The 144179-nt window shown below is 27.8% G+C and overlaps 2 protein-coding genes and 1 long non-coding RNA gene across 3 annotated transcripts; 2 read left to right on the top strand and 1 right to left on the bottom strand.

Moving 5' to 3' along the window:
* The first annotated feature begins 19324 nt into the window (after positions 1 to 19324).
* LOC100215356 (probable RNA-binding protein 19) lies at positions 19325 to 120145 on the top strand. Its single transcript, XM_065807542.1, has 16 exons — positions 19325 to 20093; positions 42643 to 42864; positions 47573 to 47723; positions 48036 to 48292; positions 58535 to 58829; positions 65214 to 65470; positions 69674 to 69874; positions 70038 to 70118; positions 70193 to 70211; positions 70391 to 70470; positions 79510 to 79656; positions 92095 to 92150; positions 109554 to 109667; positions 113873 to 113972; positions 114076 to 114205; positions 120024 to 120145. The coding sequence occupies exons 1-16, from the start codon at positions 19536 to 19538 to the stop codon at positions 120098 to 120100; spliced, it is 2745 nt and encodes a 914-aa protein (XP_065663614.1). The 5' UTR covers positions 19325 to 19535; the 3' UTR covers positions 120101 to 120145.
* On the bottom strand, positions 22721 to 24380 carry LOC136085852 (uncharacterized). The gene is made up of 3 exons (XR_010641222.1): positions 23921 to 24380; positions 23560 to 23759; positions 22721 to 23264 (listed from the first exon to the last, which is right to left on the bottom strand). It is a non-coding gene; the product is annotated as an uncharacterized LOC136085852 (long non-coding RNA).
* A 3163-nt stretch (positions 120146 to 123308) lies between the features above and the next one.
* On the top strand, positions 123309 to 129193 carry LOC100197478 (peptidyl-prolyl cis-trans isomerase B). Its single transcript, XM_065807544.1, has 4 exons — positions 123309 to 124090; positions 124265 to 124349; positions 128670 to 128857; positions 128937 to 129193. The coding sequence occupies exons 1-4, from the start codon at positions 123827 to 123829 to the stop codon at positions 129069 to 129071; spliced, it is 672 nt and encodes a 223-aa protein (XP_065663616.1). The 5' UTR covers positions 123309 to 123826; the 3' UTR covers positions 129072 to 129193.
* Positions 129194 to 144179: the final 14986 nt, after the last annotated feature.

The following is a 144179-nucleotide window of genomic DNA, read 5'->3' on the forward strand; positions in this document are numbered from 1 at the left end:
CCACCTGAAAACAAGAAAAGCGGTTGAACGAACATATTCGCAACTGAAGCTAATCTTCTTTTTAGAATTATTATTTACGAACTGTTATATAAAAAGTAACAAATGCGAATTTTTGCTCAATTCCTTTTACAAAATATGATATATATTAATCGCGGTTTTTACGAAATATGATATATATTAATCGCGGTTTTTACAAAATATGATATATATTAATCGCGGTTTTTACAAAATATGATACATATTAATCACGGTTTTTACAAAATATGATATATGTTAATCGCGGTTTTTACAAAATATGATATATATTAATCGCGGTTTTTTTTTTTTTTTTTTTTTTTTGCTGCTTGAGAATAATTATCATTGATTCGTATTGCACAACGCGAAAACATGCGTTTATATATACAGTTCTCGAAGTGGAGAGATATGTGACGAGACGATTTTCAGTAATTTTAAAAAGAACTATTCTGTTGAACCATCGTTATGTTAAGAGAGATGTATAATCGTGGCGGGATGGATTATACTTAAGAAAAGTGGCGTAATAGCATTCCGCCACATTTTAAACAATACGTGCACACATTTATATATATTAAACAATGCAGATGAATCTCCCGAAGACTACTTTAGAAAGCAGTCTTCGGGAGATTCATAATATTTATATATGAATTTATGTAGATTAGAAATATTTTTCTAGTGTTTGATGTACAGTATAGTAAAACAGATTTTCTACACCCTCGTTTGGAACTAAAAAAGATGTCAGAAGATCTATATATATAGAGAGAGATATTAGCTGGGTTTTTTGGGAGATTCGTTTGCTTTGTTTAATTTATACACATAAACGTTGATAATTCCTTGCCATTGAATGTTATTTGTTTTCTGAAAGTGGTACTATAAATCTTAAATTTAAGATAAATCATTGTAATGTTAATGAATCTCTAATTAAAATGGAATCGGAAATGATACCATATTAATGCTCTATCGTTATGTTCGTCTTAGACTAGACTTATCCTTTTTTTAAACGCCAAGCTTTCTAAATGCTTGTTACTTTTTCATGATCTGGAACCCTGTTACTAAATTTTTACTAGCTAACACTAAATGACAAGCCTTTAGATAGCACATGCATATTTGGGAGCAGTATTAAGTCTGTAGCGAGCGCTTTACATTAATAGCTGGTACTGAAAACATTAATGAAATCCTAAATTGATTCCAGATACCTATATATATATAATATGCTATAAATTATATTATTAACGTTTTTTTGATGTTTTTTTTGGAGAGGAGAGGGTTGATGAAACTCTTAGTGCAGTAATTTAAGATCTTATTATTTTACCATATCCAGATAATGAATAGTTTATTGCCATTATTCTTGAACATTCCACTAAGTTTTGCATAGTTAATATGCTAATGAGTTAATAATATATCTGTATTAAAGTACGTTTATTATATAATACACATACGGGTAGGGTTGCCAGATGCACGGTCGTCTAAAGGTGGATATAAAAAAGCCGAAAGGAGGACAGCTTTTTTTATGGGGGGGGGGGGGAGGAAGACTCCAATCTTCTAGCCATGGTACTGACACCGGATGAGAATAAACAACAAAGTAAGTTATTAACATTATATGAAGAGTACACGGCAAAGAACGGCATAGTCACATTTAAGAAGTTTTGAGAAAGTATATATTAATCATTTATAAAAGTTTTCATATAAAGCATAAAAGTAAATTAAAAAAAACTATTTCTTGATTAATTTACCTTGATTAATTTACCTTTAAATTTTTAATAAAATATTTGTAATTTTTTTTCCTAACTTTATACAAACACTTTTATAAATGATCCATAAATACTTTCTTAAAACTTTTTAATTGCGTTTATGCCGTTTTTTCCCGTGTACTCTTCATACGTCATAGTACACAAAGATACTAGGTAAATTGCAGGTATTATAAACTATTACTAAATAATAATAAAAAAAAAAAAATATCAGAAGCGTCGCAAGAAAAATTAACATCCTAACGAGATTTTAAATTATCTTTATCGTGTTTTTTTGCAGGCTACGCATTTAATCAGGTTATTGTAAACTCGAGTAACTTTCTCCAAATTACAATTGCAATTAATACTTTTCAATAAAAAAAAAAAAAAAAAAATGAAACGTTCAGGTATACAGTATTTTAATAGGTTATATTATTTAGAATAAGATGTTTGTCAAATAACGTAGTTCTCGGAGGAGCCAGCTTTACGCAAAAGATTTTTGTTAGCAATCATATATTTATAAAGCTGTTCACAGGTAAGGTTCTTTAAATTATACTTTGTGAGAAAGATGCCGTTTACAGAGTCAACTAAAAGTCTGTTTCTTTCCTTTGTTTTTTGAGCATTAATCAACAAGAACATTCTTTCAACAATTTCGCTGTGTCGTTGTGTGGCATGCAGAAGAATACTTCACAAGTTTTAAGCATCTCTAAGAAGCAACTCGCATTTGGACAAACTTAAAAAAATAAAACGCTGTTGATTCAAGGGTATTTCAAAAAATAGCTCATTTTTGTCCTGCACAAATTATTTTAGATTATAGTATTGGTCAAACAATTGTACATCATCCAAAATGATTCCTTTTTTTTTTTCAGGTGTAAAATGCATACCAGAAGATCATCAAATGTGCTGTATTTTTCTTTATTTAAAAACATTCAATCAAAGCACTGAAATTCATCAAAAGGTTTCAACCACTTTTCTAAATAAATAATGCATTCTTCGTACACAAGCTTCTGCCACAAAGTAATTATAATCTTCTTCTCTGTCACTTTCTTTAAACTTTTTTAATACCTCTGACTTTGAGCGGTAGGAATGTTTCATTTAACCGGCCTTTTAAAACTGCGAGTGAAGAAGGCTCATAACTTCTAAAACTGGCGTTTCTTGCCTTTCAACTGCTGCAATATTTACTTGAAAGACAGATATCAAGAAATGCAAAAACCAAAGATAAGTTTCTGAAAATTCATTGTCAAAAAATTTTTTTATCGTAACAGGTGGTTGATCTAACGAAAAAATATATATTTTTAAAACATCAAATAACCTCAGCAATCTTTCACTAGCAGAAAACAAACTTAGCCATCTAGTTTTAAAGTGATAGAGTAGTTGATGATAATTAGTATCAACATACTTGCATAAATCTTTTAATAATTCTGTTCTAACTGTGTATATAGAAAAATAATTGACTAATTTCAAGACAACAGTTTCAATATCACTCTTCGTGAAATCTGTACCATGCTGAATGCAGTTTTGCAAAACGTGAGCAGAGCACTGTACACCTACCAACGGTTTTTTATGGCTTACTTCAAATACGAGAACACATTTTTGTCTACCTTTCTATTAATGCCTATAAAATTTACATTAGGATTGTCTCCAGCAAAAGCAGCACACATAGACGATAATTCGTATGTTTGGAGTGTTTTCAAAATATATTGTGATTTAGTTTCAGAGGTTTCATTTGGTGTGTTATCTTACGTGAGAATTTTAGTTTGGATACAACCTGCTTTCCAGTCTAAGTATTAAGTAACGATCGGAAATATTTTCTGTGAACCGTGAACATGCGATATTTTTTGCAATTTCCCAATCTTCAAATAACGTGTGCAATAAACCAGCTGTGCAGGCCATCGAATTGTCAAACTTACGATGACAAATTGTATGAAATGCTAAAGTTACTTCAGCTGCGTAGGCTTTTTACAATATCTTTAGCTTTTAGTTTGAAAAAAGAACGTCAACTTATTCGATGACTTATTTGATTTTTATGTTTCTCAATGCTTACATGGCGCTCTAAATTAGTTGCTCCTTTGCTAGCGACGGACAAGTGGCATAAATCATAAACGTACACTTTAACTCATTCTATTTGCGCCCTTCAACAAAGCATGAATACTTTGTTTTATAGTACTTGTTGAAGAAACTAAATTCTCGTTGTAGAAACTAAATTCAATTTTATAAAAAAGTTGCGATTTAATATAAGTGCTGTTGTTGCTATGAAAGCGTAAGCAAAAACTGACATAGACAAAATGTGCTGAGCTAAAAACGTATTAATTAAAATAGAATAAATCTATATATTTTTTTAAGTTTTTTAAGGTGGTAGTATAGTAATTAAAATTGAAAAATTCATTTTTTCAAAAATACATTTTTTAGCTAATATAACTATTGTAGAGTCGAAATCTTATCTTGCTTTATAATAAAAAAATCAGTATATACCTCTGAAATTGCTTTTAAATTGTTCAATATCAATTTTTATCCGTAGCAACGCTTTATTTACCAGGTTGCTACGGGTTTTTGCAATCAAAGTTATATATAAACAATAAAAACAGTTTCATGCTAAACTTTTATAATGAAAATTGTTAATCAGCAGTTACTTCTTGTTTATTGACTCGATTTATACGCGAATGAGCACGCTTTATTGCTATTTTATGCTCTTTATAAGTTCACCAATAGTCTATAGTGTAGTATACATCAGTCAATTTTTTAAATATCTTATTTTAATAAAAGTGTAATGGGTCGAACGAAAAGAAAACAATCTTCTAAAAGAGTATACCAAAATAAGAAAAGAAAGTTTTATGGAAACAGACATACAAATGTCTGCAAAAATAATGAAACCGTAGCCATACCTTCAGTTGAAAACATACCATGTTCCGCATCCTACAAGAAGTTGTTCAACAAAGAAGTTGTAAATGAACCTCAACAGATAAATGAAGACTTTAACTTTATTATGAACTTTGGTTTACTTAAAAAAGCAATAATGGTTCTTAAATGCCCAGAATGTAACAAGTTAGTAAATTTGCAGTTTGATTCTTCAAAAAAATATGGCCTAAGTATTGGACTAAAAATTTGTTGCAGTGATTGTGAATGGGAAACGATTTTTTTTTCATCTGCTAAAATGGATAAAAAAATTAATTGTGTTGGACGAAAACGCTTTGACATTAACACTCGTACAGTAATTGCATTTCGTGAAATGGGTAAGGGATTTTCAGCAATAGAAACATTTTGTGGAATTATGAACATGAACCCTCCAATGAATAAAAACTGCTATAATGACACATTGCACATAATGTTGGATGTCTATCAAAGTTTGGTTGACAAAAGCATGTCAAATGCAGCAAATGAGTTACTATCAATCAATGAAACATCTAAAGATATTATTTGTGGGTTTGATGGATCATGGCAGAAACGTGGATACACCTCAAACAATGGATTAGTAACAGCTGTTGCTGTAGAAAATGGTAAGTGTGTTGATTACGAAATAGAAACAAAAACTTGTAAGTTGTGTTCTATATGGGAGTTAAAAAAGTACACACATCATGAAGAATATAATGATTTTCACTCCTTACATTATAAAAAGTGCAAAATCAGTCATACCGGTTCAGCCTCCTCTATGGAATCAAGTGGTACAATAAAAATATTTTTGCGTTCTGAAAAAAAAAATAATTTGAGATATACAACGTTTCTAGGAGATGGAGATAGCAGTTCATTTGTTAATGTCATTTCTGCAAAACCTTATGGAGATTTTGAAATAAAAAAAGCAGAGTGCATTGGGCATATTCAAAAACGTGTTGGTACTAGATTAAGAAACTTAAAAAAACAAAATAAAGAAACTTTATGTGATGGCAAAAAGTTAGGAGGAGCAGGTCGCTTAACAGAACATGTTATAAATACATTGCAAAATTATTATGGTAAGGCAATAAGGCAAAACGTTGGAAATTTATATGGAATGAAAAAGAGTGTTGCAGCTGTACTTTTTCACTGTTCTGAAAGTTGTGATGGCGAAACGCGTCATCAGTTTTGTTTGCATACCAAAGATTCTTGGTGCAAATTCCAGTCTGACAAACTGACTCGCAAAATTTCATATAAAGAAAATATTTGTATTCCCGCTGCTGTCTGCAACACCATCAAACCAATATTTATAGACCTTGGTTCCGATAAACTTCTTGAAAAATGTTTGCATAGAAAAAACGCAGAATCCCAATGAGTCTTTAAACCAGTTGATATGGAAGCGATGCCCAAAAGATATATTTATTGAAAGAACTGCTCTAAGTATAGGAGTAGCCTCAGCTGTACTAAATTTTAATGAAGGCCAGCAGTTCTTAAATAAATTGTTTAATGAGCTTGGAATTGAATTCGGTGTAAATGCGCAAAATTACTGTTTACGTAAAGACAATAAACGAATCATTAAAGCAGAAAAACAATGTAGTACTAAAGTAAAATCAAGAAGAAAAAAGTTAAGAGCAATAAAAAAAGGTTTTTGTGACCAAAATGAAGAACTGGAAGGTGTAACTTATAAAAGTGGTGAATTATGAACTATTTTATTCTTCTTTTTTTTTTAATTGCGTTTTTCTCAAAATCATGTATTTGGGGTTTGCGACGTGGATTTTTTAAAAAACCAATTATCAGATTTACTTGAAATTTGGCACACATACTCACTACATTAGTATCTACAACATACACTAGGATAATTTTTATTGCTTCTCTCGTTCAGTAATTTTTAATCATTTTTTTTCATAAATTCCCCCAAAATTGCAAAATTTTACACAAATGCAAATATTTTTTGATTTTTTTGACCATATCAAAATCTTCTAGTCTATGTTGCAATGCCACATGTAATATATCACCAGCCAAATTTTCAATAAAAAATATATAAGGGTTCTTGAAAAATCTCTGTCACAGTTTACCCCATTTATGGGCCTTCAGCGATAATTATGCTGAAGAAGATTTGTCATAATTTTTTTTTTTTTTTTTTTTTTTGTTATTGATGTTATATTACACATTGTAGAATTTTTTTTTATTTGAAAAAGGTGATTTTTTTTTTTTTTTTGCTAATTACTATACTACCACCTTAATTCCTTTGCCGTTCTATAGAACAATAAAAGAACTCGAAATATCAAACAGTTTGAGGACAGTTTTGAATGGAATTAAACATTTTTAAATGGAATGAAAATTTTTAGAATGGAATGAATGCAAATGTATATTTTAACTTTTATTGCTTCGTTTTTTGTTTGTCAAACTGTTTAGGGCCATCAACATCAACGGGGTGGGAGTGGGGAAGGGGGTTCCCCCACCCCCACTCCCACGCCATAAAAAAAACTTTTAAAAGTTATACAGTTTTAAGAATAGCTAAGTTTAAATGAAAAATATAAGTAAAATAAAATAAATAAAATGAATGAAAAAATTAATAACATAAAATATTAAAAAGGCTGGACATTTTAAATGTTTTTGGCTTCGCCTGCCAAACAGAAGACAAAGGATAAAAAAGGAGTAGCAACCCTACCTTTGGGCAGCTCCACGCTCAAGTGAGTTATTTCGATGGAAAAAATAAATAAATTCAAACAAAAAACCAAGATGTAATTGGGTTACAAAATGTTTAAAATTTTAAAACTTTGATTATAATCATTATTATTCAAAATTTAAAAATTTTGATTACAAATAACATTATTATAATGTTATTTGTGCTTATTTTGATTATAATGTTATCAGTGAAAAGAAAAAATTATAAACTTGAGTAAATAAGAACAAAGAAAAAACGAATAAGAAAAGAAAACAAACAAAAACAAAAGATAAAAAAAGTCAAGAAAAAAGTTTTAAAAAAATAAAAATCACTCCCCACAAAGGAAAAACAATATTTGAAAATATAAAATATTAGAAAAGCGAAAAAACGAAAAGAAATATAATGAATAAAGAAAAGAAGAAAAAGATTCAAAAAGAAAAAGAAAAAAAACATATTGCAATAAATAACAATAAGCTTTAAACAACATTCTTGATAAGAAAAACTAAAGTACAATATTTTAAGATTTTTCAAAATTATCCGTCATTTGTAAATACTTTTTGTAACTTTTTTTTAACCTTGTGATTACTATTCATTTCGACATTTTTTTTTTACTTTGCACGAGTTTCTTGTAATGTTGCTGTTTTTGTTTGTTTATTTAATTTTTTTATTTTTTTATTAGTGTAGATATTGTTTTAGTTTTATAAGTTTATTTTTTGTTTAGTATTTGTTTGTGCTTTTTTGTTTACATTTTGTTAATATTATTCGTTATTTATTTTAGTTGATATATCATAATATTATATTACTTATATAGTTTTGAATTTGATTATAAATGTTATAAATATTAATTAATCATTGCCAGTTTCTTTATAATAACTGCTTTTTATCTCACAGTAGGTTGTTACTTTATGTCAGTTTTTAACTGTTAGTAAATTTTTCTATCAGTGTATATAATATTCAGTTTTTGTTTAGAAATCTAATAATGATTTATTTTTAATACAATTTATTATTTTTATTATCAGTGTTCATAATTTTCCATTATTATCATTATCATTATTACCATTATTATTATTATCATTATCATTGTTATTATTATTATTATTATTATTATTATTATTATTAGTATTATTATTATTATTATTATTATTATTATTATTATTATTATTATTATTATTATTACTATTACTTTTATTTGTATCTTTAATATTACTTGATATCATTTTCATCAGGTTTTTACTAAGCACGGGCTTTTGATTTTTCCGTCTGCTAAACGGAAACGGGTGGTTTCCGTCCGTTAAGCTAAAAAAATTTTAAGTTGTTTAAAAAAAGTTTCATATATTCGACGTTCGGTTGAATGAAAGACATGGAACAAAAAAAAATTTCGAAATATACGGTTTGATTATCGAATTCAACGTTTTGAAATTTTTAGAAAAAAATTTAGAGAAAATTTTATAAAACTTTTTTCAAAAGAAAATTTTATAAATATATTTATATAAATTTATAAAAATATTGTTTAACAGCTTTAATAAAAAATTTAAAACATTTTTGTGCATTTGTTAAACTTATAACTTAAGTTTAAAATATATAATATAAATTTAAATAAGTTTTTTTTATCTAATTTATCTTTGCATATATTGTTAGTTGAAAAAAAAATTAAAAAATTAAGTTGATCAAAATGACGTAGAGGAAAATAACTCTACAGGAACAGTTATGTTATTTTCATTTCGTCAGGAAATATCGTAACTTGTCGCAGGGAAAACCTTTGTACTGACACAATAAGACAATTGGTGTTTTGCCATCACAACTTTAAGAATATTAAAGTGAAAAACTGGAAATTGAACGATTCTGTAAATGAAAGAGAAGAAAAGTAGTAGCTTATTTTTTTACTATGGACAACTATGTCTTGGTGTTTTAATATTATTTTGTTTGCTTTTAATAATATAAATATTATCTGGATTTGCAACTTTTTTAATTGTCAATATTACTTTGTTTACATTTTAAAATATACATATCTGTTTTGTTGTATCTTTTAATTAACGGCCGTTAACGGAGTTTAACGTCCGTTAAAATAAGTTACCGGTCGGTTACAGAAAATTACCGTTAATAAATTTTAAGGTAACGGAATTTAACGGAAATTTGGGTAATTTTTTTTAACGCAACGGAAATTAACGGTTTTTAACGGACCGCCAAACCCCCATGCTTAGTTTTTACTTTATATTAGTTTCAAAACATTTTTGTAAACTTTCTTGATTGTATGACCTTAATCAGAAATATATGATTGATTGATGATTATTTGTGTTACTTTCTTGTTTTTAATTTCAAATTAAAGTCTTGCGTAGAATTATAAAAGGAGTTAGTTTTTTTGTATCTTACTACCACGAATTTATTATAGCATAAATAAACTTAAAAAGTGCAATTGTTTTAAATAAGTTTTTTATATTTAACAATATATATTATCTGCTGTAGTTTCCCAACAATACGTCTATCCGACTTATTGTAAGTTGATGATGGAGTTGTTTATAAAGCAGGGTTTAGTTAAATTTAATAACAAAACAAATAAGAAAAAGTTCTATAGAATTTTTTTAAACTTTTGAAACATATGGTATTAAAACATATTGATATTACCATAAAAATAATTTTTATAGAGTGGTTAATTTTATTTTTCTATAAAAATTTTTTCCTGGGTAAATAACATTTTCTGTAGCAGTTATGAATTTCTATACAAAATTATACCAGAATTTCTATAGACCATATATTTACAAGTTTTATATAAATGTTATAGAACTATTCTTTAATAGTTTTTTTTTAAAACCAATTCAAATTTACAATTTACAATATTTTTGTTGATTATAACTTTAACTTATTACCAGTAATTCATTTTTGATTGTAATATAAACTAAAGGCTAATGCTAATGCTGAAAGACAAAGTAAATGGCTTAACCCTGTTTTAGCAAAGAGAAAAAATAAAGAGTACGTTAAAAAACACCGATTAAAAAAAAGAAAAGAATATTCAAAATTACCAAAAGATAAAAAGCAAAAAGCTAATATAAAAATTAAAAAAAAAAGAAAAGGAAAAAAAAAGCTAATTGGAAAAAAATAACTAAAAAAATATAAATAATGAAGTTATTTGCAACAAGAAACAATATAGGACACCTTCTTCTCTATCAAAGGCTGTAAATAAAGTAAAACTAATGCTACCCAATAGCCCATTAAAGCAAAAAGTTGTTTAAAAATTAGCTGCTAAACTACATTGCAACATTGTAGAATCTTCAACTGGTTTTAGAGGAAAAGACAAATTTGCAATAAAAAATTATGGGAAAAAAGATTTTATTCAAAACGGTACATGTATATGAGCATAAAAGAGACACATGCTTTGTTTATGATAAATGAAAAATAAAAATGTAAAAATTGACGTAAGTAAATTTGTAAGTTTAAGGCCCTTACATGTCCTCCTTAGTCGACTAACGCCAGAAAATGTATGCACATGCATATATCATCAAAACATAGTTCTTGCACTTAAAAAAACCCTCCGACTGCAGTGAAAACAAATCTGTATGTTCAAGCAAATTTCTAGAGTCTTGTCTTCAATGTCCAGGCAAATCAGCATGTAGGTTTAGTGACTGCCAGCACAAAAAATGTGGTTTCTAAAATAACTATTCATTGCAGTGTGATAGAGAAACTTTAAAGGCTATTGTTGAGTGGAAACAGTGGAAAGATGATAATGGAAGGATGAAGTAAATGGTTCAAAGTAATTCAATGGCTCATTTATACGACCATCCGTGCTAAATGATGCCATCCTTTTTAACTCACAGTTTTATTTAAAAACAGCAGCATAAGAGTTTATAATCTGAAAGAAATAGATCAAAAGAGAAGGATAGAATAGCAGTGTTACAAATAGGTTATGCTGAAAATTACAAATGTTTTTCACAAGATAAAGTTCAAAATGCATACTGGAACAAACTGCAGGTAATTATTTTTACTTCTGTAACGTGGTTTCAAAATATGAAATACTGTTATGCAGTTGTAAGTGATTGTACAACTCATGTAAAAACAACATTAGTAATTCTTGATAAATTAGTTCAAAGCCTACCAAAAGAAGTTGTTGAGTTAATAGTTTGAACAGATGGCTCTGCAAGTCAGTTTAAAAACATATTTATTATAGTGGGCGCTCAAGCTCTTTAAAAAAAGTATGGAGTTATTATAAAACAAAACTACAGTGCAACTAGTCATGGTAAAGGACCTGTAGATGGCTTAGGAGCAACTGTTAAAAGAATTGCTTCAAATCAGGTTCTAACCAGAAAAGCTGTTATTAACAATGCTGAAGATTTTTATCAGGTTGTTTTTAAGACTAGCCTTAAAATTTCAATTTTCTTTAATTTTATTTGAATATATACTTCAAAGAAGTATTAAATTAAATCCACAAGATATATTTCAGAAATCGAATAAATTAAATCAATTTCCACTTTTCATTACTTTTCTTTTATGATGATTGCACCCAATTAAAACGATATTCCTCAGAGTCTGAAACAGCAACTCTAAAAATCAAAAAAGCAAAAAAAAAAAAAAAATGAAACAAAATTGAGGTTATTATGCATTTTATCAATAAGATTTTTGAATTTTTGTCATGTAAATTTATTAATTTTTTGACAAAATTTTCACAATTTATTATTATTTTTGAATGATAGAACCGATTCAAAAATCAGAGTGATGAACTATATGCTGCGAAACAAATTGTAGATTTAATATTATTGTACTACATATATAATAATACCTAAATAGATATATTATTTAACATAAATATCTAAATATCTGTTTGTTTTAATTGTTAGTAAGTTATTAGGTTTAATTTAGTAAGTAACGTTTATTTCTGTCCCCGTAAGTAACGATAACTAATTTGATTTAAGATATATCAAGAAATGGCTAAAGCAATCTTTTGAATAATTTTGCGCAGAATAATAACAACTTAATTTAATTTAAGAAGCCAGTTTATGTAGATTAAATATTTGGCTTAAAATATTTGACTAAAAACAACAGGTTTAAATGCAATGCTTTTTTGCGTCACGTAAATAAAACACAGCATATAATTTTTTTAAATTACATTAATAAAAAATTTATTTAAAATTATAATTTTTTAAACATAAATGTTTTATTTTGGTATTATTTTTATTTTAACGAAATTATATAAATTTTCGTCATTTCTTTACATAGAAATATTGTAATGAAATTTCAGACAAAAGCTCAGTTAATCTTAACGGAGATATGAGAATACGGCCGCAGAACCATTGAGATATTTTGACGAGTTCAATGTTAGTGTTGCTAAAAAGCGTCATAATGTTACTGTGAGAGAGAAATAAGTAAGAATCATCAGCAAACGTAATAGTCATTAGGTTAGAGGACTTAGGGAGGGGTGATGAGGGCAACGAGGGCAATCGTCTCCTTTTTACCTTCTTAAGTATTTTGGAAATAATTTTATATATTTAACACAGCATGTTGTTTGAAAAAGGATTTAAAAATATCATGAAAGTTATATATCTAAACATTAAACTTAAAAAATGTCCCCCAACTTAACCAGATCCACCAAATCAAAAAAAAAAATGCCCTCCCCCTTCTTTCCTTACTAGATGGTCTGAATCAACTGAACAAAATGGTCTGGATCCATCCCTGCATTAATATCTACTAAAAATTAGGGACATCCTTGAGAAACTCTGTACTGTTTAAAAAATTAGATGACGTACTTTTATCCGTTTGATCATTTAGGTTACTTTTCTACTCTAACTTTTTAAATAGAATCTCATGATTAATTCTATCAAAGATTTTCGCCAAACCAACTATAGTTACTAATGCTTTTAACCACTTTTTAATAGTGGTATGACTTTTGCTAATTTTAATACTTGTGGAAAAATTACTTTAGCAAGATTTGGCACTACAGTCACAATATATTTAATAAATTCTTCCACAATCTCTCTTTTATCAAATAAAAAGTCATTTTAAAGTTTAACTCTATTCGGCAAAGAGTAATACGTAAATTCTTTCTTATTATAAACCAAGTGCTTTTATTATTTAATTTATATTTATCTAGTAATATTTATCGTGTAATAGTTTTTTATTCGCTTTATTTTCAGGCGGTCAAAAGGTTAACGTATTTTTTATATATAACTTTATTTTCATTTGTTTTATATTTTAGGTATTTAATGTATAATTTTTGTTTGATTTTCAAAGACTTTTGTAGAACGCACTAAAAAAAGGAAGAAATTCTACCTAAGGGTTGGATATGTGATATACCCTTCCTAAGATATAATTTTCTATTTTTTAACGTAGAAACCTTTAAGATAAAAAAGAGTATGAAAAAATCATTGTTTTTAATATAGTTTACTATATTTTATACTTTTTAATATAGAAATATTAAAATATTTCTATATTAAAAAGAAGAAAATTATAGCTTGTTAAAGGTATATCACATATCCTACCCTGAGAAATATTCACACTTTTTTTTTTTAGTGTGCAGGCGAGTTAATACTTGATTTAATAGTTTTGAAATTTATATTAATTTCAGGGAAATTATTGTTGTTGATATAATAGAAAGTTTTAAAAAAGGAGTTTTAAACTACGTTTGTATTATCAGAATAGTTAATAAAGCTTCAATCAGTTATAGCTAATTACTCTTTAAAAAGATTCAAGGTTATCGTTGGTAAAAACATTGGTTCAAAGTTTTCGTTGAACTTTCCTTTAGCAACTAATTTACTGTGAGCTTACATAAAAACAAAAAACAACAACTCCTTAACTAGTATCTTCTGCAAGATACAGTGGCGGATCCAAGTCATTGTCCTTGGGGGGTAATTTGAAAACAAAAAAATCCGCTTTTTTTTTCTTCAGATATACACTTTTTATTTGACTATTTAGAATATTTTTAGATAAGTTTGCTAATAAGTATATTGAATGTATCTGTATATAAATATCTTGAAAAAATCAAACGTTGAAAATAAATATTTAGTCTGTAATAATGGACGCATTTATATCCTCGAGGACCCTAGGCAGAACAAATTTTTGGGGCCCTAAACACTCCTAAATACCGCAATTTTTTTTCCACGATACCCCATTTAAAATTTGAGTCCACTAAAATCATGGTACACAGGCTGCAGTCTTGTTTGTATATAGATAAATCTGGTCCTGTCTGTAATGTGCAACAAAAGACAAAATAATATTTTTAGTATATTATTTTTTTTAATAAAGACTTGTTTTAAATTTAACTAACTACAATATAAAATTGAGTTTTCTTGTTTTCGAAGATGCAAAACTATTAATAATCTTTTCGACATTTAAGATGCAATCTCTATGGATATGCATCATAGCTAAGCCATTTAATAGTTCTTGTCCTATATTGGATCTTAACCAAGTTTTAAGTCTTTTCAAAACCGAGAAACTTCGTTCTCCCGAAGCAACGCTAACAGGAACGGTGCAAAGCAGTTGCAAAATTTATTTAATTAAAGGGAATTACCATCACATTGCTTGTATACTTCCAGTGCACATTCAGGTAGGTCTTGTTGCTTTTTGATTGCGTCTTTCCATTTTAGCTCCCAAAATTAAAGTTCTGAATAAACTTTCATTAATTGGACATTCTCATTAGTATTTATGTTGGGTAGCCCTTTCATAAAACTCAGTATATTAGTTATGGATGCTTTTAACTCTGTCTTTGTTTTATTTAATAAATTTTTAGGTATTGCTACATTTATTTCAAAAGAGCTCAAGGTTTCATCAGAAAATCTGAACTGTAAATCTAGAAGTATGCGATCAAGTAACGGTAAATAAACATTGACTCTATTGTAAGTTAGAGGATCATTGATATTGAGGTTTGCGCGATTAGTTTGTTTTCCTGTAATTCGTGGAATCTTGATTTTTAAACTTTCTAGTAACTTGATGCAGTCATAAATAAAGCATTAAAGTTTTCTTCGTTCTGTCGTCTTTTATTTAATATCTTTATGGTATGTTCAAAAATAGTTTTTGCATATTCCTAATCCAATAACTTTTTTGAAGAACCTCACTTAAAGAGAATATGGTATTTAACACATTGGCTAATGAACAAAGTGTTATTACAAATGAAGACTCAGATATTGCATTTTGCGGCCTTTGTTGAAGAATCCCGTTCATTCCACTGAGATAACAAACCAAGTTTTTCTACTATATTTATTAAACGAGATTTAAAACTTAACACAGAACCATGCCGTTCAATCCATCTCGTTTCGTATAAGCTTGTAACATTCCCTTATTCATATATTTAAGAACGTTACTTCGCTTCGGCGAAGCTTTAAAAAATGATATATTACTTCTTTCATTGTGCAAATTGTATTTCTTACAGCTCACACAGACGAAAATTCGGGAATTGATAAGTTTAAAGCATGCTTGTAACATGGACTTTTTATTGTGTTTGGTAGGCTCCGTTGTTTTCACCTAACATAAAGCTGCATCTATCAGTACCTATACCAACATAATCCTTTAAATTGAAGCCAAATTTTGTCAATGTGTTTGCAACTGTGTTTGCTAGCAATTCTCCAGTTAATACTGTTTCATAAGTAAAATCAAATACTTTTCAGTATGGTAGTTTACAAAACCAATAAAATCTTCACGGATCTCACAGGTATTAACATCAATATATCTTAGTACCACTGTCATTTGAGAACTATGACTGGTATCCGTTGTTTCATCAAATATAATACTATAAAATTTTCCTTTAAAAATTCTTGTTTTAATTAAGTCCTGAATTTGTTGAGCGTATAGTTCAATTATTTCATTTTGAATACTTTTACTTATGTATGTTGCTTTAGAATTACAGTTATTCAAATGATTTTTTAAAATATTGTCCCCAGCGCTCACTCAAAAGTGAAACAATTCCCGAAGATTGTCATCATTAATTACTGAAGAGTTTTGATTACTTTTAAAGATCTGCCTATCATCGCGATGACGTCGCAGAGCAATATTCTGTCGGCCAAGAAATATTATAGATTCAATCATAAGCTTTAATCGTTCTCGATTTTCTTCAGCCTGTTTAAGTCTTCCTTTGTTAGCTAAATTACATATATATGTAGATGGACATTCGTACTTTCTGATGAAATCTGATGCTGCCAATATAGCAACTTTGTGATACGCATTGCAATCACGTAATTGTAAGTCTCTTGAGTAATTGCACGTGTATTCACCCAACTTTTGCAAAAAGAAAGCAACACTTACAAAAGTTCCATAAAGGCATTCTGAAATCATTATTCACGGAAATTTATGTATATGTTTCTCGGACAAAAAACAATCAACATTTTTACCCTTCATTAAATGCACAAAATATGGATATTTGTAATTTGGACCAGGAAACTAATTGCATTTCAATATTCGGTATTTATCATGTTCAGTTTCTTGACGTGTTAAAAATGCCCCAATGTCTATTGGCAAACAACTATCATCTTTTGTCGTGGGTATTGAATCTTCTTTATAATTTCTGCATTAGTTTTACTAGTAAAATTAGCAGCTTTCATACATAGTCCATGTTTCTGGAGAAAAAGGACTGAGTTTCATTCTAGTTTGATTTATTTCAGCCCTGCCAATGAATGCTCAATTAAATCGTTTGGATGATGACACCAAAGATAACGATAAGGCAAAACGATAGGACCAGCATGGTCCTGTATTGGTAGAACTTTAATTCTTTTGACAAAATAGTCATCTAAAGAGCTTGACCTCTTTACCCTGTTAGTCATAGTAGCTAATAAAAATAATTTCATTAAAAATAGTAAAAATCGTTTGTCATTTATCGAAATAAGAAACTAATTCGTAAGAAAATCATTCAGTTACTATTTAAAAAAAAATTCTTCGTATCTTACTTAAATACAACTTGAAGTGTATATAAGTGTAATATAAATTTAAGTGTTGCAACTTCAATTGTTGAAAAACAGATACTTTTTATAGAAATTTTAACTACCGAAAACGGCATCGCTTATATAAATTGTACTAAACAAATTAAGATTAAATTAATAAAAAAAATATTTACTGTTAAAACCAAATCTATATTTTTTTTTCGTAAGTTTTTAAAAACAATTTTAGAAATTTTTCAAAATAAAACGATAGTAATTTTACTGTTTTTTATTGTTATCTAATTATATAATTGAATGAATTAATGATGATAGCATTATAATGTTTCGAAAAACTTTCATCATTTTTCTTCAAATATCGTAAAAGTTGTTGCAACAATAGATTTTTTTTGTAATGTTATGAAATAGTTTTCGTTTTGCTTTAGTTTTTGTTTTTGTTTTAGTTTAAAAAAAGTAAATAGTTAGCTGCAGAAAAATTTTTTGTATTTTGTTATTTCTTTAATAAAATTTTCAACAATATTTTGAAGTTTGACATTTCTTAGGGGGTGGAGGTGGGTGGGGTAAGGGTGGGGGTGGTTAGTTTCCCTTTACCCCCCTCTTTGTATCCACCACTGGCATGGTAGTGGAGTTACAAACAAAGCCTAATTAGTTAGATAGACAGTCAGTAAATGCATTTTTATAAATGTTACCATAAACATTTAGAGCTATTGTGTAAATGAAAAAATTTCGAGACGTATAAAAGTTTTTAAAATAAGAGATTGTTTCAGTAATGTTAAGATCAAATACCTGTTGCTTAACAACACATTTAAAAGGTTGATTCAAGTTTATCGTTTTAGTATCATTTGTGAGAAATGAGTTCCACAATTGTGGTCTATTAAGCATTAAGTTTGTATTTAAGTGGTCCAATAAGCATTTAGTCTATTTATTATTAAGACAATTTGTCAACATACGTTTTTATTTTTTAGAGTTTTGAAAAACTAGCTAATTTCAATTTAATAATGCATAAACAAAAATTTACCGCATTTTTATTCAATATGTTGTCCCTCAACAGTTATCACAGTTTCAAGTTGACTTGAAACTGTGATAACTGTTGTCCACTCCTTCTTAATGACAGCCTTCATAATGTTGACACTGTTATGGAGATGTTTACAATCTCTTGACTTTACATACGCCCAGATTGAATAGTCAAGAGGTGACTAATCTGGAAATCCAAATGGCTATAATATTTTGACCAGTATTTTGACAGATTCTCCTAAAGCTACCTCTTTGGTACCTCTTACGGGACGTTTGTGGTGGTACTCAATCTTGCTAGAACTCTAAATTGCGGTTTAAAAAATAGTGAGATTCGATCTAGAGCTTAAATTGTTTTTCAGGATTTGATGAAAATCAGATGCATTTTGAGGCCATCAGAAAAATCCAGGCCAAATATCTTAACTGAAACTAGATCTTTGGTCTTGAATAAATATTTTACATACTCTGAGACTTTCTCATTTGATAAGAGAATAGTCGTTGGTCTTTTTTTTCATGAGACTCCAAAGTTTCTTTGATCATTCAAATTTTATTCTTAGACACATGGGGAAACCAGGTTATTATTATTTATTTATTATCTTTGTCTTAATTCTAGCGATTTACTTTGCCTTAAGATTCTTTTTGGTACCGCATTTTTGGTCACATTTCTGATGACTCACCGAGAGCTCTTGATGATGAGGCTCAATTACCGAGAGCACTTTAGCTATTTTCCTCATTGACCTTAGTGGATTCCGAGATAATTTGGCCCTTGAAAGCCTTGATCATTCGGGAATTCGAACTGACCTCTTTGAACTATTGCTAAATGGTTCAAAGAAGTCAGTTCGAATTCCTCAATTATTGGAAATGTCTTCGAGCGTGGTACCATTCATGGCCAGGTCAACAATTGGTTCAATTTTACTACTCTTTTTCACTTTTTGGCCTTTTTTTTTTTTTGGTTTATTTTTATTTTTAAAGTTTTATGCGTCATCAATGTACGTAAAAATACCAACGGAACAAACGATACAATAATGTGCGCAAAAAAACTGAACAACTGTTTTGAAATAACCAAAAAAGGAGATTTGCAGTAGCATGTGGTATACACAAAGTACAAGTATAAAATATAAAATTTTGTCTTGTTACATAAATAAATTTAAGATTTATATTTAGAGGGCCTTGGGCGTTGACCCTAGACTTAAACTTGAATCAATAAACCATTTTGAACCTTTTAAAAATGAAAAACTCTGTGTTACTAGAGTTGACGGCAAGATTTTAAGAACCGTTCAAGTACCAATTTTTTGCGGCCAAATTTTAAAAACTTGACGATTATTTGATATGCAATAAAAAAAAGCACGTTTAATATATAAAAAAATAAACATACTATAATTTCTATAAAAGGGTAAAACTAACATGTCAAGATTAATCGTTAAAAATCTTCCTAAAGATGTTAAAAAAGAAAGTGTTAAAGAATTATTTGAAAGTCAAGGTGGTGAAATAACTGATCTAAAACTATGTTTTACAAAAGAAGGAACATTTAGAAAATTTGCTTTTGTTGGATACAAAACAGATACAGAAGCATTAGCTGCTCTAAAATTTTTAAACAATACTTTTATGGGTACGAGTAAAATTCATTTGGAGATATGTAAAGATTTAGGCGATCCATCAGTTCCTCGTCCTTGGAGTAAGTATTCTAAAGGCAGCTCTTCTTTTTCTAGAAAAGCACACGAAATTGAAGAAAGAAAAAATTATATAAAAGAACTACAGTTTGGGAAAAGTAATGAATCAAAGTTAAAAAAAGAGTTGAAAGAAAAATCAAAAAATGAATTTAAGGATTTGGAAAATAATAGTGAGTTTCAAGACTTTGTAGGAGTCCATTTAAACAAAGGCATAAAACAGTCCTGGACAAACGACAATATAAATTATATTAAAACCAAAACTGAAAAGATTTCGAAAAGAAAGAAAGAAAAGGTTTTTTAATTTTTTTATTTACTATTACACAAATTTGAATAATTTAATTTTTTTTATTTTCGCAGATTTTTATCTAAATCAAATGACAAGTGACATAAGACAAGTTATTTGAATATTTTAGTAAATTAGATAATACTATTAAACATGAATATAACATTTAAGAAAATTAAGTTATTTAATGCCTGCTACATAATGCAGTGAGCTGGCCAGTGTACATTGTTGAAAAATCAATATTACTTAAATGTTTTTAAGTTATTTGTTACTGAAATCCAAATAAATTTCTAGTTCTTATAAAAATTATTTCAAAAGTGTAACTGGTTTAGAAAATATGCTAGTTTTGAAGTTACAATTTCATTGCAAAAGATAGGTGCACATAAAAAAATATGTAAAAGTTGTTTTTAACTATATATATTAATAATGGGATAGAACCTAGGAAGAAGTAACTCAATTATATTTCTCATATTTTTATAATTTTCTAAAATATTTGGCTCAATTTCCAAAAATTAAACTTTTTAAGCATCATTATCTTAATATTGATTTTTGAAAGCATGTCTCTCTTTTATCATTATGAAAGACACATTTCTTCATAAAACCTCCTTCTGAACCCATTAAACATTTTCCCTTAGGCTTGCAGAATTTTTTTTTTTTTCAATTGGCACATACATGCTTATGTATGTGCTATCATTCAATTTAGAGCGGATGTGTAATTCAGGCACCCCATTTAGTAAGTCCATAAAAAAGTCTTTAACGAAAAAACTATTTTTGAAAACCATACCATACTAAACCCTAACCCTGAACCTTAGTGTTAGGCTCAGGGTTTGGCTTAGGGTTTGGTTAGGGTATGGCTTTCAATAAAATAAACTTTATTGTTGGGTTCAGAGTAATAGTAAAGTTTTCAATAAATGTTATGTATTAAACTTGCCAACTATGAGTATACTCGTAGTGCTTATTTTTTGTCAGTTATATTCAGAATAAAAAATACTATAGAATAATTTTCGATTAAGAATATTTTATTTATTGAAATTTTGACATCTAGCCTTGGCAATGAGAATAAAAGCCTTGGCAAAAAATTAATCATTGCAGACTTTATGGCTCGGCAAAGAAATAAAGCATAATTTAAGATATCTCGGCAGTGAACGTGTTAATACACCAATGTAGAACACTTAATGTTGTATGAGCATTACCTACATTATAATAATGATTTAAAGTTTTATTTAAATGTATGTATATTTAGTAAGCGTTATTCATACCATATGTAACATACTCTTTGCAAGTGTTCTTACTTCTACCTCTAACTTTTTCTCCTAAAGCTGCTACCTCTCTAAAAAATATTATTTCTTTAGAGAGGTAGCAGCTTCAGGATAAAAAACAGCATAAAAAAATATGAAAGAATAAACACATAGACGATTTTTGCTTCAAAGACATCAACATAACTAATGTCATTAGGTTTGCATTTATCATTAAGTTGATTTTGACTTTGGGTCATGGACAGGCATTAGCCAAAAGCCGTTTAAAAAGGTGTTATTACTGTATTGAAATTAGTGTTGTTAAACATGGCTTTGAGCAAGATTTTATTCTTACCAATAGACTTAATCTCCACAATGTACATATAACATCAGAAAAAAAAGTTGTTTCATAGTTATTATTTTCATAGTTTTAAAATATTAGACTAATCAGACAAATTTTCTAAATAGACTATACATTAAGCTATTTTATATTTTCCATTTAGATTTTTGTTTACTTATTTTTTTAACTTATTGATATATACTTTATGTCAGTCTTGTTACTACTATAGTTTAAGTTAGGTCAAATCATTTTATTTCAACAAATGGTCTGTGGGACACCATCTCTGATTTTCCTGACTTTTACATATCATTATCTGTATTATGTAGATAGGTTAAATTTGAAATTTTAGACTTAGAAAATATAGCTTTATAAACACTGTGCAGTGGCCCCCTCGATTTAAGAATTGTAAAAACAGACTTTAAAGCCTCATAACTTTTTTATAACTTTCAACAAGTGTCTCATTTTTTCTAGAAGTGTTTTCTGGGTAGTTCTGTATTAAAAGTACTGGTTTTTGTTAACTTGTATCATATTAGAAAAAATTATAACCTCCTCAACTTCGAAAAAAATTTGAAAAATGTTAAAAAAGGCCAAAATGAAGTTAACTGTAATATTTTTCTATTCTACAACAAGTCCTTACAGTTTAGTTTTCTGATTAACTACTATAATATGCAACAAACAAGCAAAAAATAAGCTGGTTGTTGCAGTCTAGAACTAAAATATATCATAAAAATGTCCATTTGCCAAAAAAGTTTTTCAGCCATTATGAAATGCTCGTAATTTTTTCTAACACTTTGTATTGGTTTAAGCCTAACAGCAATTAAAACCATAAGAATCATAAGAGTTATCGTTAAATAGTGGTACTTTAAACATAATATACACAATTAAGGAGTGTTATATCTCAAAGTCAAAGCTTTGATTTTTTACAAAATTAATGTTGAACTTTTTTTAATAAGACTTTCATAATATATCAAGGAGGTATTCATGATACATCAGGGTGCTTAAAAATTATAATAACTTCTATATTAAAAATAAATAATGAATTATAAAGGAAAAAATCGAAACTTGTTAGAAACCACTTTTATTATTAGGTTTTGTTTTTACTTTTTAATTGATAATTAGTTGCTAATTCAAAACAATTAATACAGTATAATTTATTTAATCTTTTTTTTTATTAGATAGGAGTTGTGTTTTTTGTGTTTGTGTTCTCTTGTGTTTTGGAACTCAGGCTCATGTAATGTTGCAATAATGTCACTAACTGGATACAAATGGGTATCTGGTGTTTTTGGATATTTGAAATAATTGCCAGCTTTATGTAAACAGCTGACAGATATATAGTCATCTTTAACATCTATTACCTTTCCGGGGAAAAATTCACCAAAATAATGCGCTAATACCCAATCAGCAGCATGTCAACATTTACTGACTTTTGTGTGAAAAATGTCAAATGTTGCGCTCATTGATGTTACATAACCTTTTAAACAACATGATAGAGGTGAGAAACAATGATATGAGCAGGTTCCTTTGATTGCAGGAACATTCTCAAATTGTTTAGCAAGTACTTCATGATTGTTAACAGCTGTGTCGTTTTCAGGAATATAGAGATATCTAAAAATAAATTTTAACATAAATCTTATAATTCAAGAACATAATTTTTAAAATGTATTTATTAAGCTCTTGTTTTATAGTAACATTTTTCATATAATTTTCCTTATAAAAAACTTTTATATCAAAAAGTTCAAAATTAGTTTTGTTAGGATTGACTCTTTATAAATAAGAATAATATAAGCTATTTTCTTTATTTCAATTAAAAGTTCATAACAATATTGGATACAAAACATCCATTATTTGAAAAAAAATTATAACCAAAATCCACGTGCATTTAGAGTACAAAGTGCTATACCTGATGTTTTTAATTTTCTTGTTCTTTGGTGTCAAAATTTAATTTCCAATTGGCCTTTGGAGGGACAGGTTATTAATTATTCTTTTCACTGTACCACCTACTCCATCACATGCACTTTTTCCATATGCAGGGCCAAAAAATGCCAATCTGCTTTCAGCCCATAGTCTTTTTCATGAAAGCAAAGGTTTTTCAAATTAAACCTATAATACATTAAGAAAAATGATATTCATAAAGTGAAATCATTAAATTTAATAAAAAAATAATATCCTAATTAGTCTATAGCAAGTTTGAAAAACATCAATCCAATAGCTAAATATGGTTTGTTTAAAATTGGTTAATCAGCATTTTTTTACTGGCTTACCTATTTTTATACTGCCTGCCTGCACCATTAGTGTAATGAATCTTTTTAATTTGCGGATATTCTTCTTTCAGAATAAATATGATTTTTGAGATATAGGTGATGACTGCCTCAGTATTGTGAATCAGATTGTCTGATATAATGCAATAACATTTGCTTTCTAGGGTAAATTTTCTATTTAAAGATCCCATATATATAACAAATGGATGAAGAGTTGCCTGATTTTTAGAAAAATATGATGCCTGAACTTCATCTTGTATCACAAATGAAAAATTTTCAGCAAAATCCATTTATAAAATACATTCATTTGCTTTCAGGTTTTCTTTTAACTGCTTTAAAAAGTATGTCTGAGATTTGCTGACAAAATGATATTTTGTGAGTTCATATAAGTTGTTTGTTAACTCTTCAAGAAACTCATCAAGGTTTTTAACTATTGTTTCTAAGGAGTACCTATCAGTTTTCAACTATTTCATTTGCCAATTACCAACCAGATCATTTAACTTTTTTTCAATTATTTTTACACTTGTGCATACATACATTCTTTATTTGCATATGTGCATACATTCATTCTTTCATTCTGCATATGTGCATTCATTCATTCATTCTTTCATTCATTCATTCATTCATTTCATTCATTCATTTCATTCATTCATTCATTTCATTCATTCATTCATACATTCATTCTGCATATGTGCATACATACATTCTTTATTTGCATATGTGCATACATACATTCTTTATTTTCTAATGGGCATATGGCTAAGGCCATCAGTTCTTTTAACTTTAATTCATTTTTGAATGCTTTTCCCATTAAATTTGGATTAAGATGATGGATTCAAACACAGACAGTATGAGTGCCAGATTTTCCAGCAAGTACATAGTATTTTGGCCTTAAAAGAGTATTTTTTTTGTTAATCATTTTATTTTTTTTATAAGTTAATTTCCCACCTTACCTATATCATTAGACTTTGATTCTTCTATCCATTTTTGGTATAGTTTTGAAAGATTGCATAATATGAGTCTCTTCTGAATGTGCTTTCTACCTTAAACTGTTTTTATGGTAATATAATCTTTTGCACCTGGCAATAATCTGCTATTACTATCATCTTCATAAAAGTTGACAATTTAATTTATAACTTCAGAAGTCAATTTTTTTTGATTTCTTATGTCAGTTGATCTCTCACCAAAGATTCCTTTAGTGTCCCACAAAGCTCTTGCTTGGTTTACCTGTTGTTTTAAATTCATTTATTGTTTCCTGAATGGTCCAATGGACAGAAACTAAGGTGAGTAATTTTATTTTCTGTGAAATACAATTCTCATTACAAAACTTTTTTTTAAATGTTCTACTAGATAATCTAATGAAGAGCTTTTAAGCTTAGTAATTTGTGACTCAAGTTGTTCAGATGATTTCAAAGACTCATTTAACAACTTTTTCTTATTTTATTGTCTTTTTGTAACATACTCATGCTTAATGATCATTTAATCGGGGACAATGCAAATTTTATAAGACAAGGATTTAGTTTATCAATTTGTATAACAGAGTTATCAGGTAATACATAATCTGGATCTTTTTCTCTCTTCAACTGCTTCAACATTCTTGATTTTTCTAACGCAACTAAAACATATTTTTTTCCCAGCAATTAAAGCAGAGTTCGGTTGATTATGCTCCAATGTGACAGTTGTCAGATTTCCTTTAACAATCTTTGAATGAATTGAGAGAGGGTCACAGCGTGAAATGTTGGATAGTATTTAATAAATTGTAGATTATGGTTAGTACAAATTGTATGCAGATTATTATTTCATTTAACAATATTTGAATGAATCAAGAGAGGGTCGCACCATGACTTATGGTATATTTTGAATAGTATTTAATAAATTGTAGGCTATAATGTGTACAAATTGTATGCAGATTATTATTTTTTATTCCAGTTCTTAAGGTCAGCAGGTCTTTGTTTTCATTTAATACTTCGTAAATTTCAGACCGACCACAGTATGTTTTTTTATGATAATCTAACTTTAGTTCAATCCCAATAGAACAAGAATTCATTATTTTCTTCACTATAAAATCTTGAATCGAATTGAATTATTATTAAACCTATTATATAAATTTATAAATAAAATATATGGAACAAAACTAAGATAAAAACAAATAAAAAAAATTGCAACAACAAAGTTTAAAATATCAAACAGATTATATATAATATATATATATATATATATATATATATATATATATATATATATATATATATATATATATATATATATATATATATATATATATATATATATATATATATATATATATATATATATATATATATATATATATATATATATGCTGCCAAAACTAGGAAATTTTCTCATTTTCTAAAATCAATCAAGTATATTTAATTATGTTATATTTTAAGTATATTTGATTGCAATTTTTCAAAAGTTTTTTTATACGAAAAGGGAGAGGGTAGATGCACTATTTCATATCAAAAAAGATTTTTAACCAAAAGTAAATAATTAATAAAAATATTTGACGAGAATAGTGAAAAAATATGCATTACGTCAGTAAGAAAAAATATATAAAAACTCGGTTCTTACAAAAAAAGTTTTGAGTTTTTAAAATTTTTTTTTTAATAAAATGTAACTCTTGATTATTTAAAACGAAACTTTATTATTTTTTCTATCAAAGAAAAATTGATTTCAAATTTTATACTTAAAGTTGCATTATGTCAGTAACTACTTTGAAAACGTGATTAAAATGATGTTATTGACGTAACGCAACTTTAAATAGCAATGAATTTTACCACAAAATTTTTATTTTTTCATAACTTGAAAATTGTACTTGCAAGCATTAGATTTACTTTTGAAAAATTAAATTACAATGCCGTGAGTTTTAGTTTTTAATTGTTTAATAATCAAGTCGCTCATGTTGTATATAAATAGTATAAAAAAAGGAGTTTAGTTGTTATCATATAGTAAGATACCAAAAATCTGCAAAATGGAGGAAACATAATCCAGAGCAAAACAAAACTCTTATTGCAGGTTATTCAAAAACTTATAGACAAAGATTAAAAATTTCACTCAATAATGAGCAAAAGAAAATAAGAAATACAAAAAATAACAATAGGCACAAGAAGTATAGAGAGAAGAAGAGAACTGCTGCGCGATCAACAAATAAGATAAGTCCTTTTTCTTGTCCTCAAGTCAAAGGTAAGTTAATGAAAAAAGTAAAAAATGCCTTAGTTGGATCTCCATAACAAAATATTTCCATTTTGAAAACATTAGCTGAAAATCAACGGTTTAAGTTAAATTGCACTTTAAAAGTGTATCAGATGATACTATAAATTAGCGCAAAGTTTTTATCTAAGGGATGACATAAGTATACCAAATATATCAGACTTTATTGAAGCTTGTGAAGGCGGAATTAGAAAAAAAAACTTAGTGTTAAACATTTAACACCTTTAAGAAGTTTATGAAATGTTTAAAAAATAGAATCCAAGTATTATTATTGGATTAACAAACTTTTTTTAATCTAACAGCAAATCTGTTGTTGACGGAATTGAAGCATTTGTTAAAAGATTTGTAAAATCCAGAATTTTGGCTCAAAATTGAAGTAACAACAGCATCCCAATTTGCAAAGACAATAAAAAATATGGATGTCAAGGTTCTCAAAATTAATTTTTTCATCAAAATTGGTATCAGCAATAAAAAAAACCATTATTTCCAAGTTCAAACTATTACCCCCAAAAAAAAATCATTGAGAAAATTATTGGCAAAAAAATTGCACCTTGTTAAATTTAAAATATCTATTTGCTTATTAACTAAAGTTTATATTATGAAACTGTGATTAGAGTGGAAAGAGAATAAGAAAACAAAATTAGATTTTTCATTTTTGGCTTGTTTGGAGTAATTATTTCTGGTTTTTCAGTTTTTTTTTTTTAACTTTTAGAGAAACTTGAAGTCAAATGTTAATGGGTCAGATCATTATATTTCAACCAATGGCTTGTGGGGTACCATCTCTGATTTTCCTGATTTTTACATATCATTATCTAAATGATGTAAATAGGTTAAATGTGCAATTTCAGAGTTCCAAGTGCAATGGTTTAGAAATTATAGCCTTACAAACACTCTCAGGTAGCCCCCCTCGGTTCCTCGAATGGTAAAAATAGATAACTTTAAGGCCTTATAACTTTTTTCTAACTTTCAGCAAGTGGCTCATTTTTTCTAGAACTATTTTCTAGATATTTCTGTCTTAAAATTTGTGATTTTCATTAGCTTGTATCATGTTAGAAAAAAACTACAGCCTCATAAACTTTGGAAAAATTCTGAAAAATGCTAAATAAAGGCAAAATGAAGTTAACCGTAGTATTTTTCTATTCATCAACAAGTCCTCACATGTTAGTTTTCTAATTAGCTACAATGGTCTACAACAAATTGGCAAAATATAAGCAGCTTGTTACATTTTAGAAATCAGTTTTATCTAAAAATATATAGTCCACTTTACTAAAAAGTCCCATTTGCAGCCATTTGGGGATGGCTCGTAGATTTTTCTAACACTTTGTATTGATCTGATATTAACAGCAAATAAGGCCATTAGATCTAACTATATAAAAATGTAAACATCACAAACTTGTCATGTTCACAACAAAAATGGCAGCATTTTTTATTAACCCTAATTTTCAATTATCAGGGCTGAATAGTGTTATTGGAAACCAGTGCCCCTCCAACCTGCTTTCTGGCCCATGTGAGGGATGTAGCCTATCATAAGTCATTTCTTAAAAAAAAAGAGATATGGTTGGTTACTTTCTCCCTGCTCTGGACTTTATACCGGATAGGAGCACAACTAAAGGGGTAATAACTATATAGAGCCTGCATTATTTTTAAAAGGTGACACTCAAAAAAAAATTTAGTTAATCATAAAATTGCGATTTAATCTTTATTATGATGATTTTTTTATAGTTGATTGAATTGCTAATAATTCAAGGCAATAGTAGGACAGTGGGTTCATACATTACTGGCAATATGAAGTATAACAAGACTAATCAAGCCATTACAATATTGATTCAATGTTTTGTTTAAATAAGTTTTTTAACAAAGTATGAGTTTCAATTTTATTAGTTAATTTTAACTATTTATCTAAAAATGCAATGATTCTATATAATATACCCTTTTGCAAATGTAAATATATAAGCATTTATAATTCAAAATAACTTACCTTGATATTTTTCTGTTCAATAAACATACATAGATATATATATATATATATATATATATATATATATATATATATATATATATATATATATATATATATATGTATATGTATATGTATATGTATATGTATATGTATATGTATATGTATATGTATATGTATATGTATATGTATATGTATATGTATATGTATATGTATATGTATATGTATATGTATATGTATATGTATATATATATATATATATATATATATATATATATATATATATATATATATATATATATATATATATATATATATATATATATATGTAATCAAATCATTATTGAACTTACTTCTCCTATATAACTTCATAGAAAATAATAATAAGAAGGTTCAATAATATTTCATCTTAATTAAATTTATTAGATAAACATGAATACTTGTTCTATTGGTATTGAACTAAAGTTAGATTGTCATAAAAATACATACTGCAGTCAGTCTGAAATTTCAGAAATAGTAAATGAAGATAAATACCTGCTGACCTTAAGAACTGGAATAAGAAATATTCATTTGCATAAAATTTGCACTAACCATAGGTTACAATTTATTAATTACTATTCAACATACCATAAATCATGTTGTGACCTGTTCTCAATTCATTCAAAGATTGTTAAAGGAAACCTGACAACTATCACTCTGGAGCATAATCAACTACAGCATTTTTTATTAACCCTATTTTTCAATTATCAGGGCTGAATAGTGTTATTGGAAGCCAGTGCCCCTCCAACCTGCTTTCTGGCCCATGTGAGGGATGTAACCCACTATCTGTAATTTGTTTTACAAAATTTTATATAATTGCTATAAAAACCATTTTTAGCCCAGCATTGTTGTTTATGTGCAAAGCATAGTTATCTTTTTTACAAAATTCTTGTATTCTCCCTTAATAATGGCAATACATAATAATGTAGTTGAAAACAATTATATATGATAATTCATTTCATCCTTTTTTTAATAAGATAAGAGTAAAATCCTCTAGTGTTTTTGAGCTCAGGGTCATGTAACGTGGCAATAATGTCACTAACTGGATACCAATGGATATCTGTGGTTGTTGGATACTTTAATAATTGCCTGCTTTTTGTAAACAGCTAATACAAACTGTGTCACCTTTAAGATCAGTTATCTTTCCAGGAAAGAATTCACCAAAATAATTCACTAATACCCAATCATTAATATTGATATCAGTATTCATCGATTTTTGTGTATTAATGCAAGTATCTTCCAGCATGTGAAAAGAGTCAAATGTACTGCTCATTGATGTTACATAAGCTTTTAAACAGCATGATTGAGGTGAGAAATAATGGTATGAGCGAGTACCTTTGATGGCAGGAACATTCTCAAATCGTTTAGCAAGCACTTTATGTGTAATAGCAGCTGTTTCGGTTTCAAAAATGTAGATAAATCTGAAAAAGAGTTAACATAAATCATAATTCTATTTCCAAATATGTATTTAGTAAGGTCTTGTTTTAAGGAATCCTTTTCTATACTATTTGATTTTTTATAACTAAACATTCGTACGTTATTTTTATTATTTTTGTTTAAATGCCTATTATGAATATAGGATACTAGACTATTTATTTGAAATTATATCATAACCTAAATGTACATACACTTTGACAATAGCATGATATATACCTGATGTTTTTAATTTTTTCTTTAGCAACTAAGAACATGTCCCTCGGTGTCAAAATTTGATTGCCAATTGGCCTTTGAAGGGATAGGTTATGAATAACTCTTTTCACTGTACCACCTATTCCATCACATGCACTTTTTCCATGTGCAGTCCCAAAAAAATGCCAGTCTGCTTTTAGTCCATAGTCCTTTTCATGAAAACACAGGTTTTTCAAATTAAACCTAAAATACAATAAGAAAAAAACCTATTCAGTTAAAGATTATCAATTTTGTATCCAATTTCAAAAACATAATTTCAAGGGCTGAAAATAGTTTGTCTAGAATAGGTAATTGTTATCAAAATTTTTAAAAAATATTGTGATATGAAAATTTAACCTATTTTTATACTGGCTGCTTGCACCATCAGTGAAATAATTGATCTTCTGAGCTTGTGGATATTCCTCTTTCAGAATTGGTATGATTTTGGAAACATAACTGAAAACTGCCTCAGTATTGTGAATTAGATTGTCAGATATAACACAATAACATTTGCTTTCTGGTGATTGGTTTCCATTTAAAGATTGCACATATACGACAAATGGACGGAGAGTTGCTTGATTTTTGGAAAAATAGGATGACTGAACTTCATCTTGTATAATAAATGAAAAATTTTCAGCAAAATCCATTTGCATAATACATTCATTTGGCTTCATGTTTTCTTTGAGCTGGTTTAAAAAGAATGTCTGTGATTTGCTGACATAATGATGTTTTGTGAGGTTATATAACTTGTCTGTTAACTCTTCTAGAAACTCATCAGGACTTTTAACTATAGTTTCCAAGGAGCATCTATCAGTCTTCAACCATTGCTTATAAGTTATTTCATTTGCTGAATCCCCTAACAGTTCATTTAACTTTTTTTCAATTCTCTTTTTTCCAGGACACTTCTCACACTCATGAAACATACATGGTTTATTTTCTATTGAACATACAGCTAAGGCCATCAGATCTTTTGACTTTATTTCATTTTTTAATGATTTAACCATAAGATTTGGATTTTGATGGTCAATACAAACACAGACTGTGTGTGTGCCAGATTTTCCTGCAACAATACAATGTTGTGGCCTTAAAAGAGCAAATGATGTCAGTCCCACCTTTACTACACCATTAGATTTTGATTCTTCTAACCATTTCTGGTAAAGTTCTGAAAGATTGCATAGTATGAGTCGTCTCTGAATAAGCTGTCTACCATCAACTGTCTTTATGCTAATGTAATCCTTTGCTCCTGGCAATAACCTGCTGTTACTATCATCATCATAAAAGTTGACAATTTGATTTACAACTTCAGTAGTCAATTTTTTAGGATTCCTTATGCCTGTTGATCTCTCACCAAGGATTCCTTTAACATCCCGCAAAGCTCTAGCTTGCTTCACCATATATTGTGTTGTTTTAAATTCATTTATTGTTTCCTGAATAGTCCAATGGACTGGAGCTAAAGTGAGCAATTTTATTTTTTGTGAAATATTGATCTCATTACGAAACTTTTGTTTAAGCTGTTCTACAATAAAATCTAAAGAGGAACTTTTGAGCATACTAATTTGAAGCTCATCTCGTTCAGATGCGTTCAATGATTCATTTAGCAACTTAACTTTCTTTTTTATTTTATTGTCTATTTGTAGCATACTCATGCTGGATGATCTTTTAATAGGAGACACACCAAATTTAACAAGACAAGGATTTATAGTATCAATTTGTGTGACAGAGTTATCAGGTGATATGTAATCTGGATCATGTCTCTTGTCAACTTCTTCAACATTCTTGATTTTTCTTACACAACCAAAACATATTTTTTTCCCAGGAATTAAATTAGAGCCCAGTTGATTATGCTCCAGAGTGATAGTTGTCAGGTTTCCTTTAACAATCTTTGAATGAATTGAGAACGGGTCACAACATGATTTATGGTATGTTGAATAGTAATTAATAAATTGTAACCTATGGTTAGTGCAAATTTTATGCAAATGAATATTTCTTATTCCAGTTCTTAAGGTCAGCAGGTATTTATCTTCATTTACTATTTCTGAAATTTCAGACTGACTGCAGTATGTATTTTTATGACAATCTAACTTTAGTTCAATACCAATAGAACAAGTATTCATGTTTATCTAATAAATTTAATTAAGATGAAATATTATTGAACCTTCTTATTATTATTTTCTATGAAGTTATATAGGAGAAGTAAGTTCAATAATGATTTGATTACATATATATATATATATATATATATATATATATATATATATATATATATATATATATATATATATATATATATATATACATATACATATACATATACATATACATATACATATACATATACATATACATATACATATACATATACATATACATATACATATACATATACATATACATATACATATACATATACATATACATATATATATATATAATATATATATATATATATATATATATATATATATATATATATATCTATGTATGTTTATTGAACAGAAAAATATCAAGGTAAGTTATTTTGAATTATAAATGCTTATATATTTACATTTGCAAAAGGGTATATTATATAGAATCATTGCATTTTTAGATAAATAGTTAAAATTAACTAATAAAATTGAAACTCATACTTTGTTAAAAAACTTATTTAAACAAAACATTGAATCAATATTGTAATGGCTTGATTAGTCTTGTTATACTTCATATTGCCAGTAATGTATGAACCCACTGTCCTACTATTGCCTTGAATTATTAGCAATTCAATCAACTATAAAAAAATCATCATAATAAAGATTAAATCGCAATTTTATGATTAACTAAATTTTTTTTTGAGTGTCACCTTTTAAAAATAATGCAGGCTCTATATAGTTATTACCCCTTTAGTTGTGCTCCTATCCGGTATAAAGTCCAGAGCAGGGAGAAAGTAACCAACCATATCTCTTTTTTTTTAAGAAATGACTTATGATAGGCTACATCCCTCACATGGGCCAGAAAGCAGGTTGGAGGGGCACTGGTTTCCAATAACACTATTCAGCCCTGATAATTGAAAATTAGGGTTAATAAAAAATGCTGCCATTTTTGTTGTGAACATGACAAGTTTGTGATGTTTACATTTTTATATAGTTAGATCTAATGGCCTTATTTGCTGTTAATATCAGATCAATACAAAGTGTTAGAAAAATCTACGAGCCATCCCCAAATGGCTGCAAATGGGACTTTTTAGTAAAGTGGACTATATATTTTTAGATAAAACTGATTTCTAAAATGTAACAAGCTGCTTATATTTTGCCAATTTGTTGTAGACCATTGTAGCTAATTAGAAAACTAACATGTGAGGACTTGTTGATGAATAGAAAAATACTACGGTTAACTTCATTTTGCCTTTATTTAGCATTTTTCAGAATTTTTCCAAAGTTTATGAGGCTGTAGTTTTTTTCTAACATGATACAAGCTAATGAAAATCACAAATTTTAAGACAGAAATATCTAGAAAATAGTTCTAGAAAAAATGAGCCACTTGCTGAAAGTTAGAAAAAAGTTATAAGGCCTTAAAGTTATCTATTTTTACCATTCGAGGAACCGAGGGGGGCTACCTGAGAGTGTTTGTAAGGCTATAATTTCTAAACCATTGCACTTGGAACTCTGAAATTGCACATTTAACCTATTTACATCATTTAGATAATGATATGTAAAAATCAGGAAAATCAGAGATGGTACCCCACAAGCCATTGGTTGAAATATAATGATCTGACCCTAATATTAGAAAAATAGCATATCGCAGCATTATGTCAGTAACGAACATATATTTTTCTACTTGAAGATAAATACAAATAGTCTGGAAATTTTATATATACACCAATATTTCCCATATATATAAATACATTTTGACTTTTATTACGAGGATATAATATAAATATAAAGTATTTAAATCAGGTATAAAACTTGCAAACGTTACATCAGTAACTATGGAATGCACCATATATATATATATGTATATATATATATATATATATATATATATATATATATATATATATATATATATATATATATATATATATATATATATATATATATATATATATATATATACAAACGGTCACACATACATACATACATATATACACTCATATTTGAAAAAAAAAAAAATTAATCAAATTCATTATATTTTTAAATAAATAATCTGACTACTGATCTATATTTCTAATTTACAGCTCATTCACATTTTGCAGTTATTAGCTTTTTAAATACCTATGAGAAACAAAATCTAGATGTAAATTGAATTTTAAGATTAACCTAAAATATGTTTAACTTATCACTATTTAACAATAATGCAGCTTTTAATTAGTTGTTGCCCCTTAATTTGTCTCAGGTTAAAAACCAGATCAGCATGGGGGCAATCAACCATATCTTTTATTTTTTTAAGAAACAATTTATAATCAGTTGCACCCATTAAATAGCTATTAGGCAGGTTGAGGGGGCACTAGTTTCCAATAATGTGTCCAACCCTTGATAATTAAAAAGTTGGGTTATTTTAAAATGCTGCCATTTTTGTTGTGAATGCAACAAGTAAAAAATGTTTGCGTTTTCAGATGGATCTTATGGCCTTAATTGCTGTTACGCTTAGACTAATACAAAGTGCTAGGAAATATTACGAGCATTTCATAATGGCTGAAAATGGAACTTCTGGCAAATGGACAATACATTTTTAGATATATTTTAGTTCTAAACTGCAACAAGTGCCTTATTTTTTGCTTGTTTGTTGCAGATAATAGAATAGAATAGAAAAATACTACAGTTAACTTCATTTTGTCCTTTTTAAGCATTTTTCAATTTTTTTTTCGAAGTTGAGGAGGCTATAATTTTTTTCTAATATGATACAAAAACCAGGTCCAGTTTTGTACTGAAGTTGTTCTTCAGCTCCTTTACAGTAAAAGAAATATGTTTTTTCTTTTTGGAAAAGATTTAGCTATGCATGCTATAAAATTTATAATTTCATCATACTCAATCGATGAACATTTGAGAAAACTTGAAAATCGGATGTTCTCTAATGCTTCAAATAAAATCTTGTAAGCATGTACGCACCTGTTGTACTGAAATCACTCCGTTAATTAATCCACTTGATACAATAATAGAAAACACTAAGATTTGCTAAAATCAAAAAAATAAATGATATTTTAAATTTTCTAAACTTAAATACAACTTAAACATTTTTAGACATAAATTACAGTGCAATATAGTTATAATAAATTACAGTGCAAGATTAAACATATATTTATATAGGTGACATCTATTACTTTAATACATCCTTTCTAATTCTATTGTGCTCTAAACATCTCATTATTTTTTTCAGTTTTATATTTAATAAAAATTATGTCATGGCTTATCTAATGTCTAATTTATTTAAAGAAGTACAACAACAAGAAGAAAAAGCATTTTTCACTCTAGATTCTAGAATTCACAATCTAGATATTTAAGTGAAAGGGTCCAATGCAAAATAACAATGTTTCTATTAAATAGAAATGTAAAAAAAAGTGACACAAAAAATCTATGCCTGAATTAAATAAACAACTTACTTTTAATCCTGAATCTTTGAATCTTTTCCCAATAATGCTACAGTAAGACATAATAGTGTGAAATTCTCCAAGTCTAACAATAATTCTATCTTTGTTTTACTTACTTTTCCACCTAATTTGCTGTATCTAAAGTATCAGAAGCTCTCTGTATAGATATACTGGCTGCTACAAGGGTTTGACCTTTTCCATTCCTCGTTTCTTCACTATAATCTTGATTATCATAAACTAATGTTGTAGGAACACAAGGAATCAGTTCTGCAGGCACCACATGATCTGTAGTAGAATTTAAAGTTGCTAATGCAGTGTCATGTCTGACTATCGTATCATAGGATGCAGAATGTCCAAACCCATTTAAAATGTCAATCATTTTTTTTGAACCTGTGATTTGACGAGTTGCCATTCCGAGAGCTAAAGATTTTACTGTCTGTTTTTGACCGCTTGATGCAGCATAGATTATATCCTGTGAAATATTCAAAACACATTGTTCCTCCTTTGATAACAAATGTATGCGTTATGAACAGGACCTGTATTAGAAAATCCTAACATCCAACATAAGTGTTTAAATAGATTAATTGGAACCATTTTTTTTCAATTTTGTAAATTAAAGTCATTTGCTATTGGTGGCCACTCATACTCAAATGATTCACAATTTCGGATTTCATTATGTAAACTTACAGCACTTTTATACATATTTAACAAATGATTTTCATAATGAACAGGTTTCTTGACTAATTCATCTGTGTCACTATCTGATTCAATTGTTACTGTATCATCACTTGAAATCATGTTTTCTGCAATTTTTCCAGCTGTTCCAGCTAATTACTTGTGATGCCAAGTAATTAGCTGTTTCCAGCTAATTACTTGTGATGTAAAACAATTTCACTTGTTTCACGCCTATGGAATAATCTTTACGTATTCGTGCTTTAAATCTATATTTTCTATAAGAAGATGCATCTATGCCCTCATTATTATTAATATATCGCAAAAATATCTGATGTAAACGTGACATGGTAATTATTTCACTTTCTTTACACAAACGATCTATAATTACTTCTTTGCAGAACAAATCATAGGAATCTTTGTAAATGAGAGTTTTTGAAGTTGTTGATTTTGTAACATTGTCATTTTGAACACATCTTACTTATCTTTTGTAGCAACGTGCGTGATAACATACTTCAATAGCAAAACAATCTCTAGAAGAGCATTGATCATTGCTACCTATTTCCGATAAAATATTTGTGTCATTTTTATGTTCAGCTGCTAGTCACATCTTGCTAGCATTGTAAGTTAATGCTTGAGTTAAACTTTGGAATACCATATTTTTAGAAACCTATATAAATAATTCATAACATTAAATAAAACAAATTAATAAAAATATAAGTATTATAAATTATTAAAAATATTAAATCTTTTATTTATTTTTAGTTATACATTTTTTGAAAATTATATTAACAAATTATTTTATACATTTATATTATATTAATATTTTATTTATACACAATTTTTTACTTATATTAATAAATAACAGAATTACTTGATCATAGTATTTTAGTTGCGCTTTCTTACATATAAGACAAATTCTTGGTAATACATTTGCAGACTTGGATATATTTTTTTTATTAAGTTCTACAGATAATATTATATTAATAAATTATTTTATACATTGATATTATATTAATATTTTATTTATACACAATTTTTTACTTATATTAATAAATAACAGAATTACTATAAATAACAGAATTAATTATCATAAATAACAGAATAACCTTTTACTTTTTCTTTTTAAATCAAAATGTTTATTAGATTCTCGTAAATCCAAATTGATGTCCTGTTGTAAAGATATTTGCAGCTCATCCTTATTTTTTTCAACTATTTTGAAAACCCTTTCTAAAATAAATTTAGTTGTAAATCTTTGATAACATGAATGATGATACCAAAAATCGGTCTTAATTAAATCTGAAACAACTAGAAGTTGTTGCTGAAGTTGTACTTCATCTTCTTCGCTCAAATAACAATAACTTTTAACAGATACTTCTCTGTGGTTACCATTTAAATTTTTCTACGCCTGACGAAATTCTAAAATCTTTCAAAAAAAGTTCTAGTAAATTTGACAAGGTCATCTTGATTCACAATGTTGTTAAAATGTATCAAGCAAATTTTAATTTCTGCCATTTATTTTGATAATATATTTTTTTCAATGTAATATTTTGCATAACTTTATTTTAGACTTTTTTTTTTTTAATAAACACTCTGGTTAATTCGTTCCTTAATTTACACATTTATCAAAATGTAAAAAAAATTATTCTATCAATTAATCTCGAACACGACACGCGTGAACAAAAGGTGAACAGAAAATTACTTATTATAGATAAACTTTGGTGTTTATTATCGTAAACATTTATGTTTTGGTTTCACTAAATGTTAACACATAAGTTTAGTTAGTAAAAATGTAGACTTCAAATTTGAGCAACAGGAAGAAAGAAACAGAATAACGTGCATACGGCCTAATTAGGTCGTAAAGATATTTGGGTTCAAATGCTAAAGATTTGAACCCAAATATCTTTACGACTTAACTTGATCAAAGGATCCAAAATCGATAAAAAACAGAGTCGAGAAAAATCGAGAAAAAACTCCGTCGGAGTCGAGAAAAAAATCAGAGTCTCGATAAAACTTTGTTATAAATTAAAAAATTAAACTATCTAGTTGATAATTAAACATTATTCTTATATTTATTTTTTTTAATTCTATATTTTGATTTATAATTAATAATGAACTTTTAAAAAATTTATGTTTATATATTTCTTAGTACTTAGATGTTTTTCTTATCACAATCTTTTAACGAACAAGTTATATCTAATAAATGGCTTTCTAACCGGCATTGGTTAGGAAGAAGGCGTGAACTTTCAATTAAATACCCTTCCGCGGTGCTCTGTAGACTTCTTGGGGTACCTATAGTAAAAACTAAAAAAAAATTTTAAAACAGTATTTATTCTGAAGATCTTTTAAAATAATATTTTAAAAAGATGAAAACATCTATCATTTCATCAGAAAGCGAACTACGAAACTTTGTGACAAATCTGGAAGATGAGGAGAAAACTCTTTCTGTTTCCAAGGAAGTTGCTTGAATTCTGTGGATGGCTTGTTCAAATTTTAAAACTGCTTCTGATTTCACACCAGTTACTTCGTATTCTTTTAACTGATCTGTGAAGGTCTTGACTTTTTTTGGCTTTTTAGCTGTTGATTGATTTTGATATAAAACTTCTTGAATTTTGGCAAAAAAAGATGTCGATTGTGATGGTTTTTCTTGTTTGCTTTTAGCGCAATCATCTGATTTTGTTTGGAGACTATTTTCTTTTGCTGCAAATAGTTGATCAAATAATTTTGCAGCATAAACTTAAATATCTTTTTTAATAGCGTAAAAAAATGTGTGGTTTTTGTTTTAAAAAAAATTGGGATTGTGCAAATAATGACTCAATGATACCAACATAATGTTTTTACGATTTTCGTATCTGGAAATTAAGGCCTCAGCAAAATTAGAACTGATGTTAGTTTCTAGTTCCTTCAATTTCCTTACTAACGTTTCCATAGCGATGTCACACTCCAAAATTGTTGTATTTGGTTTTTCCAAGCGAACTGCAGCGTCAGCAATGATTTTTAATAAGTCAGACAGCGATTTTAAGAAATCCAAGTCAATTTCATCTAACATGTATAAGCAGTTTAGTTCTTTAAGTGTTTTTTTTACAGCTTCTAAGCAATCCAAAAATCTTTTGATCATCTGAAAAACACTGTTCCATCTAGTGCGGTTGTCGAGCAACAGTCCTTTGTCATGCGAAAATCCGTAAATTTTGTGTATTATTATTTTAAGAACTTCATATCGAAACAATGAATATTTTAAAAACATAATTAGTATTCGAAGTTTCTGTAGACTTCTTTTCGATATTTTCTTCATATTCTATTTTATTCTCCAAATATTCAATAAAGAACTCTCCTTCAGTCTCTCCATCAGTTTCCGTTCCTGTTTCAATATCTGATTCAGTTTCTTTGTTCACAGTTTCGCGACAATCTTTTTTAGCGTATATCAAATTACAAACACTCAAATGAATGAATGATTCTGGCAGATTTGATGTGGAAATTTAAATATAGTACCCAATTTTATCATCCAGCTACAGCCATCTGCAGTTTTACCTGCAACATCTTCATCATCTATACCAAATTCTTTTAATTTTTGCATTATCAAAATGTTTAATATTTCGGCAGAACAAGGAGTTGGCATTCTTACCATTCCTAAACAATATGTTCGCTCGTGATGAACATTTAAATTGTAGTATCTTCTACCTCCATTGCTACACCATTCTTCACCTGTTAGTCCAAATTTTCCTCCTTTTGCTTTCAATGTAACCAATTCAGCTATCATTAAACATTTGGCTTCAACATTAAACATCTTAATTTTTTCTGAAATTGTGAACGCTGACTTGGGCAAACTATGCCCATAATTTTTAAAAAGCATTCTAAGTGTTTCAGATTGAGTTATGGACCTAATCAAATATCCATTAAGAGCTGTCAACTTGGCAAAAAGATAGTTTAACGACATCTTAGTCAAAACTGGTCTGGAACTGGATGGTTTTAAATCTATTTTCTCGCAACTTTTGGCGTGACCAATTCTGCCGTTTGTGCTGCTTCCTGGACAAGTGATTCTTTTATGGCATTTTTTGCAATCTCCGTATTTGTTATCATTAACCACAACTTTATCAAAGTATTTCCACGCTTCCGAAACCATTTTTCTCTATAAAAGAAAAATTATCAATTTGACTGTGATAGATATTTGTTAATTGTGATAAGTTATCACATTTTAAGTTATTAATTAAGTTATTTATTCTAATAGGTAAGAATAATGAAACAATTATTATTTTTATTTGTTATCAGTGATAACATTTTATTACATAATTTCGCCACAATGCAGTGGGCCGTATATTAGACTTATGGTGGACAAAGTTATTTTGATCATACGATATATGACATTATTGTAAAAAAAAATGTAATATATGTTTAAAACTTACCTTGTTGTTACCTCAACCAGTTTTTGTATATATTATAAATAATGATCTTGACTTAAAATTTTTTTTTGTTAAGGTAAACTATTAAATAGTTAAAATACATTAACTAATATCACACACGCATAATATTTTAAAAGTTACTGTTTACAATCTTTGCTTAAAAATTAAAAAATTCTTGCTTTTTAGATAAAAAAAGATATTTTATTATGCATTACATTTTATTATACCACAACTGATTTTTGTGGGTTTAAAAACTTCTATTATTAAAAAGATATTATTATACTCAAAAGAGTATAATAGTATCTTAATAAATAGTATAATGGAAAAGTACGAGAATGTTTTATTATATGGTTTTGAATAGAATAAGCTTTTTTTTTGAGGTTTTTTCAACCACCACCACTAGGCCCACTGTGCATTACTAATTGCTTTGTGATGTAAATTAGTGTTGGTATTGAACAAAGAGAACACTTATATTTTGAAAACAACATGAACTATTGTAAAAGCAGCGTAGAAATAAAATAAGAATTTAATTATTTTACAAGTAAAAATTGATATTTTCTAAAAACCTCGTCGAAGTTCCGTCGAGGTTTCTCAATTTCTCTCGAACTCCGAAACTCTGAAAAACCGAGAAAAATCCGATGAGACGGAGTTTTGAATGGATCCTTTGAACTTGATGGTGAAAAATGAGTTGCATATTTAAAATCAAATTGAGAAATGCTATACAAAAAATAAATTGTTTTCTTGACACCAGAAATTTTTTTTTGTTGACCTGTATTATTATTGTTGTTGTGGTTTTTATTAATATATCATTGTAATTACTATTATTATTGCTATTATTTTATGATAATTATTATTATTTTCATTATTATCATGTTGTTGTTGTTTTTATTATTATATCATTGTATTATTATTGATGTTGTGGTTTTTATTAATATATAATAGTAATAGCTATTATTATTGCTATTATTTTATGATAAAATATATTGTTTTTATTATTATATCATTGTATTATTATTGATGTTGTGGTTTTTATTAATATATAATAGTAATAGCTATTATTATTGCTATTATTTTATGATAAAATATATATGTAAACAGTATATATATAATATATTGCATATGTAAACGGTATATATATAATATATTGCATTTGTAAACAGTATATATATATATATATATATATATATACATGTTATTTTAGAATGATATCAAAGAGAATATTAATGTAAATTTTAATGATGAAGACAATGAAATAGAAGCTGAAAAAGTCAATGAGGACTGGAACAAAAAAGAAGCTGTTACAAGTTGTAAAGTGGAAACTGCTTACAATATTGAACAAAACAATAAAAAAGAAAATGTTGCAAAAATCAAGGATAAAACCTCTGATTTAGAATGGTTAAAGATAAAAACCTTGCAGTCTAAAGTAAATTTGTTAGTTTTTATGTTAATGAAAAATATTTATCCAATTTTCACTGTCAATTTTATTGTATTTTTTAATATTCATTTTGAATATAACATTATTGAATATACATTCTTGACATGTTAGAATGTTTTATTGTTTTATTATATATTGATGTTTTAACATTTTAAGTTAAATCTGAAAACACTTTTTTTTATTTTCAAAGTGCTACCAAAATGGTTTCAAATTATTCTTACATTTAAATACACAGTAATAAGTGTATAAATTCAAAAAAAAAAACCATGACAGTTTAATACAGATTCACCAATTTATGTAGTAACCTAATAGTGATTCAGTTCCATTATATAAAGAGGCAAAAATCAGGATTTAGTTCAAAACTCACCTATCAATTTCAAATAACTTAAAATCAAAGTAATCATTGCTAACACAGGATCAAATGGTACAACCTCCCATTTATCAAAACCTCCCATTTATCAAAAAACCATGTAACTGTATAAATAAAAAAATTTATTCATTAAAGAACCAATGTTATTCTAACAATATTATCAGGGTTCCCACCAGTCCTAGAAAGTCCTTGAATTTGAAAGTCTTTGATTTTTCCAGTTATTCTAAAAAATCCTGGAAAAGTCCTGGAAATTTGCATATTTGTCAATTTTTATTTAGACCTCTATAAAGTTTAGATTAGATGTTTATAAATCACAAATATATAGACAGTTTGATTTTTGTTTTCAAATAAGTATTTAGTTATATTTGCTTCTTCTTCTCTTTTATAGTTTAGTATTTTTTGTTATACTGCTTTGATTCTATCAGGTCATTATCAGGGATTATCTTTTTCCGAATATTTCCGGAAATCCAGATATTTTTCTGAATTTTTAGTTTTTTTTCAAATATCCAAATTGTTTTCAGTACATACAAGTTTAGGTATATATTTTATATATATATATTTTTTTAAACTTTTTCACTCAGCACTCATAAAATTAAAAAAAGTTTAAAAAAAAAGTTAGGAACAATTTAGCTAAAAGCAAAATTAAGAGGGAAATAAAGGAAAATATATTCAAGATTTTTTCCGGATATTTTACCCAAACAATTTTCCGGCTTTTTCAAATATGGTCTGGATGATCTGTTATTGTGATTTTTGTGATTTTTATATTTTTTCAATATTGCTTATTTTACTTTAAATAAAAAATATAAAATAATAAAATTTAAATTGTTTTAACTTATAAACTGCTGAGGTTTTTTTTAGATGGAATAGCCCAATGATTACATTTATGGCTTTTATACTTGGTAATATAGTTGATGACTTCTGCAGGTGAAACAATCTTTACCATCAGCTTCAAATAAATTGATAAAAACATTAGAAAACCTACAAATGAAATTGATATTGGTTTTGATGTTCAGCTAAAAATTGACCAAGCTTATTTAGGTGACCAAAGAGTAGTTAAATTTAAACAAGAGGAGGAGAGTTTTTAGCTAATCTGTTGAAACACCTTATTGAGAGGTCCCCTTTGAAGTTTGTCATAATATGAACTGCAGTATTCATTAACCCAATTTTTATTTCAAACCCAAATAACAAAAACACTTGTATTGATAATTTTTCAATTCTGTTACAAAAATTAAATAAAAAAAATATGAAAATTAGTCGTTTATCACCAAAGTCTGCTGAACTAGCAAAAAATCAATGTTAAAAGTTTTTAGGAATAGTTGACTTGAATAAGAAATCATTTTACGATCTTGAAATGAATAAATTTTTTTATTAATTGAAAACAGCTTAATTTTATATAAATAACATTTTCTTCTCATTCCTACGAATGAATTTTAAAATATTTTCCATCGTCTTCTAAATTATAAAAACATCACTGATTGTAGGAAAATTGATAATTTTGCAGTATCTTATAAATCTCCTATGCATGAGCCAGAGAATTCATTTTCACTTGTAAATCTCAGAATCTCAAGTGGAAATGAGTTATTAAAAGTTATCTATCCTGCCTATTCAACTAATTTCAACTCTATCCTGCCTATTCATCTAGTTTCATCTTATTTGAGCTGCAAACTAGACAATGTCTTATCCTGAATCAGTCTGGTTTTAACATAATATTTCTTATTTGGAAAATGAATATGAAAATATTATCCATTGATTGTTTGAACAAATAAATTTCTTTTTTTGATGGAGAACTTGCCTTGTAAACAAGAAGTTCAGAATTCCAACCCATCACATCCCTGGCACTTAACTTGTTTCTTCAAACAGCAATCTTGTTTGTCAAGGTTTGTGTTTCGAAGTTAAAGAGTTGAGAGAGGTTTATTATAACAATTAAAAAAAAAGAAAAAGTAATAACCTTGACTGTAGTGGCCTCCTTGGTCTTGGGTAGGCGCATTAAATAAAACAAAATTATATAACAGTGTTAGAATTAAATAATTATCGGAACAATAAGTTTTTAATTGCAATTTTAGTTAATTTAATCCAAAAAATTAAAAACTTTTACCTTTTAAGCAGTCCTTGAAAAAAGAAAAAAATTTAACGGATTGTTTTCATTATTTTCAAAATACCCTCTTACTATTGCTATATAGTTTGTACTTTTAAAGGTGGCGGGCTGGCATATCACCCTGTCATTTCTTACTTGGTTCACTGCTTTTAAGTATTTAGAAATGATTATTGTTTGATGGAAAAACATCAGAAAAACAGTTAAAAAATATAGTTCAGTAAAAAAGAAAATACAATAAACATTATGCAGTAAGTTTGTATTCCAGTTCTCTCTTACAACAATTTTTATTATTGAATCTACTCCCTCTAACTATTCAACCTCTCCCTACAATTAGGTAGGTGAGAGTAGATTTTTTTAAAAACAATTTGTTAAAAAATAAACATAGTATTTAGTCATAGTTTAACGGAACAAATTAAAAAATGGAACAGATGCAATGGAAGTTTTTTTTTAGGTTTATTCAATCAGTTCAGACTAAAAATGAAATTCAGCAAAACTTAGAGATGAGCTAAATAAACACTTTCATTTAAAAATGTAAATTTTCATTACTTTGCCAAAATCATGTTATTTAAATTTACAAATTTTCATTACTTTGCTGAATCATGTCATTTAAATATGTATGTTTCAGGGGTGTGTAATCGTAAAAAAAAAGGACCAACTTCGACCCCGACCCCGACCCCAAATGTTGAAATTTTCAGAGTACGACTCCGACTCCAACTCTGACTCCAAAGCAAAATAAAAATAAGTATTACAATAATTTAATAGTTTTATTAAGATCTGTTTAAAATATTACCCATAAAATTTACCCATAGTAAATTTAATTAATTATTAAATGCTTTTTTAAATATACTTAAGTATTAATATAATATTATAAATTTTAAAAATATAATGACTTTTAAAGTATAATATGTTTTTTAATCAAAAAAATATAACATTTTTAAAATTATGTTTACTGTAATTATCTCTTCTTTAATTATCTTTAATTTAAAAGGCGCCTTAAAATCACTTTAAAATTATAAGCCTTTAGTAAAAGGTTAATAAATAGATTTACCAATATTTAAATCAAAATTTTAAAATAAAAATAATAGTAAATACATTTATAAAATGCTTATGTTTTTTGTTCAAATAGTTATTTGAATACAAGACATAAAACTATTTTGTTAATTTTACAAATATTACAGAATATAATACATGTAAATATATTATGTAATGTAAATATTAATTAAAAATTGTTTAAAGTATTTAAAAATTTAATTACTAATTATTTAAAACATTAATAACTACTAAAATTAAATTTACTAAAATATAGTTAATTAATGTTTAAAATACTTTAAACAAATTTCAATAATTTTTTACAAATAGAGTGGTTTTGCAACAAAAGCGTTTATTAAATTCTTAAGTAATGTAGTTTTCTTATCATAACTAAAAAACATTGTCCACCGGTAAATTCATGTATTAAAAAAAAATCCCTTTAAATCAACTCCTTACCTTAGGACAAAACTAAACAAAGATAAGCACAAATGATTAAAATGATAATTGAAAATTGATGATTAAAAAATCATTGTTGCGTCACCAATTTTAACTAGGGGAGGAGACGAGAAATGTGTGTGTGTGTGTGGTGGGGGGGGAAGGGGTTAACTCAAAAACATCATGCCTCCCCCTCCCCCCAATGTTGCCAAAAAAAAGTGGTATCCCAAAATAAAGTCTGGGTTCTTCACTGACCAGGGGCGTGATGGGGATCGAACTCTGAACTTCTTGCTTATGAGGCGAGTGCTCACTACACCACAACCCCATTTTCATCTGAATCAACAAAGAGTCTGGCAAAAAACGAGGTTGATGATATTTTGCCAATCTCAAACACTTCTAGGTTGGCAGTTAGGTTGGCATTGTACTCTAATTTAAAAAAAAAGTTTTACAAATTCATTTTTTAGGTCTTTAAATATATATATATATATTGTTAGTAGTATTTTTTTCATTACTTTTTATTACCAAACTGCTTACTTTTCATTATAAACTTTAAAACATAAACATATAAAATGTGATCAACACTGTTATAAAATGTGTGAAGCACTGTTATAAAATGTGTAAAACATTATAAATTGTGTAAAGCACTGTTATAAAATGTGTTCAGCAAATCAAATCTGTTATCAATTATTAATTTACTGAGTAACAATAACCAAGTTGTACTCCAGAAAAAGTGTTGCATTTATGTTGATTTTCAGTTTGATGCTTAGGGAGAATCGACTGAGTCTGACGAAAAGACTGAAGAAACAGCAGATCGAGATTTAAATTCTGATGTTAAAGAAAATTCAGATGATTTGCAAGAAAATGTAACGAAAAAAACTTTTGATCAAGATATCAAGTCTATGACTGTTAAAATGAGAGGTAAATATCATGACTGTTAAAATGAGAGGTAAATATCATGACTGTTAAAATGAGAGGTAAATATCATGACTGTTAAAATGAGAGGTAAATATCATGACTGTTAAAATGAGAGGTAAATATCATGACTGTTAAAATGAGAGGTAAATATCATGACTGTTAAAATGAGAAGTAAATATCATATATTTAGTAAAAGGAGTAAAACAATAAATATTTAAAGTTTATAGTTTTGTATAAGTATAAATATATATGTATATATATATACTTTTTAATGACTCATTTTTTTCCGTCAATAGAGTTATACTTCTTTTTAAGGAATTCCATTCAAGTGCTCTGAAAAAGAAGTCATTAAATTTTTTAAACCACTTGTTATTGATGATATACGATTTCCTAAAAATAAAGATGGAAAATCCAGTGGGTATGCTTTTGTTGATTTTAAAACTATTGAAGATGTTAAAAGTGCATTAAAAAAAGACAAACAAAAGATTCAAGGAAGATACATAGAATTGTTTCCAGTAAACGATCTAGAAAATTTAAAACAGAATGATTTTACTAAAAAGTGGACTCAAAAGGTACAATATAGTTTCAATTACTTTTCTATTTATATTATAAAATACATATTTTTTATTTATAGTATATACATACAGTTTTTAAATCTACATTTTGTATATATTATATACAGTAGCGTGCAAAAGTAACCGGACAAAAGCATAATTTGAGATAACTTTTGAATGAAAAGTCAAAAAATTGATTGCAAATCTAAAAACAAAAGAATTTTTACTAAATCTAAGCAATTTAAACTTAAAAGTTCATTTAATTAAAATATCCGCGTGCAAAAGTATCCGGACATATAAAAACAAATTTGAACTAGATTTTTTTTTTTTACATTTTTTAAATTGAAAATGCTTTGTTTTAAAGTAAATTGTTTTAGTACTTTGTCGGCAAGCCCTTAGCATTTAATACTGCTTGACAGTGACAAGGCATTGAGTCCACAAGCTTCCTAATCACAATAATTTTAATTTTTCCCATTCTTTTTTCAGAGTATTCAATAAATCACATTTACTTGTTAGTTTTCGACCTGAAATTTGTCGATCAATGAGCTTACATAGACATTCAATAGAATTAAGGCCAGGACTTTGCTAAGGCTTTTCGATTAATCGAATTTCATTGGTTTTGAAATAGTTTTTCACAAGGGTTGATGTGTGCTTTGGGTCATTGTCCTTTTAAAACATCCTTCCTCTAGGCATTTTGTCTTTAGCATGTGATAGCATAACATTCTTAACTATATATTTGTACATATTTTTATCCATTATGCCATCAATCAAATGGGAAGGACCAATATAATCTCTATTCAAGTTAGCCCAGTTTATAACGTTTCGACTTCTGTGCTTTACTGTTGGTAGCTGGTATTTAGGATCGTTTTTATGACCTTTTGGTTGACGGACATATCTAATATTATCAGATCCAAATAACATAAACTTAAATTCATCACTAAAAGGTACTTTCAATCACTGTTTTCTTGCCTAAATCAATTTTTTATTAGCAAATCTTAAGTATGCTTTTCGATTCTTTGTATAAATAAAAAGTTTATTTGTAGGGCGTCTTCCAAGTAGATTTGCAGACCTCAAAAGACATTTGATTGTGTCAACACCACATTTTTCATTATAAAGTTCTTTAATTTCACCATTTGCCAAGACAGCATTTTGGCGTGGAACATTTTTCAGGGCTCGAGGATGGATATTTCAGCAGGATAATGACTCAAAAGACAATTCAACCCTTATAAAAGACTTTTTCAAAAACGAAAAAATTCAGTTAATGGAATTGACATAGCAAAGTCCTGACCTTAATTTTATTGAACATCTATGGAAACACATTAATTGACAAATTTCAAGTTAAAAATCAGCAAGTAAATTTGATTTATTGAATATTCTGAAACAAGAATAGCGAAAAATCAAAATTATTGTGATTATGAAGCTGGTGGACTTAATACCTTGTCACTGTCAAGCAGTAATTAGCGCTAACGGCTTCCTGACAAAGTACTAAAGCAATTTACTTTAAAATAAAGTATTTTCAAAAATGTTTTAAATAAAAATCTAACTTAAGTTTTTTTTTTCTGTCTGGATACTTTTGCACGCGGAAATTTTAATTAAATGTCCTTTTAAGATTAGGTTGCTTAGATTTAGTAAAAATTCATTTGTATTTAGATTTGTAATCAATTTTTTGACATTTCAATGAAAATTTGAAAGAAATTGGGCTTTTCATTCAAAAGTTATCTTAAGTTATGCTCTTGTCCGGTTACTTTTACATGCTACTGTAGATATATTTTTTATTTATAAAATTTAAACTTGTATAGTATAGATGTGAAAACATAATCTATATTATTTGGAGTATTAAAGATATAGTTATTCTTGGTATACAGAGGCGTGGTGGCCTCAGAGGCTAAGCGGGATTCCCGCATGGGCCTTTCACTATTTCATCTAAATATGGGCCTTTTGGCAAATTTTAATTTTTTCTACATTTTAAAGAAATTCCACAATCATTAAAAATATTTATGTTAGCACAAAATAAATTTTATTAATCACTTGATTTAAAGTCTTCAACTTTGAGCACAATTATATTAGTATTTTGCATAATAAAAATATTGCTCTGAAAACAAAGTAGATGTTTTGAGGCGTATTATGATATTTTTTTCATGAGAAACGCAATACAATTACTATATGGTAATGGTATTGCATTTTAATTCATTTAAGAAAAATGATTTAGTGTTAAATTTTAAATTAAGTTTTATATAAATAAGGATCGAACTCTTGTTTTGCATTTTTGTAACGTTTCGAAACAGATTTAAACTTCTTTAATAATAAATAAAGTTTTTTATATTTATATTATTGTATGTAAAAAAAGAAATCACTCCGTAATATCCTGTCCTCAGACAGATTAAAAAAATGATAATGAACTGCTAAATGAAACTACATTATAAAAACTTTTATGTTCAAACTAAGTCAATAACGGCACCATTTTTAGAGCGGCATTTTAACTGTTGTGAGTTTATGCGAAAATGTTAAAAAAAAGTTAAAACACCGAATTAAACAAAAACATAAACTAAAAAGAATTTTCTTATTTTTCAAGATTTTCAATATTTATTTTAGAAAAAAAATTATTAAAAATTTAAAAAAATTTATATTATAATATACTAAAATATATATCATTGTATAGTAATACAGGCCTTGTCACAAGATTTCGCAGCGTAGGGAAAACGCGTAACGCATTTCAAAGTAACTCAACTCAGCAAATATATTTTGCATTGTTAGAAGTTATATTGCGTCACTTCAAGTACCGCTTTGTAATTAAAGTTATTTTATTAACGCGTTAAAAATCATACAAACAGTTTTTTTTTTCTCACTATAACAAAAGTTACAAATGAAATCTAAGTTCTTATTTAAAAAATCATTCTTATTATTTTTTTCAAATATGAACTAAATTTTATTTTGAAAAAAATATTTTTTTCATGAAACGTAAAATAATGTTTGTTTTTTTTCTTATAATTTTACAATTGGCTTTTGGTTATTTTATTAACTGTTAATAAATTTTTTCTTATTTAAATTTGTAAATTCTTTTTAAAAATGTTTTTAAACAATAAAGAGTTTTTTTTTTGTTATTTATCAGTTACCAATAACATATTTGTGATCATAATTTATTTTCATAAATTAAACGAACGTCATTTAAACTTTACGTTATTGAATTAACAATAAACAAAATATCTTATTAATTATTTACATCAAAATAAATCGTGCATTTTTTAAACTATTATGACTAAAAATAATTTTATATTTAAAAGGAATTATATACTTAATTCCTTAAGATAAAACTCAAAACACCTTATTTTTTTAACTAATTTTTAACAACAACAACAAAAATTATTAAAAAAAAATTCTATAAGTTTTGTGATAGGCTATGTTCTTTAAACAATAAAATACTAATCGTATTTGCTTGCGGTAAAGTTGTGTTTTAAGAAAATCAAAACAAAAACGTGGTCACTGCACCGTGTTGTTACCATTTTTTATTTTGATGTATTACAAACAAAATTATTAATTACAAATGGTCAACAATCTCAACTTGTTGGTTTATATTAATGATTTATTAGAATAAGGTCAGTTATTATATATATATATATATATATATATATATATATATATATATATATATATATATATATGTATATATATATATATATATATATATATATATACGTATATTTTTTCGTATGGCCCTTTACATCAAGCATATATGGTAAAAGCCCGCATATATAGGTCTTTTAATAAAAATCCCGCACAGGCTTTTTAGAGCCACCACGCCCCTGTTGGTATAGTCAACTACATTTTTATGGTCACTATTTTGCTTTTTTATCAAAAAAAAAAAGTTAATCTAAATACAATTTTTTATTTAAAAGTTGTTTGATTCAAAAAAACTTTCTGTTATTTATCACAGTTGAATAGCTTCCTGTATTTTATCGCGATAAAATAACTTTCTGTATTTTATCACGATAAAATAGCTTTATGTAATTTATCATGATAAAATAGCTTTCTGTGACTTAATCTTATTCCAGCTATCTTGATTTTCTATTTATGCTTTTTTATACTGTTTCGGTTTGATCACAGTAGTTATCAGAATTAATGATCAATGAGAAAGACTTTTAAGGATCTTACACATTTAGCTTCTCTCCATTATTCAATTGGAAAAGGTATTAGTTTTCTAACGGTAAACCCTGTGATTCCATTAGGAAAACTTTGAAAGCCTAAATAATCAATTTAACTTGATCATTTTTTTGTAAACTTGTAAATGTAAATTTATGAAAATATAATGAACATAATAATCAGCAACAAATGTATATAAAGATGATAACATAGTATTATAAAAATGGTATGTTATACTTATAGGTAACTCAAGAAGTTAATGTGTGCATAGCTTACTTGAAGTTGTGTCAGTTGTAGCCTAAATATTATATTATCTGAAATCAAGTCAAATCTAAAACGCACCCTTTTCTTTTTCTTTTTTTCCTTTCCTTTTCTTTCTGCATTGAAAGTAGCTTTATGACAGACATTTATTGCTTCAAGATTTACATCTGATCAGCAGCATGAACTAATGAAATAACAAATAAAACTAAGAAAATTATTGTTTGCCTTTAGGTGATCAAAAGTGATTTTAGGAGATAAATAGCTATTTCATACTTAGTTAAATGCTATTGTTGGTTGTCATCAACCATATTACTTAATTTTTGAGAATAAGGGTTATGGTGAGTAAATACTGAACACAAGTTGATAATGCCAGATCAAGATGCTGTCTCAATTTCCATTCTTATTTGTAAATCAAATAAGAGTTTAACAATGTGATGTTTGTTTTTTGATGGTGTTATTGTTACTATAGTTTTTTTTTTTTTTTTAATGTAGCAGATGCACTTATTAAATGCTTCCCTATGTAATTTTTAAAAATCTCACTCCATAGCACATCATTCCACACCAGCATGGGGCAGTAGCCCCGTGCTGGAGCGATGGCTTGTGGCCTACGATGGCACGTAGGCCGCATGGCTTATGGCCTACGGTGTACATGGCTTGTACATGGCAATGGCTTGTACATGGCTTGTATATGGCAAGTACATGACTTGTGGCCTACGGTGGCACAAGGCAGTAGCCTCGTGCTAAGAGCGATGGCTTGTGGCCTACGGTAACTAATGTGTGCATTTGATCAATTGAAATCCATTCTTTAGGTCTTATGTCTGGCTCTGATGTGCTAGCCCATAAGCGCAAGTGTGATGTGCTAGCCCATAAGAGTGAGTGTGTTTAGCTTTCTATTCACCTGATTTGAAAGTGAATGAAAACATAACAAGACCATACGAGATGACCAAACGGTACATACTAATGCACTACACCATCACACCTGTAGACATCAACAGTCCCTAAAATCAGTTTATCAAATATTTGTTCTTTATTATATACTTTTGTTCATAATCTTTTTTTGACCTTCTTTGTATATTTCTTCAGATTTGTGTTATTAGGTGTGAATGAGACCGCATATATGTGAGAAGCATAACAGCGCAAAAATTTTTCACAAAATTACGTATTAGCGTATTTTTATAACAAACGTATTCTTGGTTTGTATTTACTGAACTATACCACTAGATAAGTTTAGACGTATCACAATCTCATGAGGTTTTTTGTTTCTTTTTTGTGTCTATCTAGTTTTCTTGATCTGATGTCGCTAAGTTAGTTTGTTGTGGTTTGCACTATACAGTGTTCATTAACGTTCGTTAGGTGGTTTTGTCAACAATATTGTTTTTAAACATTACGTTTTTCAGTAGTTATAAGCTATTAGTAAAAAATCGCATTTATTGTCTCATCTGTTTATTTTTCACTATTCTCTGCCGACTGATTATATGTCTAAATTTTTTTTATCTATGGCTAATCATTTTTTAATTTAACTGAGTCTGTTTTGTGTGAGAGCTTTTGTCTCTACTTATCAGGCAAGATTTATATTTCTCATACTATTGGAGTCACCACATTTTCTACCATATTTTCTACTTACTACTTTTATACTAACGACAAACATTCTTAGTTTCGATGATTATGAGTGGTATTTACTTATTATATTTATAAGCCACATTTCAGCCATAAAAGAAATGGTAAGTTACTCATAATTATTAATTACTATTTTCTATTTGCTTTAGTTTATTTCTATATATTATATTGTTTATTTTTATACATACGCATACATGCATGTGTACACGTTTGTCTATTCTAATGTAAGTGTACATGATATTTATATGTGTTAACATATTTGCGTATATTCACACCACGCGCATCCCTTATCACCCTCATGAGATCTCTAAGAATGTTGGAGCTGTATTGTAAACTGGAAAAGGATAGGGATTTTTGGCTTTTGTAGTGTAGTCCTGTTATATTGCAATATTGACTAGCATGACTTCCTGAGGAGGGGGATCACCATTATTCACTACTTAATTCTGATTGGTTACCATGGCACCAACATTTTTTTACCTCTTACACCCACGTATTATAGCGCTTTGTGAGCTTTATATAATGAATTTGTTACATTAACGACATTTATATACTTTTATCTCACACAGGTGATTATCAGTTTTCAGTTTATTATCTAGAGTTTAGACCATAAATAGTAGCACATTTATTAGCCTACTTTTTCTTTTTATATTGCCCGTACTATCATTTTTGATCATTTTTCTTATTATTTTGTTATCTACTTATTTTATTTTATTGTTTTTGTATGGTGCGATAATTTTAGCCATGGTTGCCGTTTATAAACCAGCGAATCTGTATTGATTTGTTTAGTCATAGACTAAACAGTGTTTCATCATTTGTTTAGGATGACTAGAGCGTGAGTTATTATTCACCCTATCCCTGAGACCTAACATTTTATTCCTCCTGCAAAATAGTCTTTACATTCATTTATGATTCTCACTCAATGACATCATTTACAATCTACTTCTATTTTTACATCTCCCAGGTCTACACTGCAGGCCAAAAGTTTCCGGACACTTGGATTTTGTTTAATTTTTTAATTAAAACTCCCATAATTATTTCAAAAAAATTCTTATATCATATTCATTTTATAAAAGATACATATAGTTACTATTTAAGAAAAAAAAAAAGAAAAAAAATACTAACAACACTATTATTATTAAACTGTCTTTTCGTCAAAAAATAACCCACGAGTTTTTATCACTTTTTTTGCGATCCGTGGCATCCTATTTATTAATTTATCTATTATTTCGGGTGTAATTGATAACCAGGATTCTTCTAATATCTGCCACAGGTGCTCTTTGGACGTTGGGCATTTTTGTCTGACCTTTCTGTCCAATTCTTCCCACAGTAACTCTATTGGGTTCAAATCTGGTGATTGGGCCGGCCAGGTCATGTTTTTGAGGACACCATTATCCTCTTGTTCCTTTATGTAGTTCTTACATGTGTTTAGGGTCATTGTCCTGCATAAAAACAAAACTACGACCAATAGTTCTTAAGCCAGAAGGTATAGCATTGTTTTCTAGAATTGTTTTATATTGTTCTTTTTTCATAATACCCTCAATTTTAACTAGGTCACCAACACCAGCTGAAGAAAAACATCTCCATACCATAACTGACCCACCACCATGCTTGATTGTCGGCACTAAACACTCTGGGATCATTTTTTCTTTTCTTTTCTGATGTAAATTCTACGTCTTTGCCCAAACAGTTCAAATTTGGACTCGTCGGTCCATAGTACTTTTCCCCAGTCTCCTTCTGTCCAATTTTGGTGGTCTATAGCCCATTGTAACCTTTTCTTTTTATTTCCAATCCGTAGCAACGGTTTCCTGACCGCTATACGGCCAGAAAGTCCTGCTTGTCTAGGACGTCGTTTCGTAGTGGTTAATGAAATCGATTTTGAATGACTCCTATTAAAGCCTGAAGTTATTTCCGGGGCCGTAAGTCTTCGATTCCTTTTACTCATCAATATTATACTATTATCTTCTGCTTTTGTTGTTTTCCGTGGTCTACCAGATCTTTTTTTGTCTTCAAAAATGCCTGTTTCTTTCCATCGTTTGATGGTATCTTGTACAGTACTTCTGGCAACTTTTAATTTTTTGCAAATTTTACGAACTGAATAACTTTCTTTATGTAATGTAATTATTTCAGAACGTTTTGCAACCGTTAAAGAAAGTTTCTTACCCATATTTTTAGTTAAATAGTCGAATTATAAAATTTTAAAATTTTTTTCAAGATTTTTTAATGTAACCATCATTAATACCAAATGAAAAATAAACAAAACTAAATATTCTTAATCATTTTAGTCGGCTATCATTATATTATAAATATTTACTTCATGTTTCAACAAATAAATAACTTTAACAAGACCAAACTCTTAAGAGTAATGTAACGCTATATATCAAGTTAAAATAAATAATTAAAAAAAAAAACTTACTTATTTAAGTTTGAGGTCAGTAATACCCAATTACTGACCTCAAACTTACATAAACACTTAAAATTAGTAAGTTTAAGTATTATAAATTAATTTTATTGGTTAATTTAATGATACAGGATAGATTTTAGCTTTTTATATAAAAATATCAAGTGTCCGGAAACTTTTAGCCTGCAGTGTACGTAACTGAACGGCTCTGTTGGTCACTTTTTGCGACCATTGTGTCGCATAAACAAACAAATTTATTCTTTGTGGCTGGTGAGCCCCTACTTCTTCCAATGTACACTACAACGACAAAACGGACATTAGGCTATCCCGCTGGATGTGGTTACGGCGCTCAATAACCTAATGGCTACGCTAACACTCATGCACACGTTCATTCGGAAGGTCCACAATGCATGTCGGATCAGCGCTCGCTGACTATGTGCTCGGATCTAAAATCTCACTCCATAGCACATCATTCCACACCAGCATGGGGCAGTAGCTCTTTTGACTAAGAGCGATGGCTTGTGGCCTACCATGACTAATGTGTGCATTCGATCAATTGAAATCCATTCTGTAGGTCTTACGTCTGGCTCTGATGTGCTAGCCCATAAGCGCAAGGAGTGAGTGTGTTTAACTTTCTATTCACCCGATTTGAAAGTGAACGAAAACATAACAAGACCATACAAGACGACCAAACGGTACATACTAATGCACTACACCATCACACCTGTAGACATCAACAGTCTCTAAAATTAGTATATCAAACATTTGTTCTTTGTTGCATATGTTCAACACTCAGAGTGACTAGAGTGTTAGTTATTGCTCTCCATACCCCCTTATCGTCTATTCTTCCTTTTTCTACTTTACAAAAGTCTTGCCACATTTTATATTTTCACTCACACACACGTTCATTCGGAAGCTCCACAATGCACGTCGGATCAGCGCTCGCTGACTATGTAATTTTTTTATGGCCTTGTTTTAAATACTTCAACAGAGTTCATTTTTATTTTAATTAGTCCCTTTTATATGTTTGTAATGCTCAAAAGTTTCAAATTTTAAAATTTTTATGATAAATGTATTGATGCAAAAGTATGAAAGAAAAATATTTTAGTGCTTTGTTCTGTTTAAAATTCCTAATTGTAATTATTTTATTAAAGCTACAGGTTTATGTTACAATCTCTTTTCCATTGAGATTTGTGTAACTATGAATGTTTGGATACCTCTAAATACATTAAAATTATTTAAAATACTATATAAATCAAAACAGTACTAAAAAACAAATGGTTCAATAAGCATGAATTTTTTCAACTAAATCTTGAGTTAATATTAGGTATTTACATTTGAGCCCAAAAAAAAAATTGTGAGAAGTATTAAGCACCAAACAACTAGTATGAAAAGTAATTGGGATTCACCCAGAGCTACCAAGTTCTGTCAAGAATGTTATGAAATATTTAAATGGATGCATCCAAAAACCCTTGTAATTTCATCAGATATTTAAGTTTGAAATGTAAAAGAATTTCTTGAAATTAATTATGCGTAAATGTACTTGAAGTTAAAACATGTTCCATACTTCTCAACCAGGGCGGCAAAGCAAAATTACTTTGAGGCTACAGTTACAGTTTAAATTACTTTTGTTTTAAAATTATCCAAGAAAGTAGTAATAGTAATTATAATAATAATATATATTTTTTGAATTTACACATGTTTTATTCTTTTTAATTTCTTCACTGACATTTTTATGTAAAAGATAGTTATAGAAAAATAGGATTTGTCATTATATTTTATGAATTACCCATGTATCTGTAAAAAAAAGAAGAGTTGGCTTTTCTTTTAATTTTTTTTAATTTTAGGGAGACGAGGCAGATGAAGATATATCAGACACAGGAAGGTTATTTGTTCGTAACTTATCCTATGCTTGCACAGAAGATAGTTTAACAAACTTGTTCTCTCAGTTTGGACCATTAATAGAAATAAATCTTCCAATTGATAAAAACTCAAACAAAACAACAGGTTTTGCTTTTGTGACTTTTATGTTGGCAGACCATGCAATTAAAGCAATGTCTAAATTAGACGGATCAATCTTTGAAGGACGCATATTGCATATACTCCCTGGAAAATCTAAAAAAGTCAAAGAAGAAGATAACAGTTAGTTAATTTATTGTTTAAGTTTTCAAAACATTTTTAATATCTTCTGAAACTTTATAACTTTATAAGGTTTATAAGGTTATAACCTTTATAAGGTTTGAAATTTTTTTGAACAAAAATATTTTAGAATAAAATAAAAATAATATTATGTACCTAAATCTAATTTAAGAAAAATTAAAAAAGTTTGACCGCAAATAAAATGTAAATGTGAGTTAAGTAGGACCAGCTGTTATAAAGAAAGGTGAACAAGAAAGTAGACTTACAGTGGGCAAAAAAATAAATGGTAAAACAATGTCTACTTTTTTCTTTTTAACATCTGTTTATTCACATTTTCTAAAAACTGTAAAAAAATTACATGAACAGCAAAAAGTATGTATAGATTTTATATGTATTTGTGCATAATTTTACCATTGTTTTAAAAAACAACAAAAGTATGTACATGTTATATTTGCAGCATAGAAATTGTCGGCGCGCTAATTTTTGAAAACAAATTAAAATTGGTTTTTTGGTTTCATATAAATTTGTATTATATATAAATACTAAAATACTATAATACTTTTAAATACTATGCTGTTTTTAATTTTGGAATATTTTGCTATTTTGAATATTATGCTATTTTCAATTAATTTTTACTTTTTTTCTTTAAAAAAATAAAAACTATGGTTTTCTTAACATTTTATAGAAATTAAAAAAAAGTTGTTTTCTAAAGTTACAAATTAAACCATATAAGTTGTAAATATTAGTTTGAACATTTAGTTTCTAAATTTTTAATTTTTAACTAATTTTTGTGGTCTTTCCATCAGTTAAGTCTTACTTCTTGCTAAATTCACTTAACTGATCATTGTGAGACTAATATGAATTTGGCTGTTTTATCTTCTGATCTCAGTGTTGATGGCTGAAATCTTTTTGCAAAGACTCAAATAGTCACATGCTTGACCTGAGAATATATACTTACGCATCAATTCAGCTATCTGTTGTGAAATCAGGTTTGAATCTTTTGAGTATTCTTTTATGTGCTTCTTTTACAAATAACACCTGTTCACTCAATCACCTTTCTCTTTTTTCTTTTTTGTTCTTTTTGTTCTTAAGTCTGCACTAAAATTGTCCCTTTTTTTTATCCTTCAGCTAATTGTTGTTTTTAATAATCATGCTCATTAAAATGAATGGCTCTAATACCATGACCCTGCAGGCAAAGCTCATAACTTCTATATTTCTCAATATATTACTCAGATAGTTAACTTTGTGACTTGTTTTACTGACAACCTTTACTTGACAATCACTTATCTTCAGTCTTTGATTTGTGTCTTGTATCTGATCCTAGCTTTCTCCTTTACTGGGTGCATAAAAATTGTTGCATGTAAAAAAAAAAGAACTTCTTGACAAATACTTAAATTTAAGTTAGGATTTTTGTCATCTATAGAAACCTTATTAGGTTTAGATAACTATGGTAAAATAAAAAACAACGTTTAAACGTAGTTCAAAATGGGAAACAAAAATAAACAGAATTTCAGTCGAAATTTTGAGAGGCACTCAACGAGGTTGCAGAGGCCTTTAGAGTCTTCAGAAACACTGTTCTCAGAGTAAAAAAAAAGTTTATCGAATGTGGGAATGTTGAGTTGAAAAAAGGTGAAAGACTATTTTCAAAATGAACTTGTAAGATTGTAAAGGCTAACAAATGCTTGTGGAAAATCCCACCCATACACTGGGGCTCTCAAGACCTCCCTTATCTTGCCATGATTCGGAGGTCGAACTGAAAAAATCATTGAGAAAGAAGACAATCTTTTTGAATTAAATTAATTTAGACATGGTAATAAACAATTTTTATTTTATAAATTTTTATAAAAGGATGTTTTTTTTGTAATAAAAAATCGTCTTTTCTGTTCTACTTGCACCATTTTTTATTACGCATCCGGTAGGTGGTTTGGACCGCACAATGATCTCTTAATTTCTTTTATCTCATATTTCTTTTTTAGACTCACCCTATCATCATACTACTTACTACTACTCTAAAGCTGACTGGGATTCTTTTTAAGATTTTCTTCGTGACGGTCCTTGGACTGATCACGATCAGGTAATAAGCAATCCCCTGGATCCAGGGAGGTATGGAAGCCTTTATTTCTTCTTGTTCTTTTTTAAGTTAAGTTTTAAGCCTCAATCTACTACATAGTTTCCATGGTTTTCACTTTCTTGTGCAGCTGTTATTTCTAATTGTAATATTTTTATTAATTTTAGATATTGTAAGTATTTTTGTTATTGCAAAAATTTCATATAAAAAGGTGCTGTTTGATGCTAAGCTCAAATATTCTCAGTTTACTAAATCTCCTATCTTATCTCAGAAGTTTGGCTTTAGAGGCATTTGGAATCTTTAACATGTCATGTTTAACATTATCCATCTCAATATAAATATGACCATATTTATATCAATCAAGGATAAGACAGTACTCTCATTAATTAATTTTAAACTCTTTAATAAGTGGTTGACCAAAGTCTTGTTTTTCTGCCTGCTGGAAAATTGCACCTGTGGCTCCAATTTTTAAAAACTCTGGAGAACACTCTGACTAATTTCAAACTATTTTCTGATCAGTCTTCTCTCTATTATTGATTAAAAACTCACGGTCTTTGAGTCTTTTATCAAATTTCTAACATCTCATTTTGAGTATACTTACTCACAAACTAACAATATGGATTTCGATCTTCCTATTCTACAGCTGAATTGCTAACTGTTGTAACAAAAGTTCAATCTTGCATAAGATCAATATGGAGAGGCAAGAGCTGTTTTTCTTGACATATCAGAAGCTTTTAATAAAGTTTGGCATGCTATTCTTCTCTATAAAGTTGCTTCATATGGAGTATCTGTAAAAGTTTTTGAGATCATCCTCATCTCAAGAGTTATTGAGATCATCATGATCTCTATAACTCTTCTTCATTATCAGTTACTTCAAGGAACATTAACGGTCTTACTGACAATCTTACATATATTTGCTGACAACTCAACTTTTTACTCCTATTTTGACAAAAAGTCAAAACAGGAGTATAAAGTTGAGTCACACTTTACATTTTGGTTGTTTAACAGGCAGCTTGCAGTGACATTTAACTTGTAACTCTAACAAAGTTCAGTTATTTACTGCAAACAATTATTGCAATAATGTTCAAATTCTTATATTGATTAATAGCAACCATTTCACTGAATCCTCTTAGTGTCTTCTTAGATTATCATTCACTACTGACCTCATGGAAATCATATATACAATTGGTTGCAAAGTTAGCAAATAGGTTGTTTCTTCTTATTGTGCTCGCCATTTTCTTACTCCTGATTCCATTCACTACCTCTTATTCCTGAGTCTTATTCCTGATTCCATTTATTACTTTTTCAAATTTTTAAATATTATTAATATTATCGAAAATGGCATTTTAAATGTAGTTGAACCTTTTTTGCTCTTTTCTATAAATACTATCATAGTCATTGCTCAGGCTATCATCTCTAGTTCTATCATCAAAAACTCTCATTTGACATTCAACAAAGTCACATCTTTTTACTATTTCTGTCTCTTTATGCTTTAAAACTTTTATTTATCTGGTTTTTTCCTTGCACATCAATTCCTTGGAACTCTAATTTTATGTTTTTCTGACTCAACAACCTACAAGTCTTCTGTCAACTGTTTCCTTTAACAATAATACTTGTTTTCTAGTAACTCCCTACTTCATAGTGGATGCTTGCAGCCTTGTTAGGAATTAATTTTTGCTTTTAGAAAACTCCTAATCATAATGACTTATTAGTTCTATAATAATATTTCTTTGTGTTTATTTTTAAATTTAAACACAAATTACCTCTAAACTTAATAAACTTTAAACTTAGATTCTGTTCTTTTTATCTCTGGTTTTTTAAATGAAACTTTTCATAAAAACTCAAGTTAATATTTTATAGGAATTTTTTGATTTTAAAACTACTTTTTAAACTTTTAAGAAATTTTTTGTCCTGAAATATTTTAATACTGAAAACAATAAAACTGTTTGAAACTAGCTGTTTGATTATACCTTAATAAAACTTAGTTTATGTTGTGACAAGTTTAACTATTAAAATCACTACTAAAGTACTGTGTAAGTAGTATAGCTCAGCGTCATTAAAAAGAAAGTTTCAGCATATAAGTTTTTGATTTTAAAAAGCTATGCAATTTTTGCGATACATTAATTGTTATAAATTTTATAAACAATACTCTCAAAAGTCCTCAATACAAGGTTGGGGGGTGCGGAAATAAAAAGGGGTGGGATCTTTCTTTAAGATCTAATAAATGGAAGAGGGGGGGGGGGGGAGGAAAGGTTCTGGTATTTACACAAATTTTATAATATATGCCGCAATTTACAGACTTGATAATTTATTCAAGTGATTTTTATTCCGTATTTAGTACATGACGTCATTGATTTTTTTGTATTCTTCCATAATTGATCTTTTAAACAAACAAAAAAATCAATGACTTCATGTACTGGTGCACTTATTTTGCATTAAAATTAGCATTTGTTAGCTGCATTTATAGCAAAAGCTTTTTTGTTGGAAAACTTTAACAAAAACATTTGTTACCTTTAATTTATAAATATTCGAGCTAATTAGAAAATACAATCTAATAATGTCGAAGTATTATTTATAAGTTTATAAGTTTATTTATAAATATTCAAGCGAATTAGAAAGTACAATGTCGAAGTACAACGAACGAAGTACATAACTGAACCTAAATAGACCTTACTAAATCTCAAAAAGCAATAACTTTTCTATCAAATAAAAAATGTGAAATACTTTTTCCTTTTGATATAAAATACTTTGATGGAAGGTTGGATAAAGTTAAAGGGTTTTTGTAGTATTTATTTTCAAATTGATGGTTTTGCATTTATTGTTATCAACATTGCTATAACATTATAAAGGATCATATATGGTATTGTTGACAAGAAGATGGATACTAAGAATTCTAATACTTGTTTACCAGTAAATTATTTATTTATAAAAATTTACCAGAAATTTGCTCTTTTTCAATATGTTTTAATAATTCATATTGCTTAGTTATTTAAGTATAGATAATGATGTTTTATAACTAAATGTTAAATAAAGTAAGTAATTTATTTACTTATCAACAACGTTACAATGTTACCAGTACATTATTAACTCTTGAGTAAACTTATCAACATTAATTATGTTAATATATGCTTTTTTAAACAAAATGTTTAAAATAGCTTATATATTGGCTTGTTTTGCAATTTTAAGTGCTGTCGTTTTTTGTTAATAATAAATATTCTTTTGTTTTATTTCATTTTGACAGTTAAAAAATTACTTTAATGGGACAATAGATAAAAACTAGGTTTCAAATTAATATCATCATATAGCAACAAGAGATACAGCCATATGTAAACAATACACAAAAGATATAGCCATATGTAAACAATACACAAAAAAAAAAAAAAAAAAAAAGGTAGAAGTACTAATGGTTTACATCAAAATAGTCAGCATAAAATTAATATCTTAAAAAGAAGTAGTGAAGAGCAGTCAAATAAACTTGCAGTTGCTATAGAATCAAATTGTTTTTCAAGAAAAACGGCAAATCTCTTGCAACTTTACTTCAAGAACTTTAAAGATTTTTAGCAAAAAAAAGATTCCTTTCAATAAATTTCTTACATCTAAAGATTTAAAAATGCTATTGAAAGCAATAGGTTACAAAGAGATACCAAAATCTCCCAAAACCATTCAAAAATAAGTAATGAATTATGCAGATAAAATTAATAAAGATATTTCAATTTAAATTTACTTAGAAAGTTTTATGACAATTTTAAACAGATTATTAAAAAATTCAAATGAAAATTTTTAGTTTTAGTGGAAAAGCAAAAATAAATAACTTTTGCTGATATGTTTTGTTTGATATGAACTTGTTTTAAAATTATTTTAATAAAATTGTTTTAAAGTTATTTTAATAAAAGCTTTTTTTGTTTTAAACTTAACAAAAGACTTTTGCTTTGAAAATATAAGTTTTGAAAATAGTAAAACAAGAATTGTTTATCAACAGTTTAAAGAAATATAAACAGTTAAAAAATTATTTTTTTAACAAGAATTTTAACCTTAAAACTATTTAGAAAATAGTTTTAAGTTTTTTAGTTCCAGGAAAAAAAAATTTGTCCAATTTTTTCTTGTCTTTTTATTTTTTTCATTTAAATGTATTTTTCTCCAAAAAAAAACTTTCTCTTAGATTTTTATAAAGATGTCTATAATTTATTCTTTTTAATGTGTGTTATTTTTCATATTTTTAGTGGAAGTTGTTATGAATGTTTTTGTAAAAACTTAAATTTCTGATTAAAATAATTAAAACAAAAATATTTAATAAAATTTAATATTATTAACTTTATTAGCTCAATCATCATCATATAAAATAAAGCAAGAGGCTAAAAAAAAATTGCAAACTCATAATTGGAATGCACTTTTTCTTGGGCAAAATGCAGTAGTCGATGTTATGGCAAATAGACTTAACAAAAGTAAACATGATATTCTTGATACAGAATCATCTTCTAGTTTAGCAGTACGAATGGCGCTTGGTGAAACTGAACTTGTATCAGAGACAAGAGAGTTTCTTGAGTCAGAGGGGGTTAAACTCGATTGTTTTGGTCAAGTATAATTTTTTATTTTATGTCCCATAAGATATTTATTAATTTTTTTTCTAGAAACTTTTTAAACTTTTCATAACATTTTTTTAAAATAAAATATGCAAAACCATTATTTTTTGTGAAAAAGTTTATTTTTTAGATAGTATGTTTTCATGATTTGCAAGTAATACAATCTATTATTTTGCAATAAATTATTTTAATAAAAATCATAAAAGTTTAAGTATAATTTAAAATTATACTTAAACTTTTATGAAAAAAACTATTTATGAAATAGCAAGTTTCCAAAAGTTCTTTCATCAGCTTGACAGCTCACAATGCAAACATATTTGAGCAAGCAACATTGATTAATGATTGTTCCTCTATTCAGTAGGTGAAAAAATATTTTTTAGCCTTAGGGCAGTTCAATTTATAGACAGCAGCATGCAGTTAATTGTATTAGTTCTCTGTATAATAACGATTAGCTAGGTTGAAATAATGGCGTTGACACCAATAAACTGATCTTTTTGTCAGGCTTGAACAGAAATGTTGTGTGATTGCACGCTGTAACTGACCACGCTTATTTTATTTTTTTTTACAATTTGACCACAACGGTTTTAATGTTTTATAAATTAAATGCTATAAAAAAAATTGTTACATTATGAATAATTTTTATTCGTTGATCTTTTTTAAAGTTTTCAATTTGCTTGAAATAAAAAAAAATTAATTATAGTGATTGTTTAAAATAAACACATTTTGTGTAAATTAACTAATAATGTTAGATATAAATTTTTTTATGGAGGCATGTATTTTTTATGATAAATTTAAACGTTTAAAATTATTTTTCTAAAAATCTTTTGATTAGTTACCTAAAATTGTGAATAAGTTAAATCTTTCGTTGTATCGTAATGATTTAATTGATACGTAATGATTAAATTAAATATTTTTTTCGTTTCTATTTTTACAAAGAATTGTTTAAAACTTTTTTTTTGATCTTGACTAATTAATTAGAGCATGAAATTATTAAAAATTACTATTTTCAATAGACTACAGTATTTTTTTAAACAATTTTTTTTTTTGTGCAACTTTTCGGAAAAAATAAATGTTTATACGATTTAAAAATAATATATATTAGACTTTTTAATAATTTAAATAAAATTTGTTCATTCATTAAACAATAATTAGAAGTAATTTGTAAATGCGTTTTATGTAACTTTAAAAAAATGTTTAAAACAATAAGTTTTAAAGTAATTTATTTTAAATGCGATTAAAAACATAATAAAATGTAATTTCGCTTCGAGTTTAATTGTTTGAATTTTATTTTAGTGCTTATATTTTTATTTTCTTAAGAAATTGTTTTCTTCTTTTGTTGAGAAAAAATTGTTAAGAAAAACAAAAAATTTCAAAAAATCTTTTTTCATAATTTTTTTTTAATTCCAAGTTTAAGTTTAGCTAGCATTTCTTTTTTCAGTGCATTTCTAAAATGTTTAAAAATCATCTAAACATCTAAATGTCGTGGTCAGCAATAGTGCTTGATCACACACAATTTCTACAAAGAGTAAATTAAAAATACAAAGATACAAAGAGTAAATTAAAAACAACACCCAATTTAACATGGTCCATCATAAAAAGTGTCTACAACAACTTAAATATATTACACTTATACCAAGGACTAACAATTAGAACTAAAAATCTAAAAATCCCAAAGAATTATTAACAAATAAATAAACAAACAAATAAATCGAACTAATATCCAAGTGTTGCCATGAGAATTAATTTTTGCTGGATAACCACAGACCAAAAGATTAAATTTTTCTAAAGCATTTTTCTCTTGTACAGAATTATTTTTCCACAAGAAAAAATCATATTTTTATCTGATAATTGCATTTAACATGAAACTTATAGTCGTAAAAAATATGTAGTTTTATTTTAAAATGTATATAAATATATATATATATATATATATATATATATATATATATATATATATATATATATATATATATATATATATATATATATATATTTATATATATATATATATATATATATATATATATATATATATATATATATATATATATATATATATATATATATAAGGCCTTTGTATAAGAGGTGTGCGGTTGCATGCTTTATATGACCATGCATATAATACTTGGTTTTGACAACTTGGCCATGGCTGTTTGCAAGTTTTGATAATTAGCACTTTTAGATGAGACGCTAAAAAAACAAAGCTAATTAAATTAAAATAAACAATCCATAGACTGAATAGAGAATAAAATTTAAAAAAAATAAATACGAAAATTAAAACTAAAAAAACAAAAAATTTAAAGAATAACAAAATAAATTGAAGAAAAACCAGAAAAAAATTAAAATATTTATAATTTAATGTAAACTTAATTGTAAGCTAAAGTTAAAAAAAAAATTATCACAGCTCTATCAATCTTTATCATTCCCTCCCATGAACAAATAGTCTAATAAAAGGGCAGATCCATAGTGAGGGGGAAAGCCATGAGGGTGTCCACCCCCCTCCCCTATCAGATTTTTGATTTATTTTTTTAGAAATCGATATATTTAACACAGCACGATGTTTAAAAACAAGTAAATTAGGCTGTTTTAAAGTACCATGAAATTTACTAAAATTTTGTGGTGCAACTTATAAATTTTATTAAAAAGTTATTAGGATACAGGGTGTGACAAATGTGCATGTGCGCATGTTTGTTAAAAAAAAGACAGAAAAATGAAAGTCACGTTTCTTTAATTTTGCTTATACAAACCATATTCAATAGAAGTTATACCTTGGATAACTTGGTATAACTTCTACTAACTATGTGCAAACATAGGCCTTAGATAAAGATTTTTCGATTTTAAAAAATTATTTGGAAAAAAAATTTTTTTCTAAATAATTTTGTGATTGATAGTTTTTTATTTATTATAAAAATACATTTAAAATAAAAAACAATTAATTTCAGAGACTTTTAAAAAAACCATTCTAAATCATGATTACTTTTGTCACTTTTAAGTAAAATAACTTAGTACGCTATTAAAAAAAGTAATTGTATTTTTGCATGCGCTTACAAAAGCGTGCAAAGTTCTACTTAAAAGTAATGCTTTTGCAATTACTTAAAAAAAAACCATGCTTAAACATTGTTATTGCTTTCTTTTATTGAAGAAAGGGATCATAATGTTTAAGCAAGGTTTCTTTTAAGTAATTAACAATTATATTAAAAGTTTTTAGCAAATGCATTCATTTTAAATAAAATTTTGCATGCTTGATTTTTTTTAAATTTATTTATTTTCCTTAACATGAAGTAATGTTTGTTTGCATATTAAAAACACTTTTAAAAGTTTTGAAAAATTTTTTTGCTGAAATATATATAACCTAATAAAATATATATAAATTATTTGTTATATTGTTTATTATAGTTTTCATTTATTTTTTGTGTTTATCATTAACACTTTGCAAATGTGTAAAAAATAAGTTTTGAAAAAATAAAAATCAAATAAATTAACCAAGCATCTTTGATATATTTAATAACTTGTTAACTAGAATTATTTGAAAATAAAACTCCCTTATTTGACATAAATCTTTTAAATTAGGCGTTTGTCAATAAATTAAGATATGTAAGTCAACAAAAAAGTTCATTAAAAAAGAAACAATTTGTTTCACCCTGGAATAGTTAAAAAATAATTTGCATATGCAATTATTTCAAGATTATTGTAATTATTTTGTTTAGTAATGTAAATAATTTTTTTATTGAAAATTATTTTTCCACTATAAAACCGTTTGTAATGATTTTTTGATAGCTTCATTACTTCATTACTTTGCCTTAAACTCTAATCTGAAATAATTTTTTTTAATGATTGCCTTTTATTACATTGCAATAAAGTACTCAGGAAATTTTGTAGCAGTTTAATTGTATTTATGGAATCAATTAAATTAAATATTGCATTTGATTTTTTTAGCGCATTTTTTAAAAGCGCTATTTGTCAAAACTTACAAAGAGCTGTGGCCAAGTTGTCGAAAAGAAAGTATTATATGCGTGGTCATATAAGGGGTGTGACTGCAGGCCTTTTATGAAAAGTCCTGATTAAATTGGTAGAACATGCAAGAAATGTTGCTAAATGGGCTAAGGGGGTAGGTTGGGGCATTAATGTTTTTTTATTTGTTATTTTGTTGGTCCCAGGTTGACCTATTTTTATATACATGTATTACTTTTATATAATAGGCAAATTCCTTGCGAAGCAAAACTGTGATTTTGGTGAAAAATTTACCTCCACAAACTCTAACCAGTGAACTAAGGGAAATATTTTCTAAATATGGTGATCTTGGACGTCTACTAATGCCCCCATTTGGGATAACAGCCATTGTTGAGTTTATCCAATCTAAAGATGCAAAAAATGCATTTAATAATTTAGCCTACTCAAAGGTAAATTTTTTAAAACAATATTTATTATTTCTGGTTATAATAACCTTTTGATTATTTGGTAACTTTTTTAATGATAATTTGCTGCAAACCTTTTTTTTTTATGTCAGTTGACCAATACCTAATGCAACATCAGCTAATTATCAATTTTTGTTTATTTTGTTAGTTTAAACACACACCCCTTTATTTGGAGTGGGCACCTTTAGATGTATTGTCAGGAGAGGTTAAAAATGTTGTTGAAAAAAAGGTTACAAGAATTTGTCTCTTAAAGTTATTTTAATATTATTGTATAATTACTAAAATTCTAAATGTTTTATTAAGGTTGAAGATGTGGAATCTGGTATGTATATATTTGTCATCACGTTTCATAATTGCTATAATAATTTTTAAATAATTTTTGATAACACTAGATTTTATAATAATATAATAATCACTATAGTATAATAATAATATCATAGTTATAATGTAGTAATTACTATAGGTACATTATTAGGACAAAAAACCTTAAATTATTTTTAGAAGATGAAATCAATGATGCACAAGCTGTTCTTTTTGTTAAAAATTTGAATTTTAATACTGCTGAAGAGAGATTTAAAGAGGTAATTATAAAAAACTACATTTCAAAAGTTCAGAATCATTGTTTTGTTAAGTAGATCAAGAATTATTAAATACTTTAAAACGCCAAGTAAAATATAGTAAACAAAATTGTTGATATTTTAAAAATAAATGCAAGCTTAATTTTAAATTGTTTACTTCAGTTATATGTTAAATTACTTAGTTCTGTATTAAAATTGTTTGTGAAATTTAATTGTAATACTGGACTTATACAAGTAATTAAGTGAAGAACAAATAGGAGTAGTATCTAAGAATTGCTTTATTTTAAAAATTTTTGAAAGTTAATACAACTAAGTAAATTAAAAAATTTTAAAATTTAATTTGTAGTGGTGTTGGAGATAATGCTTGTCAAGGTTTTCATATATTTTCTTATTTTTAAATCTTTATGTCTTTGATGAAAGTTAGTAAATGAATCTTAAGTTGAAGAATCCCAACTCACAGTGTTTCAACTGTTTAAATTGTTAAAAAAAAATACACAGGATTTTTATTTTTAATCAGACAAATTTTACCCAGTTCTTTGTTGATGCTATAAAGGTCAATGTGAACTTGATAGATAAAAAATTGTGCAGTTAACTAAAAAATTGTGCAGTTATTATCACATTGTATTACAAACAATCATTAAAAAGTTAAGAAATTAAACTGAGTTCACAACTTGTAGGTGTGTAATGATAGTTATGAGGTTAAACTGAGTTCACAACTTATAGACATTTACAAGTAATGATTAAAAAGTTATGAAATTAAACTGAGTTCACAACTGATGACATGTAATTATTAAAACGTTATGAAATTAAACTAAGTTTAAAACTTATAGACATTTACAAGTAATGATTAAAAAGTTATGAAATTAAACTGAGTTCACAACTGAAGACATGTAATTATTAAAAAGTTATGAAATTAAACTAAGTTTAAAACTTATAGACATTTACAAGTAATGATTAAAAAGTTATGAAATTAAACTGAGTTCACAACTGATGACATGTAATTATTAAAAAGTTATGAAATTAAACTAAGTTTAAAACTTATAGACATTTACAAGTAATGATTAAAAAGTTATGAAATTAAACTGAGTTCACAACTTGTAGACATTTACAAGTAATAATTTAAAAAGTTATGAAATTAAAGTTAAGCTGAGTCAATCAGGGTTGTTATCTGTCAAATATGTCTGAGACATATTTTCTGCCGACATAAAATATGTCCCACATATTTTATATCGACATATTTTGACATATTTTTATGTCTGAATTATTTTCTGCTGACATAAAATGTGTCAGACATAATTTCTATTGACATATTTTGACATAATTTTATGTCTGAATTATTTTCTGCTGACATAAAATATGTCAGACATATTTTCTATCGACATATTTTGACATAATTTTATGTCTGAATTATTTTCTGCTGACATAAAATATGTCAGACATATTTTCTGTCGACATATTTTGACATAATTTTATGTCTGAATTATTTTCTGCTGACATAAAATATGTCAGACATATTTTCTGTCGACATATTTTGACATAATTTTATGTCTGAATTATTTTCTGCTGACATAAAATATGTCAGACATATTTTCTGTCGACATATTTTGACATAACTCTATGTCTGAATTATTTTCTGCTGACATAAAATATGTCAGACATATTTTCTGTCGACATATTTTGACATAATTTTATGTCTGAATTATTTTCTGCTGACATAAAATATGTCTGACATATTTTCTGTCGACATATTTTAACATAATTTTATGTCTGAATTATTTTCTGCTGACATAAAATATGTCAGACATATTTTCTATGGACATATTTTGACATAATTTTATATCTGAATTATTTGCTGTTTGATATTCTTGAAGAAAAAATCAATCTAACAAATTTATTGCGCATTTCAACTTAATTTACAGAGTTAAGTGAAAATAGTTTAACAAATTTGTTGCTTTTTTGCAATCAATTATGCTTCATAAAGCTTTTACTTTAAACCCTATAAGCAAACATCAGTTGTTTCATAAAGGTCTTTTTCTGCTCTTTTTAGCGATGTATCATTTTATAGTATTGACTAATATTGGCATTTATTGACTTATTTATTGATTACGATTTATTTATTGATTATGACTAATATTGACATTGATAGTATTGACTAATATTGACATTTGATAGTATTGACTAATATTGACTAGTTTTGAGGCATCATTTGATAGTATATGATAGTATTGATTAGTATTGATTAGTATTAGCGCTTTCCCTTATTAGAATGTAAAAACCATCTCAAGCTGAGTTTTTATTACTGAAAGTGGTTTTTATTAGTATGACAAAACTTAAAACTATTTCTTTGATTAAAATAATAATAAAAAAAAAACTTTTTCAGTTATTTTTAATTACTAGTTGACCCTGAAAAAGATCTCATTATGAAAAATTGAATTCAAAAGATTCTATGAAAAAAACGGTTCACAGAATTTCAAAAAATTCGTGCCAAATTAAATTCATTTAAGCTGAAGAATTTGAAATACTTCACAAAAGTTATATTCAACTCATTAAATTCATATTAAGAAGACTAACCGGTAATAATTTTTAACTAATTACGAATAATATACTTTTAGTTATAATAGTTATGATTTATTTAACAATAAAATAATTGACAATTGCATTATAACAGCATACTTAACTGCCATAAACTTGCATAAAATGTTTTGAGTGAAATATATATTGGAATAATTATTTTTTTCGTTTTCCTTACGATTTAAAATCAAAAATGGAGAATAATTTATTTAATGAATCAACTATTAGTTAAAAATAACTAAAAATGTTTTTTTTTAAATATTATTTTAATCAAGAGAATAATTTTAAGTTTAGTCATATTAATAAAAACCTTTTTCAGTAATAATATTCGGTTTTTACATTCTAATAAGGTAAATCGCCTATACTAATCCATACTAATCAATACTATCAAATATTATCAAATGATGCTTGAATACTAGTCGATACTCTCAAATGATACATCGTTAAAAATACATTGTCAATAGTATTGACAAAGTATTTTTAGCGATGTATCATTTGATAGTATTGACTCAATACTATCAAATGATACATTGCTAAAAAGGGCAGAAAAAGACCTTTACGAAACAAAAGATATTTGCTTATAGGATTTAAAATAAAAGTTTTATGAAGAATAACACAGGTCAACAAAAACAAAATTTTTTTCTGGTGCCAAGAAAACAATTTGTTTATTATGTTGGATTTCTTATTTTGATTTCAAATATGCAACTTATTTTTTACCATCACGTCAAGTTGTAAAGATATTTGGGTTAAAATCTTTAGAATTTGGGGAAAAGTCCCTAACATTGTCGAAAAAAAAGTTGTTCAAAAGTATGTCAACCTGAGTCTTAAAAGAAGCGTATTTTCATAGAGATTTTAAAGATGTTATTCGTTTGTAATAAAAATAAGTATTTTTTGTATTATTGCTGAAAAACATTTTGTTGACATCTTTTTAAGAGTTTTTTTCAAATAATTTTTTTGCCAAAAAATTTTATAGAGAAAATTTTATGTTTTCTAAAATCTCTATACTATCTTCTAAAATACGCTTTTTTTGAGACCCAAGTTGACATACTTTTGAACAATTTTTTTTTGACAATATTAGGAACTTTACCCCAAATATTTAAGATCTGAACCCAAATATCTTTACAACTTGACGTGATGGTAAAAATGAGTTGCATATTTGAAATCAAAATGTGAAATGCAATCCAAAAAACTAATTGTTTGCTCGGCACCAGAAAAAAATTTTTTTTTTGTTCCCCTTCAATTATAATTGATTGCAAAAAAGCAACAAATTTGTTAAACTATTTTTACTTAACTCTGTAAATTAAGTTAAAATGCGCAATAAATTTGTTAGATTGATTTTTTCTTCAAGAATATCAAACAGCAAATAATTCAGATATAAAATTATGTCAAAATATGTCCATAGAAAATATATTTTACATATTTTATGTCAGCAGAAAATAATTCAGACATAAAATTATGTCAAAATATGTCGACAGAAAATATGTCAGACATATTTTATGTCAGCAGAAAATAATTCAGACATAAAATTATGTCAAAATATGTCGACAGAAAATATGTCTGACATATTTTATGTCAGCAGAAAATAATTCAGACAAAATTATGTCAAAATATGTCGACAGAAAATATGTCTGACATATTTTATGTCAGCAGGAAATAATTCAGACATAAAATTATGTCAAAATATGTCGACAGAAAATATGTCTGACATATTTTATGTCAGTAGAAAATAATTCAGACATAAAAATATGTCAAAATATGTCGATAGAAAATATGTCTGACATATTTTATGTCAGCAGAAAATAATTCAAACATAAAAATATGTCAAAATATGTCGATAGAAAATATGTCTGACATATTTTATGTCAGCAGAAAATAATTCAGACATAAAATTATGTCAAAATATGTCGATAGAAAATATGTCTGACATATTTTATGTCAGCAGAAAATAATTCAGACATAAAATTATGTCAAAATATGTCAATCGAAAATATGTGGGACATATTTTATGTCGGCAGAAAATATGTTTGAAAATATGTCGACAGATCTGCCAGACATATTATGTCGTAACAACTCTGGAGTCAATGATTAAAATTAAACTGAGTTTAAAACTTAGAGACATTTACAAATAAATTAAAGTTAAGATTAAAAAATTATAAAAATTTTAGAAAATGAAAAGTTTCATCAGTTTTAAAAAGTTTTATGAAAAATTAAAAGAATTTTGAAAAATGAATACATGCAATTTTGGTTGATGTGTTGATACGTCATAAATTTGTTTATTGTAGAAAAACCAATTTTAGATCATTTCAACATGTATGACAAGGACAAGAAAAATAAAAAAAGAGGACTGGAATGCAACAAGACATAAAAGTTACAACAATTTCACTATAAAAAACATTATGGTGTTGTCATTTTTTTTTTAAGAAGAAAATCACCACATAAATAAGTTGTAATATTTTTCATGAACAAAGTGAGGATAAAGGAATAGTTACCAAAGATAAGCATCATAACATATATTACAAAATTAAATGGTTTTAAAAAAAAAGTATAATAACAACTTAATAGAGAAAATGAGATTATTTTATAACTTTTTTTAGGTTAGAATGCAGAAACTGCTTGAAGAGGCAAATAAAATGTTTAAAAAATACAATGCTGGAAATAAAATAGATTTTTAAAATAAAACATTAGAAAAAAACAATGTTAAAGAAAAGTTGAACTCTGGTTTAAATAATTTTAATATATCTCCTATAAGATTAAACAGCATTCGAAGCATTAACACTTGAGGAGGCCATCTGCAAAGCACGCAAAACAAGTCATAAAAATAAAATTTTGAGTTAATTCCATTTCCACATTCTATACACTGAAATCTGTCATCTGTTTTTTGTCACAGTTTTTTGTCACTTTCTCAAAATCAATTTTGTCAGACTAAATGTGTTTTGCAAATGGGCTCCTTGCTTATCTCTCTTGCAAAAAAAAATTAAAAGCAATTTTATTAAAACCAGTTACAAAAAAAAGTTTAAAAAACAAAATTTTATTTGAATCATTACAAAATTGGCAGATTTTTATCCCAATGGTGAGTTTACAATGGCAGGTAAAATTGATTGCATTAGTAAACCTAGCATATGCAAAAATCCCTTCTATTGGATCTCAGTTAATAATGTATAATTCTCCATTGAAGCATTTACTACCATGAATGGAGTTGTGTTCACTTTGTAAGAATACTTAGAAGAAATTATTACCAATTTAGTAATTATTTTTATATATTATTTAAAATTTCTTTTAAAAAAAATTTGTTTGTAAAATCATTTATTCCAGAACACCTTATTTGAGCTTTATTAAGAATCAAAACCTTTTTGCAAATGCTTTTTATTTTCTCTTCAATATACAAATTTTTTTGTTTTGTTGTTTTGATACATATGTAAGAACATTCGAAAAGTAATAATGCTTATCAAATCCACAATTTATTGCAATAATGAAGGGCAATATAATTAAAAAATAAAGTAAAATTAATTAAAAAAAACAAACAATTATAATTATCAAAAGCGTTTTTCATTTTTTCTTTCGAACTGTTTTCAATTGTTCTTTTGACCTAAAACTTTTTAGGGGGCAAAGATTGCTATGTGGTAAACTTTAATAAATGTATACAAAACCACTATGAATAGAATGTTCAAAATTTCAGCTTTTTTTGGTGACATGGTCTCATAAATTGACATGAAATTACCACATTTGTTTGGACAAAAATCTATGATTATATAAAATAGGTATAAAAATAGATATAAAATATTTAAACTTTTATCTATCTAATGTATGTAAATTAAATGTATAATTACTTAGGTCACTGATTCCCTGATTATGTAACACATTAGAAGTTAATTATAATAATAAAAATAAATTATTTTTACATGCTTTAATTAATTAATCAATTAGTTTTAACGTTGTCATCCGTGAAACATTTTAACGTCATTAACCGATGAAACATTTTAACGTCGCCATCCAGTGAAACATTTTAATATCAGTTTAGACATAATTAAAAAAAAAAATTAAAACTTTCTTTTCAAAAGATAAATAATTATTTATTTAGTTACAAATATATAACTATATATTTGTATGATTCTAAATGAATATATTTAATCTTAATTTTAAGTTGTTTTTAAACAGTTTTTATTGTCCAAATTTAAAAGTTTTATAAAAAATAAATAAATATAAAAAATGATTAAAGTTAAATTATAAATTTTCTAAACTTATACTTATAGAAAATTAGTTTTTTTTTTTACTTTATTTATAAATATATTATAATTTTTGATATGATAATAATTAATTGATATTTATTAATTGGTATTTGTAAGTTGAAATAGTACATAAAAATTACATTAGTTTTTTTATATAATATTATTTGATATAATAAAATGATATCATATCAAAAATTACCATCATTCATAATTTAATTTTAATGTGGAACTTATTTCCAATCATCAACAACACTAAAAAATGAACATTTAAAATAATTAAGTAGTAAAAAGTTGATTTTTTTTTTAAATTAAAATAAATTGTTGTAAAATTAAGTTTTCTGATAAATAATTTTTTATTGTAAGAATATAATTACTTTAATTAAAACTTTAAATGTCTCTAATTCTATTTTAAAGGTTTTTGCATCTTTTTTCATCTTAATCAGAATTGGTAGTATTTTATTCATTTGGCCTCCTCTGTTGTGCAGAGAGTTTTTGCCTATTTAATTTTTTTGTTGTGTTACGTATTTTGTCACTATTTTTAAATTTTATATATTAATGTCATTTTATCATTAATATAGTATCATGTGTTGTCATGATATATTTTTTTTATTCAGATATTCTTTTAGATGTTTAACTGTATTATTGTTTAAATGAATTAAACCAATGGTAACAATGTAAATCTTTCTGCCTCCACTTTTCTTCCACAGCAATTGGCGGCCTCCAAATATATATTTTTGGCCATAAAATGTTTCGGATTCTGCCCCCAGTGGCTTCCACTATTCTATTGGAATCCGCAGAGTTTCTTTTTTTTTGAGGCTAAATATTTTAGAGACTGAAACCAATAGTAAGGCAGAACCCATTGGTCACTGCCTCCAGAAGAGATTTTGGAGGGAAAATGATTTGGGGTTTGCCTCCAGTAGCTTCTGCCTCCCAACTGACTGCAACTGTCAAATTGAAGGGATAATTTTTGCGTCTGACTGGCGGAAGTAATGAAAATATAAATAAAACATTTTCACATTTGTTTTTTATTTAATGAGCAATTTAAATATTAATTATGTGCAAATACTGAAAATTGAACATCAAAGTTGTGTTTTATATGATTTATTGGCAAACTTTTGACTATTTAATTAAAATTATAATTTTATCAGAGTGGTTTTTATCGAATAAAATTAAATTAAATCCCTCAAAAAAACTATTGAATAAATTAGTACTTTCATGTTCAAAATGGATGTTAAAAATTGGAAATTTTATTTTTATGTCTCAGACAAAAGAATCATTAAAAAAAATTATAATAAATAATAAAAATTTTTTTTATCAGAATTTGTTATTTTGTTGCCATCATGCTAAAACTCTCTTAATTTGATGACCATAACATTATATTCTGAACCATTAGATATTGTAAAAAAATTGAAAAATACAACATTCTTTTCATTAAGAATTAAAAAAATTAATTTACTTTGATGTCAGCTTGAACTAAATTTTTTTTAATAAAATTTTTTGCAATAGAATAAAAAATGAAAAATGTGCCTAGTCAAGCCAAATAAGATTGGTATGATTTTTTTGCTTATGTTCTGATATGAGATTTTTCACTACATTTTTTACTAATAATAAATTTATACTCCTCAGTAAAAAAATTTTGTATTAAATTTTTATTCAATATTAAAAATCTTGTATTAAATTTTTTTTGGCATGAGCTATATACTCCTCGTGTAAAATTGTATTTTGTGACTCGGTTTTATTTTGTCAATACTATTGGCTCAATAGTATTAACAAAATACAACCTGATCACAAAAAAGATTTTTGACATCAGGTTTTAACCAACCACAACCCTTAAAATGTTGAAAAGTGTTAACAAATGTTTTTCAAATTAAATAATTGTTATAAATATTTTGATATACCAGTTACAAACTGTGTCATGTATACAATTAATATATAATGACAATGTTATTATATACCTTTGATAGCTCAGCGGTTTAGTGCGCTGTTCTCAGTGTCGTTTTTGAGGGTTCGAATCCACCCTAAAATTTTAAAGTTTTCTAGTATTATATTAAATATAGATATACATCTATATTTTGTTTTATTATATTTAAATGTATTATTTTACTTTGTGCACTATTTTACTTTAAATTTATTATTTTTAAATTTTTATATTTAAATGCATATAATATTATATTTAAATGTATTAATTTATTAGTAATATGGAAAAAATCATAAATGTCTTTAAATTATTAATTTATTTTTACAGTTTTTTTCAAGTTGTGGAGAAATAAAAAGTGTAACAATTGCTAAAAAGCAAGATCCAAAAAATCCTTCAGCTATGTTATCAATGGGATATGGTTTTATTGAATACAAAAAAATAGAAAGTGTTGAAAAAGCTTTAAAGCTACTTCAGGTAATTTTATTAAAATTAATTTTTTTTGTATCTTGTATTTTTAAAAATGGCAGTTTTCTATTTTGTAAAAATATGAAAGTGGAAGTATGGTTAGAATTCTAAAATTTTGATTAAACATTGATTTTTTTATATAATATTAAAAGATTGAATAAATGTTCCATATCGAGGTCATGTTTAACGTATCAAAAAAAAAATTATTTTTCAAATAAATATTTAAAATCAATTAGAAAACCTCTAAAAAATTCCAACAACTTAAGTTTTTCTTCTCTTTATCATGATCACTTAAACCTTATATTTTGCTCGATTTTTTTTCTGACATCGTTTTAATTTATCTGTTGAATTTTTTGCTATAGGTTTAATTTATTGACCATCTCTTTGTTTAAAATATGGTATACTGTTTTTAATGGAATTATACTTAATTCTAAATAAACAATAAGTATACCAAACTAGTTATCTCCACATACATGTCTTTTAGACACCATTTTAAAATTAAAGTGAAGTTATAACTTTTTTATCTGGAACATTAATTATTGATTTTAAAAAACTTAAAAACAACGTGATTTAATTTAAATATTAAACCAATCAGGTGTATAAACACTAACAATAAAATTCACTATTATTCCTAAATTCTCTAGGGTTTGCCAGTATGCCCATAATTAGATACCTGAGATAAATCAACGTATAACCTAAATATATCTTAATAAAGTTTATTGATTTCAATCTCAGTTGCTTTGTTAAGCATTTTTCTCAGTGGTTCAGACCATCTATTATAGGAAAGTAAATGTTCAATTAAATGCCTTAACCCTAATTCACCAGTGTGTAGATCACTAACAATACAAACTAAATTTCTATTTTTATTTTTTCCACCCATTGTATGACTCCACCTGCTCATCCAGTATTTACATTTGTGCTATTTTCTACAATAGCTATGATATGTTGATTTTGATTTTTACTGTTTAACCAATCAACTAACTGATATGCAATAATTTCAGCTTTTTTTATTATTGGTTGTATTTGGAAAAAAATAAAAAGGATAGTTACCACCACAGAAAATTTCTTTCATTTACTTCTATAAACATTTATTGTTGCATCTACTTTCCTGTCAAAAAAAAGACATGAAATCTGATTTTTTTGTAGGCCTACTATTCAAACTAATTGTCTAACTATGCTAATTTTTCTTGAGTCATTTTGACCTGGTTATGATCTATATTAAAATAGCAATCACTCTCGCTTATAAGTTATGCACCTATCAACGTAGCTGTGACAAAATCTATTTAGCACTAGAGGCCTTTCAATGTTTCATCAGTATTGCTAGTTTAAGTGCTGTTATGCAAAAAAAAAAATGTTTTTTAAAAAACCATTAAAAATTGCTATTCAAAAAAACTATTTATAATACATAATTAAAAAAAAAAAAATAATACAAAGGAAATAATAAAAATACACTAAAGTTTACAGTTAACATTCATTACACAAAAGGTTTTGTACAACAAAGGACAGGATATTAATATAAGTTAGATTAGAACAATTCAATACCTCTGTGCCTAACTTGTTTGTTTAACTCAGGGTTCTGCCATTTTATATAAAGACTTTCTTTAATTTTTAATTCAGTTTCCCTATTGGCAGAATCCAGAATGGTAAAACATTCTGCAGTTACTTTATTAAAACAATCAATGTTGGATTTAATATGTTGAAATATATGTGATTTTTTATCTTTCTTAAAATGTTCATCAATACGTTGAGAAATGCGTCGGACAGTTTGCTCTATGTAACAAACATTACAGTTTGCACAATTAAATTTATAAACAACGTTAGATTTTAAATTTCTGGGAATAATATCTTTTAATGAAAAAAACTGTTGAATTTTAGTAGAAGTAAATGCCATTTTATAATAAATTTCTCTTTGCAAAACAGCTTTATTAACTCTGATATTTTGTTTTGAACGTTTAAAGATTGTTTACCAATATAGGGTAATTTAAAATATTAACATTCTATTTTCAAAAGGTTTAGAGTGTTTAAGATCCAAATATTTTTTTAAGGAATTATATATTAATTTATTAGTATATTGATTCTTAAGTAAAGTTATTTTAGTTGACTCAATACTTTCATGAAATCCTGCCCAGGTGTTATTTATTTTAAATGGACGGTCAATAAGAGTTTTAAATAGCCCCAATTTGTATTGAAATTAAAAACTAAAGTAATTAGTCAATAGTAAAAGTAAAAGTTTCTTTATGGTATATACTTATCTATATATATAGTTATCAGGTTAATTTGGTTTTCAATACAAACATCAAGAAAAGGTAACTTACCATTTTAGTCAAGTTGTGAATTTTATACTGGTCAATTTAAACTGATGATGAACTTTGTAAGTTCGAAACATGTATTTTAAACTAAAAAGTGTTTTTTATTACACTAAAATAATGTAAATATATATATATATATACATATATATATATATATATATATATATATATATATATATATATATATATATATATATATATATATATATATATATATATATGTATATGTACATGTGTATGTATATATATATATAAAAATATATATATAAATATATATATGTATATATATATATACATATATATATATATATATACATATATATATATATATATATATATTTATATATATATATATATATATATATATATATATATATATATATATATATATATATATATATATATATAAATTATGTTAATGTATTCTACAAATAGAGTGTTCAATGTTCTTCAAGAACAGAGCAATTATTATTAAAAAAGCTTATCTAATTTTTAGTTGTCTTCAACAGCGTGTTTTTCCATCAGAAGCTTTATCAGGAAGAATGTCTAAACATCAAAAAGTTCAAATTATAGAAAAATTATTTCACAGGAAGTTGGGAGTTGTTATAATTAATTATGTAATAACTGTAGTATTTTGCAACCAGGAAGTTGCATCAACTACATTGCATAATTTAAAAATCATGAAAAGAATTCTTTAGAATTAGGATAATTTTAGTCTGGTCATTTGTTTTTATAATTTTTTAATAGAAACTTATTTTCATGTCTGCATTTAAAAATTAATTCAGATTTTCTTGATCTAAATGGGTAATAATTTAAAATTTTTCTTGTAGACATAGTATACATTTTTTGGAAATGTTATTATAGGTAGGCGCAGTTTTTAGAATAGACCAGTTTAATTTAAAATTAATATATTTCTTCTTTCAGTAGCCAAATATATTTTGATAGCATAGTCTCTTTTGAGTATTTTTTATGTTTAAAAGATTGTTTGTGGTTGGCATAACATTTTTTCTATTTGCCCTCGTTTAAGCCAATATAGTGTTTATCAGAGTTGTTTTGCGAGGAAACAATATATTTGTAAATAATATTTTTTGATAAGCAATTGCCATTTATAGGGCAGTCAATTTTTTGCTTGCAGTTATAATTTTCATTATTTTTTTCTTTGGGAAATTCATTTTTTATTAATCAATGCAAAATTATGGCCTTTTATAATTCTTTCAATATTTTTTGTATAGCTATAGCTTACCTTATTAGTGTTTCTGTTAAAAATTTTGTGCAATTTATTAGAGTTAGGGAAATGTCAACTAATTTTAAAAACGCTTTTCCAATATTTGTTGAAACATTTTTGCTGTACGGAGGGTTGAACCAAGTTATATTTCTATTTCTGTTTCGGTTTTTTGCAATTTTTGTTTCAAATTTTAGCTCGAAATTTTTAAATCCCCTTTTTTTAAGGGCATCTTTATACACTCATTTGGAAAATTTAAGAATATTTTCATTAGAAGAGTTTTGATTTAGTCTATTGTAAATTGAAATAGGAATTTATTTTAAAATTTGAGGGGAATGATTTGAAAATATATTAACATACGATAATTTATCATTAGGTTTTTTAAAAGGCCTATAAGAATTTTCCGAGAGGTTAAATGTGACATCAAAAAAATTCACAATTTTTAAATTAACGTTGATTTCAATTTGGAAGACAAGGTTTTTCAAAATTTGTAGAATATTTTTTCTGATTTTGTCAAGTTGAGGCCCTGATTTTTTTTTGCATTATAATTAAACCATCATCACGATACAATCCTAATTGATTAAAAAGAACTATTTTGGCTAGGGAATTTAAAATATATAAGCCTATAAATTCGCAAATTTCTGCTCCGTCGTAACTTCCAATTGTTACATCAAAGCACTTGTGCGCGGTTTTTTTCTTCCACGTCTTGTTATTAAAATAGAGTAATGTTTTTCTGCAATAATTAATTAGACGAATAGTGTAATTTCAGTGTGGATTTTTCCAAATTCTATTGTTTTATCTAAAATTTTGGCTGTAATTGAGGGGTAAAAATCATTAATATCAAATTGTATAAATGTGCATTCATTTTTATTAGTAATTTTAGAAAACCAATTTATAACATCAGTGGTATTTTTCCACTGTTGCAAATGTAATTTTTTTTGGATAATATTATTTATTTCATCTAATTTAATTTTACTAACGTGCCCTAGTTCACTTTTTGAAGGTACTAGTAGCCTACAAGGGAGTTTATTTTGATAATTTGGTTTGTGATCTTTTAACGTGATAAATGCTTGCACTGATGCCACTGATTTAATTCTAGCTTCTAAATTTATTGTTTTAGCAATGTTTTGGCCTTCTAAATTAATTGAATTTTCTAAGTTTTTTGGGGCTTTTGCGTAATTATTAGAAATTTTATTGCGCAGTAATTTATAGTGATTGTCTTATACAATTTAGTATATGTTTTTTGTTTTATCAGCAAAAACTATAATATTAGGGTTTGATTTTATATTATTAATGTCTAATTTGAGTTCCTTTTGGAAATCATTGTTAATATTTTAAAATTTTATTGTTTTAATCAAGTGTAATAAATTGTTTTCAAAGTTTTCTAGGTTTGGAATAAATGGTGGGGCTTTTTTTTGTTTCGAATCCAACATTTTTTTTTTGGTTATTTTTAATTATAGGATTTTTATTGTTTTCAGACTCAAAAAAATGGGCATTCCAATGAATTCTTTTAATAGAGTGTTCTATTTTTCAATTAAAGAAATAGTATAACTTTTTTTGTCTGGGATTGGGATATTTTTTAGGGAATAATTGTTAGTTTCCATGTTTATGTTATGTAAAATACAATTAAGAGTGCTCAACAAACATAAACCTGGAGCTAATTATATAAATTATGTCTGTGTATTCTACAAATAGAGTGCTCAACGTTCTTAAAGAACAGAGCAATAATAATATTATTAGAGTTCTTAAAGAACAGAGCAATAATAAATTAGTAAAACTTATCTAGTTTTGATAAAACTCATCTAGTTTTTTCTTCAACAATTTGTTTCTCCATCAATAGATCTGATGAGAAAAAAATTGTTGCTTCTCATCAGCTTCCTGATGAACCTACTGAATGGGAAACAAATTGTTTAAGAAAAAAACTAAATAAGTGTTTTCACTAGTTTATATATATATATATATATATATATATATATATATATATATATATATATATATATATATATATATATATATATATATATATATATATATATATACACTGCGACCATTTTCTATAGGTGCATGTGGATTATGTCTCAAAAACGTACTTAACTTTATTTTTATAGTGTATTGCAATAAATTATAAATAAAGTATCAAAAAATAATGAAAATTATCAAAAAATAACATCAAATTTGAAAAAAGGTCAATTATAAATGAATTAAATTCAAAAGATAGCTGACTATTTTCTATAGACGTAGTTCACATTTTTTAACAAAACTATCAAAAAAAATGTTTTTATCACATTTTTAGTACTAGATTGGACCTCTTTGTGCCCAATTACTTGATAAATTTGTTTTGGCATACTTCCCACCAAGTTTTCCAGCATTTTTTGCTTCATATCGTCCCAGCATTCTGATACTGCTACTTTTAGCTCTGCCACAGAGTTATATTGCTTCTGGTCAGTATAGATATGTCTTACACTGATTCCCCAACTGTTTTCAACAGTATTCAAATCTGGACTGGGAGTAGGTCATCACATTTGCTCAATTTTTTTAGCTTCAAACCAAGCTTTAGTCTTGTTACTAGTGTGAATGCTGGCGTTGTCTTGTTGAAAAACAAACTTTTTGCGTCGATATTTGTTTTTAAATGGAATCAAACATAATTTTAGCACATCAATGTATTCTGAACTTTTCATTTTGCAAGATGTAAATGCTAAATTTAACTTTCCTGTTGCACAAAACCCAAGCCAAACCATCAAAGATCCACCACCGAAATTCCTTGTCGAAAAATATTTGGGTTCTCTCCTCAAATCACGCCAATAGCTACTAAGACCATCAGGCTCATCAAGATTAAACTTTTTCTCTTCCGAAAAAATCACCTAGTATTGAAAAAAAAAAAATTCAGCTATTTTGACATCTTACGTATTCATGAGAATTTAATCTAAATTTTCTTACTTGTTCCCGATCGCGTGCCATGTTTTCGCGGGCGAATTCTATCCGTTTTTGTTTATGAACGGGCTTCAAACTTGGTGCTTTATTCATTTTTGATTGTACAATGCGTGGGCTGTCTTTAAGAACTTTCCTAATCGTCTCCTTGCAAACATTTAAACCCAAATCTGACTTCATTGTTTTCAAATTTTTTGATGAATTTGATGCGAGTTGAACAATTCTATATTTTTCACGGCCTGAAAAACATAGAATTGTTCATGACCTTAGATTTCTTTGGTTTCCTTTTGATTGTTGCATAATCTGTTAGATTTTTAAAGAAATTACGGATAACGTGGTCTGATCTCTTCAATTTTCTAGCAATTTTTTGATTTGCAACTTTTTCTCGATGATAAGCCAATATTTTACCTTTTTCAATATCGGTAAGGACCTTTCCTTTCGGCATTTGGTTAAGTTCAACTTAATTTCGACTCACAAAATAAAAAATACTACAGAATATAAGAAATTTGCGTCAAAACTCGTAAAAACTTTGGTGCGTCTATAGAAAATCGCCACGTGAATATTTAAAATTTAATTATTCTAATACAATCAAGACAATTAATAATCAGATGCATAATGGATCATTGTTTTCTTACATATACTTATTCAAAAGTACCGTTAGAACAATTTTATTACCACTGTAATGCTGTAAATCCGCTAAATTCTATATGCGTCTATAAAAAATGGTCGCAGTGTATATATATATATATAAAATATGTCAGGTCAGGTTATCCTGCTACTGGTAACATGTAACCCAGTACAATCTGCTTCATGTCCTGCTGCCTTGTAGGATACGTCCTATTTAGGCAAAGGCTAGGAGATGCCAACTCCGACTTGAAACACCCCCGGCTCTTGGTTGAATAAAGGCTAGAGATGGTGTCTCGATAGAAATACTCATTTTGGGCAGATGTAAAATGCTATTGCCTTTCTCTTTGTTCTACATCGCTCTCCTTCATCTCAAGACTGCACTCTTTTTGATGTTATTTCTGATCAAATTGACCAAGCCCTCTCTCTTTATCCATCAGTTAATATTGCTGTTGTCAGTGACTTTAATGCTCATCACACTGAATGGCTTGGCTCTAGTGTCAGTGGCTCTGCAGGCATTAAAGCCCACAACTTATACCTTTCTCAATCCCTAACTCAAGTAGTCAACTTTCCAACTCACTTTCCAGACAACCCGAATCATTTACCTTCTCTACTCGACTTATGTCTTGTTTCTGATCCTAGTCAGTGCTCAGTTTCTCCAAATTCACCCTGATCACAGTTTGATCTCTCTAAAACTCATCTCATTCTTCTTCATTATCTGAGCCCTATCATCGCACCTCTTACAACTACCTTAAAGCTGTCCGGGACTCTTTCCGTGATTTTCTTCATGATGGCCCTTGGATAGACATTGTGTCAACAAATGTGCTTGTTACATAACTTCGTGGATTCAGGCTGGGATGGAATCTTTTATTCCCTCTCGGCGATTCCAGGTCAAGCCTCACTCTTCTCCATGGTTTTCCTCACATTGTGCTTCTGCAATTGCCAATCGAAACCATTACATCCATATCTATCAGCAAAAAAATTCTCCAGAAAACAGAAGTCTGTTTATTACTGCTAGAAACCATTGTAAAAAGGTTTTGTCTAACACCAAAGCCCACTATACTCAGGTCATGAAATCTCGTATTTCATCTCAAAAAATAGGCTCTCGTGACTTCTGGAGAATCTTTACTAGTACCAATAATAAGGGCAAATCTGTAATTCCACCACTCTTGTATGGTTCAGACATCACCTCATCTAAAGACAAAGACTTCACCTCACCTAAAGACAAAGCTGAATTGTTTGCTGAGAATTTTTCATCAATATCATCTCTTGATTCCACTAGTTGCGTTCTACCTGATAAAGCCAACAAACAGGTTGATCCATTGCTTGACATTCGTATCACTCCAGCTTCTGTATCTAAAGTGGTTTCCTGCTTTGACTCTTGACAGCTTGTAACCTGGACAACATACCTGTTATAGTCTTGCAGAAATGTTCTCCGGAGCTGTCCACTATACTTTCAAAACTATTCAACAAGTGTTTATCAGAGTCTTATTTTCCAGCCTGGTGGAAAGCGGCATCTGTTATCCTCATATTTAAAAATTCTGGAGAGCAATCAGATTTGTATAACTACTGTCCCATAAGTCTTCTTCCTATCATAAGCAAGGTTTTTGAATCTTTAATTAACAAACACTTAATCTCTCATCTTGAATCTAATAACTTACTTTCTGATCATCAATATGGATTTCAATCGCTCTTGACATTTCAAAAGCTTTTGATAAAGTTTGGCATGCTAGTCTTCTCCATAAGCTTTCTTCTTATGGTTTATCTGGTAACATCTTTAAGATTATTGAATCCTTCTTTTCCAAATGTAGTATAAAGTTGTCCTTGATGGACAACACTCTTCTTCTTATTCTGTAACTTCAGTGGTTCCTCAATGTTTAATCCTTGGCCCTATACTCTTTTTAATTTAATTATTTTCATCCAGATATTCTAACATATAAGGTGGCATTGTTTGCTGATGATACTATATTTATTCTTGTCGTGGTAAGAAGCCCACACTCTCTGATTGCTTGGAGGGGACATTTGAGCTTTAAAAGGATCTCACTTCTGCCTCAGGTGAACAGATATAGACTGGTGAAATGTATTGCTGATGGACGAATCCAAATTTCTTGTTTTTGGAACAAAGCAACAGGTCTATGTGCGCTGAACAGCTTCTGAAAAATTTCATCCACAGTGTATACAGCCTGCTGTCAAACATGGTGGAGATTCAGTAATGGTGTGGGGCTGTTTTGCTTTTAATCAGGTTGGTTATCTCGTGAAAATAAATGGAATTCTTGATAAGAACGGATATCATAAGGTATTATGTAGACATGCAGTGCCTTGTGGAAAGCGTCTAATTGGCCACGGGTTCACCATGCAACAGGATAATGACCCAAAACACACAGCTAAATACTGTCCAAACTATTTGCAAAAAAAAGAAGCTCTCGGAGAACTCAAAACTATGACATGGCCCCCACAATCCCCTGATCTCAGCCCAATAGAGTTACAATGGGAACAACTGGATTGTGAGGTAAGAAAATAGTGTCCTATCAACATCATCAAATGACAACTCATTTGTGGTTAATTTTGCAACGAGTGTGGAAAAATTTTTCTCCAATTTATTTGGATAATTTAATCAAACATATGCCAAAACTTGTTTGTGCAGTAAGGAAAGCAAAGGGTGGATTTTTTGAGGAAAAAAATATATAAACTTTTGTTTGTGTTATATTGCAAAAACTTGTTTATTTTTATCATAGGTTTAAACACGTTGATTAGTTTGCAATTATTTGTAATGATATTTGGTTAATTGTAATTAAATACAAATTGTTAAATATATTTTTTTTACAAAAAACAGATTGACCGGAAACTTTTGCTGGGCAGTGTACACACTATAAATTAAACTTTTTGCTGTTTTGTATGAAAGCTGTTAGTCTAAAGAATAAAATAAGCTAAAAAGTTTTGAGTCTGGCCAAAAGAGGGCGAACTTATTACTGAAAATTCCACTTAACTTATGTTACACGGAAAACAAGCAAAAAAATTGCTTCAACTTTTAGGTCACATTTCTGCGAATTAGTAAAGCGGTTTGCATAAAAAACTTTCACAAGATGTTAAGAATTCTATACCAATTTAAAAAATATATAAAAATTTTTCAGAGGTGACCAGATACGGAAAATAAACTGTTTTTTTTGGTGCCATATACACATCACTTATGTTACTGAGTCATTATTATCATGGATTTTTTATATCTATTATTAAGAGTTAGAATTATGTAACAAAAGAATTGCTAAAGTGCAAACTCGTTCGTTAAAAATAATTAACAAAGGAAATTTTAAAAAACTGGTGACACTCTTCCTGAGTGATTTTTCATAACACCTATGAAAGTTATCAAATCGAAAACAGTTTTCCCGCAAGACCAAGAGCAATTAAAAAATTATTTTAGTATTACAACTTTATTAATACTTATTTGAGTCTTTTAAATAAGAAAATCTTTGGCTTGTCAAAGTTTTTACTTACACTTCTTACTTCTTATGCGTATTGCATTATTTTCATTAGAATTTTGAACCAAAATAAGAATATATAAACAAATATAAAAACAATCATATAAATAATTTTAATTAATATTAGAAAAAAAATTAAAATTCTTCTTAATATAAAAACAATCATATAAATAATTTTAATTAACATTAGAAAAAAAATTGAAGATTTTTTTAAAATTCTTCTTAATATAAAAACAATCATATAAATAATTTTAATTAATATTAGAAAAAAAATTGAAGATTTTTTTAAAATTCTTCTTAATATAAAAACAATCATATAAATAATTTTAATTAATATTAGAAAAAAAATTGAAGATTTTTTTAAAATTCTTCTTAATATAAAAAGTTTCAGTTAGAACCTTGTCAAACCAACGCGATGAAATATAAATTACTTAATGACGTAATTCATTTTGTTAACAAAAAAGTGCCAAAACTTTAGTAAATGCATGTAGTTTTAACTAACATTATACAAATTTAAAATAAAAATGTGCTGTATCTAGCATCATTATTCAAAACTTTAAATGTCAAAATGGAACATTTAATATTTTTTCGCATATATTAAAAAACTCAAGATTTTAAACTAAATTTTGAAAAAAGCAAAGATTTATCATGTTTTTGTTAACTTACGTTACATAAAAATTAAAAAAGTTCTTTTGTTATTTTCTTGAAATATATATATTTTTTAAATTATAAAATAATGACTGAACATGTTAACTCCATTTTCACGCAAAATTAATTCTGATTATGCAAATAAATTCATGGTTAAAATAACATTTTACAATGGTACTTTTTTTATCATGCGACTAATGAGAAAAACCGTAACTTTCGAAGCAAAAAATTACTTAAATAAATTAATTTATTATAATTATATAATTATATATATATATATATATATATATTTATATATATATATATATATATATATTAGAAATTTAAATCTATATATATATATATATATATATATATATATATATATATATATATATATATATATATATATATATATATATATATATATATATATATTAGAAATTTAAATATATATATATATATACATATATATATATATATATATATATATATATATATATATATATATATATATATATATATATATATATATATATATATATATATATATATATATATATATATATATATATATATAGATTTAATCTTCTAAGGATTTAAAAAATTACCCTTTTTTATTCTGATTTGAACTTTAAAAGTTATAAGTAAAACTTGAAAAGTTTTAAAAAAAGAGCAATTGGGGTGCAGTGGTAGTGCACTTGTGTCAGAAACAAAGGATCTGATCCATGGCTTAAACCCCACCTCTAGGCAGGTTTTACGACATCAGTTAGGGAGGAGGCGTAAACTTCCAATTAAATGCTCATTTGCGTGCTCTGTGATAAGACTGTAAGGATTTCTTGGGGCACTTGAATAAAGTAAATAAAATAGAAAGTTGAATAATGATCAAGTCACTTTTTTTACCAAGAATGAAATTAATCTTTTATAGAATATAATGATATATTTTGGTATTTTTTTGTAAAAATCAAAATTAATGTAAAATTAATTTAAAAAGAATAACAAAGAAAGATTTTTTTCATTTTTTGTATGATGTAATATAAAACTCTTTATCTTTTTTTAAGTTTTGTAACTTACAAGATATAACGAACTTAGATAACTTGCTATGTACCTATGTACTTGGAAGGTTCTAACATCAAGTCAAATCAAATCTTTTAATTCTCTGTATTAGAATTTTTTTAAATTTTATATTAAATTTTAATTACTTTATAAGTTTATTATATACTAAATTACTTTTTGAGTCAGATATTTTCATATTTTTTAGTATTGTGAACTGGATGGTCATAAAGTTGAGCTGAAAAAGTCTCATAGAGAATCGATGTAAGTATATTTACTGCAAAATAATTGTTCATAAATAATTCTAATATTGCTATTTACTGCAAAATAATTGTTCAAATTGTTCATAAGTATTGTTATTTAGTACATTGAAATTATTGTTCATGCATGAGTCAGTATAATAATGTTATTTATTGCATTGAACTTATTATTCATGAGTCAGTATAATATTGTTATTTAGTGCATTGAAATTATTATTCATGAGTCAGTTTAATATTGTTATTTAGTGCATTGAAATTATTGTTCATTAGTGAGTCAGTATAATATTGTTTTTAGTGCAATGAAATTATTGTTCATTAGTGAGTCAGTATAATATTTTTTTTTTAGTGCATTGAGGTTATTGTTCATGAGTCGGTATGATGTTGTTATTTAGTGCATTAAAATTATTGTTCATTAGTGAGTCAGTATAATATTGTTATTTAGTGCATTGAGGTTATTGTCCATGAGTCGGTATGATGTTGTTATTTAGTGCATTAAAATTATTGTTCATGAGTCAATATAATATTGTAATATAGTGCATTGAAATTTTTTTCATGATTCAGTATAATATTTCAAAAATTCAGTATAATATTTCAAAAAGTCAGTATCATATTTCAAATTTCAAATTTTATTTCAATGTTGCAGCAGGTGCAACATTGAAATAAAATTTGAAATTTGAAATAAAATTTGAACATTTGATACCAATGTGAAGCTTCTAATTAATTTAAATTAAAAAGACATTTGATACCAATGTGAAGCTTCTAATTAATTTAAATTAAAAAGACATTTGATACCAATGTGATACTTTGATACCAATGCTTCTAAAATAAAATAAAGTTAATGACAATTAAAAAATAAGTTAATAGATAAATAAAATAAATTATGTAAGTGTATTTTACAAATAGAGTGCTCAATGTTCTTAAAGAACAGAGCAATAATTAATTAGTAAAAAACACTTATCTAACTTTTATCTTCGACTTGAAGTTTCACCATTGCTGGATCATCAGGAAGAGTACTCTGAAATAAAATTGAACTCTTCCTGATGATCCAGCAATGGTGAAACTTCAAGTCGAAGATAAAAGTTAGATAAGTGTTTTTTACTAATTATATATATATATATATATATATATATATATATATATATATATATATATATATATATATATATATATATATATATATATATATATATATATATATATATATATATATATATTAAAAAATAATAAAAATGCTACATATTTAAAAGTTTTAAAAGAATTTTTTACTTTTGAAAAAGCTGTTTAAAGCTCATTTTTGCTGAGCTATTCTACTATAGACAGCTTTTATCGTGCTGTTAATTTAAAAAAATGCCTAAAATATTTATTACCTGTAAAAATTATCTGTAAGTATTACCTGTTGATATTATCTGCAGATTTATTCTTAAAATGCTATCTACAACATAATTAAATTAATGATAGATAAACTTGATCAAAATTTTTTTCAAAAAATGACTGGAGTTGAATTGTTATGGAATTTCTTAAAAATAAATTGTGAGGATCAGTAAAATGTTTATGGCAAAAAGATATTTTCTTATACCCATTATCAGAGATAACGGATATAAGATTTACTTATACCCATTATTTCTGATAAAAGAGGAAGAGAAAGAATCATAAATGACTGGGATATAATCTGGCATGAATGAAAGCATATAATCTGGCATGTTCATGTCAGATTATACGCTTTCATTTCATTTGAAAGCATTTAATTTGGCATGAATGAAAGCATATAATCTGGCATGAGATAGGGGAGTATCTAAGCAAGCTTCTCATTATTAAAATGATCTGAGATTAACTGTTTGTTGTAGCAAGATATAAATGTTCAATGAAATCATACAGAGAATCTGTGATGGCTCTTTAAATAAGAGGAATTCTCAGGAATTCCTCTTATTTAACTTAAATTTTCAAAGGATATTAATCTTTCATAGAATATGGAATATATTCTGGTAGTTTTTTTAAAAGGAGAAATTGATTTTAAAAGTGCATTCTACGTACAAATTAGGTTAAGTTGATAAAAAGAAGCATCACAACAAAAACAATATCATCAAAAAAAGCAGATTATGTCAATGAGAATTAGATTTGTAACACTATTCTGATGTATTATTTCAACATAATATAGATTTGGAGTCAGATAATGTTATAATAACGGTATTTATTCACCAAATAGGTATTTTATGAGAAGGTTGGATGAGCATGTTGTCCACCGTCTCAGATTTTCTTCATACTTTTTAAAGATGATCTCCTATATTACATAGACTACCTTGCAAAATTTCGGCACTAATAGCATATGGGTTTTGAAGATATTGTTACTTTAAAATTAGCTATTTTTTGCAGGATTTTTTTTTTTTTGGCGGCCATTTTGATTTTACTAAAGATTTTGTTTTACAAGTTACTGTTTAACTATACATTTGATCAAAACGAAAATTAGCACTAGTATAGTTTTAAGACAAGGAATTAGAATATTTATTTATTTTCTATAAAAATCATTAGAACTTTATCAATATGATGATTTTACTTCACCTATTTTGGATAATCTAACAATCTATATCTTGATATGCCAATATTAGAAAAGTATAGACAATTCATGTCAAAATAAATAACATGAACAGCACATTTAAGGTGTTCATACCAAATAAAAATTGCATAATATTAAAATGCCAAATGCAAAAATATATGCTAATACCAGAATGGTATAAACGTTACAATAACTCAATTTTAGAAAAAATAGACTTCTTTTGAGAGAATCTTTTTCAACGATAAATAGGTATTTGTAAAATACACATGCCAAATGAAGTTCATAAAACTATTTGCCAAATAAAATTTTACATTACATGTATGATATACAACTGAGATAAGCTGGATAAGTTGGCTGCAGAGTAGGAGTGACCCATGTCACTCCTACTCTGCAGCCAACTTAGCCTACTCCTACCCTGTTACCATTAACAGAAAATGCAGTAATACCTCAGCATTGGTAATAAGGGATGCGCTAGCGGTGACATTTGTAAAGTACGATAATTTTGAAAAACGAAAATGACCACAAAAAAGAAAAAAAAACTTGAAATAATGTGACAAACTGGATTTTGATTGAAAAATTTATTTAGGAGTGGGCATGGGGATGGTTTCCGTCCCTGTGTCTTTCTCTAATGAAGGGCTATTTTTTTCATCACTTCTCCCCAATAAGGGAGAACAAGACCTGTAACCATGGCAGCATTAAATTTTTGTGTTTCTCTTTTTGCTTTTATTAAAATAGATATTTTAAAGTTAATTTTTAAAAATTGTTTGTGTCTATCTGGCAGATATGTTCTGTTCTTGAAGATAATTTTTTTTTTAATCATAATTAGGATGTTGGGCTTAAGAACTCAACAACAATTATATTTACTTGGCCTATATAACTTTTCAAGGGTGTCTTTATTTTCTTCATCAACTTCTGATACCAAACCAACCCAGTTAAGCATATCATATTTGCAGATAGGGTAGAGTGGGGCACCATAACACAATTTTGGTTTTTGCTTCGTAACAATTATTTAAATATATCTTTTTTTTAGCCGATTGATTTAATTTGTTGAATAAGTTTTTACCTATAAAATTAAATTTATTAATTACCAAAATAAAACAGGTTAAACTTGTATCAAGGTACCATGCCCTTGGGGTACCTTGACATAAACTATAAGCATCATTAAAAAAAAGTAAAAAAATAACTAAATAATAAAATATTATGTAAAAATAAGTATTATTTTTACATAAATTTCTTTAAAGCTGACTGTAAATATTAAAAGAATTATCTTCAGTATTAGGGCCACAAATGCTGTATTAAGTTACCTCATACTTGCTAATAGAAAACAATCGCCTAATTTTTAGTATCATTTTTTTAAATAATTGGTTTAATGAATTAAAAAGCTTATGGATTGTAGTTTACAAAATAGTGTTACTTACCGATAGACACACTGAATAATATACCTTAAAACATATTAACTTTAAAATTTTAAAAACTACTTTGTCATTAAAAAAACACTAAATTTGACTCCTCACAGGTCGCATGATATCAAATAATATAATTTTTTTTGTCAAAAATGTAACTGTTTCACCATGAAAGTGTTGTTGTCACGACTCTTAATCTTCAGTACGATTGCAAAAAATGTTTGCTATTTTTTTAATGGCCAGCACAACTATCAGAAAAAAAGTTGATTTTTGAAGTATTAAGAAACATTTTTTGAACATATTTCATTGTTCTTTTTATTATACAATAAAAAATCTTTTTATAATACAATAAAAAAATCCAGGCTCAGCAGGAGCAAATGAGTTTAGGATGTTAAATGCTGGATCTTCTTGACTGGTTGAATGGGTTTTGCTTGTGTCTTTATTTTTATGACTAAGCAACTGATTCTATTATCTCCTAATGAGGGTACAGCTCTAAAACTCAGTTTTATGTTTCTGAGGCCGCCTGGTAGTCAGATTTCCTGAACTCTGTGGTAGCTCCCAGAAAGGCTGATTCCATCAACAGCTGTAAAATATCAGAATACTAACAGTGCCATGTTGTGCATAAATGGTGTCCCTGTTTGTACTTTTGGTTTCCATTGTCGAGGTCACATTTGGAGCCCTTTGTTATGGCTTGGAGTTTATTAGTAGTAATGAGGCAATTGCTTGGACTCTTAGTGTACTGAGTACTATCTGTGCTTTGATTTAAGTTCTTTAACCAATTTAAAAATGATTAAAATATCAAAAACTATAAAACAATAAAAACCATTGTCATCACCAAGTTCTCTAAATCTATCATTCACTAATCTTTGTGGTCTTCGAAGTAACTTTTCTTCTGTTGAGTTCTTGCATAGTTTACCAGACCTGTTTGCTTTTTGTGACACTAATTTGAGTTCAGCTGTCTCATTCTGTGATCTTAGTGTTGATGGTTATCTTCCTTTAATTTGTAAAATCTCCAATAATCACATGCTTGATCTGGGCACTTACATTTGTACAAATTCACCCATTTGTCAGGAAACTAGGTTTGAATGCACATACTATTCTTTTATATGCTTTTGTTTAGCACCGCTTTACTTCATCTTTCTCTTTGTTCTATATTGCTCTCCATCTCAAGACTGCACTCTTTTTGATGTTGTTTCTGACCAAATTGACCAAACTTTCTCTTTATCCTTCAGCCAATATCATTGTTTTTGGTGACTTTAATGTTGAATGACTTGGTACTAGTGTCAGTGACTCAGCGAGTGTTAAGGCGCACAATTTTTGCCTTTCTCAATCTCTAACACAAATAGTCAACTTTCCAACTCGCTTTCCAGACAATACGAATCATTTACCTACTTTGCTTGACTTATGTCTTATTTCTGATCCAAGTCAGTATTCAGTTTCACCATATTCACCCCTAGGTGTTTTTGATCATCGTACCTCTTATAACTACCTTAAAGCCAACTGGGACTCTTTCCATGATTTTCGTTGTGATGACCCTTAGGTAGAATTCTTTCTTCTTCCTGCTGACAGTTGTGCTTCTTATTTAACTACTTGGATTCAGGCATTTCCTTTAGAAGATTCCAATTCAAGCCTCACTCTACTCCATGGTTTTGTTCTCATCTGCAATTGCTGCAAGTTCCAATAGTAACCATTACTTATGTTATCTATCGCCAAGACAGTTTTGTCAAATGTCAAAGCCTGCTCTTCTCAGGTCACAAAATCTTGTATTTCATCTAAAAAATTAGGTTCATGAGACTTCCGTAGAATCTTTAAAAGTGTCTATAACAATGGCGAATCTTTTATTCCTCTTCTCTTGCATGGTTCAGATTTTGTTACCTCACCTTGAGACTAAGCTAAATTGTTTGCTAAGAACTTTTTCATCAATCTCATCTCTTGATTCCACTAATCACATACTACCTGATATAGCCAACAAATAGGTTAATTAATTTTTTGACTTTCGTTTTACTCCAGGTTCTCTATCTAAAGCGATTTCCTGCTTAGACTCTTCTACAGTTTGTAGTCCAGACAACATAGCTGTTATAGTCTTGCCAAAGTGTTATCTGGAGCTGTCATCTATAATTTCAAAACTATTTAACAAGTACTTATCAGAGTTTTGTTTTCCAGCCTGTTGGAAAGCCGCATCTGTTATCCCTATATTCAAAAATTTTGGAGGGCAATCTGACTCGTCTAACTAGTATCCCATTAGTCTACTTACTATCATAAGCAAGGTTATTGAATCTCTAGTTAAAATCCCATTAGTCTACTTACTATCATAAGCAAGGTTATTGAATCTTTAGTTAAAAAACACTTAATTTCTCATTTTAAATCTAATAACTTACTTTCTGTAAGTTATTAGATTTAAAATTGAGAGATTGAATAATTTTTTATTTTCATTAAAACATAATTCAAGTTTCTAAAAAGAAAAATTTAAATTTCGCACGTAAGACATCATCGCACACAAGATCTTGACAGACTGCCCAACCGCCCCCCCCCCCCCCCAATTATATTTTAGACAAGAAAAAAAGTAGCAACATTAAGATTATGTAACAATGGTTAAAGGTTGGCAGCAAGAGCAGGTCCAACTATGTATGCAATGTGTTTTTGCACCTAGTCTAAAAGAGCAAGGGTATCATTATAAGATCCGCTCTAGGTGTGGCAACAGTATTCCATATAAGGATGGATTTGAGGTATATAGAGATAAAGAATAGATTCCGGAGTAAGAAAGTGGCAAGGATGGTAAAGATATGCAACCTTAGCAGATGCTAAATTTGCAATGGATTTGATATATGGTTTCCAAGAAGGATCGGAAGTAACAGGTGATGCGGAAGTTATCGGACAAAATAAAAACGTCAATAACTTATTTATAAATAAAAAAACAAATTGCTATTATATTTTTTTAAAATAAAGCATTTATCTTTTAATAAAAATGTATTATTTTTTATATGAAAAAACACCACCATCTGCAATTGATCTCAATTTTGCTCTGACGCCTTATGCAACTGTAAAAAGTTTAAATCAATTTCTTGTAGTTTTAGTTTTTTTTTTTTTTTTTTGTTATTCACCTCCTCCAAGGCCGATAAAGCCACTACAGATGAGGAGGCTACTTAATAGCGGTTATAACCCTCTCTCAACTCTATAACTTCGAAACACGAACCTTGACAAACAAGGCCGCTGCGCGGAGAAACAAGTTAAGCGCGGTACTACCAGGGACGTGGTGGGGATCAAACACCAAACCTCCCGCTTATGAAGCGAGCGCTTTACCACTACACCACTACCGCATAAATGCGATCAATCAAAACTTGCTCTGTTGAAACTTGCCTATCTCCCTCGTAAACCTTCTGTGCCAAATGTCCCCAAAAATTTTCAATTGGTCGTGCTTGAGGCACATTTGGGGGATTGGATTCTTTATCAACGTAATAGACATATTGGTCCATCCAATTTAGAGAATCTTCAGAATAAAAAAACTTGCTAAATCTGGCCAAAATAAATAGTTAAAGTCTCCATGATACTTGTGAATAAATGGAAGAAGTCGTTTTTCTAAACATTCATTAATATAGATTGATGAATTGATCGCTACAGCCTTGGAAGTGCGAAACAATGGCTCGGACATACCACGGTCAGATATGGCTATCCACATTAATAATTTTTTTGCAAGTTTCTCTTTTCCTATAAAACGAACACTTTCTGGGCATGTCTTTTTGTTGTTTGTGTAGTATTCAGAATTTCGAGGCATGTTGTCCCCTGCAAAACAAAAGTATTTTTCGTCATCAATGACTAGAAACGATTTTGTGTTATAGAGTTGGTTAACTAGTTTCCTGCTTCTTTTCTTTGCCTTTATTTGTTGTTCTATAGTGTATTTTGGAGTCTTTTCACATTTTCTATATTTAATATTAATTTTTTTTAACTGACGACCAATTGTCGATTGATTTACACCGAATTTAATACTTATTTTTCTCTGACTGACCCCTTTTCGATTGTTGACAAGTATCGTTAATTCGGCTTTCTTTTCTCTAGTCCAGGATGTCGGACGACCAGGGTGCTTTCTATCAGAAAATGATTGAGCAGTTTCAAGTCTTTTTAGGTTATCATATATTGTACTTGGAGCAAATCCTTCCTTTTCAAAATGATTTACGATTTTTTTTTTAATATTAGGTTTATTTACAAAAAACATTTTTAGTCGCTTTCGAAAAGATTCTCGTTCAGCTGCATTTAACCTCATTTTAAATAATTGTGTTTCAAATAATAAAGTTTATATTTTATAGAACGTTTATGCCTACGCATAAAACCACAAAAACTAATTATTATGCTCAAATAATGAAATTAGGACTTGTCCGAGTTAATTTTAGAAGTACATTAATAACATTACCATTCATAAATATAGAAAGATTTAGATTATTGAGATAACAATTAGCCAAAAAATATTGAGTTTTATATCATTAGAATTCACCAACCACTGAGAGCCCGATGCTGTAGCAGAAGGAAGATCCTTTTCAAGCTCAAGTGCCCCCTCCAAGCAATCAGAGAGTGCATCTTATCAAGACAAGAATAAATGGTGGTATCATCAGCGAACATGTGAGAATTTCTTGGAGATCGTTTATGTAAATTAAAAAAAAGTGTGGGGCTAAGGATAGAACCTTGAAGAACTCCTAAAGTTACAGGAAATAAGGAAGAGTGCTGTCCATTGAGAAATTGTAGAGAGCGAATAAAAGATTTCATGCCATCCTGAATCCAAAAAGTTAAATAAGAAGCACATTTGTTAGCAGTAAGACAAAAGATTTCTACCCAAGGACCATCACAAAGAAATTTATGGACAGAGTCCTAATCAGCTTTAAGATTGTTGTAAGAGGTACAATAATTGGGGGATTCTGATGATGAAGAATAATGAGATAATAATTTTAAAAAGATGAAACCGTGAACAGAAGCACCTAAAGATGAATAAGGTGTTTATTCTAATTATTTAACTTATAACAATATATATATATATATATATATAGAAAAGTTAAAAGAATATATTATTTTGAATAAATTAACAAAATTGGTGAGGAAACATGAGGGATTTGTTTGTTTATTTATTAAAATGATATGTCATAACAACTACATCCAAAACAGGATATTCGAAGAATGCTGTTACAGAAATCAGAAAAACTGGCTCTCTTGAAGATAGAAGGAAAAGTGGTAGACCTCCTAAGCTAACAAAAGATGACAATAAATATTTAAAAACCCTTTCTTTAAGAAATACAAAAAAAGTATCAACTGAGGTGGCAAAAGACATTAACACAGCAACTGGGAAAAATGTCAGCTCTTCTTTTATTTGACGGCACCTACTTCAATCGGGATTAAGAGGGTGTGTTGCAATTCGAAAACCATTATTACGGTGTGGCAATTAAAAAAATTTACTTAAATATGCAAAACAACACGAAGATTGGGCCCAGAAAATGTATAATCGGGTTTTGTACACCGATGAGTCCAAATTCGAAATTTGTGGAACGTAAGGACGCCAATATGTTTGAAGAAGAATTGAAGAAGCCTATCAGCCCGAGTGTTTAAACCCTACTATTAAACACAGAGGAGGCTCTTTACAAGTTTGGGGCTGTTTAACGTCATCTGGAGTAGGTGATTTGATCAAAATAGGGGGGCGACTCACCGGGGAACATTTTGTGGATATCTTAAGGCACCATGTTGTATCATTCGGAATGAGACTAATAGGTCATAATTTTATTCTACAGCAGGACAATGACCCAAAACATTGTTCCCGAGTGGCAAAAAATTATTTAAATGAAATGGCAGAGGAAGGAGTACTGGATTTGATGACCTGGCCTCTCCAGAGTCCAGTTTTGAATATAATTGAGCATATTTGGGATTACCTGGACAGAAAGAAGGTCAAACATGCTCCCTGAAATGCTGAAGAATGTTTTGAAGTACTTCAAAGAGAATGGCACAACATAACCCAGGATTTTATAACTGATTTGTATGAATCTATTCCCCGACGAATATCGGCTGGGATTGAGGCAAAAGGAGCACATAGTAAATATTAAGAGTTTTTTTATGAAGTTTGACATTAAAAATTTTGTAATTGTTCCATATTTTGTGTGAAATACATGTGTTTTAATAAGTTTATAATTTAGAACTACAAACTTAAATATTAGAGAAGAATTCTCCTGGATTTTTTGAATAAATGTAAGTGTTCTAAAACTTGTTCACAGTACTGTATATAAATATATATATATACACATATATACATACACATATATATACATATATATACTTGTATATATATATATATATATATATATATATATATATATATATATATATATATATATATATATATATATATATATTTATATAAATGAATATATATATACACTCCCATCCATAAGTTTGGACGCACCTATCGCAACTACAGATATTAAGAGAAAAATGTGTCAAAATAATTTTGGTTTGTGACTTTAATAAAACAAATTGATAATTTTATGTTCTTTTATTAGTTTTAAAGAAGAAAAAAAATAATAGTATCAAAAATTATAACTAAAATAAAAATGTTTTTATTTAAATCATCTTTTCGTCGAAATGGCCACCTTTAGCTTTGACTATCGCTTGGCAGATACGTGGCATGCGATCAATCAATTTTTCTAAATATTCCTCATCAATATTTTTCCATATGTTTTGGATTGCCTCCCAAAGATCATTTTTACCCATTGGTGGGGTTTTTCGGACTTCTTGATCTAAATGATCCCACAATAACTCAATTGGGTTACAATCAAGACTCTGTGGTGGCTAAGTCATGACCTTCAACAATCCTTCCTCTTGTTTTTCATTTAAATATTGCTTAGCCACTTTACCAGTGTGTTTAGGATTGTTATCTTGTTGGAAAACTAAAACATGTTCTTTCAAAATCTTTAAATTGACTTCTTTTGTCATTTTCACGTCAATTTTGGCAATTGATCCCACTTGGCCACCACTGAAACAATCCCCAAACCATTATATTCCCACTTCCATGCTTAATTTTTTGCATAGTACATTGCTCAAGCATTGTTTCTCCTACCCGACGATGAACAAATGACCAGCGTTTATTTCCAAAAATCTCAAACTTTGATTTGTCTGACCAAAGTACTCTATTCCACTCTTCTACCGTCCAAATCTTGGGTTCTTTTGCCCAGACTACTCTTTTTTGTTTGTGGACAGTTGTAAGACATGGTTTTTTAACAGCCACACGACCTCTAAGCCTTCTAGAAGCCTTCTACTTCAAGAAGTTGCCTTTTTACCGCCGTTGTACTTATTTTTGTGGTATGATGTTCATTAAAATCAGCTGCTAAATCTGGGGCTGTGTGTCTACGATTTTGTAAAGAAGTAATTACTATGTACTTATCCTCTTTTTTCGTTGTAGAACGAGGTCTTCCTACTCTTTTATGATCGCAGAAAGACCCTGTTTCTACCTTTTCTTTTAATCGTTTTACGGACACAACTCTCTGAAATGCTGAGACGTCGACCAATTTCTCAATTAGAAAAGCCTAAATTATGAAGGGTTCAAATTTCTATACGTTTTTCTAAATTTATCTGCCCTCTTTTTGCCATTTTAAATAACGAATTTTATAAGAATACTAAAATAAAATAAAATAAAATAAAATAGTCAATTTGAAAAAATGAGAAATAAAGTTAAAAAAATTTTCTTACCGAAAATTGATAGCTCAAAATCAATCAAATCATTGATTTTCAAAAACTATAGATTTATTAACTTTTTAAAACAGAAAAAAAAAACATCTTATAACACACTCAGCTTAAAAGTTTAACTAATAATGAGAATAGATAAAATAATAAGTAATCTTATTTAAAAATTTATTTATTTTACGATACAAGTGGGTATTGCTTAAAGATGTTTCTATTTATTTTATTTTGTAAATAATAACTAATTAAATAATGTAAGAATATATTTCTTTTAAAAATATCTTTCTCAACTATGTTCTCACAGTACTTTATGATGAGACCAATGGAGACACTCTTAATTTTATTTATGAGTTAAAACGCGTTTTGTTTATTTTAGTAAGGTGCGTCCAAACTTACAGGCGCTAGTGTGTATATATATATAAAATATATATTATATATATAATATATATATATATATATATGGAACAATTACATGGAGTCGTTATCGCTGCTTAAAACTCTTTGATTTATTATTGTTTATATCATAGTATTGCATAATAATCAAAAGAATTTTTTTTAGCAAATGTTAAATTAAGTTTTTTTCTTGTTTTAATTTAAAAAAGAAACAGTTTTAAACTTGAAGTGTGTCATCCATGTTGAAATTAGTGCTTAACATAAACTTTTTGGTTTGAAAATAAAAAGTTTATGTTTAGCATAGGCTTTTGTCTGTGTAAACTGACTTTTGCAGATGTGGAAGCAGGCACCTCTAAAGCCTGAATAAATGATAAAAATAAATATCATATGCTAAGTCATCAGATATAAAACATAAAGATGTTGCTTGACATTTAGTAGCACACTGATCATGTTTGTTATCATTAACGACAGGTTGTAGTGTCTATTGCTGTTGGTTCCAATAGTAACTCTTAATTTTGTCTTGTATGAAAAATGTAAAGTTTTCTTCTCAAAAACTTTCACAATCAATTTGTTTACTGTAGATGTGTAACTTAGAACCTCTATCTGTTGTACTCCACTGTTTTATTCAGTTTCTTCATCAACTTTGCCATTATCTTTAAATAATCCTTCATTTGAAGAGAATGCATTAGATTTACAGTTATATGAATGAAATGATAACATTTTGAATTTCAAGACAAATATTACATCTATAGATCATGCATTTCCTTGACTCTGCTAATTTTTCTCAGTCAGGAATTATCTTTTTCTGGATATTTCCAGATTTCTGGAAATTTCTTTAAAATTTTTGGATATCCAAATAGTTTTCTGGAAGTTAAAAATGTTTTTTTTTGTCATCAAATAGTTAAAGCAGCAAAGGTATCATCAATTATTCTACGCTGTATTTATTTAGGTTAAGCATTATTTGTACGTGTATTCTACGCTGTATTTATTTAGGTTAAGCATTATTTGTACGTGTGTACAACTAATTTTTTCTTATTTGTAAGCGTATATTTATTATAAATTATTTTGACTATTTCACCTAAAAACCTAGTTTAATATAGTTTAATAATTTTTGAATAAATTATATTAATTTATAAACTAAGTATTAGTAACTTTAGTTTTTATTAATTTAAGTAACTTTATATTAATTTATAAAATAAGTATTGAAATACTTTTCTTTTATATAGAAAAATACCTGCCATAACCTAAGTCTTCAGTTGACACTTTACTGCCTTTACTGCGCTTATCCATATATAAATCAGTCGATGTATGTGCACCTTACTGTGACTATGGTTATAACAGTCGGTTTATGAACACATCGATGCACATGTTCTATGAAACTTTGAAGAAAAAAGTATATTTAAACAACAATAATAGTTAAATAAACATATAACTACTTTAAAATAGAGCTTTTTAAAAAACAAGTTCTCTATGGAAAACTTGAACTTGTAACCTTGCCAGCCGTGCCTCATAACTTTATAATTGTAATATCCACAGCACTACACCGCTATTTTACTAATTTGAAAAAATTAAAATACTTTAAAAATTTTTTTTTTAATATTAATATTGTATAAATATTCTTAGTTACACAAAATGCATTTTTTTTTCAGAATTTTTCGAATATTTCTTTACAATATTTTCCAGATTTTAAAAGTATGACCAGAATAATCCCTGTCCAGTTAAACTGCGCTAAGCATAAGCTTTAGGTTTTAGTGTATTATACATATACAAACAGCATTGGTTCCTTTATGACCAGTGTCATTTCACATCATTTACATCATTTGACTTTAACTAAGCAAATTTGGAAAATCCTATTTTGGACTGAGGGTGTCCTTGTTTGTATTCAATAAATAATTCTTTTAAATTGCAAAGAAGTATCACTTTGATACATTTTTATTTATGGATACACTTACAACATCCTTTGAATCTGGCAACTGTCAACTGAACTAATCATTATGATTATGACTACTCAATTCTAACAATATAGGTTTTTTCTTGATGTGCTAATGTTTACTTTCAAATTTGAGTTTTCTAGCTTTAGTTAGTCTTGGTTGACTTTGATGTATTAAATAGATCAGCTGCTTAAAAGCCTTGAATCTGGAACCAATGTCAAAATTGTAACCTTTTCTTTTCTGTTTGCCATTTCAGTTTTTCTTGCATTGAAAATATCAATTTATCTAGATCATCAGCTTTCTTCTGATGTTCAACATTAGGCTCTTCAATACCATCATTTTTTAGGTCTGTTATGTTAACATTAAGAACAGCTTTTTTGACATAACATCAGTAGCTTGCGTTGATTTTCTTTTCCCTAGAGAAATTTTAGCATGTTTTGAAACCCCATGAAATTTTACTGGCATTTAATCAAAATTTAATCAAAACTGGTGTTTATTAGTTCTTTTTCTTGTGCAACTTCTTTATCAAAAAATGTGTTCCAGAAAATCAACTTCACCATTGTGGTCCATTCAGGCTGACCAATCATCTATTTTTTTACCACTTCTTTTCGACATGAAAGACTCATTTTAAAACCAGGTGTTGTTTCCATACCATTTGAACACATATCTTTTTCCAGTTTAATGTCAACGTAAATATATTATTAGTGAAAACAATTTGTCATATTTAGTAAATAATATATTTTAGAAATTAAAAAAACAACAAAAAAACTAGTTAAAATTGTGCTGGACTTATTCTTTGTAAAAAAAAAAAAACAGCACAATAAGTTAAGAGCAAATAAATTTATCTTTTATATTAATTTTATACTTTTTAAATGGGTTTTAGGTTTTTTTTTAATTTTTTTAGGAATTAGTGAAGCGGTTAAATAAAAATTGCTCATGATGTAAACAGATTTTAACATTTACTATTAATATCAAGTTATTCAGACTTATGCTAAGCTCTGAATAGCTTGATACATCTTTCAATCCAGTTTATTTAGTGTACACCATTTCATGATGACTTGATAATTTGATAAAATACCAACTCAGTTGGTTAAAAAAAAAAGACAAACTCAGTTGAAAAAATAAAATGAACATGATTTTTTGTATTGTTGAACTGTACACAAAATCTTGTAAGTAAACATAAAATACACTGATGAATATACAGTAGTTCATTTAGAGAAAATTTTTATCATTATTTTTTAATATAGTTATTATTTAATTATTGACTATGGAGAAAGAAGTCACAAACATATAATATTTATTTTTTTCACATAATACTTCTATATTTTTACTTTTTTTAGTTTCAAAAAACCAACATTTCAAATTTGCACCAAAACACTCTTTAAAGTATCTAAAAGTTTTTTGCTTTTACTTTAAAGTATCTTTAAAGTAAAAGCAAAAAAAAAAAAGAAAAAAAAAGTTCAATGTTACCATGGTTACCAGGCCTCCATCCTGTGTTTATTAGAATTTCAAAAATACAATATAGTTCTAATTGATTTTATAGAAAACACATATCATTATTTTGATTCTTTGTCCTAAAAACTATACTGGTGCTAATTTTCAGCTTAATCACATGTTTAGTTGAACACTTGTAAAACAAAAACTATAGTAAAATCATAATGGCAGACGAACAAAAAGAACTGCTAAAAATAGCTTTAAAGTAACAAAATCTCCAAAACCCAGTTGATATCAGCGCTAAAGTTTTGCAAGGTTATCTATGTAATATATGTAATATTCATTTTTACAAAATATCAAGAAGATCTGAGATAGTGGGTTATTAACCTTGAAAATTTATCCCATTCTCTCTTAGATCCCTCAAAACATAAAAAAAAATTCTAAACAACATACATTGATTATAAAACATTGTTTTGTCAAAGATTTGGTATAAATAATCAAGCAGATGCAGCAATAGGCAATCCATTACTAAAAGCAGCCAAAGGTGCAAGTTTTTAATATTTATATAACAGATGTTAGCATTGATCTGGATGATAAAAAAATCAAGAGATCAAAAAAAAATGTAATCTTGTGAATAGTAGGATAAGAATGAAATTATGGATGAAAACATAACATAATGATGAAAACATAACATAAGGATGAAAACATGCATAATGTTTGATGGTAGAAAGAATCTTACAAAAACAGTTGCGTATGGTGATGTTGGTAAATCCTACAAAAGAAATTGTAAATCCTACCAAAGTGACCAATGAAAATCATTATCTATATTTCACTCATAATTTAAAGAAGAGAGATGGGCAAAAGTTGTACACCTGTTGAACATATTGCTGAATAACTTTATAATTGAATAGCAGCACATCAGGTTCATAATCAGTCAGCTACAATTGATGGAGATTCAACCAACCATGGTTGTATTTTTGTTTCTTTAAAAGTTTAAAATTTTATATAATTTATTTACTTTGAGGAAAAAAAATTTCTGACCATACTTTTTAAAAAATTTTTTGGAAAAGTTTTTCTGAAAATAAAAAATAGTAGAATGTGAAGTTATTCAATATTTAGAGAAGATAAATATTGAATAACTGACCATACTTTTTAAAAAATTTTTTGGAAAAGTTTTTCTGAAAATAAAAAATAGTAGAATGTGAAGTTATTCAATATTTAGAGAAGATAAATATTGAATAACTGACCATACTTTTTAAAAAATTTTTTGGAAAAGTTTTTCTGAAAATAAAAAATAGTAGAACAATGAAGTTATTCAATATTTATGTTATGTAGTTTCAGGTTAAGTTTATACTGTTATGCAGTTTGAGGTTAACGATAAAATTAGTTTAGTAATACAATGTTAGAAAAATGTTTTTCTTAAAGAGTATAATTTACTTGGAAAATTGTTTTACATTTATGCTAATTATAGTCAATCTATTGAATGCATTGTGAAAGGTCACCAGAGCTTCAATGTGGATGGGCCTGAGAGAAGAGACAAATTCAATGACATCTATGTTCAACTATGTGTTCAAATGACAACTGTGTGTTCAAATGACACATATAGAACTAATCAAATAAAGATTTGCTTAAAATGCTGCAATCAATATTTTAACTTACATTTTTAAGCTATATGTATACCTTTAGTGTTGACATTGTATATAAGAGTGTATGGCATCAAGTTGGTAAAAACAATTTGACACAAGGGGTTACCATAAAACACAGAAATGAGGTCGGACATTTTTTACTGACCTCAAACACTTTGAGGTTGGCATTGCTGAATGCCGACCTTAATTCCAAGGACTGGTACATACATCAACTGACTATCTAGACATCTACATATTTTTTGTATGGAGCTACTTTTTTTGCAGTTATCATTATTATTTTATTATGTTATTAATATTGGGAATATTCAAAAGAATAAATAAATATAATTTTTAAAATTCTTTTAGTTTGCCTAAAGTATCAAGAAAGCGTGCTAATGAGAAAAATCAAGTTAGCAGTAAAATGGTGGTTCGCAATATACCATTTGAAGCCACTGTCAAGGAACTTCAAGAATTATTCAGGTAAACTAATACTTTTTTGTATCTCAATTGAAGTATTTTTGCTTAAATTAAAGTCTCATTAATGCAAGTCTTCCCAAAAAATTTGTTGTAAAAAATTTGTTCATTATAGTCAGTGTTAACTTTTACTTAAAAAAGCAAATTATACAAAGCAGTAAGATATGGTGTAGGTTTCAGATTATTACCAATAGCAGAGTAATCATGATGATCCTAATCCTTGGCGTTGTGCTCAACATGACCTTTGTAAAATTTATTTTGTCAGTTTTTTTGTTCATTTTGTTAGTTAGAAATCTTATTACTAAGTGTATATTGTTTTGTAAAACTATCTCCCTAAAATAAGTCAGTAAACTGTGCTAATTTAAAGTTAATAAAAAAGTAAAAAGAATCCAATAAAATAAATTACTGAAATGCAAGCTTTTGAAATTTCCCTGTTTTTTTATATAAATTTTGATATAAAGCCTTTTGTGTGAAGGTGTTGCTGAAAAGTGAAGAAGTTTTTTTTTTTTTTTGTGTGTGTGTCATAAATATGATATTTTCACATTAATCAGAGAGAAAGTCTCGGAAAGGCATAATCTGTAGTAATCTTATTTTTCTTATTTAAAAATGACATTATGATTTAAAAAAGTATTTTCTCAATTTTGCTGAATTGTGTCTGAAAACAGTCTGATCATCTCATAATACTCAATAATAATCTGGTTAGGAAAATTCATGATCTTTTTATTTAGAGCTTTTAATTTAAAAAATGTCAAACAAGAAGAAAAGAGGACTTAAATTCCTGCTTGGAAGTCAAAAAAAAAAATTATTTTACATTTTTAGTACTATAAATACTATATAAATTTAAAATCACTTAAATAAACTTCAAAAATCTTCCACTGCAGTTATAAGCCTTACTTTTTTACTTTTAGCCAATATGATACAGGATGCTTTGTTCTGCATATTAAAAATTAATGTAACATATTTTTTGAGTTAACTATATTTTTTATTATAGCAAACTCATTTATTACATTTTTTTTTCTTACCTCCTTAAGTCTAAAAAATTGAGAGTACACTACAGTCGAAGAGAGAATTTTTTAATTTTTATTTTATCTCAACCACAAACTGTGATACATGTTTAACAAGGTGGAGAGGTTGACAGCAGTACTTCTAGAAGCAAAGATTGAATTTAAACAACAAAAGAACCCGTCATTTCGAAAAGGGCATAAGTCCATTTATTCAAACTTTCCAGGATCAACAAAAATAAGTTTTTTAGAGAAAAAGTCTATGGTGCTAAAGAAACTAAATATATGAGTAGATAAAAAAAAAAGCATACATAAATTTTTAGAGTTTTATTTATTATAAAAAACCAACATATAATACATATATCTTTAATTTAAATTTATGGACTTATGCCATTTTCAAAATGAACACTTTGTAATATATAAAAATCCCAAGATTATCAAGATAGTAATGATTTATTATTACATTAAAACAATTATTGTTAGTTAATCATCACTTATTTCCTGGAATTCATTGTTTGTCGAAGTTGTTGGCCATGCAAAAAGCTCTGTATAGAAGTTTTTATTCTCTTCTATTGAATATGGAATATATTTTCCTATTTTTTTCAAATCTGATTTTTTTTTTCATTGATAGGCAATTTTCCAGCATATGCAGGAGTACTACTTAATGGTAAGGTTAGTCTTGTACCTATCCTTTGTAATAGCTGGAAATCATAACTGACTAAGGAATCTATGGATTCACGTGTTATCACTAAACCTGGTGTGGTCTTAGAGGACGTGAAATGTGACACTTTTGAAATACCAAATGTTACTTTTTTGTCCTTGGCTACTCCTCTTCCATAGGAATCTACAGACAACACAACTTTCTTATAATAATTTGGCCACCATTTTTTTACATCAATAATATCTTCAGTTTTAGGCCTTCTGATTTCAAATTTTTTGTTTGCTGCAGCTTTAAGATTTTCATACTCTGTTGGTGTGTAAATCCGGTCATTTTTTCGAATGTCGCTTTGCTGTTCATTCTATCGATTGGCAAGAATGAGTGACCTCTTTTTGGTATGTAATATTGTATCTCATTTATATTGCTACCTAGTTCAGCTACCAGTGATAAAAGTATGCGGATCATGACATGATTTCTATTTTGGCCTGCACAACCATCAGAAAATAGGTGCAGTTCTTTGGCTTCGTTGACAATGTTTTTTTAAATATAATCCAGCACAAAGGTACATAGTTCGTTGGGACCTTTGTTAGCAACTCCTTCGCGATGTGAATAAAATACTGATTTACCAGTTTCAAAATCGTATACGCAAAGCTCATACAGCCATAGTTGGCGTAGGTAAAATATTTCCTGGACAGGGATATGTGGAAGTGGCAAATTTTGCATAAAATCAAATGCAATCCCATACACAGTTGGATTATTTTTGCACTTAGTTTCAACTCCCTGTATTTTTTTGTAAAATTTGTTTGCTTGTCTTTTGTGGATCTCAATATTTGCTTGATAGATTCTTTTTGCATTGTCATTAATGTGTGGGTTTTTTAGTTTAATTTTTAACTCTTTACACAGTCTACAAACATCAACTTGCTTTCTACCAAAGGATAAACTAAAATTTTCTTGGAAATATTTAAGATAAAACTTATATTTAACAGGGTGATCTGGATATTTTTGTTCGTATAATGTGTGCATAATTTTCACATTGAGTTTTTCATCCAAATAATAAGATAATGCATCTTTACTATAGTAGTGCACATATTTAATAAGATTCGATATGCTCACGTACTTTTGTTAATGTATCACCAGGTAATGCTTTGCATCGTGATCCCTGGGATTTACCTCTGTGATCTATAGGCTGTTCTTTTTTTTTAAGCAAATGCATAAATGTCTAACTTGTTTCATAGAAATTCCATGCATACTGCAAAAAGCTTTCTTGCATACTTTTTTTCTCACACCTTCAATATTAGTGTGATAAATAAAGGAAAATTCTTTTTTCTTAGGTTCTTCAGATCTAAACCGTCTTCTCTCTATTTCTTTCTTTTCAATCAATGACTGCAAGTATGTGTCTTGGGCATTTTTACTATCAAATTTATTAACAAACTGAATTATACTTTTCATAACATCTTCAGATACAAGCTCCATACATTTTGAACTACATCTGTAAATAAAGAAAATTATTGAGGTAATATTACAATAATTAAATATCAAGATGTTTTACCTCCAATCATTGGTGGTAAAACATGAGTAAATAAACAAAAATTTGAGAACGAATACAGTATATATTATATATTATAGTACAAAAAACTAACCTGCAAGAAGCACCCGTCTGTCTTGGTGCCACATCATTTCCTTTGTAGTTTTTATAAGCTTCTCCTGCAATTTTGGCTTTTTTTATTTTTTCATGTTTGTAGTTTTCACTATTCCTTATACCAGACACTCTTTTTCTAGACCTATATGCGTTTTCAGCAAGCTCACGATTTTTCATTTTTAAAACAAATAAAGTGAGATTATGTCACTTCACTGCATTTCGTTTCACTTGAAAAAGACCTAAGTCCGGAACTTGTGCCATTTTCGATCAGACTTTAATTTTCATTTTCATTTAAAGTTGACTTGTGGTATATGAAAATTTGTCTCCTTCAAAGTAAATATGTAAAACACTTTAATAAAGAAAATGGCATTAAAAAGTGAAATTCGAAAAAAGTGTGACTTGTGCTCTTTTTGAAATGATGGGTTCAAATGGTTTGTGAGCCAATGGTTCTAAAATTAATCTACAGCCATATTATATATGCACACACCAAGTATATGTAATGTTTACTTCTAATATTCGCTTTAAACAAGTTAAAAAGAAACTCTGGTTACAAGTTATGTTTATATTGGTTGTTTTGCAAATATTTGATACTCAAAATATATTGGTTATTTTGCCAATATTTGATACTCAAAATTTTCTTCAATGTTTGTTCTATGAGATACTTAAACATCAATGATCAATGTGTAATATTATCTTATAAATAATAATAAAATTAAAAAAGTTGAAAAAAAAATAGGCAAGGTAATTTCCTAAATAAAAAGTTACTCTTCAATCATTGAAGCTTTTTTATCACTATCTTTACCACATTATATTTATCTGCAATCATTACAGATATTAAAATAATAATAATAATAAATTTAGATAATAAATTTTGTAAAAAATATTGATAAAATAATTATGTCCTTATTTTTAGTACGTTCGGTCACATAAAATCTTTGCGATTACCAAAGAAAATAACTGGTGCTCATCGTGGATTTGCTTTTATAGATTTCACTACTAAACAGGATGCTAAAGTAAAGAATTTTATTTCATCAGTGATTATTTTGTAAAAGATTTTAATCTATTGTTAATTTTTTTTGTTTTTAAAGATTAAATCAGTTATTATTTTTAAAATAGCGAGCATTTAAAGCTCTTTGTCAAAGTACCCATCTCTATGGTCGTCGCTTAGTACTTGAATGGGCAGATGATGATGATAGTGTTGATTTATTAAGGAAGAAGACAGCTGAACTTTATCACGAATCTTCAGGTAATTAAAAAAAATATATAAACAATAAAAAAACCTAAGAAAAATAAAGTTTTTTCTTATATAAACTAATTAATTTTTTTTAAATCATATTATGACCTCATCATATTATGACCTCATCGTATTATGAGCTCATCGAATATTCAATGGTATTGTGCAATGCCTAAAAAAATAGAGAAAATTATATGAGAATATAAAAAGGCAGGATGTGTACATGTTTTGTAATACTACTTGTGTCACAATATATGTAACATATTCTTTAATATAATCAACATCACATAAAGCGTTATTTTAACCAATATTGTGAGGGTATAAAGGTTAAAATTATTAAGTTTAACAACTATGGTTCCATATTTGTGTATTTAAACCATATTTAATAAATTTGTTGGATGGGTTTCCATAATGCCATTTTCTTATTTTAATTTGACATTATAAAAGACTTAAAATTTTTTTTTACATTTTTTTAAATTTTTATCGTTAAACTGTTTTGCCGATCATGATAATTTTTTATAGCTTTCTATTCACTCACTGACGAGTCCGCATTTTTTTTTTGTGGAGGCCAAAACTTCACAGCGCTTTTTGAAGCAATTCTTTTGATCGTACAGCCCTAAAATTTTACAAATAATCTTTTGCCGACTAACAATAGCTATATTTGTTACATTTGATTCAATAAGTATTTTAGATTTACGATGCCCCACCTCCCCGTTGGTTAGATCTGGAACTCCGAAAAAAATATCGGAAACCGAGAGGGCATCAAAAAGTGTTAAGTATCAATATAAATTTAATTAAAAATTTTACAAATATTCCACTTGTTAATTTCAGACAAATAAAAATGCGTCCAAAAAAGAACAAATACATCAACCGAGAAGAAGACCTAACCAACATTTAAATTAATAATAAAAAAAAAAATGCTCCAAATATTTTTGTTAATTATTATATACAGAATTCAAAATAAATTTTTATTGAATATTAATCATAATCAATAAGTGTAATAATTCAATTTTATCAAGACTAAAAAGTAGAAAATAAAATAAATAAAAAAAACTTTTTAAAAATAGCTTTCTATTCAATCGACTAAAAAGTAAAAAATAACTTTTTTCTGTTTCTGGTACTAGTGGAAATCATGTACTTAGAAATAATCACTTTTGTAAAGCCAATACTGGAAGACATTGAAGGCAATTCATGTACGTATGTAAACAAACAAACTCATCGAAGTAAAGGAATAGAAAGTTAAGTCAGATGCTTTCAAAATCAAATTCGTTTTAAATCTACATAAAGCCAAAGGTGCCAAACTTTATATTCCTTTACTTCGATGAGTTTGTTTGTTTACATACGTACATGAATTGCCTTCAATGTCTTCCAGTATTATTGTAGTTTATATATATATATATATATATATATAAATATATATATATATATATATATATATTTACATATATATATATATATATATATATATATATATATATATATATATATATATATATATATATATATATATATATATATATATATATATATATATATATATATATACATATACACACACACAGTATCGGACAAAAGGAGTGCAACCAAATAATGCTAATTTAGTTTCTTTATATAAAAGTGCTGCATTTTTTCAATTTGGAGAAATAGCTATGTAACTGTTTAGAGACAAAGTTCTTCAAGTTTTATTCATCACAAAGTTTATTATTTGTACACGAAAATTAATAAATTAATCAAAAGTGTTAAAAAAAGTTGATTTCCTTCTGGACAAAGCAAGTGCAACTCGACAAAATGTTGACCAAGCTGTATTTTGCTATCAATATTTCGTGGCGAATCTTTTGTTGTCGATCACAGTCTTGCATCTTCGAGGCATAGATTTGATCAGGTGATCAATGAAACTTTGTGGAATTGCTGCCCAGGCCTTTTGGATTTGTTAAAACAGTTGATCCTTATTACGAACAACTTCACGATTAATTCTGCGGTTGACGATCTCCCACAGGTTCTCGATAGGGTTGAGATCCGGAGATTGAGGCGACCAATCCATCACCGATAGGTGGTTGTCTTGAAACCACTGCTTGACTACTTTTACAGTGTGTTTCGGATCGTTGTCTTGCTGAAAAACCCATTTTATTGGCATATTCCATTCAGCATGAGATAACATAACATCTTTCAGGATATTTTTATACATGAAACTGTCCATTATTCCATCGTTTCGATGTATTGGACCTAGACCGTTAGCAGAAAAACACCCCCAGATCATTGCATTGCCTCCACCATGTTTTACAGTCTTATGGCAGTAACATAAATCGAGGCGTTTACCGGCCTGTCGACGTACATGGCAAATGCTATTGCTCCCAATGATGTTGAACTTTGATTCATCACTGAACAGGACAGTTCGCCATTTCTGCACATTCCAGTCAATATGAGATGTAGCAAACAGGAGTCTTTTCTTCTGGTTTTTTAGTGAAAGCAGCGGTTTCTTTGCAGGACGTCGAGAAAACAATCCAGCTTCAACAGCACGTCGTCTGATTGTTCGATCCGATACAGGCAGCTCTAATTGCTTTTGTATCTCGACTGATGATATCCAGGGATCCTTCTTGACAGATCTGACGATCATAGAATCCTCTCTAGAAGTGGTGGTTTCCACCACTTCTAGAGAGGATTCTATGATCGTCTTCAACCTTTGTTTCTGCTTAACCTTAACTTCCACCTTTGTTATCTGCTGCCAACTTCCTCGTAGAACGATATTTGGAACATAGTCTTGATACGTTCCTTTTTTTCACGCGATGTTTATCACAAATACTTTTTTGTGACATTCCACTTACGTAATCGCCAATAATTTTCTTTCTTAGTTCCAATCCAAGACTGTCGGGAGCCATTTTTGCACTTGAAGTCATAAAAATAATAAAAATAAATAATCACACTTCTCAAGGCTTACCGTGTTACATTTACCTTGTGATGATACAATAATGCTCTGTGGAACACAACATCTTGGTTGGATGTGGACTGTATTGATGTAATGAAACATTTGTTGTATTTCACTTCTTGTATTGATGTTCTTCGATAAAACACTTTGATAAAAATCACTTCAATAAACTGTCTTGATAATACTGACTGATTGACTTCCATATACTGACTGAATTACATGTCAATTTACATGTCTCATATAGTAAAATGAACCTGTGTGAACCTGTTCTGGAAGATTCTAGATGCTTCTTTTCGATGTTTCTGAAAGCTTCTGGATGCGTCTGGATGTTTCTGAATGTTTCTGGATATTTCTGGATGCTTCCAGATGCTTCTTTTGGAAGCTTCTGCATGCTTCTGGAAACTTCTGGATACTTCCTTTAATTATTAAAAAACTTCCGTGACGTTGACACGGACCAGACTTAAGAAAATGAATCAAACCAAAAAAGTTGCACTTGTTTTGTCCGCTGCAAAATGGCACTTGTCAACGAAATTCTGCCTGTGTGCTGTCACCTGTCAGCTGACTGCTCATGAGCAAGAGCGATTCTTTTTGACCAACGGCTTTCGAAATGTTTTGTTGATGGACATGGCTTTTCGTTGTCGTTTTGTTATTTTCTCGAAAAAAAGTTTAATTATGACCGTAGAGAAAACTTTACTTTTTTGGAAATTTCGATTTAGATATGGTCTCAAAGTTATCTTCAATTCAGACCGTAGAGAAAACTTTACTTCTAAACAATATTTTTTCCCGCTTCGAACATCATTTTTATATCACGACTTATATTATTGTTATATCAACCAAAATAATTTTTTAACCACTCATTTGGCTTAAATTTATCTGGTCTTATTTTAGTATTTAGTTAAATTTATTACGATATTTTTAATATATTATTTATCCGCTGATTTTCATATTACTATTATCTAGGAACTTTTGTGGTATATAATCTTACATTCATTACTCAGCTTTGTTTTAATTTTCACATGCACAATTTTCGTCTTTTATTATCATTCAGAGAAAATCTTATATCCTTCACTACATGTTTAAATCTTTACATTTTTGCAGGCTTTATATATATATATATATATATATATATATATATATATATATATATATATATATATATATATATATATATCATATATATCATACATTACTTTATTTTTAGTAATGATTTTAAGTTGCGCGGGTTGTTCATTTTCTTACAATTTAGATTGGTTAACAAAATTCGTATGAAGTATCTATGACAGCGTTAGAGTTTTTTGAAGGCTATTGTGTTTTATTTAATTTTAAAAGGATTTTTAATAGGTATATTGGCATTTGATTGTTTTGGGTTTATTTATGCTGGAAGTACCTATTAGGTTTAAATGGTCTTAGAGGGAAATTTATTAGTAATTTCTGTTTGCATACTTTAGTTGCTTTAGTTTTGTTCTGGTGTTTTTATTAGAATTTTAATTTATTGTGCTTAGCGTTTTCTACCAGTGGTATGGTATGTGATTTATTTAGTTTTTTTTATTTATTATCTACACTTTTTACATCATACCAAATCTACACTTTTTACATCATATACAGATCTACACTTTTTACGTCATATCATCAAAAAATATAAGTGTTTTACAAATTTGGGTATGTTTGGATTTTGACTATTTGTAGTAAATCCTTTTTTACTGCAGTACGGATTAGGCGTAAGTCGCGGGGTAAAGCATAACTGGCGATGACGTTTGTCTGACGGGATAAACTAGTTATAAGTGTTGATCCTCATCGAAACGCCAGTAATAATAAACGCGACTCTGAGAAGATGTTTATTACTTAATCACTACACAAATTATGTTTACACATGGGCATTAATGTTTTTTTTTTCATTCTGAGGCCTTTCATTGTTGTATGCATTCTTTTTATTTTTGTAATCAATTTTTTGTTTGGTGACATTTTTTGTATATCTTCGTTCATATTAGTGTTTATAAAACAATTTATTGTTTATTATTATTGTTAGTACTGTTAAGGTGCATTGCCTGTCTTATTTATTTTTTAAATATTCCTCTATTAATCTTTATTTTTGTTTTGACAACTGTCAAAATATGCTTTGTTCGAAAAATAATTCTCTTTTATTCTAATGTACTTCATTTCTTCCCTCAGGCGTTCACTGCTCGTGTGTGACCATTGGGTGAATTTTATATGCCAAAGTTTTTAAATGATATAATCAACATTACATAAAGCGTTATATTAACCAATCTTGTGAGGGTATAAACTACTACTTAGAAGTACTTAGAAGAAGTAAAGAGAATCTTAAAGGATAGTTAGTTATCCATCATAGTTAGTTATCCAGGAAAGCAGTAAGACATGTTTTAGCGGAAATATATCTCTACATTAGGGATAGGGGACGGACACATCAAAAACAAACTTTTCAGTAAGAATCGACAATTATTGTTGCATTACGAAAATGTTTTTTGTCGTTTTCTTTTTATGTTTTTGTCTACCTTTTTTTAACGGTACTTAAAAGTAGACCATATTTTGGTCTACTTTTAAGTACCATTTTTGTGACCTTCATTTATGTACCGTTTGGGATGAAGAATAAAACAACCAGGCAGCAGTTATAATAAAATTATTATTATTGTTATTATTTTTATTGTTATTCTTGTTATTACTATTATTATTAATTATATTGTCATTATTAATATTATTATTAATACTACTACTACTGAGAGAATTTGGCACGGTATAAACTTTGCTTATAAATTTGCACTTGGAAATCTTCATAAATCTTTGTACTCGACGTCGTTGATTCTGTAATTGACGTATAAATTAAAGTGTACTTGGAGACTTTTTATTTAGCCTTTGTATTAATGCATAATTGATTGTATTATATATTTTTAGAGCCGTCTGCAAAAAAGTCTAAAATGAGCTTGCAGAGCGCACTTGAAAAGACAAAGATTTCATCAGATAGTTTGTAATAAAATGTACTTACTTATGTAAAGAAATCTTATAGTCATTCATAATACTTTTTTAAAATTTATTTTAATGTCCTATTTAATCGAAATGAATGAATATAATCTTTTATTATTGCAAATAGATAGTTAAAAATTAATAAATAAAAAAGTAACCTTTTTGTGCAATATAATCGTATTAAATCAATTGGTAACCTCTATGTGCAAATTAATTCTGATAAATAAACAACAAACGTCTATGCGCAAAACAAAATTTGTCTGTTATAGCACATATATTTGTATAAACTGTTTGATTGAATGCCTCGAGATACTTCCTCATCAAAGAAGTCGTAAACTACTTGATTGAATTCCTCAAGATATAACATTTATCAAATAATTTGTGATGAGTTTATTCAAGACATGATTTTAACAATTTTATTGATTCTTACATCCAAAAAATTTGGCTTCAACTAATCGCAAAAAATGTAACACGTCATAAGGATTCAATACTTCAACGCGTATTAAATATAACGCTGTTGCTCGCGCAACGTTACCGCCGCTTTAATTTTTTTCTTAAAGTCGCGGTAGTGATTTCTGATTGGTTGATTTTTTTTCTTCTTTTATTTAAAGAATGCAAGCCCAAATCAAAATACTTAATCGTTGTATGTGCGCTCCACTACGCCTATCCCTAAATCAGTCGATGCATGCGTGCTCCACTGCGCCTATCCCTATATAAGTCGATGTATGTAAATAATAAAAATCAATGTAACTTACAATATACAACAATAATAACTTTCAATAAAAAAAATAGTTAAAAAATATTTACTTATATAATACTTTACTTTATCTTTAAATTATGTTGAAAAATAAAACCAAAAACTTTACCATTACGTTTGCCTAATATGTTGGGTTCTCTATATACTAATCTCTATAGAGAGTCGTAAAGTATGTTGAAAAGTGATATTTACTTGTGTTAAGGATTCTGAGTTATTTTTCTTTTGTGTGTGTGTAATTATTAAGGTGCTCTCAGAAATTCTTACGGTCTTTAACTAGGAAGTTCACACCTCCTTCCTTACCTATATTGCTTATTGAGCTTAATTTATAAATAATTTTAATTGTTTTATCTGAAAACTTTTATTGTTGATAATTATCAAATGTAAACATTTTAAGATTAATTTAATAGCCAAAAAAAAACTTTACTTGAACCTAATATGAACAGATTCAGGGATTAAAGTCAAACAAAAAGGATTGATCTGGAAATCGATTTCAACAAATAATTAATATTTGCATATCAATTATAATGAAAGAAGGATGTTGAGTAATAAAGTACTTCAAGATTTAACAGCAGCTAACTTTTGTAACTGTAGAGGTTTAGAATCTACTTATTCCAAAGTCAATAATCAGATAATAAATAAATAATCAAATAAGCGTCTAAAATAGAAAAAAAGACAAGAAATACATCAAATAAAGTTATAGGGGATGTTGGAAATGTCATAAGGAATGTATACTAGGGTGGAGCGATTTTAAAAATTTTTGAAATTTGATTTGCCTGAGCAGCAAATCAATATCTTTTGGTAAAAAAAGGACCTTACTCTTTTTTTTTTTAGTTTAGATGAGTTCTTGAGGTTCCTCTTTGGATTCTAAATTTTTGATGGGTCCTAATATTGTTTAATTTTTTTTTTCTAAACTATATCAACTTGATACTTAAAAGAAGCAAAATAATATGCTGATTTTGAAAATAATATTTGTTTTTATTAAAAAATTAAAAAAGTAGAATTGTTTTTTTCATTAAAAACCTCCGTCCTCAACAAAACGGGGGTTTTAAGATATATAAAAAATTTTTTAATAAAATTATTATTTATGAAATAAGCATTTTTTTCTGTTTTTTTTGAGTCCAAGGTTTATATGGTTTAGAAATAAAAAAATTCAAAAATATTAGGACCTGTCAAGAATTTAAATTCCAAAGAGGACCCTCAAGATCTCATCAAAATCAAAAAATATTTTTTTACTTTTATCTTATAATTAATAGACATTGATTCGTGTCTCAGTAATATTGGTTTTTAAACTCTTTTTTTTTTTGCTATGAAAATCGCTCCACCCTAATGTATACTTATACAGCAAATATATAAAATTTAATACTTGATTTCTTATTGAATTTAGCGAAACAACTGCTTTCATTATAAGAATTATGTAAGGATTTTCATCAACGTATTGGATTTTCATCAACGTACAATATTGATTATTGCATCTGCAAAAAAATCTTCGCCTTCGTATTTTTGAATTAACATTGTTTCTACTTCATTGTTTCTGCTAAAAAATTGATAAAATATTTTAATGAACACATACAACAAAAGATAATAAGATTAATGTAAAATTTAATTATAAACACTAATAGTACTGCAGAGTGAATGTCGAAAAAACTCAAGTTTGAGGATGTCTTTGACAAGACCGCAGTAAGAACAATGTGAAAACCCTTTCAGTCCTTCAGTCAAAATGTGTGTTGCGTCTTTACGGCGCGACTCATTATGAAAGGTTAACCTAAATATTTTTTGATAAATTTAATTAAAGTCAGAGTACTAAAATCTGATCAGTGAGAGCTAACAGTCCACAAAATAATTCCCTTAATCCACACCTAGAACTTAAATTATGATATCTTATCATTTGTTATGTTATATAGGTTATATACTTTGAAAACATTTTTGTAAACTTTAGCGTATTCTAATTATTACCATAAATGGTAATGATCAGATAGGCTAAAGTTAACAAAAATGTTTTAAATTGTACCTAGCAAACTTTGTTTTAGTGGATATGCAGTTAATCTTTATAGGAATAAATGAGCGGCTCGTTGGAGTTTTGCTCATCGGTTACTTAATGGACCATTAGTGACAGCCGCTACAAATGGCTAACCGACATGTTAATAGTGGCATATAAAAAAGAACTTTTAATAAAAATAGGTTTAAATACCATAATCAGACGTTTTAATTTAATTTAATTTCATAAACTTATCTAAGATGTTTACTTTTAAAAACTATAATATTCATTTTATGGTATAATAGTTATCATATCATTTCATGGTATAATAATTATCAATCATTTTTTGTAAAACAAATATCATTTTATGGTATAATATCATGATATCAACCGATGAGCATAACTCCAACGAACCGCCTAAAATAACAAATATATAGGTTCACTGAATTTCCGCTATAAAATGTTTTCTAGTTATAGTCTTTACAACATAACAAATTATTATTAAATTTTATTACTGGTATTAACTAATACCAGTAATAAAACCTACCAAACATCTTGGGGTACGATTCTAATATAGCGCACATTATATTAGGTCTTATCCTGAAGACAGAGCAACAAACAGAGCTTGGGATAACTAAGCATTCTATATAGATTATTGAATGTTTGAAGAGTTCTCAACTTTACTAAGTGTTTGAGAATAATTTCAATGAAAATTAATGTCTGCAACAACATTATAAAGTCATACATATTTTTTACAGAAACTTTCAGTTTATAAAATTTTGCAATAATTTTATAATAACCATATCAGTTTAAGACAAAAAATGTTTGGTTTTTTAATTTTTTTTGTAGAGATTTTTTTTTTTTTATGTTTGACATATTTGTGCTTAACTCAAATTGTTTGACACTCAATGTTCGGTTATTAGTCTTTAGATGGATTTATGACGAAAATGCGCAACTTTACAGTGCTGATAATTTTTCTTAAAAAACTGTTCAAAATCAAACATGCATGTTATTTATATTTTCACGTTTCTATTAATAAAACACGTTTCATCATTCATAAAGGATTCTCGGGTAATTTATGGTAAAAATTTTCGACAAAGACACAATATAGAAACTAGATCATTTAAAGATACAGTTATTACGCACAAAGCTCGTTTATCTATTTCAATAGGAGATGAAGATTTTGGTCAGATAGTGGTTGGATTGTTTGGTGAGGTTGCCCCAAAAACAACGGAAAATTTTGTTGAACTATGTCAAGATACTTCGGTAAGTAGACTTTTTTTAGTCGCAAGTTATTTTTAAATTATTGAAATCTTTCAAGATATTTGTTGTTGCTTGTTGAACAAGATGCTTTATTACATTTTTAATTTTCAAAGCATGACTTGAAAAATACAAACTTTTAATTAATAGAAGATCTATTTATCATGGCTGATTTGTTAGGATGGATATGCTGGTACGATTTTTCATCGAGTTATTAAAGGTTTTATGATGCAAGGGGGAGATGTTACTCATAAAGATGGAACAGGTAACTTAATAACGTAGGTAACCTAGTAAAATATTTTATACCTTTTAGAGATCGTCCATAAATTACGCAACTTATTTAAAAAATATAAGTAGGAGATTATTTGCTCTTTTGCACGGCGATTTTTGCTGGACTTAAAGGGCTATACTTATTTTTGGTTTAATTAAAGACTCTGCTAGCGAAAACTTAAGGCAGGAAGAACTTGGTGGTATAAACAATCAAAACCCTAATATAGTATATTGATTTGGAGGATTTCACATAATGATGACTTTTCTCGGAAGTATTGAAAAACTTGATTTAACATTGTATTGTTTTTATCAATCAGTCAATCATCCTTATTTCACGAGGTGAATAGGTACTATTTTATCAAACTTTACGGGGCTGTATAAACAAAACTTTACGGGACTGTATAGCTTTGTATATGACTGTAAGGTGAATAGTGATAGAGTCCGTTGATAGACCCGTAAAACTTTTTTCATATCAAATTTGACCAAGGCTCATATAATTGTTTACATTTTTATTTGGCTGTGATATTGTCTATTGCTATAAACCGTGTTAAAAAATATGCCCAAAAATGTAAAAAAAAGTAAGTATTAAAAAGCCTTTAAAGCACAGTAAAAAGCGCTGAAGATGTAATTGTGAAACTTTATCGAATGGTTGCAAAGCAGTTTGATAAAACCGAGAGAAATTACAGAACATAAACCTAATGTTAATTAACATTTGGATTGATTTCAAGTTTTCAGGAAAAATATCCAGTAATGCGGAGAATTGGGAGAGCTGTTAAAAGAAAGAAAAAAGTTTACGTTGAACCAAGAAAGAGTGTAACAAGCAAATATAGCAAAGAAGAACAACCTGAGAATAGAGGCAGTTAAGAGACTGATAAGCAAACAACGAAGATAGTATTAGTAATGGTAGTGAAGCAGAGAGTCAAATTAAAAAAAAAACTTTTTGATGACGATATTTATTATTAATTTGGCTCATATTTTTTTTACATAGTGATACTGAAATGATAAATTTGTAATTTTGATGCTTAGAACTACACCGTTTAAACTACACCGTTAAACCTCAAAAAATACCAAACTTGATCAATAATTCAAAAAGTTTTCGTGTAAAGTAACGTCACGAAAACAACTTTTTGCTTAACGACTACTAACCCAAAGATTATAAAATCAAAAACGCACTATTATATATACATATATATATATATATATATATATATATATATATATATATATATATATATATATATATATATATATATATATATATATATATATATATATATATATATATATATTTATATATATTGTTTACTAAATGTTAATGCCAAAGTATTTAGTTTAAACAGAAAAATGTAAAAACACAGCAGCAACCATTGAATATGGAAACATCAAGTAAGTGCAGCTGAAAAACAACTTTATAAAGAAGAACTACCTTTACAAAGGTACCTACACTACCATTCATAGTTATTCGAATGGTATTTTTTATGTTTATTTTTACACTATTAGATAATTTAAAAGAATTTTAGTTAAACTGCCTTGATAAAAATCATAAGAATAATAAAAATGTTTAATTTAGCAAAACTACTTTAAAAATGGAGTATCAATGATTCAATGACTGTAAACGCGGACCGAAGTGTCAAAGTTTTAAATCTTTGGTTTCAAAATAAGATTGTTTGTCTGGAAAAAAAAATCGTTGAATATATAATAACATAAGGTGTGTTATTGAATGTAAAACATGGTGGATGTAGTGTTAAGGTATTTTGGTTAGAATGCCGCAGGCGACTTTGCGAAAATAAAGGGAGGAATGTCAAAACTAGTTTACTTGCACACTTAGAAAATTATGCGAAACCTTCGGAAAGATGGGTTAATGAGAAGCTATTAATTTTTTCAAAAGAAAATGACTTGAAGCTTAAATCTAAAACATATTTTTCGAAAACTTTTCAAAGTTATTTGACTGAGTTCGAGAACGATCAAATATTAAATTAAAAGATTTATTTGCCTCCCCAATAACAAGATCTCTCTCCTATCAGATTTTTATGCGTGGGATTAAAAGTAATGTCAAAAACTAATGTCAAATGATGCATAAGATGTGGACAAAACATATTAGTTAGTGGCATAAAATTAACTTCGACAAATTTGATAAGTTGTCAAATAGAATGCCAAGAATATGTATGGCGGTTATTGTCGCTAAGAGTGATTAAAAGTAAATTATAAATTAATCTGATCTGCCTTTTATTAATTATTTTATAAATCTAATAGAAAGAAAGATAGCATATAATTCAGGTAAACTTGCTCACAGCTTCTCTCCCAATAGTAAGTAAAACTATGATATCTTATTTCAAAAAATATGACCATTCAAATAATTATGGACGGTAGTGTATATAAAGATTCGACCTGAAAGAACTATAGCTAAACAAGCTGAGTGTTTTAGTTAATTGTAAAGACCTACCTAGGTAAAGTATTCTTGATCAACCTTTAAAGTCCGCGGTGACTGGGTCCACTGCAATGTTGATGTTTCACAGGCCTACTTATTTAATGGGAAAGAAAACACCCATTTATTGATTCCGAAACAGCCGCTGACGCATGAAAACCTCAACAAATACATAATAAATAAATTCTATAGCAAATAATAAAAAGATAAACACTCTTTCAAAGTTAAATGTACATTTTTAAGCAAAGAAAAATTTCTTGAACAATTTGATATTGCTCTCTCTACATATTTAGTTAAAAATACTTTTTATTACCGAAACATGGTTTAGTGAAATATCATGAATGTTATCACTAACATTCTTATTTTAAAAAGATAAATTTTTTTTCTCAACATAATGTTATAAAAAAGGTAACTACGAGAAACTTAATCTTTTAATAGTTATGACTGAATTGCAATATTTAAAAACCTACGTATTGATGAATCTTACAAAACATGGACAGATATATATCATAAACTATGTGCTAAGTTTATACCTACTATAACGAAACACATACACAAAACAGAACATTAACTTTGGATCACAATTGACATTACTAAGTTAAGTAAAACAAAAAAAAAAACAACTTTGGTACAATAATAAAAGTACAAATAGAATTTCATATTTAATAAATTTTTATAATACAGTTTGTAATAAAATCAAAAAATATACTTGTTCTGCAGTTAGAAAAAATCTTTAAAGAAAATTTAGCAAATGATTAATGCAATCTAAAAAAATTTTTCAGCTATATTAGTTCTAAACGATATCTCTATTAACGTAATAACCACTGAATCAGATATTAAATTAAAAAAAGTGGATATTGCAAATGTACTAAACTTGAAATTTCAACCCGTTTTCACAACTAGAAATGTATACACACTACTGAAATTCCTTAACAAAACATTAAACACAATTAGTTCATTAAAATTAAATCTCTAGTAGAATCACGTTTACTCAAACTTGATTCTAATTAACCGACTGCGTAACCCAGCTAACACAAAACGTTTAAGTACGTTCGACGAACGTTGCAAACGTTAGAGCACGTTCTATGAACGTTCATAGAGCTTTACAACGTTCGTTGAACATTTTGTGTTAGCTGGGAAGCTCATTCATACTACAAAAATGTGTAAAACCATTAGCTAAACCATTATCACTTATACTTTAACTAACTGATCAAGCCACATAAGCCTTTACTCAGTGGACACACGACGTTGATCCAACGTTGGATTTGATGGGCGACATCGAATAACTAAATCTAAAGTTGTAATAACATTGGTTGCGCTATCATCAGTAACGGTTCATCAGAGTTACTACGCCATAATAACGTTGGTTACTCTAACATTATTTTTCATCAGAACTACATGTCTTTATAATATAAATTATGTTTGTCAAATGTATGCCAATGACACAAAGATACTTTCCATTATTGAAAAAAAAAAGACTGTGAACAATTCCAGAGTGATATTTATTTTCTAATAGTCTGTTCTGTAATTCAATTGATAGATAAGATTACAAAATGAAAAAAAAAACAATTTTAAAACAATGCTAAGTTCAAAAACGTGCTTTAAAAATATTACACAATCTTCGTAACTTTTTTTTGTGTAATATATATATATATATATATATATATATATATATATATATATATATTTATATATATTATTATAAATATATAAATATATATAAATATATATATATATATATATATATATATATATATATATATATATATATATATATATATATATATATATATATACACACTGTACAATACATAACTACATGTTATAAATCTAGTTTGTATATAAAATCAATTATATTTACTGTATACACGTATTTTATTATTTCTCAAGGTGGTAGAAGTATTTATGGTCCTGAATTTGATGATGAAAACCTGAATATTAAACATATGGGAGCAGGAACTTTATCAATGGCAAATTCTGGACCTGATTCAAATAATTCTCAGTTCTTCATAACATTTGTTAATACTGAATGGTTAAATGGAAAACATCAAGTGTTCGGAAAAGTTCTTTCAGGAATGGTATAAAATTTGTTAAATCATTTTAAACAAAAATTTGCGTTGTACTTTTTGTTTTATTTTTCTGAAATATTTTGTGTAGAACATTGTTAAAGAAGTAGAGAGTGTACAAACTAATAAAGATGATCGACCGTTAGAGAATGTGACCATTACTGATTGCGAAGCAAAAAAAGTCGAGGAGTTCACACTTCAGGACTATATGAACGCTGACGCTTAAAAATTTCTTATAACTAATATGTTTACAAGCTGATGTTATATGATTGTACTTATATATATTTTTTAGATTGTGTTTAGTTTTTATACAAAATTTACAAATATCATCTTACACTTGTGCACCGATGAATTTATTATTTTTAATTCAAGTTTTATATCAACGTGTTTATATACCCATCAAAATACGGTAGTGGTGTAGTGGTAGAGCGCTCGCCTCATAAGTGAGAAGTTCCGAGTTCAACTCCCAACACGTCTCTGATGGTGCCGCGCTCAACTTATTTCTCCGCGCAACGGCTTTGTTCGTCAAGGTTCGTGTTTCGTAGTTATAGAGTCGAGAGAGGTTTGTAACCACAAAAGTAGCCTCCTCAACTGTAGTAGCCTTCTCGGCCTTGGGAAAGTGAATAATTAAAAAAAAGAAAAAAAAGAAAAGAAATAATAATAAATTATGATTCATAAAGAGAGCAATTTGCACGGGCAACGACACGGGTTTTGAAGTGGAGAGGCACAATCGTCAATTTCTAAATACTTTTTAAATTTTAAACAAATTTTGACAAACGTCAATTTTTAGTGGAATACCCAATTCGTATTTACAATTTTTTACATTTTTCCATAAAAAAGTTTCTCTATAAATAGAAATGTTTTTATCTTTAAAAAAAAGATCGTTTATAAAAAAAGTGGGGTGTCGTCGGCCCTGACTTGGCCAGTGGATTGTTAACTACTAAATAGCGACCAACCGTAACGATAAAAAAACTATTTTGCTAGAAGAACTGCCAGCTATGTACAGTAGCGTGCAAAAGTAACTGGACAAGAGCATAACTTGAGATAACTTTTGAATGAAAAGTCCAATTTCTTTCAAATTTTCATTTAAATGTCAAAAAACTGATTACAAATCTAAAAACAAACGAATTTTTACTAAATCTAAGCAATCTAATCTTAAAAGTTCATTTAATTAAAATATGCGCATGCAAAAGTATCCGGACAGAAAAAAAAAAACTTAAATTAGATTTTTTTTTTATACATTTTTAAAATTGAAAATACTTTTTTGTAAAGTAAATTGCTTTAGTACTTCGTCGGGAAGCCCTTAGCATTGATTACTGCTTGAGAGACAAGGTATTGAATCCACCAGCATCATAATCACAATAACTTTTATTTTTCCCCATTCTTGTTTCAGAGTATTCAATAAATCACGTTTACTTGTTGGTTTTTCGACCTGAAACTTATCGATCAATGAGCTTACATAGTCATTCAATAGAATTAAGGTCAAGACTTTACTAAGGCTATTCGATTAATCAAATTTCTTTGGTTTTGAAAAAGTTTTTCACAAAGGTTGAAGTGTGTTTTGGGTCATTGTCCTGCTAAAACATCCTTCCTTGAGGCATTTTGTCTTTAACATGTGGTAGCATAACATTTTTAAGTATACAAAAATACTGTATGAAATTTTGATAAGCATTTAAACAAGATTACTTTTACAAAAAATAAAATACAAAATGTATAAAACTTGGTTCAATAAAAGGATTTAAAAATCTGATTTTAATAGATTAAAAAAAAAGAATTATTTTTAAAAATTAAAGTTAAATAATTTGGCACACATTAAATTAGTAAATATTCTCAAAATTATTTGAAAAGATAATTTTTTGATTACTAATTTTTAGCTTTTTAACTTCCTTTAAACTTTCTTTTTTTTTACTTCAAATCTTCTTTTTTTTTACTTCAAACTTTCTCTTTTTTCTTACTTCTTATTTCTAACTTTATTTTTCTTACTTCTGACTTTCTTTTTTTTAACTTCTAACTTTCAAAAATAAATGGCAAAAAAGTTAAAACAAATAAAAAACTGTTTTCAACAAGCATCAGCATAATAATAACTTAGTAAATAAAGTGTTAGCTGAAATTACAACACGAGTCGTTAGTGTTAAATTTTCTTATTTTTCTAACAGGACTATCACTGCTTCTTAAAAAATAGTTTCTCTTACTTGATGCAAAATATCAACCTTTTGATTATCTAAATGTTTCGCAATTACTCGATTTAGTGGCCGTTGAAAATAAAGAGTAAGCTGCTCCAAAAATCAAACTTTCAACTGGCTCCATAAACTTACGCTTTTTATCTGCCTTCAGTTCAATTGATACTGCAACACAACTTGTCTGTTTTGAAAGTTTTTATAATGTTGTGACTCTTTCGAATTAAGGACGATTATTGTAACTCACTCTACATTGGAATTAAAAAGGTGTGAAAAAACTGCAGTCTGTTCAAAACTGTGCAGCAAGACTAGTATTTAAAACCAGAATAAAAAATCGAGTATATAGCCTGGAATTTAACAACTGATTTGGCTGAAAATTAGAGAAAGAATCTATTTCAAGGTCCTATTAATAAAAAACACAAACTTATTATCCTGGAAGCACCAAAGTCACTATTTAATCACTTCTCAAAGTCCGAAATAACATTAAAATTAAATTAAACAAAATGTAGTAATCGTTTTGGCAATTGTGCATTATCCTACTATGGTCATAAACTTTGAAATATACTTCCAAGTATCATCCGTGACAGAAAAAATACAACTATTTATAAGAAAATTCTAAAATCTTATTTAATGGTGAATTGAAAACTATTCCACCAAAAAACTTTTCAACATTTAAAATTTGTTTATGAGTTTAAAATTTTACCATATGCAAAAAAAAGCCAGTAATTGTCGATTGTCTTTTATGAGCTTGTAAATCAATATCAATGAAAGAATTTATGCATTTAAGAGCCTTAGTCAAACTATCTCCAAAGTTAGAATAAAGACTGTAATTTTTGAGTACAGTAATAGAATGTATTGCTTTGTTAAAACTTGGTTTTGTAGCATTGTCAGAAACATCAATGCGCAAAGGATTTCTCTTCAGTTTCAATAGCTTCATGTCCATCTGATGATTTGTTGGCAAAACATTGAAATCTACTTGTTGTCCGTGAGGTTAAAATTTGAATCAAATTTTATATTTAACAATTCAAGATCATCTTTTAAGTTTTCCATTACAGCCTCCTCTACATCTACCACAGAAAGAATCGTTATTATCATTTATACGCTTTTCTACTGCTTCTAATAATATTCGTGCTTTCTTTTTCACTGCAAGTGAGCGACATTTTGCTTTAAGAGAATGGATGATTCCTTTATCCATAGGTTAGATGATCAAGGTTGTATTTGGTGGAAAAAAGATAAGTTCAATCAAGTTTCTGCACATTAAGATGGGCAGAACAGTTATCTATAATTAAAGCAACTCTTCTTTTCTGAAAATCAAACTTTTGGTCAATTTCTTTTACCCACTCCTCAAATAAATCTGCCGATATCCAACTTTTTGGTTGGGCCCGATTGCGACAATGAATATTTTAAAAACCTTTGAAACATCTAGGAGATATCAATTTTCCAATTACAAACATTAAAAGCCTTTCTCCGCTAACATTACCTGCGGCCATCCCAGTCAGCCAAACTTTACTATGCTTGCCTCCTGTGCACTTTTCATTTTTAAAATTTTTAAAACTTAACTTTTTTGCAAAATATATATATACATATATTTTGCAAAATAATAAACAAGTTTTATATATAAAAATATAAAAAACTTTTTCTTCTACCAGGAAACCACTAATTGCAACATTATCAGCTCTCATTCGTATGAACCATTTAAGTTCTAAAAATTCTTAAAATAAAATTCTTAAAATGAAAATTCTTTATGAGTCAAAGACGTCAAAAATATTTCAATTTAAGTAAATAACTTTGTTTTATCAAAAAAATTCATTATTTGTTCACATGTGTTAAACAGCTAAAATAATATTTTATAAAAGTCATTTTTAACTCAAACCAGTAAACTGTTTAAATCTTTATTGTAATTAACTTAATAGGTCAGATCAGTCTCAGGTCAGCTGGTCAACAGATAGAATCTGTTTTTCCCTCTAAGTCTTTGCACCCCTCGTTCATCTATTAGGCTGGCGCAGGTGTATTTTTTATACATTGCTTCCAGTTAAGGATGATGAATGCTGGATCTTTTTGATTCAACGCATGGGTTTTAAATGTGTTTCTATTTTAATGACTAAGCAAATCATTCCAATAGCTCCTAATAAGGGTACAGCTCTTAAGCTCAGTTTATGGTTCTGAGGTTGGTTGATAGTCAGGTTTCACGAACTCTGTGGTAGCTCTTAGAGAGGCTAATTCCATCAACAACTGAGAAGTATCAGAGTATTAATAGTGTCATATTGCGCATAGATGGTGTCCCTGTTAATACTTTAAATGTACATTGTCGAGGTCACATCTGGAGCCCTTTGTTACGGCTTCGAGTTTATTAATAGTAATGGGCAGTTTCTTGGACTATTAAATAGTGTACTGAGTGCAATCTATCCTTTGCGTCAAGTTTTTTAACAAATTTAAAAATGAATAAAGTACCAAAAACTATAAAATACAAAAAACCATTGTCATTGCCAAGTTTTCTAAACCTATCATTCACTAATATTTGTGGTCTTCGAAGTAACTTTTCTTCTGTTGAGTCTTATCTCTTGCAAAGTTCACCAGACCTACTTGCTCTTTGTGAGACTAATTTGAATTCAGCTGTCTCATCTTGCGATCTTAGTGTTGATGGTTATCTTCCTTTAATTCGTAAAGACTCCAATAGTCACATGCTTGGCCTGAGCATTTACACTTGTAAGAATTCACCCGTTTGTCGGGAAACTAGGTTTGAATTCACAAACTATTCTTTTATATGCTTTAGTTTAGCACCAATTCACTCTATCATCTTTCTCTTTGTTTTCGATCGCTCTCCTTTATCAAGGCTGTACTCTTTTTGATGTTATTTCTTATCAAATTGATCAAACCCTCTCTCTTTATTAATCAGCCAATATTATTGTTGTTGGTGATTTTAATGCTTATCACAAAGAATGGCTTGGCTATAGTGTCAGTGGCTCTACAGGCGTTAAAGCCCACAATCTTTGCCTTTCTCAATAAAATAGTCAACTTTCCAACTCCCTTTCCAGACAACCCAAATCATTTACCTTCTCTACTTGACTTAGGTCTTGTTTCTCATCCTAGTTGGTGCTCTGTTTCTCCACATTCACCCTGAAGTACATCTGATCACAGTTTAATATTTCTAAAACTATTATCCAACTCTTCTTCATTATCTGAATCCCCCTATCATTGTACCACTTACAACTACCTTAAAGCTGACTGGGAATCTTCCCGTGATTTATTTCGTGATGGCCCTTGGGTAGAAATCTTTCGTCTTCCTGCTGACAAACGTAATTGTTACATAACTTCTTGGATTCAGGCGGGCATAGAATCTTTTATTCCCTCTCAACAATACCAGGTCAAGCCTCACTCTTCTCCATGATTTTCCTCACATTGTGCTGCTGCAATTGTCAATCGAAACCATCACTTTCTTTTCTATCAGCAAAACAGTTCTCCAGAAAACAGACGTCTGTTTATTACTGCTAGAAACTATTGGAAAAAGGTTTTGTCTAACGCCAAGCTCGCTATTCTCAGGTCATAAAATCTTGTATTTCATCACAAAAATAAGGATATTATGACTTCTGGAGAATCTTTAACAGTATCAATAATAAGGTCAAATCTATTACATCTCTCTTGTATGATTCAGACTTTGTCACCTCACCTAAAATCAAAGCTAAGAAATTTTCATCAACAACATCTCTTTCTTCCACTAGTTGTGTTCTACCTGATATAGCCGACAAACAGGTTGATCTATTGCTTGACATTCGTATCACTCTAGGTTCTGTATCAAAGTGATTTCCCGCTTAGACTCTTCTAAAGCTTGTGGCCCGGACAACATACCTGTTATAGTTTTCAGAAGTGTTCTCCAAAGATGTTGTCTATTCTTTCAAAACCATTTAACAAGTGATTACGAGAACCTTATTTTCCAGCCTGCTGGAAAGCGGCATCTGTTATCCCTATTTTCAGAAATTCTGGAGAGCGATATGACTCGTCTAACCACTGTCCCATTAGTCTTCTTCCTATCATAAGCAAGGTTTTTGAATCTTTAATTAACAAACACTTAATCTCTCATCTTGAATCTAATAATTTACTTTCAAATCATCAATATGGATTTCTATCTTCTCATTCTACAGCTAATTTGCTAACAGTAAAAACCGATAGATTTTATTGTGCTTTGGATGGAGATGGAGAGGTTAAGGCTGTTACTGTCAAAATTTCTAAAGCTTTTGATAAAATTTGGCATGCTGATCTTCTTCATAAGCTATTTTCTTATGGTGTATCAGGTAACAAATTTTAAAATTATTGAATCATTCCTTACCAATCGTATTATAGAAGTTTTTCTTGATGGACAGCACTCTTCTTCATATCCTGTAACTTTAGGGGTTCCTCAATGTTCTATCCTTGGCCCTATACTCTTTTTAATTTACATTAAAAATTATCCAGATAATCTCACGTCAAAGGTGGCATTGTTCGCTAATGATACAACCATTTATTCTTGTCATGATAAGAAACCAACACTCTCTGATTGCTTGGAGCATTTAAGCTTAAAAAGGATCTTACTTTTGCTTCAGCATGGGGCTCACAGTGGCTGGTAAACTTTAATTCAGACAAACCCAATTTTTTTCAGTTAATTGTTATCGTAATAATTTGACCTTCCTATATTCATGAATGGTAATGTACTCGATGAGTCATCTACCTTTCATCTTCTAGGATTAACTCTCACTTCCAATCTTTCTTAGAAACTGTATACCAAATCCATTGCAAAATTAGCACCTGCTAAGGTTGCATCTGTTTATCGTGCTCGATACTTTTTCTTCCGGGTTCTATTCTTTATCTCTATAAATCTCAAATCCGTCCTTGTTTGGAATACTGTTACCATATCTGGGGCGGATCTTTCAATGGTGCCCTTTCTCTTTTAAACAAGGTGCAAAAATGCATTGTAAGCATAGTTGCACATGCTCTTGCAGCCAACCTCCAACCATTGTCACATGGTCGTAATGTTGCTTCTCTTTCTCATTTCTACAAATGTAGAAATGAGAAAGAAAATGTATGTATGTATGTATGTATGTATTTATGTATGTATATATGTATGTATGTATATGAAATCGTTTTTGAATTTTTCTTAATAAAACTACTTAATCAAAAAAGATTTATATAAAAATTTAATATTTTATATAATCACGAATTGGCGCGTTTTCAAAAGACTAGTTTCACTAAAGATAAATTGCATAAAATTTTGACAGAAATACTTTTGTTTTATTTTTAACTAACTCCCATGTGTGTAGAAATAAGCAACAAAACTTAATTTTATCTACTTAAGTTTAACTTTGAAACTAAAACTTTAATTGCGTTACGAACATGCCAGTGCGTTACGTACATGACATAACAATATTAAATGATGGACTTTATTGAAATCACTACTTTATATATGCAGTAGGCTATTATAAGCATTACGTTTAGTTAGTTGACAAAGATACCAATTTATTAAAAAAACACTTTTATTTTTTTCATACTGCATTATTTGTTGCCAGCAGCCATAATTTTCGTGACAATTAATAAAAACTTTACATTCAAAATTCATGTAAATACCAGATTTAAATGACTGTTATTTTGATGATTTAAGACTAATTTCAAATGACTCAAGCAAACTGTAACTTAATTATAAGCAAATTAAAAAAGCATTGAGAGTATTAAGTGCAGTAAACTAGTCAACGATATATTGAAAACATGATAAACCGCGATTAATCGTTTGCATTGGTGCTCTGCCAATCTTCTCCACTAAGTGCCATTGCACGTCTAGAAACTGCAACTGGTGGTGAAGCATTTTTGATTATTTAATCCCATTCATACCAAATTTTGTCTTCACGAGTTGGATATTTGAATTTGTTCATTTCTGTAATTTGTAATGTGGATACTTCACATTCAGCTGAATCTGCATCTTTGTCAAGTATCTGGCCAATACAACGCTTATTATCGTATTCAAAAATACACCATTCTTGCACTTTGAGAATAATAAGTTAAGCTGTCGCTGGATTTGTTGAACATTTATAGCACTTCAGCGTTTATCAGATCGTGTAGCTGACTTAATATTTGAGATCGCCCAACTGCAAACAGTTGTGCAATACCTGTTGCATTGAACAGATTCGATTCAATCTCAGCAACATGTTCATTTTCATTTTCTTCGACCACTTTCAGCAGACCAAACTAGACCCTCAGTCAGAAACAGAAACAGTTTCCTTCTTAATGAATTGCAATTGATGTGGTTTCATTGTTCCTGCCACAGGTTTCACTCCTTCGGGGATCATTTTAGCTATAGCACCAATATCTTCTTCTCTGTCTAGAATTAGCTTAACAAAAGTCTTCTGGTGTAAAGCTTCTACAGAGTTTGCAGCTGAAGTTATCATGACACCATGATCGGTTATTTAATCAGCGGTACGTTTTAGAGTGCCTAAGGTTGCGTCTGCTGCGCTCTTGCCATGGCCAGCTTCAAAGTAAATCACTCCATAAATGTATTGATGTAAGTGTTGAATGATGTTCTTTTAGATGATGCAAAACTGAGGCTATATTGCAGTGGGCTCATGCTTGGTACAATCTGACACTGTGCAAAATGATACAATTTCTTCCTTCATGTATGCAACACCGGTGTGTAGGGATAATTGCTTGTTGAATGTACCAAAGTGCGATGACTGTACGGCTCGCTCCAACTTACACGTACCAACAGTCCCACAAATTTTGGGTTTTATAGTTCTCTTTACTATTGCGTACTTAACTTTGATCAGTCTGTTTACCTAAATTGTGTTCCATTGCTGCCATTTGCATGGTTGTTCTCCATCAAACTCTCTTTCCAGTAATTCTTTATCTTTTAAGAAACATGTTTCACAGATTCTCAAAAAGCACATTTTTGCAAACTATTGCATACTATTTCTTTTACACAATTACCAACAGTCATACAATTTGACAGCAAAATCTTCAGCTGAGCATGTTTGTTAATAGTAAGTCGTCCATTTTCATGCAGCTTGCAGAGGAACGTTTCTCTGTCACGTGCAGTCGGAATTACCAATCAAAATGGTCTACAAGCACAAAATTTAGCATATGCAACTTTTATGTTTAGGTTTTCTACAACAAACCTTTTGTGCAGGTCTGAAAGTGTACTTAGCAAAAGTCTTCGTTGTTTTTTTCACCTTTACGCGTGTTTTTTATTGCTGGTAGTTATCCTACTGTTATCATCATCTTTTTTTTTAGAATGCAACAGTTGCATAGTGAAAAACTGTAGACTTATATCTTGCATGATACTGTAAGCAATTTGATCTTGATTAACAGTGTGTACTAGTACCAGTAAAATCTTGCCATATTTTCTTTAGTTTATACTTCTTCATAAGTTTAGATGTACCTATTTTTTTTCTGTCTGATTTGGTTGCTGAATATTTTTCGCGTAAGATATCATATAAACATTATGAAACAAAAGTGCTCTTTTGATTTCAGGGCGCCAATACAAACCTTGGGTCATGTTTCTCATTTTACTGCGTGGCTTATTACTGCTTAATAGTTTCTTACTTAATCTTTCTGCTCGTTTTTGATACTTATTGGCGTGTTTGATTTGCTTCATTACCTGTACTTGTAGCTTGTTTATCAGTCGATACGCTTTAATTCGTTCCTTTCCAATGGGTTTTCTGCCTAGATTCATTGTGGTTTGAAGTTGATGAACTATATATTGTATAGTATACGGTAAGATTTCTGTTAATAAACTTTGATATAAAATTGTTTATATAATAGTATAGTAATGGGAAGAAAAACTTTGCACATTATGAAAAGAAATGAATTTATGCAATTGAATTTATAAGCACAACGAGGAAAGGGAAATCAATAACAATGATCAAGTAAAATACAAATAATTGTATATGCATATAGAAAACAGTTTTGGTTACCTACTTATGCATTTATATATATATATATATATATATATATATATATATATATATATATATATATATATATATATATATATATATATTATTTTAAAACATCAAGAAATACAGTTTCTCTCAATACAAATAATAATATATATAATATTATTTGTATTGAGAGAAACTGTATTTCTTGATGTTTTAAAATAATATATAATATACTCTCATACAAGATGTCATCTTTCAAATATATATATATATATATATATATATATATATATATATATATATATATATTATATATATATATATATATATGTATATTTATATATAAACATATATGTCAATTATAGTTATACGGTAAGATTTCAGTTAATAAACTTTATTATAGTATAGTAATGGGAAGAAAAACTTTGCACAAGATGAAAAGAAATGAATTTATGCAATTGAATTTACAAGTAGAACGAGGAAAGGGAATCAATAACAATGATCAAGTAAAATACAAATAATTGTATATGCATATAGAAAACAGTTTTGGTTACCTACTTATGCATTTATATATATATATATATATATATATATATATATATATATATATATATATATATATATATATATATATATATATATATATGTATATTTACATATAAACATATATGTTAACTATAGTTAAATGACAATTTTTTAGATTTTCATTTGAGATGACTGTAAATTTAAAAATGTATACATTATTATTTTTATTAGTATGAGAAATTTGTAACAGTACTCTTTTTTATAAAAGTATATTATACATATATATATATATATATATATATATATATATATATATATATATATATATATATATATATATATATATATATATATATATATATATATATATATATATATATATATAAATGGTACACAAATCCAATAAAAAATTTAAACTAAAGATGACGATTTAAATCATTGTAGTTGTTAACCTTCAGTTTGTGAATTCCTAATTTTATAATCACAAGAATTAATGAGAAACATGCCGAAAAGGAACTATAAACACTTTAGTTAGCTTTCCCGTACTCAAGTTTATAAAAGATTTAGGGCTGTTAGAAATGCAAATGAGGTATCAAGTAAATTTTCAAATAATAATACAAAAGATCCTTCTTCTGAAAGTGAACCTAATGTACCTACTCATGTCTATTGGCAATATATGTATATATATATATATATATATATATATATATATATATATATATATATATATATATATATATATATTTATATATATATTTATATATATATTTATATATACATACATGTGTATATAATACATACATGTATATATTATATCTGTTGCATAATCTAATACATTTTCTTGGAAATTAAGCGTAAAGACATTTCCTGAAAAACCAAGATACATTATTGCTGCATTTCAAACAAGTAAGGATGAAGACCAAAATGCTAATGCTTCAATATTTGATCATTGCAACTTAAAAAATATGTACATTATGCTTAATCAAGAAAGATATCCTGCTGTTGATTATAATTTGTGCTTCCCAAATCAGCAATTTTCAAGAGCTTATAGAGATGCAGCTGTGTTTAATAAAAAATTTTATGGAATGAATGAATTGATCACACACAGCAATATAACTCCTTCTGACTATAAAGATTTATACCCACTTTTTGTTTTTGATGTTAGTAAACAATCAGAAAGATTAAAATTATCAACAATAGATGTAAAAATCAAAGCAAAATTTAATACGGCTGTTCCAGATACTGAAGCTATTGCAGTTGTAATATCTGATCGAATGATAGAATTTCAATCAGACGGAATAAAATGAATATTGTTTATTAAGTTTTTTGAAAATTAAGTTTTTTTGAAAATTTTTGAAAATTAATCAAAATTTTTTTTCTTTATATATTAAAAAGAATGAAATACACAAAGAAAAATTTAAAAAATCTATTAGAAGAAAATAACATTTCAAAAACATCTGACAATATCGCTTCATTGCTAATGATTGCTATAGAAAATGGGTTGTTAGATAAAGAATCAATTATGACTGAAGTGAAAGAAGTAAATGATAAAAGACCAGTTGGCAGACCTAGAATACATCCAATGAAAGAAGCAAATGAGAAAAAATACATCATGAAAAACAAGAAAAAAAAAAAGAAAAAGATCCAAAATATGAAAGATTAAAAACAATTAAGAAAAAGCCAGTCACTGTAAAATCTACAAACATGGAAACTAGAGAAGTTAAAATATATAAATCATTATATAGTGCTATGCAAGATACTAAGCATGGATGGAGATCTTGAATTACGTGATGGAAAAGTTGATAATGGATTTAAGACTGCAATATTTAAATCTGAAAATTCTGAGAGAGAGTTAGAGGGTGGAGACGTATAGAATGTTTATAATAAATATATGCTTAAAAAATATTTACATGTGCTTTGTAAACATTTTTAATAAATAAAATCTTGTTATATAAAAATGGAAAATATACTCGATGAACCTATTCCAGATATGACATCTTCTGAAATTTTTATTCCTACACCTTTTGTATATAGAACATTGACAATTACAAAAGAGCAGGAGATTTCAAGATATAAAAATATTACTTATTATTGTAAAATACGAGGATTTGGATATATTTAAAAATCAGAATAAAGATATAATAATAAAAAATGTGATAAGATTTTTTTTTTAAATTATTTAAAGAAAATGAAAATTAAAAAAAAAGTATCTTGTTGTATAAAAAATGGAAAACAAAATTGTCTTAGAATTATAACAAATCGTAAAAGAGCGAAAAATCAAATATTATTATAGAATAAGAAAAAGTGATCTCATAAGAGCGTTACAATCTACATAAGTCGAACATAGAAATATACTAGATGATCCTATTCCACATATATCATCTTCAACAAATTTAACTCCGACACCTTTTATTGCAACTAATGCATCAATATCTAAAAAAGAATCGAATAATTCTTTTGCAAATTGGATTATGTCTTATATTCCTAATATAATTAAGAACATCTAATGAAAAGATTGAAGCATTAAAATCTAAAGTTGTATACTTGTATAATAAGTTTTATAAAAAACCCAATAGAAATTAAATTAAAGAAACTATCTGCTAAAAATGTTACAAAACAATTTACGGCTAAAGGTATAGAAGGTTACGATGCTTTATAAATGCTGCTAAAAATAGCGCTATTAAAGTACTAAAAGAAAATAAAAATTTAAAAGCTTATATAGTTCTCTATTGTGAAATGGAGCGTACTGATATTAAAACAGGAGAAACTATAATAACATTTACTCCATTTAAAACGAATAATCAAGTTGTATTAGAAACAACAGATTTAGATGAGTTTTATGAAATATCAAAGCAGAAAATTTTAGAATCATTATCCTTATATCAACAAGCAGGATCAGATTGGAGATTTGTTTCTGTTGAAAAGATGGATATATACATTATTGAGTATAATCCTATTAGGGCTAAATCATACATTCTACTTGATAAAAATTTAGCTAATAAAAATGTGATAGTTAATATAAAGAATGAAGATAGTCAATGCTTTAAGTGGCGTGTCACAAGAGCATTAAATCCTAAAGATAAAAGTTCTGAAAGAGTAGATAAAGATCTTAAAAATCAAGCTGAAAAAATAAACTAGGATAAAATAGAATTTCCAGTATCATTAAATCAAATTATACAATTTGAGAAGAACAATACAGATATCAGTGTCAATGTATATGGTTACAAAAACTCAGAAGTTCATATTTTGCATGTATCAAAGAATAATGATCGCAAACATTTAATATATTTACTATTATCTCAAATGGTGAAACTAATCATTACTATTTAATAAAAAATTTAAGCAGGTTACTTTCATCACAAACATCTAATAGACATTGCAAAAAACACTATTGTAGAAATTGTTTATTAGGGTTTAATTCTAAAGAATCTTTATCTAATCATAAACCGTATTGTTAAACACATGATTCAGTACGTATCGAACTTCCACCACCAAAATCAACAATGCAATCTACTAATCACAATAAATCAACGAGAGTTCCGTTTGTAATATATGACGACTTTGAAAGTTTTATCAAACCAATAGACACTTGTGAACCAAATCCGAATGAATCTTATACTATACAATTTCAAAAACAAATTCCATGTTCATTCTGATATTATATTAAAAGTTACAACGAAAGTATTTATCAAAGTAATCCAGTCACATTTACTTCAACAATAATTTTATGATATCTTCTTGTAAACTATCAACAAAATTTTTGTTGATAGTTTACAAGAAGATATCATAAAAATTTATAATAAGATTAAATTTTCAAAAAGGATGATATTTACTGATAAAAACAAGAATGATTTTAATGCAGCAATATCATGTCACGCTTGTGAAGAAAAACTTGAAAATGATACGTGACCACTGTCATTTTACTGGAAAATATAGAGGTGCTGCACATAATAACTGTAATTTAAATTATAAAATTCCAAAATTCTTTCCAGTACTATTTCACAATTTATCTGGTTATGATTCTCACTTATGATTATTAGGAGGAAAGTTGAGTTGTATACCAAACAATGAAGAAAAGTGTATTAGCTTTTCTAGAGAAATTAAAGTTGGCGAGTTGGTTTTTTTGTTTTGTGGTGTACTTGAGAATTTTTTGATTCTAATTCTAATCTCCATTTCCTTGGTTTTAACTCGGTTTTTTTAGAACGTAAAATAAATAGGCGCAGTTATATGCACAGTTATATACAGCTTATGTTGGTTTATTTTTATTGGCTTATTTTGATTTTATTATTATATTTGGTATTGCAAAGGACTTAATGATAAGTTAGTATGATTTTCTGGAAATCTTGCCAATTATTTTTGCAATAAAGCTATTCTGTAATCTTGTTTTACTGAAGGCCAAAGAAAAAAAAATACGAGGGGGTGAGAAGCCGGGGGGCTTAAGTAACATTTAATCATTAAGTGCAGAATTGGATAAAAGAAGGAAACAAAATGTTGGTGGCAAAGGGATATGAGTGAATTTCTATCCTGTGCTGTAATCTAGCAGGAAACCATAACAAAAACTGAAAGTTTGTCAGATGTCTTCAATGTTGTTTGAGGACAGGGAATACAAGAGATACACACATGCCAGCTGTGCTACAAAGTTTTAGGTTTTTACCGAGTTTTTGCAACAGTCTAGTGTGTATTTCCCTGGAGATATATTCTCAGGTAAACTATTGATTATACTTCCTCAATAGC

The sequence above is a fragment of the Hydra vulgaris genome, chromosome 10, assembly GCF_038396675.1.
Source record: "Hydra vulgaris chromosome 10, alternate assembly HydraT2T_AEP".
Taxonomy (NCBI): domain Eukaryota; kingdom Metazoa; phylum Cnidaria; class Hydrozoa; order Anthoathecata; family Hydridae; genus Hydra; species Hydra vulgaris.

Bases quoted from the DNA above. Each gene is read 5' to 3' on its own strand.
- LOC100215356 (XM_065807542.1), top strand. From the start codon at position 19,536: ATGTCAAGATTAATCGTTAAAAATCTTCCTAAAGATGTTAAAAAAGAA. The intron at 48,293-58,534 runs GTACAATATAGT...TTTTAATTTTAG, and splicing joins CTAAAAAGTGGACTCAAAAG to GGAGACGAGGCAGATGAAGA. The intron at 113,973-114,075 runs GTAAAGAATTTT...TTTTTAAAATAG, and splicing joins CTACTAAACAGGATGCTAAA to CGAGCATTTAAAGCTCTTTG.
- LOC100197478 (XM_065807544.1), top strand. From the start codon at position 123,827: ATGCATGTTATTTATATTTTCACGTTTCTATTAATAAAACACGTTTCA. The intron at 124,091-124,264 runs GTAAGTAGACTT...CTGATTTGTTAG, and splicing joins AACTATGTCAAGATACTTCG to GATGGATATGCTGGTACGAT. The intron at 128,858-128,936 runs GTATAAAATTTG...TATTTTGTGTAG, and splicing joins GAAAAGTTCTTTCAGGAATG to AACATTGTTAAAGAAGTAGA.